Below are 144,179 nucleotides of genomic sequence, written 5' to 3' on the forward strand. Positions count from 1 at the left end.
TTCTAAAATGGACAGGCAACCAGTGTAAGGAGGCAAGAACAGGGGTAATGTGCGCACGTTTGCGTGTCCCTGTCAACAGGCGAGCAGCAGCATTCTGGACCATTTGCAAGCGTGATAGTGAAGCCTGATCAATACCAATATAAAGTCCATTACAATAATCAAGGCGAGTGGTCACAAATGCGTGCAAAACTCTCTCCAAGTCACAAAAAGAAATAAAAGTTTTTACTTTAGAGAGCTGCCTCAACTGAAAAAAGCTTTTTCTCACCACTGTATTTACTTGTTTGTCCATTTTAAGAGCTGTGTCAAATTTTACTCCAAGGTTGGTGACAATTGATTTGACACACGATGTAAGAGGACCCAAGTCAGATGGAGGGATACCAGGTCCATTCGGCCCAAATATAATGACTTCGGTCTTCTTTTCCAGAGCCAGCCATGCTCTGATATCCTTAAGACATTCTAAAATAGGCCTGAGGGGGTTAAGGTCATTGTGTTTCAGCGGTAGATAAATTTGACAATCATCTGCATAAAAATGAAATGAGACTTTATGTTTTTTAATAATATGGCCAAGGGGAAGTAAATAAATACTAAAAAGAAGGGGCCCAAGGATGGATCCTTGAGGTACACCACATGGGAGGGGGCCGGAAGATGAATGAAATTTACCAAGTAAGACTGAAAAACTTCTATCAGAGAGGTATGACTTAAACCACTCCAAGGCAGTGCCTCTAATTCCAACATGATGTTCTAGACGATAAATCAAAATATTGTGATCTACTGCATCAAAAGCTGCTGTGAGATCCAAAAGCACAAGTAAGACAGACTTCCCAGAGTCAGCAGTTAATAAGATATCATTAAAAACTCTCAAAAGTGCAGACTCTGTGCTGTGAAGTGCTTTAAAACCAGATTGAAATACCTCAAAAATGTTTTGACTCTCTAAAAAAGTCTGCAGCTGTGAGCACACTTCTTTTTCTAACATTTTAGAAACAAAAGGAAGCTTTGAAATAGGTCTGAAATTACTCAACAAAGAGGCATCCAAGCCAGGGCGTTTCAGCAGAGGCTGGACCACTGCCTGTTTAAAAATTACAGGTACATGGCCTAAAGTCAGGCTGCTGTTTATAAGCCTTTGAATATAAGGTCCAATAGTGCCCCAAACTTCTTTAAAAAAGCGAGGGGGAAGAACATCACTGGGAGAGCCAGACTTGATTTGGGTGACACTTTTACCCAGTTTAAATAGAGACACAGGTTCAAAATGGCTAAAAATTGCTAAAGGCGTAAAAATAACAGAAGGGTCATAAGAAGGGGGTAAAATATGTGCTCTAATAGATAAAATCTTCTCCACAAAGAAATTTAAAAAAGCTTCACAAGTTTCAGCAGAAGCTTCTATACAGTTGGATTGGGGAGGGTTAAGAACAGAGCTTAAAATACTAAATAAGACACGGGGCTCATGGCAGTTGTCATTAATAACACCTGCAAAATTGGCGGATTTCTGGTTCTTGACAATTTTCTGATATCTATGCCAGCTATCTCTTAAGATATCATAAGACACTTGTAGCTTGTCTTTTTCCCATTTGCGTTCTGCTTTTCTGCACTCTCTTCGAGCAGCCCGAGTGATGTCGTTCAGCCACGGCTCAGACTTCAATTTAGGCCGCCTGACCTTCAGAGGAGCAACAGTATCCAAAATGATTTGACAAGTAGATAAGAATTTTGCAGTCAGCACCTCAGTGTCGGCACAGACTGAGAGCTCTGAGTCAACATTTAAGGGCTTATTAAAGGCGGTAGAAAACTGGACGGCACTTGATGGTTTAAACATGCGAGAAGCAGTAGGAGGGCCACAGGTAGTGATATTACAGGGAAGAGAAGTTTCAAACAATACAGGCATATGATCAGAAAAGACGACATCATAAATTTGAAGATTATAAACAGGTAAACCATAAGACAAAACCAGATCCAGAGTGTGTCCATATTTATGAGTGGGACCAGTGACAGACTGCAAAACATTAAAAGCATCAAGTAGGTTTAAAAAGTCCTTTGCCAATGGTTTAGTAGGACAACACACATGAATATTCATATCACCCAAGATTAAAACCTTGTCATACTTTGGCATTATTTCAGCCAAGAACTCAGAGAAGTCATTAACAAAGTTCCTATTATATTTTGGTGGACGGTAGATCACCGCACAAAGAACAGGATGACTGCTACCAAGCTCAAACATATTCAGTTCAAAACTGGAGAAAGTGACAGGTGACAGCTGGCGACAGTGTCACCTGGTTAGTCTCGATAATGGTCACAGTAGGCATTAATCATAGTGCTGCGTTCACATTATCTACTAGAACTTGTGAGGGTACTTCATGCAATCTTGGTAACCTCTCAGAACTAACGATCGTTCTTCCATCACACTTGGGGCTTGATACCCAATCTCGGGTGGTGGTGATGATCTCCCCCACTCAACTGTTTGTCCTATAATATAAAGAATCACTTACAGCAATGATAAAATTACAGTTTTATCATATACAATTACATCAGATGGTATATCTGTTCCTCAAGCTTGAATCCTCAGCGAAAGGATGTGGGCCCAAACCTGTCTGTGCTTCTTGAGCCAGTGAACCCCGAATGCAAGGGTTCTACCATCCTCCATTTGGCCCCCTGAGTCTCCTCTGCCAGCTTCAGTCTCCAATCATAGCACCAGAGGGCCTCTGTCGCTATTGTTGGCCTCAAGCAAAGCACCTGAGATACTCCATTTCTGCTGCTGGCCTCCCTGTCAGATTCCTGAACTGGTTTGTCCCTGCCAAGGACCACTTGGCCCAGAATTGTCCCACATTGCCTCATGGCTAGGCCAACCAAGACAATTTTTGGTCCTTTTTTTTTTAAACTGAGTCGCTCCCTGTTTTTGATTTTGGTTTTTTTTAGGGTGTTTCCTCTTTTGTTTTGATAGCCTTTGTCTCGTATGTTTAGTATTCAGTTTTACTTTCCCCAACCTTGTTTCCCCAATTGTTTCTACCTGTGGCTTCCAACTACTCTTAACGTTTCTACTGTTTGTTTCCTGCATGTCAGCCTGTGAGTTTTTCCTGCTGCTTTATGGACATTGTTTACTGCCTTTTGTTGAACTTCATCTTTACTAAATTCATCTTCACTTGTTTATTTACTCCATCATTTAACAGAATCTGATTTTGGGGGGTCTGAACTTTCCAATATATATGTGGCAAATCAAGATCATTTTTAAACAGTGTTGTTGTATTATCTTAGTGAGCACTCGTAAATAACTACATATAACACATTTTAGAGAATTTTATTATGTTTCATGTATCTGAAAAAAATATTGGCCGATATATACAATTTTTAAATCTCCAAATATCAGCATCGGTGTTAAAAGTCCTATATCGAACAGGCTGTTATCAGTAACTGGTATTAAATTTAAACACAAAGCCAGTAGGACAACTGTAGACTACTATTCTTGTTACACCACCACCTAATTGGACACCTCCTCTGTAGACACCATTTATCAAATGTTGCATCTCACTGAATAAGCTTTACAGATATCCCCTCTTTTTTTTTTTTGGTTCTTTTGCCATCAGAATTATTGTCTAAAGGCAAAGAAAGATGCCCAATGGATTTACTTTACCAAATGGACCATCCCAGCCTTGTCATAATAGTCTGTTTGATTCACTTTTTATTGTTTATTTTATTTTATTTTCACTTGCTAAATAAGGGACAGATTGGACTGGGGTGAAAGAAAGAGGGAAAGAAAAACAGCGGAGAAGAGGGACGGGGATAAAGGGCAAAAAACAAAAACCAACAAAATAAGCAGACAAAAAATACATATATCAATCACCTGGATCACCTGTTGAGAAAGAAAAAAGAGAAAACAAGCACAAGAAAAAAAAGAGCAACATAATAAACAACATCACGATGATCTATGGCAAGCTGCGAGTGGCCCTGCCTGTGGTCCTGGCAGAAACACAGAGAAAATGCAAAAAATTAATTCATTAATTAATTTAAAAAAAATAAAAAATTCCTACAGCGTAGTGTAGACTGTGAATGCAACACTCCTAGTAGCCTAGCAATATTTAACCCACAATGCACCGTGATGTAAACATATTAAACAATCATCGTAATATATGATGCGACAACAGCATGTCTTTCTCACTCCAAAAGCGCAAAATTGACAATGAAAACTGTCGGTTTAACCCTGCCTGGACTGAGAAATACTTATTCATTTTACCGAGTTTAATAATCTTACAACCGGAGTTGTACTACAATGTTGAGGGTCCTGTACAGCCCAAAAGAGAGCTGCAGCATCTTCCCTTCGTGTTTGCTTCTTGGCGAAGAAGAAAAGGCCTTTCACAGATTCTGAAACAATGAAATTCAAATTCAAATTCAAATTTTATTTGTCACGTACACATTCATACACAGTACGATATGTAGTGAAATGCTTGGACAACTGCTCGTGACCTAAAGAGAACAAAAAAGGAAAGGCTATGAATAAGATAGGAAATAAATATGAAAAATTAAAAAGGGCAAATTTAACTAGGAAGGAATAAAATATAAATTAAGGTTAAAAATGAAATAACTGTACAACACAAATTAGAATGAAGGGTAAATTTAACTGGGAAGAATAAGATAAAGATAAATATATAAATTAAAGTTGAAAATAAAATAACTGTACAACAAAATACACAATACACAATATAGAACTATATAAGAATGTATGAAGAAATCTAAATATAAATAAATATATACACAATAACAGCAGCTGTACAAGTATTAACCGGAAATGAAGAATATAGTGACCAGTGTTGTGCAAAACCAAAGTCCAGAAAGTCCAGTGTGTGTGTAAGAACCATATGTGTGGGTCAGTACTGTGTGGTGGTGTGATTGAGAGACCGTATCGCCTGCGGGAAGAAGCTCCTCCTCAGTCTCTCTGTGTTGGTCTTCAGGGAGCGGAATCGCTTTCCTGACCTCAACAGAGAGAACAGTCTGTTGTTGGGATGGCTGAGGTCCTTCACCATCTTCCTGGCCTTGGTCCAGCACCGCCTGCTGTAGATTGAGTGCAGGTCAGGGAGCTCGGAGCGGATGGTGCGCTCAGCTGACCGCACAACCCTCTGTAGAGCTCGTCTGTCCTGCATGGTGCTGTTCCCATACCAGGTTAAGATGTTTCCCGCCAGGATGCTCTCTATGGTGCACGAGTAAAAGTTCCTGAGCACCTTGGGGGGCAGTTGGAAGTCTCTCAAGCGTCTGAGGTGGTAGAGACGCTGTCGGGCCTTTTTCACCACGGTGTTGATGTGACAGGACCATGACAGGTCCTGCGTGATGTGAACTCCGAGGTATTTGAAGCTGTCCACTCTCTCCACTGGGCACTCGTTGATGACGGGGGTCTGGTAGTTCCTCTCCTGCTTAGTGCTGAAGTTGGGGTTGAGGTTGGCGCTATTAAAGTCCCCCGTCACAATAAGCGCAGCGTCCCGGTGTTGTGTCTGGTGCTGTGTGAGTGCCTCATGCAGCTCGCATAAGGCGGTGACCGTGTCCGCTTGTGGTGGAATATAAACGGCACTTACAATGACCGATGTAAATTCCCGAGGTAGATAAAAAGGACGACACATGATGGACAGTAGTTCCAGATTTGGTGTGCAGGAGCGTGTGAGAGGAACAACGTTCGCAAATACTGCATGCTGGCCGTGGTGGATGCAGTGAAAAGTGAGTGTGACATCTGCTATTAAAAACGTACCCCTGTAGGACAGTTCAAATATTCGTAGAGTTGAAGTTCTGGCGTCAGACGAGTTTGAAATGCTGTTAGATGACCTGAAGAAAACTGATGTAATGTCTATAGCAGGAGATCACAGACAGAACTGATAATGCACAGTTGTGCGTATATGTCCGTTTTTTGGATGGGAAATTGCTCGGTTTACTACCGTTAGAGGGACACACAGCTGGCGAAATGATGTTTGAGAAGATTTAAGCTCTTTTTGAGGAAAATGGTCTGGATATGAAGCGTGTCTGTATACTTGTGACCGATGGGGCTCCATCCATGGCAGGAAAAGTGAGTGGTCAGCGAAATATTTATTTTAATTTGAAAGGGAATTATCAAAATGTTTTTTGTTATTATTATTATTATTTCAAATGTGCAAAAAATAGTTTAGTTATAGCTCCCTTTTTTTTAAATGGACCTTTTGGTGTGCATTTGTGAGAGGTCACCACCAGATTTATAGGGGAAAAGGAATAAAAAAAAAAAAATACTTGTTTTTCAGTACAGGTGTGTGGGTTTGAAATTGATCATGATCTGCTGCTTACTGGCTTCAAAAAAAATATCTGGCCCAGATAAATTCCTCGGTTTGAAAATCTGGCCCAACTAACTTCGTAGTTGAATAGGCATGATCTATGGGAATATAACAGTAAATACTAAATATTAAACATTATTGTTGACACGGCGAGTGAGATGAGCCGTGTGGATATAATAAAGGAGGATCCAATCGCAGGCAGTTGTGAAGGTGGTTGATTGAACACCAAAAATAAAAATGGACAAACGGCAAACGGAGAAAGAACTAAATTACACTGGGAACAACTAACTACTTGAACATGAACCAAAACACGAACCTGAACATGAAGGAAGATAGACGATGGTATATGATGGTGACAGCAGGGAGAACACACGAAAGGAACATGGTAGATACACAAACGGACCAGCAAGTACAATGACAGAAGACGCGACTTAAATAAACACAGAGAAACACAGGGAGATTACACAGAGGTGGTGGACACAGCTGGGAGTAATTAACGAGACGAGACAAGGGAGGTAAAACTGAACACACTCGCATGAGACGCAGACCTTCACAATAAAACAGGAAACCTGAACACACTACACAAAGACGCAGACTCGACACTGAGAGACAGACAGAATATAACACATGGAACCTGAACTAAACTAAATGTGAGACACAACCGAAGAACAAATCCTTAAACATGAATAAACAGAAACATAGAATTCTAATAACAATAATAATAATAGCACCCGAAAACACAACAATCATTCAAAAACAAACCAAAACATCAGAACTCAAACTACTGGGTTGAACCGACCCAGAACCGTGACAATTGTGCAGCACGTAAGATCGACAGCGCACAGTGTGCTTTGAGATAGGAGCCAAAAAGGGTGTAGTTTGTGTGTGTGAGCACCCGTGTGTACACCTGTGACCGTGAGCGCGCTTGTTTTTAAAAGGTTCCTTCATGTAATGATCTGCTAGAGGGTGTGGGGGGGCCACAGCCCCGTCCTCCAGGGCATGAAGCAGGTATGGAGGAGATCAAAACTCCAGACATCCAGAGGCCCCCAGAACACAAGAGACCAAGGAAGACCAACAGAGGGGCAGCCGCGCCACTGTCCCAGAAAGAGCTGAGGAGAGTCCCAGATGAGGGCTCACTCAGCAGCCGCAGAGCAGAAGCCAGGGGGAGTTGCAGTGACGTGCCCGTGAGCTCCGCCGGCAGCCAGCTGCGCCTGAGTGACCGAGCCCCAGGCCGAGGGGCCGGGGGCACCCCACCTCCGGAGTGGCTGGAGCGAGCCCCAGGCTCCAGGCCCTGATAAGCGGCCGCCAAGGAGTGAGCCGGTGTGTACCTGGACGCCCATCCCCGGACACAAAGAACCACCAACACACCGATGTCTGAGGGCGTCCGCCACCGGCAGGGGAAGTGGTGGTGGGGGGAGATAGGCCTGCATATCTTCGAGGGCCTGAGATGTCCCCAGAGAGGTGGCGTCTGATACCCAACCTGACATATAGACACAGACATACAGGCACACACAGACACAAACATCCATTCCCACCCTCATGCTCTCATATGCACTTACTCCACACTCAACCAACGTGGAGACAGACATAAAGAGACGCTGTACACACGATCACACTCCCCAAGCGTACTCTACGAACCGGGTCTAGGTACCCTTGCCCCTGGAGGGGGGAACTGCACCCTGCCCCGACTCAGCAGCAGCAGGAAGGCCCCACATTCCAGACCCCAATCGGACGGCCAACTCCTCCTCCTAGCCCCCCCGCTCCAGCAGGCTGCAGAGAACGGGGGTGTGTGAAGACTCCAAACCTCCCTCCACCCGCTCATATGTAGTGTTGATGCATGTGTGTTCTAAGGTGCATTTAAAACCCAGGAGGGCTTGGAGCTACCTGCCAGAGAGCAGCAGGTAAGCGCATAGCCCCTCCTGCTAGCCCTCAATGTCTACGTGTATTTAAAATTGAGAGGTGGGCAACAACGCCAGGGGTGAGGTGTACACCCTGATGGTCTTTTGGAGACATACATATAGGACCTTGGCCTATATGTATGTGTTATGAGACTGTGAGTAATGTGAATGTCTAAGTTGTGGGATAAAATTGAGGCAGAGGCAGCCAGAAAAGGGGGGGGGATGCCTCCCCTGCACCCTGGTGACACACCTTTACCCCAAGGCCCTGTATGTGTGGGTGATTGTAGTGGAGCGGGAAGAGGGAGGCAGCTGGAGATGGGGAGGGAAGGAAGGGATGGTCAAGTGATCCCTGTTCTCTCCCTCTAACAAGTATATACACTCACACATCCATATATACAAAGGTAGCTGGATGAAAAAACACAAAAGAATAAATCAGTCACAGATGTTCTAACACTTTGAGAGGATCCTGCTCTCATTAATCACACCTTATCAGTCACAATCTGAATGTAGAGGGACAGAAAATGGAGTAAGATGGAGGCGGAGTGCTCCTCTGTGTTCACTGTGTGACTCAGAGGTTCAGCACTGTCCCTGACCTCCTGCCACCTAACTGAATTGAATAAAAAATCAGCAGCAACCCAAGGGCACAGTGTTAAATAATACCCAGGCACACGGAGTACATTAAGATGTAGTATAAATAAGGAAAAGTAGAGCATCGGATGGCCTCCATGTTGCCACCTCATTAACCCTGTCAGAGAAAGAGAAAAACAAGTCTAAAGGGATATGTCAAAGAAAAAATGAAAGCCCACATGAGGTGGTGGCTGGAGGCAACTGAGGAAAAAAACTTGGGATGCAGGTCACATTTCAAAGGTTTTTAAAGCAGGGATTATAAAGTAACAGTTGAATATGGGCATCCATTACCTTTGTGCTGAGATTAAGAGCCAAGATGACACTGGGTTCCTAATGCTTTCCCCGGGATGATGTCCAGCTGCTGAATGCATACTAGTAGCAAACACACTCAGCAAAGCTGAGAAGAAAGGTGTTTTTCATTAATCAGATTAGTTATTGAGAAACACAAGCATCAGCTTAGACCCCATTGTAGTCAACAGTCATATAACTAGGTCACAATATATGCTACTGATTAATGAAGAAGCGAGTTTTTTTGTTCAGCAGAAAAAAAACAACTTCAATTGCAAATGCAAGCATTCGTTTGAGAGCTTCCTTTTTTAACCCCATCAAAATACAGTTGGTTGTTAATTAATAACAGTGGAGACCAACTCAGGACCTTCTTGCTGTAGGGCAACAGTGCTAACCACTGCACCACCTGTCTAATCAAGTCTGGCCGACTATGTCCAGATGTAACTTAACTGTCACAAAGGACATCATGGACATGATGTTTAAAAACTCTAACCTAACTGGGTATTATCACCATCTCTGCTATATATACAACAATGATTTGCAACCATTTCTGTGACGATCACTGAAACCAAGAGTGAGATGATTGGCAATAAGATGAATGAGACTTCTGATTTCTTTGAACTCTTCTCTTTCCATGGTCCAGTCCAGCATACGTGTTAAATGACTAAAACAAAACAAACAAGAATTGGATGCATAAGTTTGAATTCATACATTGCTTTAATACGTGGTAGCCTACTAAAGGTTCTCCAATGTCTTTTAACTTGAGAAGGCCAAGGACAATTCATTTTTATTGGTGATCTTGATCGGCATTAACTAGTAGTTTCTCTTTGCTATTGTGAAAAGGATATGCTTGACGGCACTTGTTGGTTTGACCAATACTCAGAAATATAGGAAAGTCCAAAAACTGAGTAAAAGAAGGACTAAACAGGACCTTGAAATCAATTATAGCATGTGGTTGAACCAAATATTGGTGGGTGAATCTATACATGTGTATTGTGGGGATGAACAAAAGTATTTTACCAGCATAATATAATCTGCAGTATGATCATTGCTTTAACAATGTAACAGATAGCTTTAAGATGGCCTTAAGATGTTTATGCATACTGTTATCATCAGTGTTGGGAAGGTTACTTTTAAAATGTATTCCGTTACAAAATACAGAATACATGCCCCAAAATGTATTCTGTAACGTATTCCGTTACGTTACTCAATGACAGTAACGTATTCTGAATACTTTGGATTACTTAATATATTATCATGCTTTTTACAACAACGTGAATGTACTATTGCTGTGTGATTTATTACTATTACTGAAGGTCCGCGACTCCGAACTGTAGTAAAGGGACCTCTGGCTAATACGGCGGGGTCCCTGTTGGCTCATAGCCGAAAAATAGCTTTACTTTGTTGTGTGGGTCAATTTTTCTTGCGAGAGACAGAGAGAGGCGTTGAAAGGCTGCTCCAACGGAACTTATTGTTTTCGGAGGAAAACACGAACACGGTGTACAGTCGAGTCTTAATAGCTTACTTACAACTGGGCTCGTCAGGCACTCTTCTTGGCTGAAGTGGTTATTATTATATTTACATGCTTCCAGCTCCCGTTTTTCCTCGACGACAGCTCGTACCTTTCCACTCGCCTTTTTCTCCCTCCTGGCGCTCACAGACCCATAACGTGTATGGCAGTCCATTCTCCCTGCAACACGGACTACACTGCCCATGATGCTACATTCTTTAGAGCTATGCTTGTAGCATTCTGCCTGTTAGCTTAGCACAACAACAACAACGAAAAGGCGCTCTCTCACCCAGGAAACACACAGTCGCAGAAAGAGAGAGAGAGCGAGCTGTAACCATGGCAACTGTAACGCTGCCGCCTGGAACTACAGAACGTAGCTGTCAAACAAAATCCAAACAGTCCTGACCCGCGACAATATGAAACAGGAAAGTACCGCAGTGTAATCCATTTATTTCAACAAAGTAACTGTATTCTGAATACCACCTTTTTAAACGGTAACTGTAACGGAATACAGTTACTCATATTTTGTATTCTAAATACGTAACGGCGGTACATGAATTCCGTTACTCCCCAACACTGGTTATCATATTAACTTTGTATTCCAGATGCAGTTATAACTATTTTATACATATTGCATATCTGTGCTTATTTTGAGTTGATGTTCGGTTCGTTAAGGGTCTTAAGCTTCACTGGCGTGACTGTCCAGGTGATACATGTTGATGGAAACTAGAACATAGAAGGAACAAAACACTTATATCAGGTCATTTTTATTATCTTTTATATGTTCATATTCTTGTATTGAGTTTTAAGTAGTATCAGTTGGTTAAAACATTTATTCAATTTACATTACATCTATAGTTTTAGTAAAAGGTTGGCAGTGGCCTCTGTTTGACTGTGAGCGTTAGTAGGTGAGCGGTGACACAGAGTGCCACGTAAGGTCGTGACATATCACGTTGTCTTGTAATTGTGGGCTTGCAGAAGTGCTCGCTCACTGCAAAATCATTGTCTGCGGGTTTGGAGAAGCGGGTTGACAGGAAACATCTGTCATGGCCTGGGTCTAGGGACCCAGGGCTCAGGCATTTTCAGTGTATGTTTATGTTTATGTTTTCCGTGTGTTGTATTGGTTTGCTCTCCGTCTCTCCATGTGTCTGTGTGAGCTTCCGGAGGTGTGGGTTCGCTGAGGAGACTGCGAACCCGGAAGTGGTCTACTCGAGAGACAGCCGCACCTGCCGCTCGTCGTCCTCTGCCAGCTGCAGCAGATTACGCTCGTCTAGGAACGGCATTTAGGACTGCAGCTGAGCTGAGGCCGACGCTGGATCCTTGAGTCAGAACTCGTCAGTACTGCCGTGAGCTTTTACGTAACCTCCGAGGAAACAGATCCCCTGCTAACCCTCTGCCTTTTGTGTTACCAGGAATCGGGAGCGGAGTACGCCTCTAAAGTCACGGTGTGGGAATTGGAGTTTTTTGGAGTCGCCACCTTTCACTTCTCACGGACATCTGCACTGTGTGGGATTCAGGGAGAATCACCACGGGACCACAGTGCTGGGATTTTGTATATAGTTGTGTGTTTTTCACCTCCTGTAAATAAATCCACTGTCCTTCACTTAGAGTCTCGCGTTTGGGCCCTGCTTTCACTGTCACTCCACGGTCTGCCATCGCAGCCCGTGACAGAAGGATCCAGCCACTATGGACCCAGCGGACTCACCGCGGAAGCGCAGCTCCCGTTTTGACGGGACCCGACTAGTGCTTGGAGGGCCTCCGTGCTGCCGTTCCTCGCTGGCAGCCTACCCTTCGGCCCACTCGTCTGCTTCCTCTCCGCGGACGCCTCGGTCTCGCAGAGAACGCCCTAGCCGGTCCCGGGAGGATTACTATGAGCCAGACAGCAATCAGCTTATGCCCGCTCAGGCATTCTATAAGATGCTAGGGATTATTCTCATGCCACCCGACACACCCAGCGCTCCCACATCACTGCAGGAGCAGCCACATCAAAATCCGCCCTCGTCACGTTCCGCCAGCTTCATGAACACTACAGCTCGTGTTTCTCCGGTTTGGGAAAATAGAAGTTTTCGTTTTAAGAGCGATTATTCTCCCATAGGTTCAGAAGATTGTGCGCCTGACGTTCTTTCAAATCCAGGAATCAAGACTGTTTCGTCTAGAACTCTTTATTCTGGGGCTATGTTTGTTCAGTCAGCTGATCAGCAGCCACCTTCAGTTCGGTTAGCTGATCAGCAGCCATCTTCAGTTCAGTTGGCCGATCAGCGGCCACCTTCAGCTCAGTTTACCGCGCCACGTATGGACCCAGCGGTCTCTGAGGAGAGGCTCAGGGGGGAGGTTATGGACAAGGTTTACTGCATGTGTGAGTTGTGGTGGGAGAAGCCCGCGGAGGAGCCCGCGTCGCCAGCTGTGGAACCCAGCGAGCCGGAGGAGCTCAGCAAGCCCGAGCAGGAGCTCAGCGAGCGGGAGGAGCCCGCGTCACCAGCTGTAGAGCTCAGCGAGCTAATGCCGGAGGAGGACAGTGAGCTGGAGCAGCTCAGCATGCCGGAGGAGCACAGTGAGCCGGAGCAGCTCAGCGAGCCACCCACTGAGGACCCCGCACCGCTGCTGGCGAACCTCAACGAGCCGGAGGGACCGGCATTGCCAGCAGAGGAGCTCAGCGAGCCTGGTGAGCCCGCGCTGCCACCAGAGGAGCTCGGAGGTCCGGAGGGATCCGCTGAGCCAGAGCTGGAGGTCGGCGTGCCGGAGGGGCCGCCACGTCCCGCAGCCCGGCCGCCACGTCCCGCAGCCCGGCCGCCACGTCCAGCAGACCGGCCGCCACGTCCAGCAGACCGGCCGGTACATCGGGAATCGTGGGTGGTGCTGAGGCGGGGGCAGCAACGCCGTCGCCACTGGACCCGTGGCCGCCCGCCGGAGCTGCAACGCCATCGCCACCGGATCCGTGGCAGGCCGCCTGAAGCATTCTGCTTCCATCACGGGGGTGGAGGTAGGCCACCAGAACTGTTTTCCCCACCACTGCCTGAACCGTAGCGGGTTTTGCCTGTTTTGCGGCCCGCTGGGTAGGCCGCAGGAACTGTTGCTGCCGCCATGGCAGTGGTTGGACTTTTGAACTGGGGTTTTCGTCAGTACTGCCGTGAGCTTTTACGTAACCTCCGAACAGATCCCCTGCTAACCCTCTGCCTTTTGTGTTACCAGGAATCGGGAGCGGAGTACGCCTCTAAAGTCACGGTGTGGGAATTGGAGTTTTTTGGAGTCGCCACCTTTCACTTCTCACGGACATCTGCACTGTGTGGGATTCAGGGAGAATCACCACGGGACCACAGTGCTGGGATTTTGTATATAGTTGTGTGTTTTTCACCTCCTGTAAATAAATCCACTGTCCTTCACTTAGAGTCTCGCGTTTGGGCCCTGCTTTCACTGTCACTCCACGGTCTGCCATCGCAGCCCGTGACAACATCTGCCATGAAGATAGACAATGTTCCTTTTCAAACTGTGTTAAAAGTCATTGTGGTTTTGAATTGACGTATGCATATATTGTATCTGATGACGCATGAAGGGGCGTCATTAAATTTAAGCCCTGATGGTATAAAATATCTGTTTATGCTTTGATTAAGTCGGAGATCAGCGTCGTCTGCGAACGGAGCTGGTCTTCCCACGCGTGTTTTTCATTAAAATCAATTGTTTGACCAAGCTCTTGGACCATGGTTGTTTGTACTCTCCTTCCTCAATATTTGAACCTTAACAGTATACATTTGTATATATTTGAAACTGTACATGTACTTTACTTTGAAATAAATTCAAACTTGTTGTTATGGCCCCGGCCATAATCTGAATCCTGTTGGCTGTTTTTTTGTTCTGTGTTCTGTATCTTTAAGAGTCTGCAGGTCCTTTCTGATTGGAGAGCTGGCGACTGGTTGGTCTCCTGATTAAGTGGCTGTCTTGAAAAACCCTCTAGAGCAGTTGTCTCTCTGGCAGCAACTAACAGCAGCAGCAGACCCGTTGTTGGCCACCAAACCCTCAGGGACATTTGTGCGTGTGTTTTCCCGAGGATTGTTGAGCTTTGTAAACAGATTACTTTTTATGTGTAAATAGGTGCTGAAGCTGACGGGGTGAAATGCCTTATTATTTTCTGCACTTTCTCTTGTTTATTGAGTTAGGGAGTTAAGGGTAGCACCTGTCTTTTGTTTGTTTTTTTGTTTTCAGGGTTTAGATAGCACCTCCCTTTTCGAATAAGCTTGTTTTGTTTGTTAGTTTGGCCTTTGTTCACCCCGGAGCTGAGCTTTCAGTTTAGACAAGATAAAACCACCTTTCACCTGTAAACCAGGGTATGGTTTTGGGGACTAGGGTGGGGTCACTTTCCTTTAAACCTGATGGGTCTGTCTAGCACAACACTACAACAGCAAAAAGAATTGGACACCAAGCAGAGCTCTTTGTCTGATCTCGTGCACGAGGGAGAGAACTGTGACGAGCACCGTTCCTTCCGCTCGAACCCCAGTCGCTCTCAGCCAGCTTCCCCCTAACACTGCTCTTTATTGTGGTTACATGATTATGCATAAGTTCATTAACATATGACGTCTTACACAGGCATACATGTGAACAAAGAGTACCTTGTCTGTGTGTACGTATAGGCATGCGTGTGTGTGTGTGTGTGTCAAGATGTGACCCTGTGAACGACTCCCCAAAGCTGGTGCTAGGAGCCCAGCGGTCCACCTAAACAAAGGGCTCTTATACTTAAGCAGATACAGAGTAGGAGTCCTCCTGTACCATAAATCAGTAAGAGAAGGTACGACCTCTCTCATGACCCTAGGATGTGTGTGTATGCCAGAACACTCTGGAAGGCACACAGAGTCTTTGCAGACTGCTAAGGATCAGACCTCTATCATTATGCAATCGATTATTAAACTCTGAGGATATATGAGTATATATTTCCAAGCATAAATGACAATCCACAATATAAACCTTACAAAACCCTTATTTTGCATTCCGGTACCCCTAGATCAGGATGTAACACTTGTGTTTTTTTGGAATTTTGTTGGGCAGTTACCAGCTATTATATCAGTAAAGTTTAACTGTGATAACTGTGGTATGTACTTCATTTTGAAAACTGTTACAAGTTGTCATGTCTCTGTCTCTACTAGCTAAATAGAATTATCCATCATCCAACATCTCCTGGCTGAAAATTGGTTGGTGATCTCTCCCTACAAAGCTGCCATAGAAGTAATAATAATGTATAACTTATTGAGCGCCGTGGGGAAATTCCTCTCTGCATTTAACCCATTTACCCAGTGAAGCAGTGGGCAGCCATTGGGCACCCGGGGAGCAGTGTATAGGGATGGTACCTTGCTCAGGGGTACCTCAGGGTAGCCGTTCAGTGGCTTCAAACCCCAGACCTTCTGATCAGAGGGGCCACCACTCTACCTACTGAGCTATCCCTGCCCTCAGTATATGCCTTCCGGCATATGTTCCATACTTAACAATGTAGGTAGCGCACTTCATGCAAGTGTTCTGAGTACTGTGAGTACACTTGTGCACTGCACTAAAAATAGCAAGAATAAATATGGCTGTATATCATTTAGGACACTCTGTAATCTGTAGCAATAATGCACATTTTACAGTTTACAAAGTAAAAGCGTGTCAAAAAGCAAATCCATCCCCACAGGCTTCCAAGGTAAAATATTTAATATCACAATGAAAATATCATATTTACAGGCCTGCTCAATAACAAACACACACACACACACACACACACACACACACACACACACACACACACACACACACACACACACACACTTGTTTGTTTTTGTTTTTTAATGATTCGCCAATATGGATTCTCTCAGGCTAAAAATTAGTGAGTATCAGTATCAGTTAATATATTATTAAATTATTTGTGAACTAAGCCTTCAAGCATTAGCTGATAACTCCCCCCGTAGTCTAAATCTGGATGATGACACATGTACCATCTCTGCTCCTTCTTTTATCTATTCTTTAAATCTGACATCAATATATTTTTCCTTCCTTTCAAGATGCAGCAGCCAGATCAATGAAAAGACTCTTAGCCGAGCCACACTTTGAACTTGTGCTATCGAAAGAGAACTTTGAGGTCCTACTAAAAGTGCAAGACATTTTTCTCTATTGTTGGTCTCTGTATACGAATCCTTTGAATTGTTGTGTGTGTGCGTGTGTGTGTGTGTGTGTCTGTGTGTGTGTGTGTCTGTGTGTGTGTGTGTGTCTGTGTGTGACAGAGATGGAGCGAGTAGGTATTTACATTTTTGGTAGACATCCATGATATGTAAATCCAAAATGAAGCTGACATGTTATACTAAGGAAAAGGCAGTATTTGACCATCAGTCAGGTCATGAATATAAAGAACAAACAAACAAAAAACGTTTTATCTCGGTCAACCTAACCACTAAGTGGGTGCTAGACATATGACTACACTCAGTAGATATATTTGCTAGATCTTTCCTGCTTTTCCCCTACATTTCTGTGTATCTTGGCAAAAAATAAATCAGTAACTTTAAAAACAGCTCACTACAGGCGAACATTTACTGCCATTTATTTGTAGTTAGTGTAGCCTGTTAGTTTGGTGTTTACCTCAGCTGGTGTCCACGTCTATTCACTCTGTCCTTAACAGAATTTGTTTCCCTTGCATCTTGAGCGCACACTGGGCAGGGAGAGCGTATCAAGTTGACTCCACCTCAATTCCAACCAAATAGACCTGGAAGTAGTGATGTTTTACTTTTCTGAAAACATGAAAGATGAGTGTTGTTACATTACCATTCAGTTTTGGGGTTACAATAGAAAAAGATAGATTTATTGTGGTATCGGGTAGTGGTATCAGTTTTGATTATTTCAACAAACAGAGGACATTTTGCCAAATAAGAGGATAATTGGAGATTAAGTATTGGAATCTCAGGAGCAGGACCACGCCTCCAAACACACTCCTTCCGGTTCTCATCTATATAGGTTCCCCCAGTTCTACAAGCTGTTCATTCTTCTTTATGTGCCCCACCCACCCTCCCCTTTTCAGTTCTTTAACCTCTTCATTTTTATTTAGCACATGAGGATCTGCCAGGCCCAGGAGCCATCACCAGTCCACTTCGAGGTCTTCCCCAAACTGCAGCTCAATTCATGTCCAAGCCATTCGCCTTTACCTACTAAAACGCTGTCAAACCTAAAATGAGGACGTAGGCCCAGCTAGTGAATCATGTCTGTGTAAACTCCATTCATATAAACTTTAATATTCAATATACCACATTTTCAACAAGTAAATCGCTCCAAGTTTGTTTTCAGACGTCCTAAAAAAATAAAACATTTTCTGATTGTTGCATGTTGCCAAAAGTTATGTCTGCTGAAGTCTATTTTATTCTTGTAAAACACAATTCTGTAGTTGAAAGACACAAATGTGGGATACTGTTTGTTCATGATTTGGACAGAGGAAAAAATTGCAGCAGGGCCAGCATGATCGATTAAAGACAGGACTCTGAAATGTTAATATTACTTTCAGGCAAAACATTACTTTAAACCCAAATATGGCAGGGGGATGACTCATTTGGCACTTAATTTTTTGTTTATGTTGCATATTTACACCTTAAAGCATCCACACCAGACAGACAACTTGTTCATGTTATATTCTCTTCAACAAAGCCAGTGTCTGTTCTAACATCAACTTTTGTATTTCATTCCACACTGCCAGAATCCGTATCTCCCATCTAGTCAACCTATTTATTATTTTAATTTACATATCTTCAAGATTATAATAAGTAACTGCACTTAATCTTTGTCTTTTGAAGTCTTTCTGCCACAGCTTTCCCCTATTTGCGGGAACAGATGCTATCAGGTTGACCTTACCACAATTTGTTCCCCCTGTTTAAATCAAACACATCCTGGACAGGGAGGAACGCTGGTTTGAGTGCAGAATCAAGGAGGCCATTCACGCTAAAAGGGAAAGACCATCTATGAATCGAGGAGGGGGCCTAAGGGTACATCTGTTACCATCTTACAGTGCTGTGATTGCAACCATTCCCCAACTCATGGCCATTATTCAGTGGTCTATGATCCATGATCAGTGGATGTTGATCAATGGTCATGACAATTTGCATACTAATGATCAAGGAACTGACCTCACAGCCCATTGTTCATTCAGTGGTGAGGGTTTCAGTCATTGTGCAAAGGTACTGTTTATAAGATTGGGGAAACCTGCAGTCAGCTGAGACTGAAGAAGTCACTTGAATGAGTGACGAAATGTTTCTCCCACTGAAAACGCTACGTCCAGATGAACAGACCTTTTGGGACACTCATCTTTCACTTTTTCACAAAGTAAAACATCACTACTTCCAGGTCTAGTTGGTTGGAATGGAGGCAACGCCAACTGGATCCACTCCCCCTGCCCAGTGTGCGCTCCTGATGCAGGGAAACAAACCGGTTGGGCATGAGTACTTTAGCATGACAGAGACGGTAAACCTTTGTTAAAAGAGTCTGATACAAGTTGATGGATCAGGGAAGCTCACCTCAGTCTGATGGCAGTGATATAGAGATTGACAGACCATGTGACTTTTGCACATTGCATGCCGGGTACTCGTGGCAAAACAATCAAAGCAATGCATCAAATGCAAGCATTTGCAGCACCGCAAAACGTTCATTCTCCGGTTCCAATACCTTCTTGCTTTTTCTTTGTCCCCCAAAAAAGTTATGTACAAAACGAAGGACAACAATGCCGGACCGTACAAAGACAGACTCGACGAAAAGTACAGGAAAAAGGAAAAAATCAAAGGAGTGAAAGGGTCAGACCCTTACGAGCACACAGAGTGGACAAAATACGTTAGCGTGCTGCCCAACTTTCACCACGCTCATATTTATAATTATACGGTTCTTGGAGTGAGTGCATACACTCATGAAGTTTAGTAACTTCAGGTCACTGCAACAAGCCCAGGTACAGTTTACCGACGGATGGGTACAGGACCTTGAAATGCACCGTGTAGAACGAAAGACCATCGTACGAACAAAGGTAAGTTTACCAGTCTCACAAATCGTCGTCATGAATACACATGCGTTAACCGTTCATTAATAGGACCTTTAAGCTCAACGGTATTTAATTAGTAGTGGAAATAATTTCTGGTTCACATTACAGAAATGTAGCAGTGACAATAATATTGTATGTTGTAATCGTACTGGGCAATTAGTGATACAAAAAAATTTGTTTTATCCTGTGAATAAAAGTATATGTTTTTGTCAATGTACCATAATAACAGAAGCAAAACGCAATATTGTGTCAGGACAATTTACTATTTATGCACAATAAACAAAGGAGCATAGCGCGACAATTTCTGTTCAGCGCCAGACTTGCTTGTAACCTATATCACCAGTTATGTTATGAAAAATGACGTATTAACTACAACAGAAGACTGACCTTTCTGGGAATGCTTGGAGCAGACTAACCTGTGAGCTGGAGTGTTCTGGGACGTTATATTTGGTCTTTGAATGGCTGCAATCCAGGCCATCCATGGCTCTTTGTTACTTCGGAAACATGGCTCGAACATTTTCTCTTCAATGACGTAATCAGATAACAACCGATCTCTTTACCCGTCGGCTTCCCGTGACTGTCATGCGACCGGCTATTGCAGTTAATAATACAACAGCTTCTTGCCATTTTTTGTGTTTCTTTTTATCGCTGTATAACTGATTTCAATTGAAAGCCTGCGTGCGCTAGTACCTCTTGCCACGAGTTCCCAGAATCCTTTGCGGTTTTACCCCTGAATGACGTCACATTTTCGATCTCTATAGTGGTTAACTGTTGTAGCTTGAGCAATGTTAGCTTATAATCAGCTGCTGTTGTCTGGTGATAAGTATAATGTCTGACAATGAATAGGTGTGACAATATTGAGAATAAAAAGGCATGTTCATAACTATTTATGTGTATCAGTTCAGGAGAAGAAGCTTGAGGTGAGGGGGAAAAGGATGATATTCTATCCAGATGCTGGTCATATTCCCTCTTGGATTTTCATTTCTTTATAGAGGGCACCACTTCTCAGATAATGAAATGTGTATGAACCTTCATAGCTTCCATTTGAAGTTGCAGATATGAAATTAAATTTGTCTCCATAGCACACATGTGTATAAGTTCTGTTTTGCTCTGCCTTTGGTGTACTGAGGATGCTAAACGTGGAGCAGACAGCCATGAAAATTATAGGACAGAACGCTCATCATTGCTCTCAGTCCCTTTATAAATAGTGGTACAAAAAGCCAACTGTTAACTTCTGGAAGAAAATACACAATGTAAGTTTTAAAAATGTAAGATTTCATTTTTGCCTTTTTCAGTTAATGCTCTGAATAGCAGGCTCTAATGTGGAAATCACTGTGTTAGTGTAGGATAACCAGAGGTGGGACCAAGTCATTGTTTTGCAAGTCTCAAGTAAGTCTCAAGTCTTTATCCTCAAGTCTCAAGTCAAGTCTCAAGTAATGTCAGGCAAGTCAGAGTCGAGTCTCAAGTCACTGGTGTAAAAGTCCGAGTCAAGTCACAAGTCTGAAACTTTGAATTTCAAGTCCTTTCGAGTCTTTAAAAAAAACAAACGAAAAAATAATGTTGCAGTTATGCTAAATGTAAATATTAGACCATGTAATTTTAAAATCTGTGTTTTTCTCAACACATACAAAATAGTGAACTTAGAAAATATACACAAATTGTGAAATTGCACCTCTTTAAAATGCAGCTCAATTAAACTTAGCTCCAAGAATAATTTTCACCAACAGTTCTGAGATAAGCTGCATGTTATTCTTGGATGCGGTTGTAGGACCAGCTTTAAAATCGCATGACAAAAATATCATACACATTAAAAAAAACTGTATCACCAACGTAGCCTGGACAACATTTGCTAGTTAGATGAAGTCAGCTATCTCATCTTAGCATATTTATATGCATATTTATAATCATACGCTTCTTGGAGTGAGTGCATACACTCATGAAGTTTAGTAACTTCAGGTCACTGCAACAAGCCCAGGTACAGTTTACCGACGATGGGTACAGGACCTTGAAATGCACCGTGTAGAACGAAAGACCATCGTTTACCAGTCTCACAAATTGTCGTCATAAATACACATTCGTTAACCGTTTATTAATAGGACCTTTGAGCTCAACGGTAATTAATTAGTAGTGGAAATAATTTCTGGTAGCATCACAGAAATGTAGCAGTGACAATAATATTGTATGCTGTAATCGTACTGGGCAATTAGTGATACAAAAAACCTGTTTTATCCTGTGAATAAAAGTATGTGTTTTTGTCAGTGTACCATAATAACAGAAGCGAAACGCAATATTGTGTCAGGACAATTTACTATTTATGCACAATAAATAAAGGAGCATAGCGCGACAATTTCTGTTCAGCGCCAGACTTGCTTGTAACCTATATCACCAGTTATGTTAAGAAAAATGACGCATTAACTACAACAGCAGACTGACCTTTGTGTAAATGCTTGGAGCAGACTAACCTGTGAGCTGGAGTGTTCTAGGACGTTATATTTGATCTTTGAATGGCTGCAATCCAGTCGCCTCTTTGTTACTTCGGAAACATGGCTCGAACAATTTCTCTTCAACGACGTAATCCGATAACAACCGATCTCTTTACCCGTCGGCTTCCCGTGGCTGTCATGCGACCGGCTATTGCAGTTAATAATACAACAGCTTCCTGCCATTTTTTGTGTTTCTTTTTATCGCTGTGTGACTGATTTTAATTGAAAGCCTGCGTGCGCTAGTACCGCTTGCCACGAGTTCCCAGAATCCTTTGCGGTTCTACCCGTGGATGACGTCACATTTTCAATCTCTATATAATATGCATGTTAAATTTTATATTTGGGGTAAAATATCAAGTCTTTTCAAGTAAACCGGTTCAAGTCCAATTCAAGTCCCAAGTCATTGGTGTAAAAGTCCAAGTCAAGTCACAAGTCTTAGAACATTTTTTCAAGTCAAGTCTAAAGTCATAAAATTAATGACTCGAGTCTGACTCGAGTCCAAGTCATGTGACTCGAGTCCACACCTCTGAGGATAACAGTTATAGCTACACTTCATTTTGATCTTGATGTATGCGAAGTGTTACTAAATTGTGATCGATGATCAAACAGTGTGCCAAGCCCAACCTAGAGGTCAAAGGTTGATTTTCATCAAGTAATAACATCAGGGATAAAGTGTGTACGATCATATGTACTATTACATATTTCTACAGTAAAAGTCCCCATGTTTCTGAGATGTGCTCTTTGGGATGTTCTTTACCCACTCTGTACTAATACTTAAAAAGGCTACTAAAAGAAATATCATCTGTATATCTTGCATCATTATTAGGACGTGCAGATGCTAATTAAGCTATATGAAGAGTTTGGTTTTATATTGTTAAGTAGCAATTATTCAGGCTGTGTTGCAGAGAAATCCCAACGTCATGTAACAAGTAGTGTAGCAAATTGCTCTCTATAGGCAGTAATGAATAAAGTAATGGATAACACAGTGCACTCCCCTATCACCAGTAATTAATAAATACTAATTGGTTTAAATATTGTATAAAATGAGCATTCTTACCACTGGCCGCATGTACAGGCTAAAACATTAAAGTTACCTTTAAATTTGTAATAAATATTTGAACTAATCATTTTTGAGGGTTAACATCTGAGAAAGGGAAACAGTCACAACAATGTTAAACCCCTTAAACTGCAAACTTTGGATGTAAAGTCAGTGGATTTAAAATCTGTTGTGATCTTCCTCAGACACAAAACCATAAAAATGTATAATTCCCCAAAACCTACGAACTTAACTGTACATTGCGTTGGGGAACTTGCTGCTTTTCTTAAACCACTGCATGCACACTCATTAGCAGAATAACAACTAGGAATTTTTTCTCCACAGCTCCAGTTAACCTTTTAACTGATGACGGAGCTAATATTAACAAAATGCAGCTAATAAATCAAAAGGTGAAGCTGTCACTTCACTTGTGTAAACTGGATCTCTGTGGTCTGCCTCATCCACAGTAAATAAAAAGACAATAGTTTACTGGCATGTTTTCTTTGCTGGCTTTAGTGTGATTGAAATATTTATTTATTTTAAACAGATACTTTCTTGCTGTATTGCCAGTTGTTACTAAATAGCTGCTTTTACATTATGCTGAGTCCTTGTTAAAGGTAACTCTCATCGGTACTCTGATTCAGTTAAGGAACTGAATCAATGGTTCATCAGAATTTAATATCCCTCATCGTACTGTGATGGTTATGGCTTCTGCTCAATGACTTTTGATTTTCCAGTGAAAGAGAAAGTGGTTGTGGGCTTGCTTGTTATGGCTGACACGTAGATACTTATGGGTCACTCCTCTTAGTTTATCTGAGGATTCAATTGCAACCTAAGGGTAAATCAGAAGCAATGACAAAATACATCTTCTATGCATTTTAAATCAGAATTAAATCATACATGATGCAAGCCTTTCGATGCCTTCATGCACATGCTGATGGATGCTCTAACCCATTCCACACGAACACAGGTTTTTGTCTCTGACCCCTGCTCCTGCCTCTTGCTCTTGCCTGCTTTCTAGATGAAACACTGATAATGTGAAAAAAGCCTGTTGCAAAGCTGTTTCTTGCCATATTGTGATGATGTCATTTGTCACTGCACTCCAACTTTCCTCTTTGCCGTACAAGTGTGATCAAATCAAAATAAAAGGTTAAAAATAATAGTGAGCAAGAGCCACAACATTTGCAGACATGCCTTTTATAGCAATAAGGTTTAAATTCTGATTTACTCCATTCATACAATCCCAACAGAGCACTTAGATCGTCCAACCACAGGCTCCTAGCACAACCTAGGACTCGAATGAAGTTGAGAGGCGACTGGGCCTTTGTGGCTCTGGAATAACCTCCCCGTTCATATTCGCACTGCCGAGTCTATCCAGTCTTTTAAATTACGTCTTAAAACTTATTTTTTTACTTTGGCTTTTGATTCTGTCTAGTTGGCTGTTTTAGCTTGTTGCGTTGTTACCTATTGTTTGTTGTCCTTTTTTATTGTTTGTTTTAACTGTCTCATGTTTTTATTGACTGTGAAGCACTATGGTCAACACTGTTGTTTTAATATGTACTATATAAATAAATTTTGATTTGATTTGATTTGAAATCAGTGAAGGTTTCTCTGCAGGTTCAACTGAATGCAAGCCATTAATTTGTTGACTGAAACTGGGAGGAACTCTGATCAGACACTGAGCAATTAAATTAAATGCCAACACTCAATGTGATGTGTCCAGCCCCTATGTATTGTCAGTGGCACAGCAGGAGTTAAACCTAGTGAACCCATGCTCTGCCTCTCTAAGCCTATAGCTGGGAAACAATGCCCTTATCTGGTTCACTCAACCTGCTTTCCCATTTAGCCCCTCTGCCAGCCACAAATTTGCATGTCAATCATAGCAGCGGATGACATTTAAAAAGCCTGTAAAAAGACTGGTAGAAAATCACAGAAATTAATTGCAAAGCGTATGTTCATGTTTGTGTGAAATGCACACATACATACACTCTCTCTCACATGTACATACACAGTCCTGCTATCTTCCCCCGCACATACTGCTCACCAGGAATTGTAATTACTTTACATTTCTTTGTGGAAGGCGGAAATAACCAAAATGGTTGAAGTAAGCGTCTCTGCACATAATTAACACTGCAGCATCACAACTCTTTCAAAACAAAGAATTCTCTCCTCCTTTCTTTTGAAAATTTCTTTCTCTTTCTTTTCTATTAAATAAACCTACCAGCAGACTTCTGTCTTTAAGATCAATAGATCATCTAAATACTGGGTATTCGCAATCATCACTTTTAGTGTTTAGTGTTTTCATTCAGTCTTTATTCTCTCTCTCTCTCTCTCTCTCTCTCTCTCTCTCTCTGAGTGGGTGTGGTGAGTGAGTCGAGGAGTGTGGTGCAGCATGAGTGCATTGTGTCAAACTTTCTCTTTGTTGTGTGGTTTTAGTTTTTTTCTGTTGTGTGGAGGGTTACTGGGTGGTGTTGGCAGGTTGGGCTGAGGCTTTTAACTGTTACCTTTGCTGGTCAGCATGGTGGTGGTACAGAATTCTGTTTCGGAGCAGTTGACTGGCCGGCATGCTGTTAAGCTGGTGCTGGCTGTCAGCTGCTCGGTGGAGAAATGCAGTTTGTGGGTGAGTTAGTTGGGTATAGCAGTGTAAAATCAGCCTCCTGAATGAATAATGCAGTGCTCATCTTTGTGTAGTCAAAGTGTATGAGGTTGTTGAGAATGGTGTAGCGATTAAGGATACACTCATTTCTCTTCTCTCGCTATTAAATCCTGTAAAGAAAGTCACGATCTCCAATGTTCCACCGTTCATCAGAAACAACCTTTTGGAGAAGCTGTAAACTCCTATCTTCTATAAAAATGTTCCCTTTAGGTTGCAAATTTCCACACTTAAAACATGTAGTATTGTTTAGAAGGCAACTTCTAATGATTCTCAAGGACAATATGGAGATCTTAAATCTGGCTTTCAAATTTAGGATTGATGAGACTTTGATTACACCATTAATGTCACATCCAAAAACATGAAATGTGTCAGCTGTGGGATAGATGGGGAATCTGATTAGTGCATGTCCAGAAAGAGTCAGGGAGGGCTGGGCACCTGGTATAGATGGTACGGTGCGGGTGCTGCCGTTTGTGAAGGCAGATTCACTGTTTTTTCCAAAAATAGAAAAATAACACAAACAGTGAGAACAGAGATACAATGTCTCCAGTGTGTCCTAGTTCTTCCCCCAGCCTCCTCCGAGAGGGACATGCCCTCATCCAGGAGTCATCCTTGTCAGGTGGCTCCTTTTTATGTAAAGGAGCATCGGCTCCGGTTTCTAGCTGGTTTCAAGCTTGGCAGATAACTAACAGGTCCACAATAAACATCCAGGAGTCAGCGGATACATTTTAGATGTTTACTCTTGAAGCCCTGTAAAACTGGTACAGAAACAAAAATAAAATATTACATTTCTGCTGTAATTGCATTTTCTTTACAACATCAAACATTAAGCCATGCACTACAATGTATATAACACATAAACACAAACTTATCCCAACCCTTTCACTGGTTATTAGGCCCACGCGTTTAGCGATTAGCTTAATGCTAACATTACATGGGAAATCCCATAGATGGGCTAACGTGTTAGCATCGCAGCCGTTTTTCCTCACAAAAGAAAGTTTCTCACACAAAACTCTAAACTGCTGCACAAAACTAACGCTGGAAAGCTTACAAAACAAATAGCAACTACTTACAGGCATGTGCTCTCTCAGGCTCAGCAAGAAAAAGTAAACAAAAAGTGGAAAAGACGACAGTTTGGCTAAAGGACTGTTTTTCACTGTTGAGGTACTACGGCAAGTCTGCTGGTATAAAAAACACACACCCAAATTATCATGCCTGCCTTAAAGGGGGAGCACACTCTCCGCCTGGTATAGAGTACTATACCACTATGTCCCTTCTGAGTAACAACACAACTTCAGTGGCGGGTCTCGAATACACCCTGGGGGTGCCTGCTTGAACAACTCTCACCTCCACTTTCCGGAGCCTGCTGTCTTGACCCGGAAAGGTATTTACCACCAGTCCTGTGGGCCATTGATTTCGTTTAGCCTCCTTGTCCTTTAGGAGCACAACATCTCCAACTTGCAGGCTGGCTTGTTCTGCTTGCCATTTCCTTCGTCGGGTACTCTTGATGCCATCTTTTCCAGAATGAATCCGCAAGGCTTTGAACTTGCTTCCACTGACTCCGGTAGAGATCCTTGAGGTTGATGTCTTCCAAGGGAGCAGACACGGAGTCCACCTTTTGTGTTAAAAGCATAGCAGGGGTGAGTATGGTCGGCATGTCTGGATCTGACGACACAGGGACTATTGGCCAGGCATTCATGATGGCTGCAACCTCTGCCATCAGCGTGGTGAGCACTTCGTGTGAAATACTAGGGGAATGCATCTTGAGTAACATGCTATCCAAAATGCGGCAAACCATCCCTATCTTTCTTTCCCATGCTCCCCCCATGTGGGAGGAGTGTGGAAGATTGAAGTCCCACGTGCAGCCTTGGCCTTTGAGGTAAGAATGAAGTGTTGCATCTTCTGGGGTTATACCAAGTTCTTTACATGCACCAACAAAGTTTGTGCCTCAGTCTGAATGTAAGAGCTTTGCTGGACCTCTGATGGCAGTGAATCGCCTAAGCGCATTTTCAGAGCAGTGGTGAAGTCCAGTTTTTATCATTTAAGGCAACCGGCAAGAGTAAAACCTTTTCTTTCGAGGCAGCACCTTGAAATAGTGATCCATGCTTTTATTTCTTCCCGCCTGGACTACTGTAACGCACTTTATGTGGGGGTCAGTCAGTCGTTGCTGTCACGTCTGCAGTTGGTTCAAAATGCTGCTGCATGACTCCTAACAGAAACTCGTAAAAGAGAGCATATAACCCCCGTGCTAGCCTCTCTGCACTGGCTGCCTGTGTCTTTTAGAGTTCATTTTAAAATTCTCATGTTTGTTTTTAAATGCCTTCACAGTCTTGCCCTGCCTTACCTCTCTGAGCTTCTTCATCCCCACATACCCTGTCGGTCTCTCAGGTCAGCTGACCAGCTGCTCCTGGAGGTACCGAGATCCAGGAGGAAGCTCAGAGGGGACAGGGCCTTCTCTATTGTGGCTCCAAAATTATGAAATAATTTGCCCTTGCACGTTAGAGAGGCCCCTTCACTGTCCACTTTTAAATCGCGTCTTAAAACCCACTTTTGTTCTTTGGCTTTTAACCTCACTGAAACTTAGTTTCTTATTGAAATGAAATTAGTTATTTAATTAATTATTTTAGTTTTTCTTTCTTTTATTTGGCTTTTATTTATAGCTTATGTAATTTTATTTTATGGTTCCAATGTACAGCACTTTGTGTTAGCTGTGGTTGTTTTAAACTGCTTTATAAATAAAGGTGATTGATTGTTGATTGACCTCTTTACATTGCTTTCAAGCCCCGCTGCAGGTACAGCCACCATGGGTTCCGGCGAAACTTCAATACCAATGACACTAACTCAACAGTGTCCATCTGGGCCAAAACTCATTGCAAAACTGACCGGGCTGTTGACCACAATCTGCTGGCCCACCTTGTTAGAGCGGCTAAGCCTACTGTCAGACATGGTAATTCCAGCATCAACTTTGGTCTATTAAATATCCGCTCTGGTAATTGGCATCTCGTCCAGGATCTCCTCTCGGACCGTAAGTTGGATTTTCTTTGCTTGACTGAAATGTGGCAACAACGTAATGGTTTTGTTTCACTTAATTTTCCCGTTCAGCACCATGGTTTACTCTTAACCTGTGCCTTCTCAAAGATAAAGGACGCCAACTGGAACATCTGTTCGAGAAAACCGGACTTACCATACACAAAGAAATGTATAACGATCATATCTTGTTGTATGTTGTTGGACTGCATTGCTTCAGCCAAATCTGCATACTATTCTGGTTTAATCAGTTCTAGTAAAGGCAACTCCAGGTCTTTCTTTTAGAATAGAATAGAATAGAATTCAACTTTATTGTCATTGCACATGCACAGGTACAGGGCAACGAAATGCAGTTTGCATCCATCCAGAAGTGCTTTAGTGATATAGATATATTACAATATATATTAGCAATAATATAGATATGTGAGTATATTACAGAAATGGGTCTATTATGGTATGTTATAATGTACACGGTATGAAGTATGTTGTGAATATTCTATAACTATAAGTATGTACAGGCTGTAGTGAGTACAAGCTATGTACAGGATATGAACAGGATATAAATATGAAAAACTATACAGAATATGAAATAAATAACTTTACAGAATCTGGGATATACAGCTATACAGAAATGGGAACTATGCAAGTTGTAAACAGTTGTAAACAGAAATGGGAACTATGCAAGTTGTAAACAGTTGTAGGATTAAAGATTATCGAATGTACAGAATGATTATTTACACAGAGCTATACAGTAGTGCAGTTAAGATAAGTGAGGGTGTAGATAGTTTCTACAGAGGCTATATAAAGTGCTAGTGGGTGTGTGTATGTTCAGTCCATGAATTTAACGTGGGTCAGATGTCAGGAGGCAGAGTTCAGGAGTCTGACAGCTGTGGGGAAGAAGCTGTTCCGGTACCTGGTGGTCTTAGTCCGGAGGCTCCTGTAGCGCCTCCCAGAGGGCAGGAGGGTGAAGAGTCCATGTGATGGGTGACTGGGGTCTTTGATGATTTTCCCAGCCCTTTTCAGACACCGCTTCCTGTAGATGTCTTTTATGGCAGGAAGTGGTGCTCCGGCGATGCGCTGGGCAGTTTTCACGACCCTCTGCAACGCCTTCCGGTCCGAGGCAGAGCAGTTCCCGTACCAGACTGTTATACAGTTGGTCAGGATGCTCTCGATGGTGCAGCGATAGAAGTTCACCATTGTTTAATGAAATTACAAAACCTCCGGACTTATTCCCCTCTCATATGGACTCTGCTGACTTTTGCAACTCTCTTATATCTTTCAAATTCAAATTTTAAATTCAAATTTTATTTGTCACGTACACAATCATACACAGTACGATATGCAGTGAAATGCTTGGACAACTGCTCGTGACCTAAAGGGAAAAAAAAGAAAGGAAAAGGCTATGAATAAGATAGGAAATAAATATGAAAAATTAAAAAGGGTAAATTTAACTAGGAAGGAATAAAATATAAATTATGGTTAAAAATGAAATAACTGTACAACACAAATTAGAATGAAGGGTAAATTTAACTGGGAAAGAATAAGATAAAATATATAAATTAAAGTTGAAAATAAAATAACTGTACAACAAAATACACAATATATATAGCAGCTGTACAAGTATTAACTGGAAATGAAGAATATAATGTCCAGTGTTGTGCAATCCACATTATGTTTTGTGCAGTGCAAATATGTTTAAAGTGATTTAAGTAATGAAGTGAAAACAAAGTCCAGAAAGTCCAGTGTGTGTGTAAGAACTGTATGTGTGGGTCAGTGCTGTGTGGTGGTGTGATTGAGAGACCGTATCGCCTGCGGGAAGAAGCTCCTCCTCAGTCTCTCTGTGTTGGTCTTCAGGGAGCGGAATCGCTTTCCTGACCTCAACAGAGAGAACAGTCTGTTGTTGGGATGGCTGAGGTCCTTCACGATCTTCCTGGCCTTGGTCCAGCACCGCCTGCTGTAGATTGAGTGCAGGTCAGGGAGCCCGGAGCGGATGGTGCGCCCAGCTGACCGCACAACCCTCTGTAGAGCTCGTCTGTCCTGCATGGTGCTGTTCCCATACCAGGTTAAGATGTTTCCCGTCAGGATGCTCTCTATGGTGCAGGAGTAAAAGTTCCTGAGCACCTTGGAGGGCAGTTGGAAGTCTCTCAAGCGTCTGAGGTGGTAGAGACGCTGACGGGCCTTTTTCACCACGGTGTTGATGTGACAGGACCATGACAGGTCCTGCGTGATGTGAACTCCGAGGTATTTGAAGCTGTCCACTCTCTCCACTGGGCACTCGTTGATGACGGGGGTCTGGTAGTTCCTCTCCTGCTTAGTGCTCATAAAATCGCTGATATCCACCAAAAACTTAACTCTGTAGGAGCTTCTAACTGTGAAGTAGACTGTCTTCCTCCCAGTCATTTTCAAGTTTTACTCTTCCCTCCATAGCTGATGTATCAAATCTTATTCAAAAATCTAAATCATCCACTTACCAGCTCGACCCTCTTCCCACTGTGTTAGTTAAAGCTAGTCTTCCCTCAATGGCTCCTCTCATAACTAGTATTATCCACTCTTCCCTTAACACTGAAATTATTCCTCCATCCCTGAAAACTGCTTTTGTCATTCCAATTCTCAAAAAGCCTGATGCAGATCCCAATAATTCTGATAATCACTGCCCAATATCAAACCTCCCCTTTATTTCGAAAATCCTTGAGAAAGTTGTTGCCTTCCAGCTTCACTCATACCTCAATGACCAGATTAGCATCCATTGGCACCCCCCTTGGCTAAGACCGCACTCAGTTTATTCAATTTAAATCCCACTCTTCAAGTTTCTTTCCTGTTTCTGCTGGTGTGCCCCAGGGTTCAGTATTAGGGTCTCTTTTATTCATTATCTACATGCTCCCTCTTGGATATATATTCCGAAAATATAATATCAATTTTCATTGTTATGCTGATGACACCCAGCTCTACATTTCCTCCAAACCTAATTCATCCCTTCCACCTAACTCCCTCCATGTTATGGAGATGAGATCATGGTTCTTGTGGAGCAGGGAAATCATTTTACTGCTATTGGTAAATAATCATCATCATTACTATTGCATTAATAATATAATCGGCAGCATTGATATTGCATTCAGATGTTTAAACAGTGTGTGTGCCTTTCAGAAAGACTAAGTTGCAGGCTGACAGGAAGTTGCAGAGAGTTTGCAGAAGTGAAAGCAGAGTCTAAGTTATTCTGAGGAGCAGGTTAGACGAGGCTATTTGAATTACTAGGTTATTCAAATTGTCTGTTATACTTTTATATTCTTTTATTAAGCTTTTAGTAGAGGTTCTTGATTAAAACATTTATTCAACATAGTACATATAGTTTCAGTTAGGTTATTACACATAAGGATGAGCCTCTGGTCTGGTAAAAGGTCAGAAGTGCAACGGGTGAGATGAGAGAGCATTTGAGGACGACATAGACACACACACACACACACACACACTCAGTTAGAGAATCATTTATAGGTGGAAGTTTAATCATGTTTTGCTTGGGGTTGCAAAAGAGCAGTTTGTCGCAGAACTGCTGCTGAGGTGTCAAGATGACAAGAGAGCATCCGGCAGTGACAGGATGTACCTGCCATGAAGACGAAGACAACGTTCTTTTAAACTGTGTTAAAAGTTGTTAAGGAAAATGTTCTAAAACACTTCTTCAGTAAAGACTCAGAGAAGAGAAACACACAGAACTTCTTGCTAGCAAGGGCAGCCTCCAGACTGAGAGACTCGCGCTGAGAAACTGCCCCGGTCTTTATTTTATACTTGTGTGTGTGTGTGTGTGTGTGTGTGTGTGTGTGTGTGTGTGTCTGTGTGTGTGTGTGTGTGTGTGTGTGTGTGTGTCCTGCTGATCAAAGGGCCATGAAAGAACAAAAGGTACATCCTTGGTCTGGTCAGGAAAGGGTAGTCTCCCCCTCACCCTAAATAGCATGGTGAGGAAGTCCAGCAGTTCATCTATATGTAAAGAAGCACTTAAACAAAAACATACATAGCTACGTTAATCCTACCGTAAAACAATAAAACAAGGTACAAACTCTAATGCTCCCAGGACGTGGGGGTGCATTCCTGGAGTGCACACCAAGCCTGCAGCCTGTTAGAGATCACACATCCTGTCACTACACAATTAATTATATGCCTCTAAGTATACATGGTTAAATATTTCCTAATACAAATAACTACATGCAGTATTCTACCATATGCAAACTTATATCACTAAAAGATTATACTGACTACTAAATACAATTTTCCATTGACAAAAGTCATTGTGGTTTTGATGTGACCTATGTATGAAATGTATCTGTGATGTATGAAGGGGCGTCATTAATTCAAACCCTGATGCTATAAAAATCTGTGTATGCTTTGATTAAGTCGAAGATCAATCCCTGTCTGCGTACAGAGTGGTCTTCCCACGCGTGTATTCATTAAAATCAATTGTTTGACCAAGATCTTCTGGACCAATGGTTGTTTGTACTCTCCTTCCTCAATATGTGAACCTTAACATTCTCCTCCAATTTTCTCAAGCTTAACAGTAATAAAACAGAAGTCTGACTTGTTGGCACAGCCTCTACCTTAACCAAATCTCACAGTTTGTCCATTAATATTGAAAATTCCCCCATACTTTCTTCCCTGCAAGTAAAGAGTTTGGGTGTCATACTTGACAGTACTCTCTCATTTTGGTCTCACATTAATTACATAACCCAGTCTGCATACTTTCACTTACGTAACATTAACATTACGTAACTAACTTCGTCCCTTCCTTACTCCCCATGCTGCTGCCATCCTTATCCATAGTCTTATTACTTCCCAGATCGATTATTGCAATTCCTTCCTATTTGGTCTCCCCAATAAGTCCCTCCATAAATTTTAACTTCTTCAGAACTCTGCATCTCAGGTCATAACTCGGACTCCCTTAAGAGACCATATTACCCCAATTCTTCAACAGCTTCACTGGTTGCCCATAGAAGCCAGGATAAACTTCAAAATCTTAGTTCTCACGTTTAAGTGTATTCATAACCTTGCCCCTCCTTATCTCTGTCATCTGCTTCATATCACCACTTGTTACGCCTCCTCGAGGGCAGGAAGGGGTAACACAACAACTCCAGAAACTCGGTACAAGTGTTATAAACAGAAACAAGTTTAATGGTAGCTTTCTCACAAAAACAATAACCCAAATTCATACAACAAATGTGGAGGAGAAGGGGACAGTCAGGTTGTGCCAAAAAAACCCACCAAAAAAGACAAAACCAAAACTTAGCTGAGCTCTTATCCTAGAAAAACAAAAAAATGGGGAAAAAAAACCCCTAATCTTCAACTCAAAACAAGCTCAAAATTGAATTTTTTTATTCAAGCAACCAGATCACGTTAATAATCACCACATCACACAATATGCATAGAAGCTTAAAAAGGATTTGATCATGAATCACACATTTGAGTTAGTAGGCAGTAATATTTTTCATTGGGGAAAGGCATGAATGTTTCCTTTTATTAGGGGCCAAACCCTATGCAAATGTCTAGCCATTGTGTAATTCCATTTAGAACTGTGCTTATGAGCTCCAAAACTGCTATTTGCAACATACCATATGTCTTATAGTGGTGCAGAAAAGTGAGTTCCTGGGGCTGCTTCTCAGCAGTCTCTGGGGGTTCATGTGACCATTGGCTTTTAGTGTAATTGGTCCAGGTTTTTGTCTATTGGCTCTCAAATTGGTACAGAAGACATGACTTTTTTTCTCTGGAGAGTCTTGCACTTAACCCTGATGTTTTTGTTTTTTTTTAAATGTTGACCTATTCTTTCTGTCATCATGTATTATACCACTGAATGAATGAGGAATATATAGTTTCAATGGATTCTTTGAATTGTATGTTATTATGAAGTTTAACTCAGGAATAATATAAATGATTTGTATGAGTATGCAGAATAAACTGTCTTATAGATACTTAGCTCGACCAGACATCAAACATTATAACTTCCAAAAAACAGTCATGAACTTATTCAAAATATGAGTAGTATGGTTTTTGGCTGTTTTTTTGAAAATTTCAGTGCATAATTCATTTGAGACATCTGAGCTAAATGCATCCATGAGGGGGTGACAATGCTGAGCCTTGTGGATTTTATATTTACAGTCAAATGAAAGTAATCTCTATTAAGAGGTGTATTTAAATGCCATGTTACATTCTTGATCAGGAGTTTATTTACTTTTTATAGAGTTAGCTCTAAAACAGTTTTAAACTGTGATTTAAATTGGTGTAATATGCATACTATGTGTTTTCTCTAATCATGTGTTTTAGGTTGAGAGGTATCGGGTAACATCTTTTGACTAAATTAAATGTGATAGCACTGGTAGCCCACTGTTGTATATGTCTGTGATTCATCTTTAGGAAAAATGTCTTTGTTGCACAGACAAAACTGCAGGCCTTCCAGCAGGTAGTTTCCATCAAGGAAAGTTGCCTTCTATAAGGAAAATGAACAATAAGACACTGTCACCTTCTTTGATTTGGCCTCAGAGCCATAGCTTAATTATAGTGTTCAAGTGTATGGTGGCATTGGCAAAGTAATGTACTTATTTAACACAACTAATGACAGGAAAAGTGATCTAACTTTTTCTATTCTGGTGGGTGTGGCGGGTGTTTTTGGTTTGTTGCATATGCCGAAGACAAGATTGAATACCCACCACCCTCATTAGGCCATGGCTTACATCCTGATCCCTTACTACCCGTTTTCAGTGATACCTTTCTCATGAACTAGCAAAGGTACCTTGTACAGAGGATCATGCACATGTACACCCACGCCCATGCATGAGTTAAAATGTTGGGGAATAAATAGTGCATAATGCTTACTACTGATCACAGTGGGGGCAAAAGGTGATTGAACATGGCATGGTTGTTGATGCCAGATGGTCTGGTCTGAGTATTTCAAAAACTGTTGATCTACTGGCAAATTTCCCACACATCCATCTGCTGGGTTTACAGAGCACGGTCTGAAAAAAATAAAATATCGGACTGTAAACAAACGGACTGTAGTCATTGGGTTATCATGTTCTAAGTTCCCTGTACATCTTTTTAATATTCGGAAGAATCATAGTCCATTCCTGATTAGTAAAGCTATACTAAGGTCAGTTTCCCAGGTTGATCGTAGTGTGGGGAGCCTTTATCTGTGTCCTTTTAAAGCACTGAATAATATTTAGATACCTCACAACCTCCCCCAAAGACTTTCCTAACATAAGCCTATTGTTAAAGGAGGTGTGGAGGGAGAGCCAAAGAGCTGGAGCAGTAGATGTCGAAGTTGCAAATATTTCAAAAACTGACACTGTGAAGAAGATGAATTCCTCTACGGATTCACAGTCTCCAGAGAAATGGACACTTATCAATGCATTTGTTGAACAGCCTGTTAAATTGATGAAAGTACTTTGTTGTCAGTAGATGGCTTGTAGTAAGGAACTCAATTATGGAGTATAATTCATTTTAATTATTTAACTATGCCCCAAAGAGAAAGAAATAGGGTGGGACCATCGAGCTATATTTGATCCAAATGTTTGAAAGGTATCTGTAGCTGTTTCAATTCTGTCAATTAAAATAAATTATAAAATTTTGGAGAGAAAAGTTGAATATTTTAAAAAGTATTAAAGTTAGAAATGAGAAAAGAAATAGCGCACTTGTCATATACATCAAAATAAGGAAATTTGATCTGCATTTGCTGAAGCTGCTCTCAAAAAGGGAAATAAAGTATAATTTTGTGTTTTAGGGCATCAAAATCAAAAGACCTATTGACCAAAACTGTTTTTGCTGCATAGAGTTGAATGGGTTTGCCTCAACAAAAGGTGAATAAACTCAACCATCATGTGATGAAAAATATTTTACTTGAAATGTGAAAAAAACATGACAATTTTAAAAACGTCAACTGAAAGAACAAAATGTAGAAAAGTATGAGCTTGAAACTATCTAAATATTATTTACAAAGATACACTGAAAACATCTTAGGAGCTCAATTATTTTTGTTAATTTAAGCAGAAAGTCTGAACACTTGTTTACAGGCGCCTTCAGACCTGGTGGGTGTGGCCCTGCTAGGGGACTGGCCACACCCGAAGCCACACACCTGCTGCTGATCAGGGCTCGTCGGGGGAGCTACTTAGGAGAGTCTTGGAGCTCCCACCGATGTGGGATCATTGAGTTGGACTCCCAAGTCAGTGTTAGTCCAGGAAGGACTTATCGTGTTTGCCCGCAGGGGTCAGTGTCTAACGGCTGCTTCCATTATTTTCTCTGCAGGAGGAGCGTGGAGAGGAAGGACAGCACGCACAGGGTGTGCACAGTCATAACAGTGGGGAGCACGAACACGGACGCCACTGGAAGACACACACGGGAGTCTTGGGGAGCACGGGGATTAATTGTGCATCAGTATTTACCACACTGTAAATAAACGCACTGTCTACACACAGAGCTCCGCGCTTGGGTCCTCATTCCCTACATCTCCACGGTGTGCCAGCCGTGACAGTTTTCGTGATCGGCCCGAGTTTTGCCTTCATCGTCTGTCGTGCATCGTCTAGTATACATGGGGTAACAAGAAGCGATTAAGACCTCACGACCATATGTATAATATAATAGTGTATCAGATGTGGGTGTGAGCGTTTGCTCGTTGTCTCGGTGCCCTGTCCTGAGTTATATTAGCTATCTGCTTAAATTCAATATAGCAGAAACTGTAAAAAAAAAAAGAAAAAAAGAAAAAAAAAGAGGTGATGTATTTTCTCCAACATTCTCTCCATCTCCCACTCTTTCCCTCACTCATGAAGAAGACCCCAAGATACTTAAGTTCCTCTGCTTGGGGCAGTGACTCATCCCTGACTTGGAGTAGGCATGGTGGTAAGCATCGGCAGATCTGAAGAGCCGTCCTTGGATCTGTTACATTTATAATTTCAGCATTCCTCATCTAGCCCCCACGCCTCCTGTTATTTTGGTACTTCATTGGACATGTCATATACAGTTTCGATCAAAACAACTTCTTTACCTCTGCCCTTACTTTATGTGTGTGTGTTGCTGGTAGAGTGATTACGTGTGCTACCCTCTGCCTAGTTCCGCTTTTCCGTCTGCATCCTGTTCTTAATAAACTGCCTCTGCAGCTCTGCACAAGATTTCCTGTTCTGCACAGTTCCAGTCTGGCTGAGCAGTTTGTTTGCGCGTCAAAGCTGGCCTTCCTTTATACAGGCCTTTATTATTAAAATACATAAAACAAAATACACAGAAAATAAGCACTAGAAAATATATTTTTCCTTAACAATACCCTTTTCCAGCTGAGGATCATGACCTCAGATTTAGCTGTGATTATTCTCATTCACGCCACTTCACACGCAGCTGCAAACCTCGGCAGTGCAAGCTACAGGGCACCTGATCAAACCACCACAACAATATTATCCACAAAAGGCTAAGATGACATTCTGAGGCCACCAAAGTAATTCAATTCAATTCAACTCAATTTTATTTATATAGCGCCAAAACACACAAAACCTAACTGAAACTAACATAATGAACTCCAATTCCCCCCCCCCCATGGTCCCGAGTTATGGAATGAGCCAATTTGCAGTCTTCCATCAAAGCTCGCTCCGCCCCTTTTCCACCTCTTGGCTCCTCAATCAAGGGACTGGAGCAGCTGCAACAAAGGTAACAAAGATTAAATCATACATAACAGTGTAAACTAAAATGTGCCCACTTATTTTAGAATGCCGTGTTATGTGGATGTGTGAATTAACTCTAAACCAAAACCAGTTATTTATTGTCCTGTAAATTAATTCCTATATTTAAAGAAAGACAAATGTGAATGTGAATGCGATGTTATGTATAAGCCTGTAAGTGCAGCCATCACACATACCAATGGGCCAAACACCCCATGCACCTTGAATAGTTCCCACAAAAAAGTCAAGTGCCTTCCCTAAGCCCACCAAAGAGATGTGGACTTGTTGGGTAAACTCTCACTCACCCTCGACTATTCGTCAGTTCAATTCAATTGAATTTAGTTTTATGCATAAAGCACCAAATTACCAGAACAGTTGCCTCAAGGCACTTTATATTGTAAAGTAAAGACCCTGTGATAAAAATCCCAATAATGGTAAATGGTAAATGGCCTGTATTTATATAGCGCTTTACTAGTCCCTAAGGACCCCAAAGCGCTTTACATATCCAGTCATCCACCCATTCACACACACATTCACACACACTGGTGATGGCAAGCTACATTGTAGCCACAGCCACCCTGGGGCGCACTGACAGAGGCGAGGCTGCCGGACACTGGCGCCTACACACCACAGGCCTTTAAGCTTGCATTAGATAAACTGTTACTTAAAAAGCCATCACTTGACCCAGCTGTCTTAACTAATCATAAGCAAATCTTCAACCTTCCTTTCATCATTGAAAGAGTGGTTTTAAAACAGCTACCTTATCATCTGTAGACGAATGGCTTATTTTAGGAGATTCAGTCAGGTTTCAGGACTCATTACATCACAGAAACAGCTTTAGTGAAGGTTACAAATGATCTTCTGACAGTGGAGTCACGTAAATGGGGAGTCCTCTCCACAAACAAAGGTTAATGATGGAATTCCACAGGGATCCATGCTAGGACCAATATTGTTTATATTATACATGCTTTGCTTCGCGAATTTTATTTAAAGGTATAGCATAGATTGGCATTGCTATGCAGATGATACTCAGCTCTACAGGGAGTGCAGAATTATTAGGCAAATGAGTATTTTGTCCACATCATCCTCTTCATGCATGTTGTCTTACTCCAAGCTGTATAGGCTCGGAAGCCTACTACCAATTAAGCATATTAGGTGATGTGCATCTCTGTAATGAGAAGGGGTGTGGTCTAATGACATCAACACCCTATATCAGATGTGCATAATTATTAGGCAACGTCCTTTCCTTTGGCAAAATGGGTCAAAAGAAGGACTTGACAGGCTCAGAAAAGTCAAAAATAGTGAGATATCTTGCAGAGGGATGCAGCAGTCTCAAAATTGCAAAGCTTCTGAAGCGTGATCATCGAACAATCAAGCGTTTCATTCAAAATAGTCAACAGGGTCGCAAGAAGCGTGTGGAAAAACCAAGGCGCAAAATAACTGCCCATGAACTGAGAAAAGTCAAGCGTGCAGCTGCCAAGATGCCACTTGCCACCAGTTTGGCCATATTTCAGAGCTGCAACATCACTGGAGTGCCCAAAAGCACAAGGTGTGCAATACTCAGAGACATGGCCAAGGTAAGAAAGGCTGAAAGACGACCACCACTGAACAAGACACACAAGCTGAAACGTCAAGACTGGGCCAAGAAATATCTCAAGACTGGTTTTTCTAAGGTTTTTTGGACCGATGAAATGAGAGTGAGTCTTGATGGGCCAGATGGATGGGCCCGTGGCTGGATTGGTAAAGGCAGAGAGCTCCAGTCCGACTCAGATGCCAGCAAGGTGGAGGTGGAGTACTGGTTTGGGCTGGTATCATCAAAGATGAGCTTGTGGGGCCTTTTCGGGTTGAGGATGGAGTCAAGCTCAACTCCCAGTCCTACTGCCAGTTTCTGGAAGACACCTTCTTCAAGCAGTGGTACAGGAAGAAGTCTGCATCCTTCACGAAAAACATGATTTTCATGCAGGACAATGCTCCATCACACGCGTCCAAGTACTCCACAGCGTGGCTGGCAAGAAAGGGTATACAAGAAGAAAAACTAATGACATGGCCACCTTGTTCACCTGATCTGAACCCCATTGAGAACCTGTGGTCCATCATCAAATGTGAGATTTACAAGGAGGGAAAACAGTACACCTCTCTGAACAGTGTCTGGGAGGCTGTGGTTGCTGCTGCACGCAATGTTGATGGTGAACAGATCAAAACACTGACAGAATCCATGGATGGCAGGCTTTTGAGTGTCCTTGCAAAGAAAGGTGGCTATATTGGTCGCTGATTTGTTTTTGTTTTGTTTTTGAATGTCAGAAATGTATATTTGTGAATGTGGAGATGTTATATTGGTTTCACTGGTAAAAATAAATAATTGAAATGGGTATATATTTGTTTTTTGTTAAGTTGCCTAATAATTATGCACAGTAATGGTCACCTGCACACACAGATATCCCCCTAAAATAGCTAAAACTAAAAACAAACTAAAAACTACTTCCAAAAACATTCAGCTTTGATATTAATGAGTTTTTTGGGTTCATTGAGAACATGGTTGTTGTTCAATAATAAAATTATCCCTCAAAAATACAACTTGCCTAATAATTCTGCACTCCCTGTATCTGTCCTCTATCTATTCCTACATCTGATAAAATGTAGGAATATCTTAAAGACTTAAAGACCTGGATGTCTTCTAATTTCCTGCTTCTAAATCCAGGTAACACTAAGATTATTGTATTTGGCCCATGAGGACTTGGAAACTATCCACACTGCTAATACTATTGAATTGTTTGATGACCATCTTATTACAGAGTTTCAATGGCCCATCCAAAAATCTATCGATTTGCATCAAAAAGAAGATGTGAAACATATGACCCAAAAATAAAGATGAACTGAAGGCCACTATCAAAGCCTATTAGGGAGTTCATAAATGAATATTTGTTTTTCAGAAGTTGGAAATATTTGGACATATTTAAATAGTTTCGGATAGTGGTTTTTATTTCCCTGAGCTACAATTTTCCATTTTTGAGATGCACTATAAGTGTGTGGGTGCCACATGTCTATGTACATGTTTAATTGATAACCTGATCCCTGAGGTAAGCACTCATAAGATGAATATTCGCTATTAGGGTATTCTCATTAGTGTGTGACCTTCAAGTGAGCTCTCTCTGTATTGATTGCCTCAGCCACGGTTGACACTGGCCTTTCAATGAAGATTGCTCCCCATCACTGCAACAACAACACCACCACCACAGACGTTCGGTTGGAACATTATCGTTTAAAGAGCAGAGCCAGGACAATAATCTGTTCTTGTAGAGGCCAGGTGATGATCAATCAGAATGAGTGGATAGGATGCTGAGAAAAGAGCAGCACCCTAAAGTCAAAAGATATAAGAAATATTACATTAACTAACTTTATCACGTGTATCAAAAAAACAAAGAACAAAAACAAAAGACAAAGTTTGGGAAAGATTTAACTGGAAAATGTTGCCAAATACACTGGAAAAAGGAGATTGGTATTAAATTCACAAGTCGTTTTGAAAGAGGAACGGCCATATAAGAGGAAAAAGCAGAAGAAACTCGTTCCATAGCTTAAAGTGGACATGAAGTACTACATGTATAGAGACTAATTTAGACTTTGGAGCCCTGGTCTCAAAAAACGTTGTAAATTTAACACTGACTGTGAAGCTGGATTTAAGAAATAAGTATTTGAAGTTTTTACAAAATGTTTAGTGCCACGGAAAAGAGGGATCCAGGCGCGGTTCTCCTCAAAAGCAAAACTGCGTTTATTTACAGTGAAACAAAACAGGTGAGTCCAACAATTCACTCCAAAAGTGCAATTTTCAAACAGTGCTCGTCCTTTGCTCCCCGTGTTCTCCGTGCTGAGGCTCCGTGAGTGCATGTGCTCCCCAACTTGCTTCTCCATCCGACACTCCTGGAGGAAGAAAGAAATCCACAATTAGCAACTCGCTAGCCGAATACCAAAAGCACACTTCTCGAACACACTCTACCAGTTAGGAGTAATAATCCCATGTCGACTGTTGCCGCGAGCCCAGCCCACCACAATCACTTAAGGTGGGCATGAGACACTACAAGTATAAAGGCTAATTTACTCTATGGAGCCCTACTCTAAAAAGGCATGATCAATTTAACACTGTCTATAAAGCTGGTTGAATTTTTTCAGTAATGTAAAAATACATACTCTGTGTGTAATTTCCATTTTTATTCAACTGTCTCTAGACTCAGTACTTTTTTTCTTCCAAGGAAATATTCTCTGAAATCGTAAAAACTATTCAAGACATACTGTATAAAACAGTGAGGGGAAAAAAAGTATGTACACATGAAACATTCAATGCATCATGGGAGTGTAGGCCTATTGCAGTGTCACTAAGGGCGGATTCAGGGTCGTCTGGTGCAGCCCTAACTATATGCTTTAGCAAAAAGGAAAGTTTGAAGCCTAATCTTGAAAGTAGAGATAGTGTCTGTCTCCTGAATCCAAACTGGAAGCTGGTTCCACAGAAGAGGGGCCTGAAAACTGAAGGCTCTGCCTCCCATTCTACTTTTAAATACTCTAGGAACAACAAGTAGGCCTGCAGAGCGAGAGCGAAGTGCTCTAATAGGGTGATATGGTACTACAAGGTCATTAAGATAAGATGGGGCCTGATTATTTAAGACCTTGTATGTGAGGAGCAGGATTTTGAATTCTGGATTTAACAGGAAGCCAAAACAGGAGAAATCTGCTCTCTCTTTCTAGTCCCTGTCAGGACTCTTGCTGCAGCATTTTGGATTAGCTGAAGGCTTTCAGGGAGTTTTTAGGACTTCCTGATAATAAACAGAGAGTTAGAGGTCATGCAGTTCTTTAAACCTTTAAGATATTCCTGCAGTAACTAATTAACTAATTGAGCTAATTTTAGCAAACTCTGGTGTTTGCCAAAGGCATGTGCCTTTTACTGATGAGTGACTTCCCTCTGGCACCTCTATCACAGAGGCTTTATTGGTGGAATGATGCAGGAGTGGTAGTCTTTCTGAAAGGTCGTAGTCTTTCCAGCATTGCACTCTCTCCACAGAGCAGTGTTGGAGCTCTGTCAGAGATCTCCGGGTTTTTGGATGCTCACTGAGTAGTCTAGACTAGATTAAGGCCCTTCTACCCTGATTTAAGGCCATGTGTCTTGTCTAGACTAGTCAGAGAGCTAAGGCCTTCAATACTTATAGTTTTTTTCATTTATGGAAGATGGAGGCCACTGTCATGTCAGGTGGCAGAGCAGGTCACCTGCCAATCCCCTGTCTGCTCTAGTCTGCATGCCAAGTATCCTTGGGCAAGATAGTAAACCCATGTTTCTCTCTGATGCATCCATCTGAGTATGAATGTGTGTGAATATTAGATAGAAAGCACTTATGTAGAAAGAGCATAGTTGAAAGAGGGAAGTGTAAAGGGCTTTAAGTGCTCAGATAGAGTAGAAAAACACTATATAAGAACACCATAACCAAGTGGCCGGCACAGTATACAGGTATATCTGTGCAGAGTATGGCCTGGAAGTCCTGAGGTCAAAATGGGATCTACTCCCTAGGGTGGTCGAGAATGACTGAGCTAAGATCCTGTGGAAGAAGAAACGCGAAGGTGAAGACAACAGTGGTTTCAGTGGTAATCAGAGCACTCAGTGCAGTTACCCCCAAGTTAGGCAAGTGGTTCCAGCAGATTCCAGGAACAACATCTGAGATCCCTGTCCAGTAGGCCACAGTCCTAGGGGTGAGAGGGGGATTTTTTTTAATTTATATATTTGTTTTTGTTTGTTTGTTTGTTTGTTTTTGGCTGGTGCTGAAAAATTAATCCATGGAAAAATTAAACATAAATTCTGGCTTAAGCTGCCATATGTCCATAGTTGGTTTCAGCAGATTATTGGTGTTTTAATCGTTTTTCTTTTCGTGTGTGGACATCAGCTCTGTTAGTTACAAACAGAAATTTCGGCTAAAAACTGCAACTGATTTTACAGGCAGTCAAAAAAAAAATACTGTGAGGGCATTTTCAATGCTCTGTAATTCATCTTCAGTTAAAACTGTGTTTAATCCACCATTATTGAATGGTTATTGAAGTGCACGCTTTTTCAGTTTGGTGTTGCTGCCTTTACAGATGTGGAGAGAGACACAAGACATGCTGCTGTTTGTACATATTTAATAATCAGCTCTAGACAACAGTTGAAGGAGAGTCTAGTCTGTTGCTCTTACAGTTTAATACTCATCCAACTTAAAGATTACATTTTCAGCTAAACAGTCATCTTAACATTAGAACAGCCAAAGTCAGTTTGTTGTATTAGATTGTTTTATTAAAGCATAAAAATGTACAAACATTAAAAAACGATTCTCACCTCTTATCTCCCAGGGGTCTCTTAGCTTCTGTATTAAAGTTTCCAGACACTAATAGGCTTAGAATCCAATAGCTGTGGATTAAGGCATAAAGGGAGGTGAGCCACCTCACTGTGTTCTCTTCTTGTTTCCCTTTTAGATGAAAAGAGGCACAGACTTAATCTGTCGCTTCGTAGGAAGGAGACATGGCTGGCTGTTCATTTGAAGAGGGTGACATGCAGTGATCTAGTTTTTCTTTCCAGGTCTGTCTAATTACTGGCTTGATCACTGGCCTGACCTTTCACATTCACGCTGGATGGAAGAAAGTGCCAACACCTTGATGGAGCCGGATAATAAGAACAGGAGGATCAGAAGGGTGGCAGAGACACACAGCATGAGGAAAAAAGACAGAAAAAGGGCAGGTCTGCAAAACAATTTGGTAATTGTACCTTTTTATCCCTCAGCAAAGTAATGAAATGACCCATATCTCCAACCTTCCTTTCTTTCTGTTGTTCTTCAATGTCCTTCAATAAATTTTTATCCCCTGATGGGCCTACAGCTTTATTTTATACTTTATTGGAGCGTTACAAAAATTGCCTAGAAATATTATTGTCACCATCAGTTTCATGCTGATTATCGATATCAGAGTTCTCTGGAAAGGTGAAATTTGCAGGTTCTGATTTTAGAATTATGCAGAGCAACTTTCTGAAACAACCTGCAGTTAAAAAGTGCCTTGGAGTTAATGTTATGCATAAATGCATGGTTAGTTAGATTCATAATTCACAGTGCAGCCCTAAAATGAAATGAATGATAGTCAGCTCTAACCTGATCGTTATTCATTGCATCAATCACAAGGTAGAACATGTAGTTCATGATGCTGTTGAATCTGTTAGAGACCATTCTTGCAGGGAGCACCTTGTAGTTTCCGTTTTATGGTGAAATTAATTTTTTTCCACTTCTGGATTATGGCCGCACTAGTGCTCACTGGAACCTTCAGTAGTTGAGGAATTTTTCTAACCCTACCCATCATGAGATGTTTCTTGCATGACACCTTGTGTGACACATCACTTTATAGGCAGTCAGCTAGGACTGAACCAGGTAATAGTAATTTGCACCGAGGGATTGGATTACTTCCTAATTACATGATGTGGGCAGTCTGCAAAGGTTCAAAAATGCACTCCAGTGTGACAGATTAGTTTCAGTTTTAAAATACCTTTATTAATAGTAATTTAACAAAGAGAAGTTAATGTGGTAATTACTAAGTTATTACCATGAAATTGCCAAAATAATAACCACTTAATATCCAAGTAATATCATGGTGGCAAAAGTGGTTGTTGGGGAATATTACCCTGATATTTATAAAATAGGATAATAAGATCCCCAAAACGGGGGGTAATAATATGAAAATACAGCTTGTAATAGAAAGAAAGAAAATTTATAGAAAGAAAAAAAGAATGTAATAATCTGGTAATTAAGTGTGCCTATGCCAAAAGGCACACTTATTACTATTGCTCGGATTTATTATTAAGTGTGCCTATGCCAAAAGGCACACTTATTACTATTGCTCGGATTTATTATTCTTATTAAGTGTGCCTATGCCAAAAGGCACACTTATTACTATTGCTCGGATTTATTGTGTGGATGCTTTAAGCATCCACACTATTGAGTTCCTGTTTCTCTTTATTCTTTATACTTTATTATTATTGTGTGGATGCTTTAAGCATCCACACTATTGAGTTCCTGTTTCTCTTTATTCTTTATACTTTATTATTATTGTGTAGATGCTTTAAGCATCCACACTATTGAGTTCCTGTTTCTCTTTATTGTGTGGATGCTTTAAGCATCCACACTATTGAGTTCCTGTTTCTCTTTATTGTGTGGATGCTTTAAGCATCCACACTATTGAGTTCCTCTTGGGACTTCCGTACACTTTTTGGCACTTAACTACTTCCACAATTTTCAGCCGATTTTCACCGTTCAAATTTTAAAATATTCTGCTATTTCTGCTAATTCCTGCTATGTCTTTTGGTATTTTTCACTATTATACTTTTTAAAATATTAAGCTTAATTTGTCCCATTGAAATGAATGGGAAACTTCTGCAATTCTGCTAAAATTTGCTTGTTTCTGAAACTTAACTACTTCCTCATATTTTCACGTAGAACAACCATTCAAACTTTAAAATGTTCTCAAATTATTGGGCTATTCAGGTATAAATCAGCTTTTTCAAATCTTTTACCGTTTTACTTTTATGCCCCTTAAAGTTTTGAGTTGCAAAATTATGATTTTTCACAAAATACATGCGTTGTTATGGTTGCTATGCTCTTGGCTTCCAGTGTGTCACTGAAGGTTTTGCAATTTTCACTTCATGTCCGAACAACTTCTTGCTACTTGCTCAATTTTCACTCAACTTCCACAAATTATACATCAAAACGTAGGTATTTTGGCTGGCTTTCAGAAAATGTCACTATCATTGTTGTGGGATTTATAGAATTTTGGCAAATCTCCTCAGACCAACACAAGGTCTCAAAACTCTCCATATAAAGTCAATGGAGAGCTTGTTCAAAATCATCGCTGGATTTCTGTAATGAGAGGCATATTCGAATCGTCATATCTCCTTAACGAAGCGACTTTAAGACATGAGGCTTGTCCCCGAATATCTTCAGACACCCCTGACGCTCACAATTCAAGAATTTCTTTCTCACGTATTACCGTTCTGAAATGAGTTGGACTTGTTTGAGGGTAGGAAATTCGTCCTTCGCTCAGATTTCTTCAGATTTCAAAGTCTGGAAATGAACCACTTTTTTCTCTCGTCATAACTTTTTGTTGGATTTCCACAGAGACCTGAAAATTTCCATGATTGTTCACCAAAGCCTGCTGTCTCTTACGGTGAAAGAATGATATTGATACTCCAAACAGATTTCAAGTTACAAAGCGTTGTTTGAGGGCAAGTCAAGGCAGTTTTTGCTTCGCTCTACTCAGTTATGGTGCATTAGAAGTCAAATATCTTTAATAATTCATATTTTAATGATAAATTGTAAACACTGGAAGATTCCCCCATGTCTTCTGAACAAAACGGTGTAAGAATGACCGTTCTAGCCCCTACGGTTAGGAAATTATGGTCATTTGTTTGAGGGGAGTCGTCACTATGAGAAATAGAGTGCAATAATCCTGTGCCTCTCTCTGCTGCGTGTGTAAAAAGATGCACCTTTTTTGGCGGGAAAACGTAAACAGCCACTCTGATTGGTGGATTTAAATTCGGCAGCTCTCTCCCTCTGTGTCTGTCTGTGTCTGTGTGTCTGTGTGTGTGTGTGTGTGTGTGTGTGTGTGTGTGTGTGTTTGTTTGTTTGTTTAGTGGGAGAGAGAGAACCCTACCCTTATTTGGCAGCATGTCATTGTAGGATTTAAATTGAATATAGTTAGACTGATTGACTGGATTAGAGCCTGTGTTTGTGTGTCCCTCTCTGCATTTCTGTTTCAATATGCCTCCATATTTGTAATTTTGTAAGTTATTGCTATTCTGCTAAATCATAGTATTTCTGGTACTTTTCGGTACTTGTGCTAAATACAGTATTTCTGCTAAATTATAGTATTTCTGCTTTATTATACTATTTGTGCTAAAACAGAGTATTTCTACTAAATGTAGTATTTCTGCTTTTTATACTATTTGTGCTAAATTATAATATTTCTGCTTTTTATACTATTTGTGCTAAAACATAGTATTTCTACTAAATGTAGTATTTATGCTTAATCATACTATTTCTGCTTTTTATAGAATTTGTGCTTAATATAGTATTTCTGCTTTTTATAGAATTTGTGCTTAATATAGTATTTCTGCTAAATTATAGTATTTCTGCTTTTTATAGTATTTGTGCTAAAACATCTACATATTTCTACATATTTCTGCTAGGTCCCCAGGCAGCCAATCCTCTGTGAGGACTTAGACATTCAAATTTTCAAATCAGGGCCTGCACGGCTTACCAGCCAATCATATATGTGTCCTGAGGCATTCAAATTTGCATATTGGGGCCTTCATGGCTTCTAAGCCAGCCAATCATATCAGGGCTGAGGAATTCAAATCCACAAATCAGGGCCTGCACGGCTTCCCAGCCAGCCAATCATGTATGTGGGCTCCAGGCATTCAAATTTGCATATTGGGGAATTCGTGGCTTCTAAGTCAACAAGTCATCCATGTCATATATCTCTAAAAATTCATATTTTAATGATAAATTGTCAACACTTGAAGATTCCCCCATCTCTTCTGAACAAAACGGTGTAAGAATGACCCTTCTAGCCCCTACGGTTAGGAAATTATGGTCATTTGTTTGAGGGGAGTCGTCACTATGAGAAATAGACTGCAATAATCCTGTGTGTCTCTGTGCTGCGTGTGTAAACAGAAGCACCTGTTTTGGCGGGAAAAAGTGCACAGCCTCTCTGATTGGTGGATTCAAATTCAGCAGCTCCCAAACTGACCTAGAAACTTACTTCTCTCTCCCTGTGTGTGTGTGTGTGTGTGTGTTCGTGTGTGTGTGTGTGTGTGTGTGTTCGTGTGTGTGTGTGTGTGTGTGTGTGTGTGTGTGTGTGTGACAGAGAGAGAGAGAGAGAGAGAGAGAGAGAAAGCCTTTTAATGGGATGATCTCATTGTAAGATTCAAATTCAATATATTTAGACTGGTTGACTGAATTGGATCTTGTGTGTGTGTGTCTCTCTGTGCATGTGTGTTTCCTCATGTGTACATATTTGTAATTGTGTGGCTGTCATAAATTTTTTGGCAGATTTTTGTCATTTAACAAGTATATTTGAGGGACCCTCAGCATGTTCATCATTTTTTCAGCTGTCCATTTTGCTTTTCCAATTTTTCTGTTTAACTTATTACTATTGTGCTAAATCATACTATTTCTGTTTTAGTACTTGTGACAGCTCATTTGTTAAACATTTCTGAATGAATTTCAATCAGTGATAAACCTTTCTTATTGGAAGTTAATTTAAGAGAGTTTAAATAATATTCAATTTCAATCAAAAACAAATTAAATGATGGGGTTGAGTTTTGAAATTTACATTTATGTATATGGAATTTCCCTAATAAGATATAAAGATTGACAATGGCACATTTTTCTTTTTCTTTAGTTTCAAAATAAGTGATAATGTTCTTCCCTTCAATTTTGATTTCGTATGTTGTCTTGCACAGTATATAATTTTCAAGCTCTCTCCAAAATGTAGCACTATATAAACAGTCATAAAACAAATGAGTAACACTTTCAAGTTCAGTTGCCATTGCTGGAAACTGGAGTTTGGCTGGGCCGCGCCATGACGTAATCGGTCTACAAATGCGGCCTCAGGAGGATGCAGCCCATGAATTTGGACACGACCAATAAGTCGTACAGCTGGGTGGGTGCTGTGTTACTGATGGTGAACTTTATTGTATTCATAAGGTTAGTTATTGGGTTGCCAACCGTCCCGTGCAAACGAAATCTTCCCGCATTCAGAGAAAATATTACGCGTTTCGTATTGAGCTGAAAAGGAACACAGTTTGTCCCGTACTTCAGGTAGAATGGAAGAAGACACAAAGCTGGATTTATTCTGTCGTTACTCGGGCTCCCCTGTCATTCTCTCGCCTGTTGCAACTTCAATCGTGAAACTGATCAATGATCGGCTTTTCTCTCTTGTTTGTTTATCGCGCTAAACAACAGCAGCACGTTTAAGCTTGATCAGCTGTTGTTAGAATTCATTTGATTTTAATTTCTAGTATCAGCTGATGTTTGATGGAGCCACAGCTGGAAAAAAAGGGCTGGTCCTAACCATGAGATGTCCTTACTGAGTCATCAGAGCTGAACTGGTGATGGAGAAACAGGTTTACCTTTTAGGTGACATGAATGAGTTGAAGGGAAGTTATGAACTGTTTCTGAGAGACAACTAACACAAAGCTCCTTTTTTTTTTGTGTAGCTGACAGCTGCTTTTTTTTTTTTTTTGTATGTGTTGGGCTGTGAGATGAAAAGCTACAGCCGGCTGTGTGGGTACAGCAACTATGTGTGAAAAGTGGTCCATAACGTAACGCTTCAAAGTGTGTTCATGCAAACATTGTCGGGTCTGCTTATGAACCTCTGCGCACAGCGTCTACAAGTTGGGGCTGTACGAAGTCACCTCATCTTTACACAAAACTGTAAGCTGTCATCTGTGAGGCGCGAGCGGTGTTTGGTTTTACCATAGTTCATGGTGGAGAATGGCTGCTCCACTGAGTTTTGCTCTCTGTAGCCGTTTGAATGGCAACCTATACTGATTAGCGGCGGCATAGGCACACTTAAAATTTCTTCAGAAATTTTCGCTTTCTAGTTTCTAAGTTATTACTACTCAATTACCTCTGGAGGTTTCTGTGTAATAAGCAGGAAATACAGCTGCAAAATGCAGAACTGTCTGTTTCTATTTAATAGCCTATTAAAGCAAACTTAGAAAGTGTGTGATTATTACCTGGAAATACCTGTGGTAGTTTCTGTGTAAAAAGCATAAATAGAAACAGTGTGCAAATAGCTGGCTGTCAGTAAGTGGCAGACTGCTGCCTACTGGGAGTCTGCACATTCAGTTTTATCCCTGGATCAAGACAAAGAAGAAGTGGGGCAACAACTGCTAACTTTGGCCACCATTTGTCTCCTTTTTGGCTTGCCTCGTAGATCCATGCTTGCATAAACCGATGTATCATACACAGTATATTTGGAACAACAGTGGAGACCAATTTCAAGCCAATAGTACAAGTCCCCATCAAGTATGGGATCTTCCAAGGAGATGCTCTGTCCCCACGGCTGTTCTGCATAGACCTGAACCCCCTCAGTGAGATAATTAACAAGACTGGCTTCAGAAACTGACTGACAGAATGGACCAATCATCAGCCACCTCCTGTACATGGATGACATTAAGCTGTATGCCGTTAGTGAACGAGACATCGAATTACTGATCCACACCACCAGGATATACAGCAATGACACCGGAATGTCGTTCGGACTGGAGAAGTGTAGCTGGATGATAACCAAGAAAGGGAAAGTAGTCAGAACTGAGGGGATCGAACTACCAGAAGGTAACACTGCAGATATGTCTTATATAGTAGTTGCAACTACCTGGGTATCCCACAGGTAAATGGGAACCATGAGGAGTCCACTGGGAAAGCTACAACCACCATGTACCTGCAGAGGGTCCGGCAAGTCCTGAGGAGTCAGCTGAATGTTGAGAACAAGATCTGGGCTATCAACACCTACACCCTGCCCGTGATCAGGTACCCAGCTGGGATAATAAGCTGGCCAAAGGAGGAGATAGAAGCCACTGACATCAAGACAAGGAAGCTCCTGACCATGCATGGAGGGTTTCACCCCAAGTCCAGCACCCTGAGGCTGTACGCTAAGCGGAAGGAAGGAGGCCGGGGACTGGTGAGAGTCAGCACCATGGTCCAGGATGAGACAACGAACTTCCACGAATACATCACGAAGATGGCCCCAACCAACTGCATGTTCAATGAATAGCTCAGGCAGCAGAAACCCAAGAAAGTGGTGGAAGAGGAGGAACCATCATGGAAGGACAGGCCCCTGCACGGTATGTACCACCGGCAGATAGAGGAGGCGGCTGACATCGAGAAATCCTACCAGTGGCTGGACAAAGGTGGACTGAAAGACAGCACAGAGGCACTAATCATGGCAGCACAGGAACAAGCTCTGAGCACAAGATCCATAGAGGCTGGGGTCTATCACACCAGGCAAGACCCCAGGTGCAGGCTGTGTAAAGATGCCCCTGACACAATCCAGCACATAAAGGCAGGGTGTGTTATTATGTTATTATATGTGATGTGATATTAAACTTTTTTTTTTTTTTGTGTGTGTCCCGTTTGGATCTTTAGCCATCAGAATTGTTGTCTTAAGGCCAAGAAAGATGCCAAGCGGATTTATTTTACCAAGTGGACCATCATGGCCTTGCCATATTGGTCCATTTGATTGACCTTTATTATAATTATGAATTTATTTTATTTTCAGTTGCTACAAACGGGACAGACATGACTGGGGGATAGGACAGGGAGAAAGAATGAAAGAAAGAGAGTGAGAGAAAGAAAACCAAAGGGGAGAAGAGACGGTGAGGAGGGGGGGAAGAAAGAAAAAAAAAACAAAACAAACAAAACACCTGGATCAACTGTATGGAGAAAAAAAAACAGAAGAGAAAGCAAACAACAAAGAGCAACATAATAAAAAAACCAGCACCATCACAATAAACTAGCTAGCAGTAGATATCAGTAGATACTAAATAATAAACGATATTGTGCAGCACGCAAGATAGACAGCGCACAATGTGCTTTGAGGCAGCAGCCAAGAAAGCTGTAGTCCGCGTCTGTGAATACCCGTGTGTACACCTGTGTGGATCAGCATGCTTGCATTCCAAAGGTTTCTCCATGTAACGATCTGCTAGAGAGTGTGGGTGAGCCACAGCCCCGTCCTCCAGGGTATGAAGCAGGTATGGAGGAGATCAAAACTCCAGACATCCAGAGGCCCCCAGAAGACAAGAGACCAAGGAAGACCAACAGAGGGGCAGCCGCGCCACTGTCCCAGTAAGAGCTGAGGAGAGTCCCAGATGAGGGCTCACTCAACAGCCGTGGAGCAGAAGCCAGGGGGAGTTCCAATGACGCGCCCGTGAGCTCCGCCGGCAGCCAGCTGTGCCTGAGTGACCGAGCCCCAGGCCGAGAGGCCGGGGGCACCCCACCTCCGGAGTGGCCCGAGGGAGCCCCAGGCTCCAGGCCCCGATAAGCGGCCGCCAAGGAGTGAGCCGGTGTGTACCCGGACGCCCACCCCCAGACACAAAGAACCACCAACGCAACGACACCTGAGGGAGTCTGCCACTGGCAGGGGAAGTGGTGGTGGGTGGAGATAGGCCTCCAAGCCTGAGATGTCCCCAGAGAGGTGGCGTCTGATACCCAACCTGACATATAGACACAGACATACAGGCACACACAGATACAAACATCCATTCCCACCCTCATGCTCTCATATGCACTTACTCCACACTCAACCAACGTGGAGACAGACATAAAGAGACGCTGTACACACGATCACACTCCCCAAGCGTACTGTACGAACCGGGTCTAGGTACCCTTGCCCCTGGAGGGGGGAACTGCACCCAGACCCAGGTGGTGTTACCCTTTTCCCTGCGGTGGGGAGAGGCAGACCGCCCCGACTCCGCAGCAGCAGGGAGGCCCCACACTCCAGACCGCAGTCGGACGGCCAACTCCTCCTAGCCCCCCCGCTCCAGCAGGCCGCAGAGAATGGGGGTGAGAGAAGACTCCAAACCTCCCTCCACCCAGTGTTGATGCATATGTGTTCTAAGGTGCATTTGTACACCCCGATGGTAATTTGGACTCCGTGTATCGTGCCCACCCCCAAGATCCTATATGTATGTGTAATGAGAGTGTGAGTAATGTGAATGTCTAAGTTGTGGGATAAAATTGAGGCAGAGGCAGCCAGAAGGGGACAGAGGGGGGGGGGGGGTAGCCTCCTCTGCATCCTGGTGACATACCCCTACTCCAAGGTCCTGCATGTGTGGGTGGTTGTGGTGGAGCGGGAAGAGGGAGGCAGCTGGAGATGGGGAGGGAAGGAAGGGAGGGGCAGGTGACCCCTCCCTGGGACCAGCTCCCCCGCTGACCCCAGTAGGCACTCCCATACTCCGCGACCCGCCAGGGAAAGGGGGCCCAGGCCCATCTAGACGGGGGCCCAGCCCAGCAGTGCCCCCCGGCCCCACAGAGCCCGGAACAGTCCACCCAACCCCACCACAGAGAAAACTCCACCCACCCCACCATCCACTCATCTTCCAGACTACATGAGACAATAGACGCCCAGGCTGAGATCTTCCTCCACCTCTCCTGTATCTCCCCCTCCTGCAGAGAGAGCTCCTGAGGAGAGAAGAGCTCCTGCAAGGTGTGACAATCTCCCCCACCAGTTGAAGAGCCCCCCAGGTGGCTCGATGCACCGGCGGCACCCTGTGCCAGGGATGGGCCCCCATGCACCCATCCCCCCACAACCCCGGCAACACACAAACCAGGACCCAAGGCCCCGAGGCCCGGCCAGGGCCCCAGCCCAGAGACGGAGCGCCCCCAGAACCTCACGCCCATCCCGGACCCACCCAGGGGCAGACAGGCTACCAGGTCAGTGACCCACATCCGTCAGCACAGACCCTCCCCTAGCCCTGCTGCACGCAGCCACGAGGAAACAGTCACCCGAGAGCCAACAGAGCCCCTAGCCGGACATGACCGCTACCCCGGGTTGAGCCCCCCAAGGAAGATGCCTCCGGGGAACCCCCCGACGCCCTAAGCCTGTCCCTACCCCCACACCAATCAGAACAGTGAAGGCGGGACCAAACTATGACCCCCCACCCCCACTAGGTGATGGAGCTGATCAAAGGAGCCCAGAGCAATTGATCTGATGTGGTGGCAGAGGCCGTATCAAGACTAATGTAATCTAATAGATAATTTCTATATTGGTTAGAATTAAGATTGTTTTTATTTTTCCAGTTCATGAGGACAGTTTTCTTGGCTATGCATAGGGCAGTGAAAACCATATGGGCTATATTCTTTTCTGAAGGGACATTATCTAAGCTGCCCAACAAACACACTAAGGGGGAAGTTGGAATGTTACATTTCAGACACTTTGATAAGTCTTCACATATCTCGCGCCAAAACTTCTGCACTGGTGGACAGAACCAAAGAGCGTGACTTTCATTGTCTGGTGTATTGCCTTGACAGTGTGAGCAGTTGTTGGAAGATGTAAAGCCCATCTTGAACATCCGATGACCTGTATAGTGCACTCTATGTAGTATTTTGTATTCTATTAATTGCAGACTGGGATTTTTAATCAATTTAAAGGTTTTTAAACAAACCTGAGACCAGAAGTTTTGGTCTAAACTGACTGATAAATCTGCTTCCCACTTTGCAATAGGAATGGATATTGATTCATCTAATTTAGAAAGTGTTCTGTATATTGTAGATAGTAATTTGGGGGATTTAAGAGTAAGAAAATGTGCCGCACTTGGTGGTGTTTGTAATTCAACTTGACTGAGGTTAAATTTCTTTTTTACTATGGATTTAATTTGTTGATATTCTAAAAATCTTTTCTTGTTGATCCCATATTGTGTAACTAGTCTGTCAAATGGAATAAAGTCTGTTCCTTCTAATATATGTTCTAAGTATTTAATTCCTTTACAACTCCATTCTGGGAAATTAATCATATTATTGTTTTGTAATATGTCAGGGTTATTCCAGATAGGTGTACGTTTGCATGGGATTAATGAAGACTCCGTTATTTTTAGAAACTCCCACCATGCTGTCAGAGAGAAGCTGATGTTGATACTTTTAAAGCATTCATGTCTTTTGATGTTTGAGCTAATAAATGGTAGGTCTGAAATCTCTAGATCCTTGCATAGTGCCTGTTCAACATCTAGCCAGGGCTCATCTAAGAAGGTATGTTTTGACCATTCTGAGATGAAGTGAAGCCTGTTGGCTAAGAAGTATTGGTGAAAATTAGGCAGATCTAATCCTCCTCTATCCTTGGTTCTTTGTAGCGTTCTTAAGCTGATACGCGGGGGTTTATCTTTCCAAAGGAATTTGGAAATATATGAATCCAGGGATCTGAACCAATCCTGTGATGGTTTGTTAGGGATCATCAAAAATAAGTAATTTATTTTTGGCAAGATCATCATTTTTATAGTGGCGACCCTTCCCATTAGTGATATGGGTAAAGATTTCCATCTAGTCAGATCGCTTTCTACTTTCTTTAGAAGTGGGATGTGGTTTAATTTAGTTAAGTCTGAAAGCTTAGGAGAAACATTAATACCTAAATATTTAATATTTCCGGATTGCAGTGGGGCAGAGGAAGAATTATGGAAGGAGCAGTTAATGGGGAGAACTGTAGATTTTGACCAGTTAATTGAATAATCTGAAACTCTTGAAAACCAGTTTATTAGAGTAATTACCTCAGAGAGGTTGGTTTGTGTGTTTTGCAGAAAAAGCAACACATCATCCGCATAGAGACTGATTTTATGTTCTGTGTTCTTACATTTTATGCCCTTAACTGTTGTAGCTTGTCTAAATGCTGCTGCTAGAGGTTCGATAAAAATTGCAAAAAGTGAAGGGGAGAGTGGGCATCCCTGTCTGGTGCCCCTCAGGAGACAAAAGCTGGAGGATGTCTGGTCATTTGTTCTGATACGAGCTGTTGGGGAATTGTATAATATTCTTATCCAGTTTATGAAAGAGTTTCCAAAACCAAATTTGTGTAAAGTTGCGAATAAAAATTTCCAGTTAACTCTGTCAAATGCTTTTTCTGCATCTAGAGATAATATTATGGTTTCGATGTTTTTATTGTATGAGTAGTCTATTAAATTAAGTAATCTACGTGTGTTTGTTGATGAGTGCCGACCTTTTATGAAACCAGTTTGGTCAGGATGAATTAAGAGGGGGGTTATTTTCTCTAATCTCTTTGAGAGAGCTTTGCAGATTATTTTAAGGTCTACATTTAAAAGAGAAATTGGACGATAGCTTGAGGCAAATAAAGGGTCTTTGCCTGGTTTTAGCAGGAGACTAATGTTGGCAGAATTCATATTTGGTGGTAGTCTGCCATTTTCCTCAATTTCCTGCAACATTCCGTGGAATACTGGTGCCAGAATTGTCCAGAATTCTTTGTAGAATTCTGCAGGGAAGCCGTCTGGACCTGGAGCCTTATTATTGGGCATACTTATCAGGGCTTCCTGGAGTTCACTTGGCGTCAGTGGCGAATCCAGTTCCATTGCTTGACTGTCTAGTAATTTTGGAAGAGTTACGTTGTCAAGAAACAGATCAATTTCATTTTTAGATGGGTTTATTTGTGGTGAGTATGAAGTTTCATAGAAATCCCTAAAAATGTTGTTTATTCTTCCAGGGTCGTATATTGTGTTCCCCGATAAATCTTTAGCAGCACATATAGTTGTTTTTTCTTTATTTATTTTTAACTGGTTAGCTAGAAATCGACCTGATTTGTTACTGTGTTCAAAATTCTGCAAGCGTAGTCTTTGTATAAGGAATTGTGTTTTTTTTATTAATAGTTTCATTTAATTCTAGTTTTGTCTTGCATATTTTGTTCAATGTTTCCTGATCTTGGTCGCACGCGTAGGCTTCTTCTAGTGATTTGATGGTTTTTTTTCTAATTCCTGAATATTTTTGTTTTCTTCTTTCTTTTTATGTGATGAGAAAGAAATTATTTTACCTCTCATCACAGCTTTCCCTGCTTCCCATAGAACAGAAGCAGATATTCCGGGAGTGTCATTAAAGTCTAAATATGAAGTCCACTCTTTTTTAAAATATTTAATAAAGTCTTCATCTTTAAGCAATGATGTATTAAATCTCCAGTTTTTACTTGGCGTAGTATTATTCTTGTGCATTAGTGTTAAAGACACAGGAGCAAGATCGCTGACAGCTATAGGATGAATCTCAGTGTCTGAAATGTCGCTCAGCAGTGAGCTGCCGACCAAAAAATAATCCAGACGAGAGTAAGAGTGATGAACATGCGAGAAAAAAGTCGCTCATATACTGTTTGATTATATTTGTGGATTGCCAATTGCGCTGAGTTCCTGTTGTGTTGAGCCTATCCATGTCTTCATTTAGTCCAAGGTTGAGGTCACCGCCAAGAATGAGTGTGCAATCGAGGTGTTTAGAGAGTGCACTAAAAAATCCGTGGAAGAATGAGGGTTCATCAACATTTGATTGATTGATTGATTGAATCTTTATTTTGAACATGTTGAAAAAGTATAAAAAAAAAAAATAGAATTAAAAGAGACAAATGAACAAAGCAAACAAAAGGAAAACGAGCAACCACAACTCCAAATAACGTCCATGTTCAAAAAGGAGCAGGAAGAAGCATAAGCTTATTTAATCCCACCCCTTTTCCACTATCTAGTATCAATAGACTACAGAAATACCTCCTTGTAATTACATTATATGTTATGTGTAATTTTTTTTTTTTTTTTAATATATACACATATATGTTTCTATCTATCCATACCTACGTATATACACACATACGCACATATACACATTTTCAATAACCCCATTAACACCTGAAGGATACACAACCTACAATTTTATATATATTTAATATATATATATATATATATATATATATATATATATATATATATATATATATACATACATACATATACACATACATATATACCCATACCAACAAACCCGTGCATGCGCGCACACATGAAAATATTAGACAAGAACACCCTATCAAATCTCTACCTTTTCCCTGTACCCTGTAAAAACCATATCCTTAAACTGCTTTTTAAACTGCGCCATGCTTGGACATTGCTTCATATCTTTACTTAGTCTGTTCCACAGCTTCACTCCACACACAGAGATGCAAAAACTTTTTAATGTTGTACGGATACGAGGATGTTTTAAATTTAATTCCCCCCTCAAATTGTATCCCCGTTCCCTTTTAGAAAACATTTTTAGAATATTGTCAGGAAGCAGGTTATTTATTGCTTTATATATAATTTGTGCTGTGAGAAAATGAACCAGATCTGTGAATTTTAGAATTTTTGATTTTAAGAATAGTGGATTTGTATGATCTCTGTAACCAGTTTTATGGATTATCCTTATGGCCCTTTTTTGTAATATAAAGATTGATGATAGCGAACATTTGTAAGTATTGCCCCAAACCTCTGCACAGTAATTCAAATACGGTGCAATCAGGGAACAATAGAGAATGTGGAGTGATTTGTGGTCCAGAATGTGTTTTACTTTACTCAAGATTGAGACACTTCTTGAAATTTTGTTATGTATATGATTTATATGAGACTTCCAGTTTAATTTATCATCTATAATCACACCAAGAAACTTATGTTCAAGTACTCTTTCAATTTCCACACCATCTACATGAATCTGCACTTGTGCATTTCTAAGGGAATTCCCAAATAAGATAATTTTAGTTTTACTTAGATTTAGCGATAGTTTGTTCCTGTTAAACCATTTTTTAATTTTGCACATTTCTGAAGTAATTGTATCCAGCAGCTCCTTTAGATTCCCCCCAGAACAAAAAATATTTGTGTCATCTGCAAATAATACTAATTTTAATATATCAGATGCCTTACAAATATCATTTATATAAATAATAAATAATTTTGGACCCAGTACAGAGCATTGTGGAACACCACAAGCAATGTCCAAGCATGATGAGGAATGGACACCCAGCTTCACAAATTGTTTCCGGTCACTTAAATAATTTTTCACCCATTGCAGTACAACCCCCCTAATCCCATACCGTTCCAGTTTATTAATTAATATGTCATGATTGATTGTGTCGAATGCTTTCTTGAGATCCAGAAATACTCCAGCTGCAGACTGTTTCTGATCTATAGCATTCGTAATCTCCTCAATTGATTCGATTAATGCCAGAGATGTTGATCTTTTTGATCTGAATCCATATTGACTGTCAGAGAGTAATTTATATTTATCTAAGAATTTGTCTAATCGTTTATTAAACAGGTTTTCTAGGATTTTAGAGAATTGTGGTAGTAAAGAAACAGGCCTGTAATTTGTGAAGTGGCGTCTATCCCCGGTTTTATACAGCGGCACAACTTTAGCTATTTTCATTTTGTTTGGCACTTTTCCCGTCTGAAATGATAAGTTGCAAATATATGTTAGAGGTCCTACAATTCCTTCAATGACCTTTTTGACGATTTTCATGTCAATATCATTACAATCAGTGGATGTTTTATATTTACACATGTGTACAATGTCAATTATTTCTTTTTCTTCCACTGATGCGAGGAACATTGAGTTAGGGTTCCTATCAATCAGGTTTTCACTACATTCTACTGATGGCAGTGACTCAGGAATTTGTTCTGCCAGTTTTGGTCCAATATTTACAAAATAATGATTAAAGCTGTTGACCTTATCAGCAGTGTTTTCCATAATATTGCCATTATCGATAAAGTATTGTGGATAACTTTGTTGTCCAGAATTATTTTTAATGATACCGTTTAAAACATCCCATATTCCTTTCATATTATGTTTATTGTTGTTCAATATTTTACTATAATACTCCTTTCTACATACACATATAATATTGGTCAACTTATTTTTGTATTTTTTATATTTATTTTCAGCTTCTTTTGTTCTTTGTTTTAGGTATTCCCTATAGAGTGTATTTTTCTTTTTACATGCATTTTGTAAACCCTTAGTGAGCCATGGTCTATCTGAATATTTGTGCTTTCTGTTGTATTTTATTGTTGGACAGTTTTTATCGTACAACTCCATGAATATTCTTAAAAATATGCCATATGCAATATCAATATCAGCTTCTTTGTACACCTTGTCCCAGTCCTGATTTAATAGATCGTTCTTAAATGCAGTCATAGTTTCTTCTGTCCTTACACGTCTGTATCTCAGTTGTTCTTCATGCTGATTTTTCTTATAATTAGTGTCATAAACTGCAAAAACTGGTAGGTGATCACTGATGTCATTAATTAATATTCCGCTCACAATGTTGTTTTCCATATTGTTAGTGAAAATATTGTCAAGTAAGGTGGCACAATGTGGAGTAATTCTGCTAGGCCTGGTTATTTTAGGATGTAAACTCAAACTGTACATAGTGTTTAGGAATTCGTCGGTCATTTTATGCTTTTTTGGATTCAACAGGTCAATATTAAAATCACCACAGATAAACATAACTTTTTGATTTGTTTTAGAGAATATTTCCTCTATGAAGTCATTAAATACTTGAATACTAGAGCCAGGTGTTCTATATATACAGCTAATTATTACATTTTTTTCTTTTTCCTTATAAATTTCAATTGTTATACATTCTAGTAAATTATCAATTACAGTTGTCATACTTTCTACCACCTTGTAGTTTAGGTTTTTATCCACATACACAGCTACTCCCCCTCCACTCTTGTTCCTTCTATTTACAAAATTCACTTCATATCCCTCCAGTCCAAAGTCCATTCCTTTCTCCGCATTGATCCATGTTTCAGAAATGGCAATAATTCCAAATGGATTTGTCAACTCATTTAGAGTTGTCCTTTATATTGTTGAAGTTGGCATACAGACTTCTGCTATTAAAATGGATTATTGATAATTTATTTTCCGTGTTGATGGTGTGCTTAAACTGTTCATCAGTGAAGTAGCAGCAGTTACAGCTGATGTTGTAGAAGAAATTATTTTCCGGGTCTATATCCTTTTCTAAGTCTAGAACATTATGGTCTGTGTATCGAAATGTTCTCAGTTCCAGATTATCATAAAGAGAATTCCAATGAGTCATGTTGATATTGTTGCCGGATGCAGATGAAGTTCTTTTGGACTGTGCCATGTGTTGTGTTGTGTGTCACGTCACATGTGTATTCATACCTCCAGAGTAAGTTGACCTCAGTATTTGTCCAGCTCTTCCATATTTCTGATGACCAACACTTTGGCTTGTTCCGGTGTTCCATTGAGTTTAATGAATACTTTGCAGTTGGTGGTCCATGTATTTTGAATTTTTCCCTGTTTCTTCAAGTAACGTGCTTTCCTGGCAATGTCCGCATTTCTTTTTATCAGATGTTCGTTCATGAAGACATCGGATCCTTTCAGTTTCCTTCCTTGTTTTAACAGTGCTGTTTTCTGTTTTCTGTTTGCAAATCTCACAATGATGGCTGGTTTGTTACTGTCATTGGACCATATATACTTACAATACATAGTTTTTTGTTCAATATTGATAGTTTAATAATTAGAAATCTACCCTCTGGATCTATAACTGTATCGAGTACTGTAAAATTAACATTTTTATGTATTAAAATTGCTACTCCCCGTTGTCTAGAATTATAACAGGCTGCAAACACGTTAGGGAACTCAGGTGTTTTAAGTTCGTTTAAACCTGTGACAGGTCTGTGAGTTTCTTGTAATAAAACAACATCTGCCTGTAGTTTTTTAAGCTGGTTAAATATCTTTAACCTCTTTCCTCTGGTGCCAGCTCCATTTACATTCCATGTGACAAACCTCAGCATGCCCATAATTGTGTGTGTATGTCTAATGATGTACGCTGGGTGTTTCGTTTAGACAGGTGGAGAGCGGGGGGGCTAGGAGGAGGAGTTGGCCGTCCGACTGCGGTCTGGAGTGTGGGGCCTCCCTGCTGCTGCGGAGTCGGGGCGGTCTGCCTCCCCCCACCGCAGGGAAAAGGGTAACACCACCTGGGTCTGGGTGCAGTTCCCCCCTCCAGGGGCAAGGGTACCTAGACCCGGTTCGCAGAGTACGTTTGGGGAGTGTGATCGTGTGTACAGCGTCTCTTTATGTCTGTCTCCACGTTGGTTGAGTGTGGAGTAAGTGCATATGAGAGCATGAGGGTGGGAATGGATGTTTGTATCTGTGTGTGCCTGTATTTCTGTGTCTATATGTCAGGTTGGGTGTCAGGCGCCACCTCTCTGGGGACACCTTAGCCCCTCCAAGGTTTGGAGGCCTATCTCCCCCTACCACCACTTCCCCTGCCAGTGGCGGACTCCCTCAGACATCGGTGCGTTGGTGGTTCTTTGTGTCCGGGGGTGGGCGCCCAGGTACACACCAGCTCACTCCTTGGCAGCCGCTTATCGGGGCCTGGAGCCTGGGGCTCGCTCGGGCCACTTCGGAGGTGGGGTCACTCAGGCACGGCTGGCTGCCGGCGGAGCTCACGGGCGCGTCACTGCAACTCCCCCTGGCTTCTGCTCCGCGGCTGCTGGGTGAGCCCTCATCTGGGACTCTCCTCGGCTCTTTCTGGGACAGTGGCACGGCTGCCCCTCTGTTGGTCTTCCTTGGTCTCTTGTGTTCTGGGGGCCTCTGGATGTCTGGAGTTTTGATCTCCTCCATACCTGCTTCATGCCCTGGAGGACGGGGCTGTGGCCCCCCCACACCCTCTAGCAGATCATTACATGAAGGAACCTTTTAAAAAACAAAAAACAAGCACGTCCATGCTCACAGGTGTACACACGGGTGATCACACCCACAAACTACACCCTTTTTGGCTCCTACCTCAAAGCACACTGTGTTCTGTTGATCTTATGTGCTGCACAATAATGTTTAATATTTAGTATTTACTGTCATATTCCCATATATCATTGTGATGTTGTTTATTCTATTACTCTTGTTCTCTTCTGCTTGTTTTCTTTTTTCTTTCTCAGCAGGTGATCCAGGTGATTGATATATGCATTTTTTTTTCTTCTTCTTTTTTTTCTTTTTCTGCTCATTCTGTTGGTTTTTGGTTTTTGCCCTTCTCCCCCGTCCCTCTTCTCAGCTGTTTCTCTTTCCCTCTTTCTTTCTCCCCTTCTTTCCCCCAGTCAAGTCTGTCCCGTATTCAGTAAGTGAAAATAAAATAAACAATAAAAGGTGAATCAAATGGACCATTACGGCAAGGCTGGGATGGTCAATTTGGTAAAGTAAATACCACCCGTTAGGCATCTTTCTTTGCCTTTAGACAACAATTCTGATGGCAAAAGAGCCAAACGGGACAGGCAAAAAAAAAAAAAAAGAGAATGTGGAAACATCCCTTGTTTGTAAATAGAAAGAGAGAGAGAGAAAAAAAAAGTGTAGTGAGAGGCTCCATAAGTCTGACTATGTGTGTGAATATTCACTAATATGAACAAGCGTGGCTTGTGTTATGTGTCCTGCAAGTCTGTGCGTGCTGTGAGGCTGTTGTGAATGTGCTGCCGTTGAGCGGATGTGTTTGCGTGATTGTGGTGTGAAAATATGGAGAAATAGAGGGTGTTGTTTGTAGGTGAGTGGGGAAGTAGGTGATCACAGCAGTGAAAGACAAGAGAAAGAAAGAAACCACATGAACTGTGAGCAAAAACAAAAAAAAAAAGAAACGAAACGGAAACATTCCAATTAAAGTAATGACGGAGGGTGACGGCGTTATATCTGCTATGACATCATATTGATATTACTAGGTTAAACCCATGTTAAAGGAGAAAGTGTGAATGAATAAGAAAAGAGTGTAGCGGGTTCTTATCTGGAGTGCAGTCAATATAACCACGGTGTGGTGCCGGGGTCGCGGTAGAGCTGTCCGTCCACGTAGAGCCGGTCCACGGCGATGACAGCATGGGAGCCTTTCTGGATGAAGCTACGTCGAACTGGGAACAGGACCTTGCGTCGTTCCAGGATCTCTTTGGGGAACTGGTCGTTCACGCTGAAGTCCGTTCCTTTCAGCTCTCTGCCGCGACTCTTCACCTGTTCCTTCTGTTTGAATTGACCGAATTTGGCCACAATAGGCCATGGTCTCCCGGTCCGCAACCTCACGCCCCCCAAGCGATGTACTCTATCGAAGTCGATGTTCTTTACGGTGTCCTCCGGCAGCTTCAGGTGGATTTTGATGAAGCTTTTCACCGTTGCCTCCGCGTCCTCTCCGGCAGATTCTGGAATACCAGAAAAAACAAGATTATCTCTCATGCTACGGGCTTGTAGATCGATAACGGACTCTTTTATTTTTTTATTTTCAATGTTTAGCTGGGTCACATTATCGGTGAGAGATTTGACCGACTCCCGTAGCGTGGTATTTTCAGCGGCAAGCATTTCCACCTGCTGCTGGTTGAATTCCAGGGATTCTCTCAGAGATTTAAATTCCCGGTGTAAAATCTCCACCAGGGACAGCCTCGCGTCGAAACTGGACAATCGCTTGTCGATTGACTCCAGGATGTCTGCGATGTCTTTGCCGGCAGGCGATGTTGTACCGGGGGAGTCTGCCGGGCGACATCTCTTCGATGACGGCGTCTCAATTTTGGCCGGGGAGGATGCACTCTGGGCCTTCTTCATTACTAAATCTTGAAAACAGTGGTCGATGTATTCGTGGAGAGCGTCTAAACTCTCCCCGTTGTCCTCCAGGGTGTTGGAGATGATAGAACAGATGTTGTTAGTTATATGACAATTGATTAGTATATTTGGTAATACTGAAGCTTGAAAAACCTTTGTTAATCTCTATGCTACCATTTGCTTTTTTTCCGCCAATTCTCCGGCGTCTGACGTCACCTACAACATGGGTCGCTTACCTTACTTGTCACTTCCGTCACTTACCGTCCTCCTCCTAATTACTAACATTTTGCACAAGTATTAACGTCATGTTGGTGTGCTGGTGATCCTCCTCAACTGGCTGGTACTTTTTGAAGGCCTTGACAAAACTGAGTCATTGTCCATGACAGTTGATGGTATTTTGCGGAATATGTCGTAGTATGAGTGAATGTCGTCCAACTCAACAGCAATATTGTCATGAGTATAACAACTTCTGCATGCCAGTGCTGCTTTCCCATGTTTCATGGTGTGTGGATTTATCCAGTGTACCATTACACAAGATAGCTTTTATTACGTTCAGTCCAGATGTCTGCTGTCGTAGAGACATAGTCTACTCCTCAAATGTCTTTCTGAGCTCGAATTTAATTTTAGCATAATTACTGTCTATGTATTTGGAAATAGTCTATCTACATGGCAGGCCTACTCCTCCTCTTGCTGGTATCTTGGCAATAAGAGACTTGAAAGAATCTGACTCGTGTGTTGATAATGGCGGCATGTTCCAGTAACTGAAAATTTTTAATGCCATTATTCTCATCACAGCCGATATCACTCTCAGGGACCTTCCTTTCTTAATGTGTTCAATGCTTTTTTTCCCCGTGCCACATTTCATTATTACACATAATTTATGGACATCTATAGTTTAATTTCTTTGCATGTGTGGATTGGATGGGTTGTTACCGACACCTGGTGGGAATTCCATGTCAGAAGCATCTGTTTTAGAAACTGCATTAAGTGTGGTGAGAATGACATTTCAGAATGACAATGAGAATGACAGTCCACATGCCTTCTGTTGACTTCCATATATAAACCAGGGTTTGCCTCCTTTCCTGTCCGAAAAGCTACAGACGTTGGTAAAAGAAGAGCAACATACTGTAGATGATTGCATAGGAAAGCTAAAGAACTCATCAAATCAGACTATTTCCTTAGGGATCTACTCTAACAGAATTGTTCTTTTTATATAGACATCTTTATATAGAATCTGTTTAGTTACCCTGTTAGTGTTTGTCAAGTCTTCCGTCGTGATGATGAAAAGACTTTGTCTCTGTGGGTCAAAGACTTTGAATAAAATGCACACACGCCCATTACATGCAGCCACACATAACATGTGCGCTGCATTTGACATTTTAATTTAATTAGCAGTTACCATGCAACTAAACACAGCTCCCAACCACTCTGGCAGGAAACAGTAGCCTGATTATAAGCTTCATTGTGAGTCACACATAAAACACATTATTTTCATTCAACGTAGTGATCACAAATAAAAGTCATCAGATGATAAAACAAATAGAGCACGGTGTGTATTATAGCATCCAAAGAGTTATGGTTTCATCTGACCACACCGCATTCTCCCAGTAAATCAGAAGCCTGTTTAAACGTTGTTCAGTAAACTTTAAATGTGCTGTCTTTGCCTATTTCTGGTTTTATTAGATCGATGCAGTGAAAAGTGAGAGGAAAGTGGAGGCAGGGTTAAAGAAACGTTGTCCCCGCCCCGGTCCCCAAAGACAGACCCAATAGCTAATATGCTGTTAAAGGTACGTGAAAGCATTAACTCCAAAATAATTGCTGGTCAAAATAATAAACAAAAAAAGCTGTTCCAAAAAAGTGCTACCTGCATGAAACAAAACCAAACACAAACACTATTTCTAACTCCCAATTTTAATAAACAAGAGAAACTGTATGAAAAATGATCACCCTTTCTGCTTCAGTGCTTATTTACACATGGACAAGAGTATTTACAACACTGTATACAAAACCTAATGGTTCTCATAAGATGCACACAAAACTGAGTGTTTGGATGCTGAGGACAGGTCTGCTCCTGCTGCCAACTGCTGCCAGGAGAACAACTGCTAGAGACAGGGTTTTTAAAATTGCCAGTTGGTAGTGGGCACCAATCAGCAGCTGCCAGGTCAACGCCAGCCCAAGACAGCTCCCCAATCAGAAGGAGGCCCTGCAGAGACACTTAAAGACACAATCCAGACACATTGATCCAAAATGTGGCCAGGGACTTAACACGTGCGCATACAGGCCATGGCGGTTGAGTTCATTACCTATTCTTTTCTTTGAAAAAGTTGTAGGACTGCTTTCTAATTACAGAAAGCAGATTTGTCAGCTGCTTATCATTTTCCTTTCAAGCACATTCCAAAGATGCTCTGCTTGACTCAGATCAGGTGACTGTGGGTGCAATTGGAGTACAGCGTTTTTCCAATCATCTTTTGTCCAATTTTGGTCCAAAATGTAGCCTCAGTTTCCTGTTCTTAGCTGACAGTGTAGTTTTATGTTGCTCTAGCCCACCTCTGCTATGTTATATGTTTTGTGTGTTCATTGATGATTTTCTAAATAACCTTTTTGTAGTTGATTGAGTTTCTTTTTCCTTCTTATCAGCCAAACATAATACTTCTGACTAATGACTATGTTTGTTGAAAAAAAGCGAAATAGCTGTCTTCCTTCTCTCACCCCAACCGGTCGCAGCAGATGGCCGCACCTCTCTGAGCCTGGTTCTGCCGGAGGTTTCTTCCTGTTAAAAGGGAGTTTTTCCTTCCCACTGTTGCCAAAGTGCTTGCTCATAGGTGGTCATATGATTGTTGGGTTTTTCTCTGTATCTATGAAGCGCCTTGAGGCGACTTATGTTGTGATTTCGCGCTATATGAATAAAATTGAATTGTGCTAACCACGGTGGCACGGTGGTTAGCACTGTTGCCTCACAGCAAGAAGGTCCTGAGTTCAATTCCACCATCAGGCCGGGGTCTTTCTGTGTGGAGTTTGCATGTTCTCCCTGTGTTTGCATGGGTTCTCTCCGGGTACTCCGGCTTCCTCCCACTGTCCAAAGACATGCAGCTTGTGGGGATAGGTTAATTGGATAATACAAATTGCCACTAGGTGTGAATGTGCGAGTGAGTGTGAATGGTTGTCTGTCCTTGTGTGTTGGCCCTGTGACAGACTGGCGACCTGTCCAGGGTGTACCCTGCCTCTCGCCCTATGACAGCTGGGATAGGCTCCAGCGCCCCCCGCGACCCTGAAAAGGATAAGCGGAAGCGAATGGATGGATGGATGGATGAATTGAATTGAATTGAATGAGCAAGAAAGTGCAGGAGGGGCAGGTGAAGTAGCCATGGTGCTAACGAGTCGGCTACGAGCTAAGCTAAGCTAGCGAAACAGTACAGAGACAGTGAGTGAATACTTTGGCTATAAATTGGGTAGTGAGTACACAGAAAGTGTGCTTCGGATGAAGCACGTGAAGATTATACTATGAAAAAGAATGTATTTAAAAGTTGTTAATTTAAATTGCTAAGCAAATAAGCTACTCAGAAACACCACAGGAACAGGAAGTGGTACTCTACCGCAGAGCGCGCGAACACCAAGTGCCAGGCTGGTCGGCAAACTGAAGTGGGTCCAGTAATGAGCTTCCCAGGGGCCGAAGCTGAGCTAGGACCAGCCGCTCCAGGGTCTTCATCAGGTGCGATGTCAAAGCCTTCGATCTGTAGCTGTTGATGTCCTTGGGACGTCTTTGGCATTGGTGTTCAGAGCTGTGGGACTCTCCCCAGCCTTAGGCTCAGGTTGAAGATGTGCGCATTCACCCCACACAGTTGACAGGACAACCCTTGAGCTGATGCCATCTGGACCTGCTGCCTTCCTGGTTCTGATCCTCCTCGGTTCCCTCCAAACCTGGATGGTTGAGAGAGACAGGCTGGAGTCGTGTGTTGGTTGTGTGCTGGATGCTGTGGTTGGGTGTGAGGAGTAGTGAGCAGAGGAGGTGTGTAGTGGCTGAGGTGTCAGAGGTGGAACAGCAGCAGTGGGGGTGGATGAGTCTGCAGCCGATGTTGAAGACTGCCTTCTGGATGAATCAATCTGTTGAAGAAGTGAAAAGATAGGAAGTCCATAAAAATACTGTGATTATGCCAAGATTCTATTTCAATTCAATTCAATTCAATTTTATTTACATAGCACCAAATCACAACAACAGTCGCCTCAAGGTGCTTTATATTGTACAGTAGATTGTACAATAATAGATACAGAGAAAAACCCAACAATCATATGACCCCCTATGAGCAAGCACTTTGGCGACAGTGGGAAGGAAAAACTCCCTTTTAACAGGAAGAAACCTCCGGCAGAACCAGGCACATGCTGTGGAAGAGAGACAGAGATTGATAACATGTATGATTCAATGCAGAGAGGTCTATTAACACATAGTGAGTGAGAATGGTGACTGGAAAGGAAAAACTCAATGCATCATGGGAATCCCCCGGCAGCCTACGTCTATTGCAGCATAACTAAGGGAGGATTCAGGGTCACCTGGTCCAGCCCTAACTATATGCTTTAGCAAAAAGGAAAGTTTGAAGCCTAATCTTGAAAGTACTCTAGGAACAACAAGTAGGCCTGCAGAGCAAGAGCGAAGTGCTCTAATAGGGTGATATGGTACTACAAGGTCATTAAGATAAGATGGGGCCTGATTATTTTAGACCTTGTATGTGAGGAGCAGGATTTTGAATTCAATTCTGGATTTAACAGCGAGCTGATGAAGAGAAGCCAATACAGGAGAAATCTGCTCTCTCTTTCTAGTCCCTGTCAGTACTCTTGCTGCAGCATTTTTGATTAACTGAAGGCTTTTCGGGGAGGTTTTAGGACATCCTGATAATAATGAATTACAGTCGTCCAGCCTGGAAGTAATAACATGAACTAGTTTTTCAGCGTCACTCTGAGACAGGATATTTCTAATTTCACTGTTAGTGCTGCTCGCAAAGTAGCTTCAAATTGTTATAATTATGTAAGTTTCTTTCTGAAAAAATGGACATCAAAGTCATATTTGCAGTTTCAGCTCCAGTCAGGGCAACGGCGTAGATTTGGCATGGACAGAAGGGACATGTCCCCACCAATATCCAGCGATTACTGAATTGTCCCCACCAATAATTTGATCTCTTTGAGTAAAGAAAAACAAACCCGATAGAAAGGTGAAAAAAAAAACGATCTGTCAACTTCTCATTCACCCAGCGGTGCAGAAAGAGTTAAATTACGGTCTCTACCGGAGTCCAACCTCATGTGACAAAAATGGCCAATGTGATTGGCTGTGACTTTCAGGGAGCTCTATCTAGTTTTAGCAGCAGCAACCCTGTGCTGCAACGACCTGTAAGGAGGAGAGGAGGATGGCTGCAAAAAGGAAGAACCTGGATATAAGAAAGTATTTTTCAAAGAGACCTGTAAGTTACTTAAAGTCAACTTTACTCGTAAAATGTGTACGTCATAATAACATTGCAGGCTATGCTAGGCTTTGGCCTAGCATAGCCTGCATAGCCCACGTCAGTCTAAAATTAACGTTAACCATGAATAACGTGTTTTGGAAACTAACTGCACAACAGGCAGCACTGTTAGTTCTCTCAGTCTCAGAGCAGCATTTCTAATTTTGATTGTCAGAGAAAACGGCAGCTTTGAGCAGCCAGGATATTAGTTTACAGAGGCCGTTAGAATTATATGTCTAACATTAAAATGTTGGTGACACAATAATTTCATTCTAATGGCACTGACATATTCATAGGGTTAATTTTTGAGACAAAATATCGTGAGGTAGTCATGATTTTGCAAATATTCCACCTTGTAGTGCAGTTTGCACAAATTGTTTTAAAAATGCATTTACCCTACAAACATTACTGACGAGTCAAGATCTGCACAAAGTGACAGAAACACTGAAGCAGCTCCACATTTTATTCTTATTGTCATGTATTTCCTATTTGTCAGGTGACAGAAGAACCAACACAAAGCTCAGAGAGTGATGGTGACACAAGATCACAGGTGGAATTGGATGATGACTTGGTGGTTCATTACTGTATTTGAAGCACATGTGTGACTGCATGTATGTGGAGTATCTCACTGTTATTCATCAGGTGACAGAGGCAGCTCTGCCATGTTGTAGCTCGGACAGAGGTGAAGAGGCGAGGTCACAGGTGACTGACTGATGGTTTGGTGCTATAGATTAACTAGTATTTATTATCATGACAATTGGTTAGGCTGCTGATGTAAATTGATTCATTAGTGTACATTTGACAAAGAATCTGAATTGACATGTCTCACTTTTTTTATGGCAGGAATCAATGTGTCATTTTATCAGTTGGCAATATGTCCTAGTGCAGTCAGAGGGAAGAGCCAGGGCCAAAGGCACATCAAGCACACAATAATAATTTTGTAGTAATCTTAGATGAGTAGTTTTATGGACAAAAACCACCAGGTCATTCAGTGTTCCCTTAGTGCTAAATGTATAACAGATGTGGATGTACTATAACTGAAGTAATGTTGTTAAGTCCTTAAAGTCATATTCTTTTATTGTCATGACTCTATTTGAAGCTATTTTTATTTTTGTATGTTACCTGATTTATGTGGAATATGGCTGAAGTAAACTAAAGCCTAAAATACTTAATCATTTGTTTAATAATAATTTAACATTATATAATTCACATATAAAACTATGAATTGTAATTTTAAATGGTTTAAAAGCATGTAGAATACGATATGTAGGCAAGTATATTTTTCCTTTTTTATCAAGAAGCAAAGACAAAAAGGAAGGAAAAACAAAGAAACAGTTCGGTGGTTGAATCATCCGTCCCCACCAATGCCGAAACCAAATCTACGCCCTTGAGTCAGGGTGTAACCAAGCATAAATACCGAAAGGTAAATAGCTCACCTTACTATGCCAATAGTAACTCTAAATATATCCAGACTCCAGTTCTGCTCCAATAGCCAGATAAGTGATTGATTCTCTTTTCTGTTTCTCTGTCTCCTACAGTCTCCTCCAATCTCTCCTGCTCACAGTACAGTACTGAACAGTTAACGCAATAATAAAGGTATGATTCATTTTTCCTAAAAGATGTTATACTTTACATTGTGAATGCGCTGGAAATCTATGGCTCTTCCATCCATTTAGGCAATAAACAGAACTACAGAATAAAGAGAAGACTAGGTCAAAGAAATTCTGCTTGGACTATAGCAATGAAGCTTTACTGACCACACCAATTTCTTTGCTTTAAGGATACAGAATATAGAAACATTTTCAGCAGGGAAATAAAAGATGAACAAATCCACAACTCTTATTAAAATGAAATAAAGTTAATGCCCCAATGCTGCAAAGAATTATCCTTGCCTGAGAATCTGATTCAACATTTCCCTCTAATATGGTAGTTATATCGAATATCACATGAAGCACTCTCAATTGAAATCTTCCTTATGTGGACAATAATGACTTTCCTCCTTAAATCCAATTTAAGAGCCTCTAATGGCTCCATAATGTTTCCCACATGGCAAATTAACAGCTTTGCATGAGGCTGTGGCACAGAAAAGAGACACTTTTACTCATTTTTTAAACTCAGCGATTTGCCTTTTCTCCACAGGAAAAAAAGAAAAACACATGAGGGAGGCTAACATATCTAAGAAAAAAACATGTGCAATTATTATTAATATCACTCCACACTCTAGGGTTTATGACACATTGCTTAAATATTAGCTTTTACAGGCAATATTGTGTGCTATAGTGCATTAACGTCATGGAGGCAAAAAGTCTTGATCCGAAAGATCCTATGTGTTTTTGATGTGTTTTTTATTCTCTTTTCAACAGTGCGTAATATTACAATCATATGTGACTCTTCTCTGGAGCACTTTCATCTTTATGGCAAGTGAAATGACTGATCATATCAGTTCATACTGATTTCTATCACACTCAATAACAGAGGGAAGCAGTAAGTCCAGCATTACTGTGTTATCAGGCTTCACACCCATTCTGTGCTTTCATTTCTGCAAGGCATCACTCTGTACTGCTCAGGAGGTGGACTTTTAATGCTAAAAACACCAGAGAAGGTGAAAGGTTGCCTTGTAGCAACAGTTTTGCTAAACATTGCAATATCTACAGTGCTTGGAAGGTTATTTTTAAAATGTATTCCACTACAGATTACAGAATACATGCCCCAAGATGTATTTGTAACGTAATACGTTACGTTACTCAATCAGAGTAATGTATTCTGAATACTTTGGATTACTTAATATATTATCATGCTTTTTACAACTACATGAATGTTCTATTGCTATGTGATTTATTACTATTACTTAAGGATACTCGCCATACCAACACCAACTAGATTTAAATCTTGATATAAATGAGTAACAGTAGGTGGACATTAGGTAAGGCTGCACTTTTTGCAGCGATCTCGTATAGAAAACTATTCTGTGTGTATATAAAACAGGTCCGCGGCCCCGAACCTTAGTAAAGGGACCTCTGGCTAATATGTCGGGTTCGTGTCGGGCTCATAGCTGAAAACTAGCTTTACTTTGTTGTCTGGGTCGACTTTGCAAGCGAGAGACAGAGAGAGGCGTTGAAAGGCTGCTGCAACAGAACTTATTGTTTTGGAGGAGAACACGGTGTACAGTCGAGTCTTAATAGCTTACTTACAACTGGGCTCGTCAGGCACTCTTTTTGGGTGCAGTGGTTATTATTATATTTACATGCTTCCAGCTCCCGTTTCTGCTCCGTGACAACTCGTACTTTTCCACTCTCCTTTTTTCCCCTCCCTCGCGCTCACAGACACATAATGGGTATGGCAGTCCATTCTCCCTGCAGCACGGACTACAGTGTGTCCATCCTGTCCTGGGGCCTCCTCCCAGTGGGAGGTGGAACACCTCAACCAGGAGGCGCTCAGGAGGTATCCTTGTCAGATCGCTGAACCACCTCAACTGGCTCCGTTCAATGTGAAGAAGCAGCGGCTCTACTCTGAGCCCCTCTCAGATGACTGAACTACTCACCCTATCTCTCGTTCGCAGCCAAATGTGAAGCAGTGGGAATGAGAATCAGCACCTCCAAATCTGAGGCGGTGGTCTTTGGCCGTAAAAGGGTGGAGTGCCCACTTCAGGTTGGGAACGAGTTCCTGCCCCAAGTGGAGGATTTTAGGTATATCGGGGTCTTTTTCATTGTCTATTGTTGTGAAGAGGGAGCTGCGTGTAAAAGCAAAGCCCTCAATTTACTGGTCGATCTACGTTCCTACCCTTACCTATGGTCACGAGCTGTGGGTAGTGACCGAAAGAACAACAACGTGGATACAAGCGGCGGAAATCGGCTTCCTCCAAAAGGTGGCCATGTGTGTGTGGACTCAAGTGCAGACACAGATGAAGGCAAAACTGACGTGGATACAGTGTTTTATTTACAGTGACTTATTTGATAACAACAAACAGTAATTTTGCAAGAAATTCAGAAAGCTATGAACTATGAACTGTGAGCTAGAAAATTATGAACTATGAGACAAAACTTTGTAACGTGAAACCTAAACTGTGAGCTATAGCTAGTGTCATAATCGGACTGTCCTCCCCGGACAACCTGCCTGTTATATGTGTGTGTGTTTCTCTCCCTTTTCCGACCTGCTCATCTGTGCATTTGTTTATGGAAGTTCGTGCTTTCCGGAAAAGAATCAGCCAGGCGGCCTCCAACCCAGAAGCAACCCTGCATGAAGCTGGATCACCCGTACTTAATTTTTCTGCCAGCTACCTCTAAGCTTCCTTCAGCTTGGGTAGAAGTATTTAACGGTGTGGTCCGGCGACAGTCAGCGCTGGATTATTACTCTAAACCGGTAGTGTCAATGAGCTCTGTGTTGCAGTAAGGTTGTCGGCTAGGAAGCCTACTCACCTGTCGTGTGTTGTTTTCTGGGACGAAGTGGACAGTTGGGGAGCACAAACACAGTCGCTGGATATCACGGATGGAGTCGCAGCAGGAATTGGGAGAAAAGCACTGTTTGGACTTTACGCTTTGCTTATTCTGTGGATTATTGGGCACTGTAAATAAACGCACTGTTTTGCAATGAGAAGAGTTCTGCATTCTGTGTCCTCTCTTTCAGCAAACCATGACAGAATAATCCAGCCAGCCATGGACTCAGCTGACTCTACCCTGCTTCCGGGGGTAAAAGGGAGGGGATCACATTTAATTGGTTATAGCACAGGGTCAGAAATATAAGTCCCAACATGTGTGGTATCCACAGAAACCTCTGAATCTCAGCTAAAATCTCATATAAACTATTTCTACAACCACCAAACACAACGAAAACAAGCCATGATTAAAATAACAGTTACGTAAATGTGCACAAGTTCACTAAACAAACAAAACCAAACCAAAAATTCTTCAGAGTTCATGTAACCGGCTAAAAAAAAAGGCTAGGTATTTTCCAGAGCTATCACTGATTCCAAACACCAAGTTTTACCACGGTCTGACTAAAATTCACTGAAAGAGCCGCAAAAGAAAACCACAAAAACACATACAGGCGCAAATGCGCAAAGACAGAAATTGGCTTACTGTCCCGATTTCCCCTTTTATTTTCACTGGTAGCCGGTAGCCTCATGATTATCAGCAGTTACCACGGCTAACTAGCTGCATCAGAGCCATCAACAACTTCCATTTTAGACCTACCTACAGACACATGACTGGACAGATGCCACATGCAGTAAATTTGGTCCCACCTGGGGTTTGGCCTTGTAACATCTGATTGGTTGAATTAACGTGAATGTGTCTGTGAAGGTTCTCAGTCATCCAGGTCATCATAGTCTAAGGAGCTTGGAAAGAAAAGCGTCTGGATTTCTGTAAGTTGCTTGAAGACGTTTCACTTCTCACCTCTCCTCTTTGAGATCCCTTCCCAGACGCCTTAACGCCCACTCACATCCTGGGCCATCTGACCTCAGGAAATCACATGATAGGGTGGGGGCTAGGTTTCACAATGAGCTCACTCGAAATCTTGGCTGATTGTAACCTACACCCTTTTTCACACCTTGGCTCATGTGATTAGGTAGAGCAGAGCTTCTCAAAGAGCCACTGCAGGGGGGGGGGTGCGGTATGAAAAGGGGAAAAACAAACAAACGCTTGGACACTGCTAGCACGGGGCGGCCACACAAACACAAAGCAGGAGATGAAGCATAGCTGAATATGTTTCCAAACCAATTTCATTCTAAGCCAATGACTAGAAAATATGATGAAGCATGTCTTCCCTTTGGCTTCATCTGCACAAGTGCCAAGGTAGGTCTCCCCTGCATAATTGGTTTTCCCTTCGTCGGGAGCACACGCTGGGCTGTCCAAATCACGGAGAAACAGTATCCCACATTCTTGATTTTTAGTTCACAAACACTTCTTGTAATGACTAACTACTCCTGACATTTTGGAGATGTTAGCTCTTTATACAGTAAAGTTACAGCGGGATCCAAATAATATCAGGCTGATCCTGCCACAGTTTGTTCTCCTGGTTCAAATCCCGGACAAACAGGATCCCACAGATGTTTCCAAACGCCAGATCTGAATGAGGGTGGGGAGGTTAAATTTCGGGTAGCGTTAGGGTTGCCAACTCCCTGAAAAATAAATAAGGGACACCTCGTGGCCAGGGCCGGGCGACCCAGTTGTCTTCACCCTTCCTAGCTCTTTTTTTTGTGTGTGAAATCATTTTTTTAACCATTTGACTTGAAGTTGATTTAAGTAGATGCATATTCTATTCTTTGTGATATGAACACATGTGAAACAAATGATCATTTAGCCATTTATTTTTAGCTCAAAATGACAACATTAACACAGTAAAACAGGTCTCTTTCTTAAACAGAAGCCTGTCATGCTTAACTTTTGAGAATATAAGTAAATCTTTCTTTAAAAGAACTCTGTCCTGCTTAACTTAAAATAATAGAAAACAATAGAAAGAAAAATATTCTTGTAACTGTGCACATTTAGTGCATTTAGTACAATTGGCTTCAGTTGAGGTATTATTTCTGCTTTTCTAATGCTAATCAGCTGCTCCTGTTTGTAAACCCGCTTGTTCCCATGATTACGCATCATAACTCATCATCATTATTCATCTATCTATTACTTTTATGTATTAGTCATCTATTTGTTGTAATCATCTATCCTTGCAGTTGTTTATTACACAAAATAAGTTATATTATCACACTTCTGGCCACATAGCGCTGATATTCACTGCACATGCCCATATTAACTTTTTCCAGCCAGGTGTTTTCCTTTTCCCATTCTTCCCTTTCTCTGAGGGGAACAAACATTGCTGCTCTAATGCTGGGCTCACACTGTGCGGTTTTAGGCCCATTTTGAGACGATTTTTGAGTCGTGCGACCGATTTGGTGATCGGACCGATTTTGGCCTTCATCGTGCGTCGTGTAGTATATGTGGGGTAAAGAGAAGTGATTAATACCTCACGACCAGCTCCTGATCATCAATCGCTCGTGAGGGTGTCACCGCAGCTGCTCACACTGCTCACGCGCAAACACGTAAACGTCGGTGAAAAAGATGGAGCAGCACGGCTGTGCAGCGTGTGATCTGGACACAAGCGATGGAGGCACAACTTGTAGAACTTTGGAAAGCTCATCCGAGCCTTTTCGATGTGGCCTCACAAAATTATCACGACCACAACAACCATGAAAATAGTTGGATCTACACTGCTGCTCATTCACAGCTGCCTGATCATGTTTTTCATTAGCAATTTAGCAAAGTTGGTGGTGGTGGTGTGTCTGTGTGAGTGAAAGACAGAGAGGGAGAGCGAGTGACAGATTTTCTGCTATAACCTTCATTTTATGGAGGCACAGTGTGAGCTCTCAGGTCGCATCAGAGCATCGGGCGGTATAGTGTGAGACCTGCATCGTGACCTATGAACTTCTAACCCATGTGAGTCAATCGTGCAGTTTGAGCAGGAGCTGAATAACGTGACTGAAAAAAATCGCACAGTGTATGTCCAGCTTTAGGTGTACTGTCGTCCGAGACTTGCACCGCAGTGTCGGCATTTGTTTCCCTGTTGGCCATGCTTCTTGTTGTGGTCATCTGTTGTCTTCCGGTATTTTCTCCGTAAGCGACCTTTCCTCGACCAATGAGATGAGCGGTAATCTGAATTGTCATAAGTGTGCTGTCAGCTCATTGGTCACAAAGCAGGAGAGGGGCTGGGAATTATGTTTTCAAACAAAGTGTTAATTCCATTAAAAGTTATAGACTACTTTTGATTCTCACTGTATTACGGGACAAAGTGCGTCCCTTATTAGCTCAATACGGGACGTGTACTTTTGTTTCTAAATACGGGACGATTCCGTTTTTTAAGGGATGGTTGGCAACCCTAGGTAGCGTTGAGGTAGTTGCCATGTTGCAACTAGCTTAGCTTCTGTCTTGCTAGCTTGCGCTGCGCTCAGTGGATCTGCACTCGACAGTGCAGCTTAGGTGGAGTAGTCGAACGCAGATCCACTGAGTGCTCAACCCAGACAGCATCGTCAGAAGAAAAGTTGATAAAATAAATTAAAAATGTTGTATTGTTTGATATGCGTACCGAACCGAAAGCACTGTATCAAACAGTTCAATATCGATACGAGTATCGTTGCACCCCTAATATATATACATATAAAAGTATGTTTAGGCCTGTTAATAAATTAAATCCTTTCTGCTCTTTAATACCTAAAAAATTCAACTGCCATGGTGTTCCGTGTGTGCCAGAATTGGACATTTTTGTACAACGTCTAGATACTCATGTATTGACAGTGCTGTAATTTTTCACTGTTTCACTTTAGAAACATAAATTTTTCCACAAATGATATTTATATGTTGGTTACTGAATTTCTGGAATGAAATGTGTAAAAGGGGGGTCCAGGTCAGCCTGTCTCAGTAACTTTGACACAGTAATATCTGCTGCAATATTTACACCTCTGATGAAATTTCACAAGTGTTAGCTTTATGATGCCAATATTGTATACACAGAGTTTGTAATTGCAGAGAAATACTCAATTAATTTTGGGCATTTCATTTTTGAACAGGAAGCTCAAAAATCCTTTGGGGCTTAACAGGTATGTTGGTTTCTACACAAGGAGCTACTGTGGGGCCACAGCAGTCTTCTCCCTCTTTAGACTCGGCTGCAGCCTTTCCACTTCCTCCCTCCTCTGCTCCACCACTTTCCACACCTTTCCACCACTTTCCACCATTCAAGTCTAATTGGTTGGAGTCCGTCGTCTGTCAAAACCTCCTGTTATGGCGTTTCATAAAGAACAAGAATCTAATAAAGCTTTTGTACAGTACTCTGTATAATGACCTTCATCATCTTCCCCGACAATATTCATGCTTTCTTTGCATTCATTTTAAATGTGTGAATCTGTAAAATCTGCATATCATGCCTTATTTGGCTGAAGCTCTAGATCACTGCTATTATTTTATGTTAAATAATAATAATAATAATAATAATAATAATAATAATAATAACATTCATAGTTGATCAATTTAGCTTTTACCTTGCACACCAAAGCTGTCTTCACGATAATTAACCATTCCAGTGATGCTACATGACAACTCAGGCTGAGGCATTAATGGATATGTAGGTTGATGAACACCAGCATATTGGATACCACTAACAGCCCAATATAACATGATGAATTGGGTGAATTGTGAAGGCAAGCCAATTAGATACTCATGCTCAGACAAAATGGATGTTCTGCCTTGTAATGAAAATGAGGGGAAAAAAAACAGGTCTGTGTGTATGTCTGTGTGTAAACAGCTGTTTCAGAGGTGGGGGATGCCCGGAGTGTACAGAGTGAGACAGGATGAAGAGGAGTGGGATGAAAAAACGGGGTGCCAACTGTTAGATGTTAGTGTGAAAGTACTGAGTGAATAGGATATTAAGTGAAAGAAAAAAAGACCTCTGTCCATTGAGTGAATGACAAAAAATGGAACGAAGTAAAACAGTAAATTAGGAAAGAAGGGAAAAGTGTGAATAAAAGATAAGACAATGAAATTAAGTAAAAAGATGACGTGCACTTGGTTGCACCTAAGTCTAATTAACTCTCGAGCTCTAAAATTTAACTCTCCATCCATCCACTTCTCCTTTTTCAGGGTTGCGGGGGGCGCTGGAGCCTATCCCAGCTGTCATAGGGCGAGAGGCGGGGTCCACCCTGGACAGGTCGCCAGTCTGTCGCAGGGCCAGACAACCATTCGCATTCACATTCACACCTAGTGACAATTTGGATTATCCAATTAACCTATCCCCACAAGCTGCATGTCTTTGGACGGTGGGAGGAAGCCGGAGTACCCGGAGAGAACCCACGCAAACACGGGGAGAACATGCAAACTCCACACAGAAAGACCCCGGCCTGATGGTGGAATTGAACTCAGGACCTTCTTGCTGTGCGGCAACAGTTCTAACCACCGTGCCACCGTGCTGCCTTAAAAGCTAACTAATTAGTCTAATAATGTTGTCCCATTACAACCATTTATTAGGCTAACATAACATTGAGCTGGGATACAGGTGACTTTGCTATATATATATATATATATATATATACATATATATATATATATATATATATATATTATATAAATACATTTTCTTAAACACTGCTCCATCTCAGGCACTTTTCGGGAGAGGTCATTTGGGAGGTCAGATCCATGAAATACATAATGAACTTTTGGGATTGACTGATACCCCAGGTACTGCACACTTCATTGGGCTGAGCAGCCCATCCTGCCTCAGAGACTATAGCACCATTGCCACCTGCTGCATATGCTCCACCTAGGTGTTACTGTGAATCATGATGACATTGATGGGTGCACAGAAAGGGGCCGCAGTTCTCTGTCCATGAGGCACTGGAAGGTGGCTGGGGCACCAAACAAAGCAAGTGTGACAAATGAGTACAGCTCATATGGAGTGGAGAAAATTGTTTTTCAGAATAGTATAGAATAGCCACTTTATTGTCACTCAGAACATATATCAGGTATTGGGGAATGTCAGCAAATTGCTGTTGCAACTCTGCAATATCTGTTCTCTGGGCCAGTGAGAGATGGTCATCACTGAGGAACAGGGTGGGACAGACTCCCTCCATGCCTTTTAGATTGAGGTTGAGGTGGTAAACCTGTGCTGCTCCTCCTCTGGATGTTCGCATAACCTCATTGTCGACATCTCCCAGTCTCCATGAAGGGTCCTTGCCAGTTGATGGATAATTAGAGGTAAAAGAAGGAAGCTGTTATAGAGCTTGCTCTCAGAAAAAATTAATTTAATGTTATGGAACTGAGTCTCGGACCTTCCTCCTAGTTTTCCTTAAGGGGGTCCAGAACCCTGCAGGGTTTCCTGCTGAAAGGAACAAAATCCTGCAGAGGCCTGGGTTACCTCTCATAATGCAAACAACAGAGGATTCAACCGCTGGACCCATTTGTGTTCATCATCACTAATGAACTTTCACCAATTTGACCTGATCTGTCAGCATCCTGCTGCTGGACATTACGTGCTACTCTTCGTTATGAAATGCACTATTTTGGGATATTGTGTTGTGTAATCTAATAGCACTAACACAAAACAACATCAGCATGCATCCCATATAACCAGCCATGGGGTTATAATGCCATGATACACACGATACCCCCGGTCCCTAATCAATGAAAGTTATGGGTACTTCTGTGCCACGTAAGGGTGAACGAGCAGACCATCAACTCTGATCATATGGTCAAGGCATGGGAAAGCCTATTCCAGCATGACTAATTGATGGTTCAGGGTCACCTGATCAAGCCCTAACCCTAAGTTTTGTCAAAAAGGAAAGGCCAATGTTAAAACTTGATACAGGGTTTGTAACATATCCAAAATGGAAGCTGGTTCTACAGAAGAGGGGCCTGATTGCAGAAGGCTATGACTCCCATTCTTTGTTTCAAAATCTCTAGAAAATACAGGTAAGCCTACTGCAACTGAAGGCTTTTCAGGGAGCTTTCACAGTGACCTGATAATAATGAGTAGCAATAGCTCACCCTAGAAGTAAGAAATATATGAGCTGTTTTTTCAGGATCACTAACTTAACTGATCATTAAGTGTGAACCGCTCCATACAAGAAAGTATTTGGGGGGTTTGCTGGTCTTAACTCTTTAGGTGTTTGTTAACATGTTCTCAGTCGTTCCAGCTGTGGACATCCTAAATCATTCACCCCAAGGTCAGGCCATGCAATAACCATGGATGGATGGATTAGCCTTCAGTTAATCCAAAATGCTGCAGCAAGAGTCCTGACAGGGACTAGAAAGAGAGAGCAGATTTCTCCTGTTTTGGCTTCCTGTTAAATCCAGAATTCAAAATCCTGCTCCTCACATACAAGGTCTTAAATAATCAGGCCCCATCTTATCTTAATGACCTTGTAGTACCATATCACCCTATTAGAGCACTTCGCTCTCACACTGCAGGCCTACTTGTTGTTCCTAGAGTATTTAAAAGTAGAATGGGAGGCAGAGCCTTCAGTTTTCAGGCCCCTCTTCTGTGGAACCAGCTTCCAGTTTGGATTCAGGAGACAGACACTATCTCTACTTTTAAGATTAGGCTTCAAACTTTCCTTTTTGCTAAAGCATATAGTTAGGGCTGGACCAGGTGACCCTGAATCCTCCCTTAGTTAGAGATGAACCGAATCAACTTTATGTGATTTCTGACGTAGTAAAATCCTACAGAAAGCATAGAGGTAGGTGCTTCTGCTAGATGTTTCTTCCTTTTAAAATGGAGTTCCCAGTTTCACCAAAATGCTTACTCATAAGGGGGATCATTATCATAGGGTATTTACCTTACAATATACAGCGCCTTGAGGCAATCATTGTGATTTGGCGCTATATAAATAAAATTGAGTTGCATTGAATTAAACAAACATCTGAAAGAGAGCAAGAATCAAAATGTTTCAGTCTGTCTCACCAATGCATAGCCCACAGCTTCCAATATCAGTATGGAGGAGAGGAAAGCACTCACGTAACGTAGTAAGAACAACAACATCATCATCATTATTCTGGCAGATCAGAAGAGGTGCACCGTGTTTCTAAAACTGAGCCTCTGAAACAAGATCCAGGTAGAAGTTAGGAAGAGGGTGATAGATTGTCTGAAACAATTATAAAAGAACAACGCTATTGACAGACAATTGGCCTCATAGTTTCTGCTTTGGTCCTCAACCTGTTGGTGAGCAGCTCTAAACACCATATTCACAACACTTTAGAGTTTGGTGAGAAGGTGAGAAATGTCTTTATGAAACAATGTTCACATATGATGTTACATCTCTCTTTACTTGTGTTCCACTTACTGAAGCGGTGGAGATTGTTCGTAAGAGATTAGAGGATGACCCCATCCTTCACAAATGGACCTCTCGCAGTGCTCACCAAGTGTGTTTGCTCTTGGAACTGTGTCTTCCTTCCATGTTTCACATACAAGAGCTGGTATTACAGGAAACATGGGTGTACCATTGGTTCCCCAGTTTCACCCATTTTGGACAATTCATACAGAGGGACCAATATATAATGTTCATTTCCAGTTTATATCTTTATTCTTGACTCTGCTGGTCTTGGTTTATATCATTTACCTTTCAAAATAATCATTATTTATCATATCCTCAGTTTATCCTCTGTCTGAGGCAAACTGTTTTAACTCCTCTCGCTTTAAAGTGGACATGGGACACTTATGTGTTACTGTGGTGGCAGATTTCTTTTCTCATGTATTAATCAAATATTTAATCATATCACATTAGTTATAGTAATACCACTTTCTCACTTTACTATAGTAAGAGCACTCCTGTCACCAGTTTGCATGCATGTGGAATGTTAACACAGTGAGGCCATGGGAGGTAATGGGAGACGTTAAACAGATAGTGGGACTCCTTCTCCTTATCGGGGATGTAAATCTTTAGGTGACGGCCAAGCGGAAAACAAGGTCATAATTCTCTATGTGAGGGAGGAGGTATAGCCCTCCTATGAGAGGGGCCAACATGTAAGAGTTTGTGGATGTTCTTTGTCTGTGTCTCTGTATATAAGATGTAAGGGTGGTGGCCACAATTCAGAGGTGATCCTGGTGATCCACTGGGATGCTCTCTCCACATTGCAATGCGTTTACTAAACCCACTTCAAATCAATCTCACTGGGTGTGTTGCAGGTTATTGTTAGATTTTCCACAACAGAGCCTTGCTCTCAAAAACTCTGTCTGTGAAGCTGGATTTAAGAAATAAGTGCTTAAGATTAAAGTTTTTAAAATATGTTTAGCACCATCTTGTGCCAGTAAAGAATGTAATATTATTGGGTGAGACATGAGCTTAATTTAGCTAACTAGTAACAGAACCAAGAACTAAGGGGAAAACAAGGGGACTTATTACTACAAATTATTTTAAGGGGAACACTTTTAAACTGCCTTTACCTGTAACAATGAGTATTATATTAAGAACAGAGGATATACTCTCCATTTTCACTCTAAGTGATTCCTTGTTGTTTGGCTAGCTGCACTCAAATGGGAAAATCCACCTGTTAGCAGTTCAGTTTTGTAAAGCACTTTATGAATGAGGACAATGTGAAGGAGAGCGTGTTTGAGTCAGGTGACAGGTGGTTCACCTGACCGATAAGCTGGAGTCAGAAATGGATTTTTCCTCATGTGGCCGGTTCCAGCACAATATACAATTTTACAATAAAAGGCCTAGACAATTAAAAAATGCCTTGTGTATGATAACTTTGGCAACCCAGGTTTAATTTTTTTAAACACTTTATATTAGTAACTTAAAACTATCATACAGGCTAGCAGCTAGGCTGTATGTAGGTGTCAGCCCCCTAGTGGCCCCAGAGATGTTACTGCAGGTATGACAGTTGCTGTACTTTTGTTTCAACTCATTCATTTGTATTTAGGTTAGTAATATTTATTTATGAAGTGGGTTTTATTTTCCATGGCAAAATAAAGCTTAATAAGCAAATCAATATAAAGAATGCCCACAATGAGTGTAAGTCATCATTGTGCATTGGAGATTTTCATAGATCACAATTCAGTCCATAGCATTCTTAAGTTTGGAAATCACTGGACGTTCAACAAAATAAGGGCTAACTGGTTTTGATTAGGTATCATCTTTTTGCACTTTTTGGGAAAAGTTATCTTATCTGGGCTCAGCACATTTATATTTACAGTACTGGCAGTTGACTGATATATAATTGAGAGTTTTCACATCCCAATAACCTGTGGCACCTAAGCACATCAGAATCACGGACTCCGATCTGCAAACAAAACACGCATTCCTCCAAAGTCGCATACCCACAAATGAGATTCTGTCAATTGCCTACCTTCCACTGAGATATCACCTAAAAATATAGAGTATTTCTATGCCTGTTTTCCACCAAAACAGCACACAACGGCAGAGGAAGAAAGCAGTGCAATAACCTTTACCTTCAGCTGTCAGAAACAAAGCTCCAGTGGATTTCTACTGAACGGCAATCACATTGCTTTTTATCCTTCTCTCTCCTCTCCCTTACACACACACACACATGCTCGCTGCTCTCAAGGTAACATGAAAGGCCCTGGCAGATACAGAGACATTTTAGGGCCCTCATCTATCTCCCATGGCCAGGAGCTCTAGCGCTTAGCAAATGTCAACAGAAAATAATGCACACACAAAGGCAATCTTATTTGTTCAAGAATTGCTCTAGGTCACTGCAATTGAACCAGGCAACGAAGAGGGAGAAGATCCACCAATACTACATTACAAAGACCCTCAGCTTTGTTTTTCCACTGTTTCCTCTCTAGTCCTGGTAATTCCCTTCTTCATTTCTTTTCTCTCACCCTGCTTTTATTTCTTTTCCCCTCTGCTTCTGTGGAGGAAAGGACATTTTTTTCTGGTGTTTTCCAGCAAAAGCTTATCTGGTCAGAATTCTGCTCCCCCTCCTCTTCGCTCTGCCATCTACTTCCATTTTTCCCTGAAATTATCAGTCCCATTTTGAATGTTTTGATGAGTGTATTCCTCTATATTATGTATCACGACAGCACGGCAGGTAGCTAATCAACTAACACATTCTCTCTATTATTGCTGCAGCAGATGAGCTTGGAATAGAAAACGTCTGAATTCAATAAAGAGCGCACCTCCGAGGGGCTTTCATTTGAATGATTGCTTCTCTGCATTGCTTTGTCTGCTGATCTCATTGTGTTTATTTGTCCTGATCTGAGCATTCACACCATCTCTCGATGTTTCCTTTGTGTTGTTTTCCTTCATCACTTCATGATCACACTTGAAAAAATAGCACCTTGTAATAATGATATTCCACTAAACGTTAAAGCCCTCTTTCTTATTGTTAAATTCTGAACTCTGACCTTCAACAAAGCAAGTGACGCCTACAATTCTTCAGGTGTTGTTCTGCGTTCTCGTGTGACCTCATGGATGAGTCTGTCAATGCACACTTGGAGTAGCTGGCTACTCCTGGGAAGGTTCACCACTTTTCCAAATTGTCAGGGGTCCACGGCTGCAGACCTTGTGAGATTTGAGGTGAGGAACCAAACGAAGATTAACAAGACTTGAAGCAGGATATTAACAAAAGGCAAGCCAATTTATTGGCTGATAAAACATAACAGAAACAAAAGGCAGAAGGAAACTAATATGAAACTAACTAGAACGAACTGGGAGAAGTAAAACACTAAAAGCTACAGACAAAGAAAATAAAACTTTAAAGATGGAAAAAAAAACCTGAACATGAGAACCTGGAACTTGCCACGAGATGAACAGACAACCTGACAAACAGAAAAAAGATCCAATATATAGAGAATTGAATGACGAGGGAAGTGGAAACACATAGGGAACACAGCAGGAACAAATCAAGACGAAACAGGGGGAAGCAAAACTGAATACGGAATGAAACATGGGAAAAGACGAGGGAGATGAAACACAAGGACCTGCTTATCACCTGGAGAGCAAGTCAGCAAGAGACACACACATACACGGGAAGCAAGGCACCCATGGACGAAGACACAAAGCAAACACAATAGACAAGATAAAATAAACCAGAAATTACAAATAATCTCTGAAACTTAAAAGGACTAAACTCAATACTGACTAAAAAAAACTTGAACGTAAAAACTCAACTGGCCAGTAAAATTGAGGCTTCCAAAAAATGCTGTTATTTCAAGATTTAACAAGGGGACCTATTACTTTTTGAAAAAGGGCCAGGTAGGTTCTTTTTGTTAATAGTTGAAATAATGACTTAAAAACGGCATTTTGTGTTCATTCTGATTGTCTTTATCTAATTGTTACAACACTGTATATAAAACATTAAACATGTAGTATCTAATAAAAAACAGACAAATGGTATCTTCATGGTTCAGTGTGAAATTCTTATTCAAAAAGAACACAAAAACTGAAAGACCGCAAAATAAGCCTACTGAGAAAGAATGGCAGTCATGGAGTACTTCAGCAAAAATGGCAAAGTAAAGTAAATGCACAAAAAAGTGGAACTGAGGTGGGAGATAAAGAAACAGGGACTAAAGCAGGAGCTGCCAACTCAGATGAGTGGGGGTTGTTCAGCACAAGACCCTTTAAAAACTCTTACCTGTCATCTTAATTGCTTTAACTGTCAAAGTTACAGACCAATTAGATGTGGGTCGTTATCGTCTGGTCCCAGAAAAGAGACAGTAAGGAGAGGCATTTAATATTGAAATCATCCATTCAAATATTTAAAATCAAACATGGTGACAATGAAGGTAATTATCAGAAATAACAGCACTTGGGAATGAAACAAATGATTAGAATTGTCGATTGTGGAGTGGGAATTGGGTGTGAAGGGAAAAAAGGTTTGTCACTGAAAGTCAAAAGAGTGAAGGTGAAAACTGTTCAGACTGAGAATATTCATTTTTTTTAGCATCATATATACATCCTGGTTCTGTTTTATTTGATTTCACATTTGAGATATTATTTCAAACTCACTTTTCAATCAGTTATTATAACAAAGACTCCCAGATGGGACTCCTGTAAGTTCATAGAGCTGCAGAAAGTTATGATCAGATACATCATGTAGTCATGCATTTCTGGAAAAAAAGCCAACAAATGTAACATGTTGGCATATTCTGAGTAATTAATGATACGCATATTATTTTACTTGTTTTGCTTTTTAAACTGACTATCCATAGCAACAGGCAACTAAAAGATGTTCAGTTTCTCTGCTGATCTAAAGAAACAACTGAGAAACAAAATCATCGACAACAATTGAGTTTATTTTGTAACATTCACTCTTTGTTTATAATGAAGACTGTGTCACAAACAGCAACACAGAGTTCTAGTACAAAGCATAGTTTAAAAAAGTTGAGATATATCATGAATTTATCCTAAAAAGTGGTAAATTCATGAAACCAAACAGAAGTTATATTAACAGATGAGTAAACCAGCAACTACTTCTTTTGTCATTACGATGCCTAGCCTGTAGCTAAACTTGTATCAAAGTGACAAGGGCTTACAATGAAAAACTAGCAGTACAACTTTGCGTTATTGATTGATGTTCCGCTGTGTCAGCAATCTAGGTAACATTAGTGAAACAGCAGGAAGCAGAGACTAGTGTCAGTCTTGCAGGTTTTTATTTTTGTGGAGCTCATTCCAATCACTGAACGCTAGTTATGGTCAGTCACGCTCAACATCCTGTTTGGTCTTTGCATGTGATATATGACATCTATACTTATATTTGTTAGATATAGTGCTCTATGGAATTGCACACTGTTCATATTGTCCCAATTAGCCATCAAACTGATTTTAAATGGTCATCGTAAAAGAAAATATATGAACAGGGTCACTATAGGAGCCGTAAGAGCGGGGAAAACACACCAGGATCATCAAAGGTAGTGTAATATGCCTGTGTTTAAAAAAATATAAACATATAGAAGGTTGCATGACACCATGGTATGCAAAGCCCTGTTTGGAAACATTTTTGTCATCACCATTTCAAAGTTTGGAAATCAAATGTAAATCACAAGCCCTAAAGCATACGCTGCAGTACTGTCTATTTTATGAATCACAGTCTGACGTAAATATAATGTTACAAAAATTAAGATTAAGAAAGTGTTTACTGAGGTCACAAATCAAAAGGGTAGGAAAGCCATTTTCTTAAAGACTGTATAATTTGATTGGTTTTTGATACCAGAAAAGTTGCAACAAGCTAGTTATTAGAAAAAAAGTAACTATGCATACACAAAGTCAGACTCAGGGAGCATCTCGCCACACATTTTTTTCTCTCTCTCCTTCTCTTTATTTATGAACAAGTGACATATTCTCTCCACCTGTCTAAGCAACGCACACAGCATACATCCCTAGTTATACACAAACATCTATGGGTACACTGAGGTTCATTACATGGAATATAAATGGAGCTGGCTCCAGAGAAAAGAGGTTAAAAATATTTAACCAACTCAAAAAACTACAGGCAGATGTTGTCCTATTACAAGAGACCCACAGACCTCTTAGAGGTTCGAATGAACTTAAAACACCTGAGTTTCCTAATGTGTTCTCAGCTTGTTATAATTCTAGACAAAGGGGAGCAGCAATTTTAATACATAAAAATATTAATTTCACAGTACTCGATACAGTTATAGATCCAGAGGGCAGATTCTTAATCATTAAACTATCTATACGTGATAAAAAGCTATGTATTGCAAGTGTATATGGTCCAAATGTTGATGATCCCTCATTCTTTCACGGTTTTTTCAGTGCACTCTCTGAACACTTAGATGGCACACTTGTTCTTGGAGGTGACCTCAACCTTGGACTAAATGAAGACATGGATAGGCTCAATACAGCGGGAACTCAGCGTAATTGGCAGTCCACAAATATAATCAAACAGTATATGAGCGACTTTGGTCTTTGCGATGCATGGCGCTCCCTTCACCCCACCAGTAAGGAATATACTTTTTTCTCACGTCCATCACTCCTACTCTCGTCTGGATTATTTTTTGGTCAGCAGCTCACTGCTGAACGACATTTCAGACACTGAGATTCACCCTATAGCTGTCAGCGATCATGGTCCTGTATCTTTAACACTAATGCACAAGAATAATACTACGCCAAGAAAAAACTGGAGATTTAATATATCACTACTTAAAGATGAAGACTTTATTAAATATTTTAAAAAAGAGTGGACTTCATATTTGAACTATAATGACACTCCCGAAACATCAGCTTCTGTTCTATGGGAAGCAGGGAAAGCTGTGATGAGAGGTAAAATAATTTCTTTCTCATCACATAAAAAGAAAAAAGAAAACAAAAATATTCAGGAATTAGAAAAAAACATCAAATCACTAGAAGAAGCCTACGCGTCCCACCAAGATCAGGAAACATTGAACAAAATACGCAAAACAAAACTAGAATTAAATGAGATAATTGATAAAAAAACAAAATTCTTAGTACAAAGACTACGCCTACAAAATTATGAACATGGTAATAAATCCGGTCAATTTCTAGCAAACCAGCTAAAAATAAATAAAGAAAAAACAACTATATGTGCTGTTCAAGATTCATCTGGGAACACATTATATGAACCGATACAAATAAACAACATTTTCAGGGATTTCTATAAAACGTTGTATTCACCACAAATAAACCCATCTAAAAAAGAAATTGATCAGTTTTTGGACAACATAACTCTTCCAAAATTATTGGACACTCAAGCAATGGCACTGGATTCACCACTGACACCAGGTGAACTCCAGGAAGCCCTGATAAGTATGCACAATAATAAGGCTCCAGGTCCAGATGGCTTTCCTGCAGAATTCTACAAAGAATTCTGGTCGATTCTAGCACCAGTTTTCTACAGAACGTTGTTGGAAATTAAAGAAAAGGGCAGACTTCCATCAAATATGAATTCTGCAAACATTAATCTCCTGCTAAAACCAGGCAAAGACCCTGTATATCCCTCAAGCTATCGTCCAATATCCCTTATAAATGTAGACCTTAAAATAATCTGCAAAGCTCTCTCAAAGAGACTGGAGAAAATAACCCCCCTCTTAATTCATCCTGACCAAACTGGTTTCATAAAAGGTAGGCACTCATCAACAAATACACGTAGATTACTTAATTTGATAGACTACTCATACAGTAAAAACCTAGAAACTACAATATTCTCTTTAGACGCAGAAAAAGCATTTGACAGAGTTAACTGGAAATTTCTATTTGCAACTTTACACAAATTTGGTTTTGGATCCTCTTTCATAAACTGGTTAAAAATATTATATAATTCCCCAACAGCTTGTGTTAGAACAAATGACCAGACATCCTCCAGCTTCTGTCTCTTGAGGGGCACCAGGCAGGGATGCCCACTCTCCCCTTCACTATTTGCAATTTTTATTGAACCACTAGCAGCAGCAATTAGACAGAATTCAGTAATTAAGGGCATAAAATGCAAGAACGTGGAACATAAAATCAGCCTTTATGCGGATGATGTGTTACTCTTTCTCCAAAATTCACAAACCAATATCTCTGGGGTGATTGAATTGATAAACTCTTTTGCAAGAATATCAGATTACTCAATTAACTGGTCAAAATCTACAGTCCTACCGATTAATTGCTCCTTCCATAATTCCTCTTCTACACCACTGCAATCGGGAAATATAAAATATTTAGGTATTAATGTTTCTCCCAAGCTTGCAGATCTAACTAAATTAAACCATATCCCACTTTTAAAGAAGGTAGAAGATGATCTGGCTAGATGGAAATGTCTACCCATATCACTCATGGGAAGGGTTGCCGCTATAAAAATGATGGTCTTACCAAAAATAAATTATTTATTCTCAATGATCCCAACTAAACCGCCACAAGATTGGTTCAGATCTCTAGATTCATGTATGTCCAAATTCCTTTGGAAAAATAAACCCCCACGTATAAGCTTAAAAACACTACAAAAGACCAAGGATAAAGGAGGACTAGAACTGCCTAACTTTCAGCACTACTTCTTAGCCAACAGGCTTCAGTTTATCTCAGGATGGCTAAAACACACCCTCTTAGATGAACCTTGGCTAGATGTAGAACAAGCACTCTGCAATAATCTAGAGATCTCAGACCTACCATTTATCAGCTCAAACATCCAACGACATGAATGCTTTAAAAGCATCAACATCAGCTCTTCTCTGACAGCATGGTGGGAGTTTCTAAAATTGACGGCGTCTTCATTAATCCCATGCAAACGTACACCTATCTGGAACAACCCTGACATATTACAAAACAATAATATGATAAACTTTTCAGATTGGAGTGATAAAGGAATCAAATATTTAGAACATATACTAGAAGGAACAGAATTTATTTCATTTGACGGACTAGTTACACAATATGGGATCAACAAGAAAAGATTTTTAGAATATCAACAAATTAAATCCATAGTAAAAAAGAAATTTAAACCGGGTCAAGTTGAACTACAAACACCACCAAGTGTGGTTCAATTTCTTACTCTTAAACCCCCCAAATTACTATCCAAAATATACAGAATGCTTTCTAAAACAGATGAATCAATATCCATTCCTATTGCAAAATGGGAAGCGGATTTATCAGTTAACTTAGACCTAAACTTCTGGTCTCAGATTTGCTTAAAAACCTTTCATCTAATTAGAAATCCCAGTCTTCAATTAATTCAATACAAAATATTACATAGAGTGCACTATACAGGTCATCGGATGTTCAAGATGGGCTTTACGTCTACCAACAACTGCTCACACTGCCAAACCAATTCACCGGACAATTATATCCACGCTCTTTGGTTCTGTCCACCAGTTCAGAAGTTTTGGCGCGAGATATGTGAAGACTTATCGAAGTGTCTGAAATGTAACATTCCAACTTCCCCCTTAGTGTGTTTGTTGGGCAGCTTAGATAATGTCACTTCAGAAAAGAATATCGCCCATATGGTTTTCACTGCCCTATGCATAGCCAAGAAAACAGTCCTCATGAACTGGAAAAATAAAAATAATCTTAATTCTAACCAATATAGAAATTATCTATTAGATTACATTAGTCTTGATACGGCCTCTGCCACCACATCAGATCAATTGCTCTGGGCTCCTTTGATCAGCTCCATCACCTAGTGGGGGTGGGGGGTCATAGTTTGGTCCCGCCTTCACTGTTGTGATTGGTGTGGGGGTAGGGACAGGCTTAGGGCGTCGGGGGGTTCCCCGGAGGCATCTTCCTTGGGGGGCTCAACCCGGGGTAGCGGTCATGTCCGGTTAGGGGCTCTGTTGGCTCTCCGGTGACTGTTTCCTCGCGGCTGCGTGCAGCGGGGCTAGGGGAGGGTCTGTGCTGACGGACGTGGGTTACTGACCTGGTAGCCTGGCTGCCCCTGGGTGGGTCCGGGATGGGCGTGAGGTTCTGGGGGCGCTCCGTCTCTGGGCTGGGACCCGGACCGGCCTCGGGGGCTTGGGTCCTGGTTGGTGTGTTGCCGGGGTTGTGGGCGGGTGGGTGCATGGGGGCCCAGCCCTGGAGCAGGGTGCCGCCGGTGCGTCGAGCCACCTGGGGGGCTCTTCAACTGGTGGGGGAGATTGTCACATCTTGCAGGAGCTTTCCTCTCCTCAGGAGCTCCCTCTGCAGGAGGGGGAGATACAGGAGAGGTGGAGGAAGATCTCAGCCTGGGTGTTTATTGTCTTATGTAGTCTGGAAGATGAGTGGATGGTGGGGTGGGTGCAGTTTTCTCTGTGGTGGGGTTGGGTGGACTGTCCCGGGCTCTGTGGGGCCGGGCGGCGCTGCTGCACTGGGCCCGGTCTGGATGGGCCTGGGCCCCCTTTCCCTGGCGGGTCGCGGAGTATGGGGGTGCCTACTGGGGTCAGCGGGGGAGCTGGCCCCAGGGAGGGGTCACTTGCCCCTCCCTTCCTTCCCTCCCCATCTCCAGCTGCCTCCCTCTTCCCGCTCCACCACAACCACCCACACATGCAGGGCCTTGGAGTAGGGGTATGTCACCAGGGTGCAGAGGAGGCTACCCCCCCCCCCCCCCCCTGTCCCCTTCTGGCTGCCTCTGCCTCAATTTTATCCCACAACTTAGACATTCACATTACTCACACTCTCATTACACATACATATAGGATCTTGGGGGTGGGCACGATACACGGAGTCCAAAGTACCATCAGGGTGTACACCCCACCCCTGGCATCGTTGCCCACCTCTCAATTTTAAATACACGTAGACATTGAGGGCTAGCAGGAGGGACCATGCGCTTACCTGCTGCTCTCTGGCAGGTAGCTCCAAGCCCTCCTGGGTTTTAAATGCACCTTAGAACACACATGCATCAACATTACAATGAGCGGGTGGAGGGAGGTTCGGAGTCTTCTCTCACCCCCGTTCTCTGCGACCTGCTGGAGCAGGGGGGCTAGGACTAGGAGGAGGAGTTGGCCGTCCGACTGCGGTCTGGAGTGTGGAGCCTTCCTGCTGCTGCGGAGTCGGGGCGGTCTGCCTCCCCCCACCGCAGGGAAAAGGGAAACACCACCTGGGTCTGGGTGCAGTTCGCCCCTCCAGGGGCGGGGGCACCTAGACCCGGTTTGTAGAGTACGCTTGGGGAGTGTGATTGTGTGTACAACGTCTTTTTATGTCTGTCTCCACGTTGGTTGAGTGTAGAGTAAGTGCATATGAGAGCATGAGGGTGGGAATGGATGTTTGTATCTGTGTGTGCCTGTATGTCTGTGTCTATATGTCAGGTTGGGTGTCAGGCGCCACCTCTCTGGGGACATCTCAGGCCCTCCAAGGTTTGGAGGCCTATCTCCCCCTACCACCACTTCCCCTGCCAGTGGCGGACCCCCTCAGACATCGGTGCGTTGGTGGTTCTTTGTGTCCGGGGATGGGCGTCCAGGTACACACCGGCTCACTCCTTGGCGGCCGCTTATCGGGGCCTGGAGCCTGGGGCTCGCTCGGGCCAATTCGGAAGTGGGGTGCCACCGGCCACTCGGCCTGGGGCTCGGTCACTCAGGCGCAGCTGGCTGCCGGCGGAGCTCACGGGCGCATCACTGCAACTCCCCCTGGCTTCTGCTCCGCGGCTGCTGAGTGACCCCTCATCTGGGACTCTCCTCAGCTCTTTCCAGGACAGTGGCGCAGCTGCCCCTCTGTTGGTCTTCCTTGGTCTCTTGTGTTCTGGGGGCCTCTGGATGTCTGGAGTTTTGATCTCCTCCACACCTGCTTCACGCCCTGGAGGACGGGGCTGTGGCCCCCCCACACCCTCTAGCAGATTATTACATGAAGGAACCTTTTAAAAAAACAAAAAACAAGCGCGTCCATGCTCACAGGTGTACACACGGGTGATCACACCCACAAACTACACCCTTTTTGGCTCCTACCTCAAAGCACACTGTGTTCTGTTGATCTTATGTGCTGCACAATAATGTTTAACATTTAGTATTTACTGTCATATACCCATATATCATTGTGATGTTGTTTATTCTATTACTCTTGTTCTCTTCTGCTTGCTTTCTTTTTTCTTTCTCAGCAGGTGATCCAGGTGATTGATATATGCATTTTTTTTTCTCTGCCCGTTCTGTTGGTTTTTGTCTTTTGCCCTTCTCCCCCGTCCCTCTTCTCAGCTGTTTCTCTTTCCCTCTTTCTTTCTCCCCTTCTTTCCCCCAGTCAAGTCTGTCCCGTATTCAGTAAGTGAAAATAAAATAAACAATAAAAGGTGAATCAAATGGACCATTACGGCAAGGCTGGGATGGTCAGTTTGGTAAAGTAAATCCGTTGGGCATCTTTCTTTGCCTTTAGACAACAATTCTGATGGCAAAAGAGCCAAACGGGACAGGCCAAAAAAAAAAAAAAAAAAAAAAGAAAAAAAGCAAATTTAAGGCATTCCACAATGGCTTCACTTAGCTCCATGTGGTAACATTCAGCAGCATTCCAAAAAACATGGTTAAATAAAGAATAATTAAGTAATACATTAACTCTGATTAACCATTTTTGGAAACCTGAGGTGAGCGACACCCAGGCCAGATTATGTCATCTTCTTCCGCTTATCCAGGACCGGGTTTCAGAGGCAGCTTCCTAAGCAGAGAAGCCCAGGCCTCCCTTTCCCTGGCAACTTCCTCCAGCTTGTCTGGTGTTCCCGGGGCAGCTGAGAGATATAATCTCTTTGAGTGCGTCCTAGGTCTCCTCCCCGGGGGGGGCAAAAACTATGTCCAGGTGGTTAGTCATCACCAGTTTGTCCATTTGTATCTGGAAGTCCCACGGGATCTTAGCATGGTCATTCTTGACAACCCTAGGGGGCGTCTCCCATTTTGACCTCTGGTGTTCTAGGCCATATTTGGCACAGACGTTTCCGTATGCCATATATGGCCTCCCTGCACCTCTCTTGCACCCTGTTGTTATGGACTTGATTGTCTCAGAGGCATCTTTACACTGCCTGCACCTGGGGTCTTGACTGGCGTGGTAGACTCCACCCTCTATGGATCTTGCGCTTAGAGCTACTTCTGGTGGTGCTATTACTAGTGCCTCTGTGCTGTCTTTCAGTCCTTGCATGAAACCCTTCATGCATGGTCAGGAGTTTCCTGGTCTTGATGTCAGTGGCTTCTGTCTCCTCCTTTGGCCAACTTATTATCCCAGTAAGTTACCTGATCACTGGCACTATGTAGGTGTTTATAGCCCATTTAAGATGAACAACCACCATTCATGGAGAGGGAGATGAGAGACCAAGATGACAGCACAAATAAAACCAGCTGCTAATGGATGAGACACATTCAGAATAACCAAAGGCTGGACAGTACTGACTCCTGAGGATCCCCAGATGGGACTGGTTGCATCCAACCATCAGCCAATAAGCTGCCTCATTACCACATGGAAGCTCCTGTCAGGCATCGGGCAGCTAAGATGAACAGGCACAATATATGGTTCAATATATGAGTTGGGGACAGAAAGGAATTGGCAAGAAACAAGGTGAGCAAAACACCAACTATTGTTAGATAAAACAGTTAGTTGAGTCTGAAGGACCAGACTGACCAACATGTTTACAACCTTGGATTGACTACAAGAAAGCCTATGACTCAATTCCTCAGACATGGATGCTTGAAATGCCTAGAACTGTACAAGATCAAGAGCAGTCGTTCAGGTTCATTCTTCTTCACGTCGTCTTTAATTCGGTCTATCCATCGCCTTTTTCGTCTGCCCCTTGGTCACCGGCCTTGGGGACTGAGTCGCAGAGCTGTTCTTGCCACCAAGTTTTTGTCACTTCTGACCACGTGCCCATATCATCAAAGTCACGCTCCTCACAAATGGAAGAAAGCAGTCCTACATATTTGTTTGTTTACTATGTGCACTGAAGGACATATCCTGGTCAAAAATGACTGTATTTTCTCAGTGTGTTACTAGAAGTCAAGGTAATGCAATCAAGAATAAGCATCTGGTTAGAAACCATATTTCTAAGATTTGTAGGCCCAGTACAATAACCTCAGTTTTATGAGAATTTAGAACCCGAAAATTAGAGGTCATACAGGTCTTTAAGACATTTCTGCAGTTTAAGTTCCTGCAGTTCCTGTATCCTTGGGGCGTAACAAATTGGTGTGTATTATCTTGCTTCATGGACAGATGACGTTGGTGTTAACTGCATTTTAAGTATGCTATAACTTCTGATGATACTACCTAAGCATATATAATGTAAACAGAATTAGTCCAAGGTAATGCCATCCAGAGTAAGAATCTGCTTAGATACCATATTTCTAAGATTTTCAAAGCCGAGTACAATAACCTCAGTTTGATCTGAATTAAGAAGCAGAAAGTTAGCGGCCATCTAGGTTTTTATGTCTTTAAGACATTCCTGCAGTTTAACTAATTAGTGTGTGTTATCTGGCTTCATGGACAGATAGAGCTGGGTGTCATCTGCATAGCAGTGTAAATGTATGCTATGTCTTCTAATGATGCTGCCTAAGGGAAGCATGTATAATGTAAACAGAATTGGTCCTAGCACTGAACCCTGTGGAACTCCATAATTAACCTCAGTGTGTGAAGAGGACTCTCCATTTACATGCACAAACTGGAGTCTATTAGATAGATATGATACAAACCACTGCAGTGCAGTACCTGTAATACCTACAGCATGTTCTAATCACTCTAATAGGATATTATGGTCGACAGTATCGAACGCTGCACTGAGGTCTAGCAGGACAAGCACAGAGATGAGTCCACTGTCAGAGGCCATAAGAAGATCATTTGTAACCTTCACTAAAGCTGTTTCTGTGCTGTGATGAGCTCTGAAACCTGACTGAAACTCTTCAAATAAACCATTCCTCTGCAGATGATCTGTTAGCTGTTTGACAACTACTCGGAATTTTTAAATAATGAGGAAAGGAAACAATAAGTACCATACGTAAGTACCATACCATCCCTTTTGCAGTGTAACTATTACAGGGCAGCTTGGGGTTTCCCATCATGAGTGTTTTTTCTTCACTCACTTTGTGTTTATACAGCTCTCTGCATTTCAAAATTGGTTATTATTTTTCTTTGGCTCTCTTTACAGCGTGTCATTGTCCTGTCTTCTTCCCCTCACCCATAACCAGTTGTGGCAGATGGCTGCCCCTCCTGGTTCTTCCGGCAGTTTCTTTCTGTTAAAAGGGAGTTTTTCCTTCTCACCTACTCCTAAAAAGGTTTTATGATTGTTGGGGTTTTCTTTGTATTATTGTTGGGTCTTTATCTTTATCTTGAATTTAAGCACAAGTGCACTTGAGTTATACAACAGGACAGTGAGCCAAAACAAACCAGCAAGTTCACCTCCAAATGGCTAAATAAATAATATAAAACCCAACCCAAATTGAGTTATTTTTTCATTTCTTATGATGTATTGTGGATAATGTTCAGTTCTAGTGTTATTTAAGGTTAAGTCTAGTTAATATTGTCATTCATGCTCTCTGTTTTATCTGTCATTTGCCTGTTTCCTGTGTAAGTTTGTCGTGTCCTCTATGTATAACTTTTAGTTATGTCCTTTCCTTGTCCCCTTGATCTGTTCCCATGTTCCTCTGATTGTGTTCCTTTCCATTCCTCCAGTCTGTAGTCCATGTCCTGTTGTCAAGTCTACCTTTCTCCACATTTCCTGTCACCACCACTATGTCCGGTTGGTTAGCCACCACCATTTTGTCAGTCTGTATCTGGAAATCCCACGGGATCTTAGCTCGGTCATTCTCCACCACCCAGGGAGGTGTCTCCCATTTTGGCCTCAGGACTTTCAGGTCAAATTCGGCACAGATGTTTCTTTATACTATGCCGGCCACTTGGTTATGGCGTTCCATGTATGCTGTGCCTGCTAGCATCTTCCACCCTGCTGTTATGTGCTGGATTGTCTCAGGGGCATCTTTACACAGCCTGCACCTGGGGTCTTGCCTGGTGTGATAGACCCCAGCCTCTATGGAGCTTGTACTCAGAGCTTGTTCCTGTGCTGCCATGATTAAATCAAATCAAATTTAAATCAAATTCAAATTCAGATTTTTATTTGTCACGTACACAGTCATATACAGTACAATATGCAGAGAAATGCTTAGACAACTGCTCGTGACCTAAAGAAAAAAAGTGCCTCTGTGCTGTCTTTCAGTCCAGCTTTGTCCAGCCACTGGTAGGATTTCTGGATATCAGCCACATCCGCTTTATGCCAGTGATACATACTGTGCCGGGTCTTTCCATGATGGTGCCTCCTCTTCCTCTTCATTTTTGGGTTTCTGCTGCCTGAGGTATTCACTGAGCACGCTGTCAGTTGGGGCCATCTTCATGATGTATTCGTGGATGTTCATTGTGTCATCGTGCTGACGTGCTGACGCTCACCAGTCCCCGGCCTCCTTCCTTCTGCTTAGCGTACAGCCTCAGGGTGCTGGACTTACATGAAACCCTCCATGCATGGTCAGGAGCTTCCTTGTCTTGATGTCAGTGGTTTCTATCTCCTCCTTTGGCCACCTTATTATGCCAGCAGGGTACCTGATCATGGGCAGGGCGTAGGTATTGATAGCCCGGATCTTGTTCTTACCATTCTGCTGACTTCTCAGGACTTGCCTGACCCTCTGCAGGTACTTGGTGGTTTCAGCTTTCCTAGCGACCTCTTCATGGTTCCCATTTCCTTGAGGGAGGTACAGGTACAGGTACTTGTAGCTTTCATCTATGTCTGCAATGTTGCATTCTGGTAGTTCGATCCACTCAGTTCTGACTACCTCCCCTCTCTTTGTTATCATCTGACTACATTTCTACTGTATATCCTGGTGGTGTGGATCAGTGAATCTGTCATGGCTGGGGCAGCAGTTGTGTGGTGTTGTGATGAAGGGCCCAAAATGCAGACCCTTGCTGTGATGCGAGGGAGCTTTATTGCAGAAGGTGAAAATAACAAAAGCAAGGGCAGAACCTAAACATGAACCTAAACTGGGGAAACTAATGACAAACAAAACCTGAAACCCTAACTCAGAGAATAACGTGCAGGGAAAACATAAGGTGACACAGAGGATGAAGAGCTGAGAACGGAAAGCAAAGAGACGCGAAGGTTTACCAAATTACACAGACGGAGTGACGACGAGCAGAGGCAAACACACACTATAAATAAACACCAGGTAATGAGGAAATGATACGCAGGGGTGGACACAGCTAAAACTAACGGGCATAACGAGACACAGACCTTCAAAGTAAAACAGGAAATTCACAGACTGTTTTACACACACAAACTCAGAGACATGAACAGAACACCGGGAGAGGACGCAGGTAGGGATAACAGAAACACTAAACACAAGAACCAAAACCCAAGAAGCTAAGAAAACAAGAATTCTTTCAAGAAAGCAAGAAAGAACCCAAAACATAAGGCAATACTAAACACAAACGACCCAGGACAGAATCGATGTCTCGTTCACTCTTGGCATACAGCTTGATGTCATCCATGTACACACTTGATGTTGACTTGTGCTATGGGCTTGAAGTTGGCACATCCCCATTGAGTTCCTGATTAAGGCTCTTAGGGTCCTGTTGATCTTGTATACTTCTAGGCATTCCAGGAACCAGGTGTGGAGCATTCAGTCATAGGCCTCTTACTACTATGCTATACACACACACATATATATATACGTGTATACATACATATATACATACACATACATACTTACATATACCGAGAGTGTCCGAGCCGGGGCTCGAACCGGCAACCTTCTGATCACAAGGCGAACTGGCAACTCTTGAGCCACGATCACCTTGAAGAGCAATGATAATAATATTTATGTGATGTAACACAAGCTTATAGGAATCATGTTATATACTTTTCCATAGCATTACATTTGAATTCAACAGTTCAATCTTTCAAATAACGGACAGATATTTGTGAAATCATGATACATTTGTGAATGTATTTTAATCTAAATATGCATAAGTACAGACAGATACATTTAATACTCATGACAATTATGTTTTATTACATTACAGTGATTTAACGTTAATTTACATTTGAAATGTGAAATCACAGCCAATTTACGTAACTTTAATGATATTTTAGAAGAACAGAACAAAACTGTAAAATGCAGTAAAATACTTTTATATTAGGATGTTTTCCTACAGTGCAGCCATACCCGCGACCTTGTGGTTGTTAGTTCACATTCATTGGCCGATGCTTAGCATCATGTGTCCCAACATCCAGTGGCATGTCACATTGTTTTCATGGCCACACCCTCACCCCAGGTGCAGAGGCCTATTTCTTTTCAGGAATGTTGTGAATACTTTGAGACTTATATTAATTGCAATTCCTACCTCTACATTTATTTCTTTTTTAAATATATAATTAGCACAGCGTGGCTGTGCAATGTTTTATATGTTTTTTATAGTTTTTATTCCTATTAATTATATTTTCACTTGTTACCTCTGAATTATTGAATCAGACCTAGATGAAATGAAATTTTCAGCAAAATTATAATTCAAATACTCCTTTAATTATTGATTATTCGCATTGATTTTCAATAATTTTATATATTTTTCCATAGTATTACATTTGAATTTAACAGATCATTCTCTCACATAACAGACAAATATTAGTGAAGTTATGATACATTTCTGAATGTATTTTTACAATCTAAATATGCATATGTACAAAAAATATATTTAAAAACAAGTAAATTGTGTTTTACTATACTGTATTTACAGTGATGTTATGTTATTTCACCTTTGACATGTAAAATCACAGTATACTTATGTAAATTTAATGATATTCTAGAAAGACAGTACAAAACTGTAAAATATACAGTAAGATACTTTGACATTACTATTTTTTGGAACAGTGATATACATATATACATACATATATATATATATATATATATATATATATATATATATATACACAGTATATATATATATGTGTGTGTATGTATATATACATATATATGTACTGGGAGCGGGGTGTCTATTTTATTTATTTATTGTTAAGTAACAGAGGAGAGGAATGGTGTAGATGTTCTTTCTCTCCACCTCAACTCCTTAACACCAGCATCACCTCATGTCAGGTATTTTTTCTCGTCATGACTCTGTGTGTCAATTACAATATATTCAATAGATCATTTTGGAAATCATACATGTTAGAGTCAAGGATTCTCACAACTGTCTGTCTTTTACAAAATCACACACACACGCACACATCATTGTGCTGTTCTCCCAAACACAGAAAAAGCCAAGGACACATCCTAGTCATACTAATTCCCCTGAAATGTGGGCGAGAAAGACAGACTTCAAGACTATTTTTGTCACTCAAACTACATTTTCTTTTTCATCATACTGATTTGGTTTATTCTTAATTATACTTTATTAACATTAAGCATGATTCACCATTAGCAAAGTCACATATAGGATAAACTCTGTTTGGCACTTTGTATCATTTTTCCCATAAAAAAGCTGTGCTTTTTTCCACTTATGAGGAAAGATGGGATGGGGGATCTGAATCTCTTTGACAATTCACAAACAGTGCATACACAGAAATCTATGCATATGAATGTTTCATGCACCAATTTAAAGTCCATCAATACTTTCTTACCTTTATTTGTTCATACAGTATGAAGACATTTAAAATGGACACAGACTGAACATATACTGTATTAGTGAATGGGGCCCTTTACTGTGCAGATTCCATCCTTGGTTAGCACTGATGTACTGTGAAGGCAACTGTCATGGTCCTGGGTCACTCGACCCAGCGTTTTGAGTTTCATTTTGGTATCACTTTGTGTTTTGTGTTAATTCTGATTTTGTATTAGTTCTTAGGGTTTGGTTCTGGTGTTTAGAGTTGTATTATCTCTGCCCTGCTTTCTCCGTATCATCTCCGTGTATCTTCCGGTGTCCTTATGTTTTCAGGTTTGTTTATTAGTTTTTCCCAATTTAGGTTTATGTTTAGTTCAGCCCTCTCTTTTGTTATGTATTGTGCACTGTAAATAAACTCACCCACATCACCGCCGCGGTCTGCTACTCGGATCCTCCTTCTCATCATCACACGATTGCTGTGACAGCAACATGATATCCTCTGGCTTGCAGGCAAAACTGAGAGGAACTTTTTCCTCCAATAGTCTTTACAAAGCAATAGTGTAGTGCTCTACTTTATTAGTACTTTAATACATATGCATGTGTATTGTTTTCAAAGTAGATTATTAACTCTCAGAGCATTTTTCTATATTTTTCAGAGCAGTTTCAGTAAACAAGTTCAGAAACAACCCCATATTTTCTTTTGTTTGTTTTAGGATTTGAGTTCAGTGAAAAAAGAAAGACTAACTTGAGATGCAGAAAACCTTATTTTCCATTTCTTTTCATAATGGCTTTTCTAACATTTCCCTTTCCCTGTATGAGTCATGTGTAGGCAACATTTAAATATCTCCCACATGTATTGCAATAATATCTCTGTTGACACACTGAAAGCAAGCGATGAGAAATATAATTACTTCCATGGACGCAAGAACTTTCTGCCTGCGCATCATCACGTTTACTTGCTTATTAGCTTACGTACAAAACATAACTTAGAGTTTCTTTCTAGCACTTACATGACTTATTTAATGATTTATTTAATGATTTGCCAACAAAAGTGTCATCTCCTTATATCGAGATGTCTGAAAGGTGCAGGAGATGAAACGTGAGCCAGACATGGGGTCTAAAGGCTTTCCTCCAACTTTTGACCAATCAGGTTACCATTCTGTGTTCACCACATGCAGTAAAAGTGTTTATTGCCTGAGTATTTACTGCTTTTGTCTCTGAGCCAGAGAGACGAAGGTCCATGGTGCCATGTAAAACAAATCTGAAATTCTAACCATTTGATAATAAATTGTGAAAAGTTATCATTTGAGCATATTTGTCTTCTCTCGTGAAAAAACCCAACACATCATGGGTGCCCAACATCTGCTTGATCCCCACACACACCCCACCTCTGCCCACTGACCCTCCAATCTGTGACATGGTCTGAGAAATAACCCTCGTCTCTAAGGCCACCAAGTCCAAGTTTTCTATTGTGTGCCTTTCTCTTGTTTTGTATGTATTCCTCCTGTTTGGATATATTTCTCACGTTTGCTCTTTATTCCTGCTGTCTTAGTATTTATATTTTATTCCTGTACAGTTGGTGTGGAGCACAAGCAATTTTGTTTCAGATGTACAACGACAATAAAGGGTTATTCTATTCTATTCTATGAATGAATCTGAATTTTAGCAGGCAACCAAATATGGATAGGAAAAAAATAAAACTAATCCGTGAGGACATCCTGACAGATTATATGTCTTCTGTTAGAAAAAAAAAGTCCTCTCAGTGTTAATGAAATGTGCGTATTAACACCCTTGATAGATACAGGCAATATGCAAAGCAAACAAGGAGTGTCAAGGACTGTCAGCAGATACTCAGTTCATTCAGCATTATCTCTGAGGGTTGCAGACACAATGTGCTGTTAGGTTTGTAATATTATGCAAGTGTCAAAATACAGTCCAATCAAATGACAATAATAACCACAGACATTTTAATGGGATTCAGAGTAGTGTCACCTGAGAGAATGCTTTATGCTGTGTGTGTGTGTACCTCTGGGGAGTTCATGTGCAAGTTCCAATTCTATTAAGATGCTACTGTCATTACTTTAATTTTCATTTAAACACTGTGAAGCAATTTCAAATGATGAGGTAGGAATAGAGGTAAAGCAAGTGTATCATTTCTTTTAGATAGTCACTGAACAGAGGTCTAGTGTTGGCTTTGTTTTGTGAGAGAGTACAGCTTTTAATCGCTAAAGAATAATCTTTTGTATTATTGTAGGGTCTTTACCTTACAATACAAAACACCTTGAGGCAACTGTTGCTGTGATTTGGCACTATATAAATAAACATATAAAGACATTGTGGAACATATGAAATCTTCATTACCCAACATCCAGACTGACAGTGAAACAACTAGTAGCTCACACTCTAAGAAATGAAACATGGGCTTTTTAAAAATTAATTCTTAGTTTTATGTTCAATATACTTAAAATTGTTAATCTTATGGGTGTAATTAATATTTTTAAATTTGATTTAATTAATTCTATACCGTTTTAATGTTAAATAATATTGATATTTCCAATTTATTGAACACATTTAATTAAATCCAAAGAGCCCTTTCCACATCCTTTCTGAGCATGCGCAGAGAATGAAAAAAATCTTCGCGCATACGCATTGACCTTCTTCATCTACGCCGCAGTGTGCTTTGGCCACGTGTCTGGAAAGAGGGATTAATCACGATTCATCCGTTGGAGTTAAGGTAATTTCTTCCTATTTTTAATAGAAAATAATTTAACTAGTACTTTGTGATAATATATGGCGTATATTTTTCCGGTAAATATGTGGGCAGTATGTGTTCTGTAGGTTGTAGCATTTTGCTAGCATTGGAAACATTCATTTGCATATTCGACGTTACTGCACATCTGAATATTCTCCCATCTGCGTTTAAAATTTCATTCGAACTCCGAATAGCACACTTATTTTATTTGTTTTATTGCACTACCAAGTTAGGAGAACGTTAGCCCGAAGAAGAATTGGGATACACGTGCAGTGATTGTTGAGGACTCGTCTGTTTCACTGAAGAGAACCGCTAGCTGCGTAGTTTGCATATCTTCGCGCATCAAGTCTCAAAGAGACCTCTGAAGGTGACCCCCACTTGCCCCCAAAAATAAAATCAAGTATACTGGGTGGTTAGTGCTCCGTTTGTTTGCTACGGTGTCAAAGATATTGCACTTTTATTTAATAGGTCATTGAGAGTTGAAGAGCCCCCTCCCAGCAAAACGACAACAGCCAAAAATAGGCCAAAACATGCCAAAAAATGCTCTGCTTGGTTAGTGCTTGTTTGTGCCGTTAAAATTAACATTTGTGCTGCTACGGTTAACCAGTTATTAATGTTTTACTTTTTCGCGGTGACGTCACGGGCGCGAGTGAGCGTCCGGGTGATGTAGACGTCGTAGGGAACGCTCGCTCGCACCCGAGCATTTTGTGGCATGTTTTGACCTATTTTGGGCCATTTTCGTGTTGCTTGGGGGGGGGGGTGAACTCTGAATGACCTATTAAATAAAAGTGTAATATCTTTGACACCTAGCGATACAAACGATGATTTTACCAGCACAAACCGACACAAACGGAGCACTAACCACCCAGTATACTTGATTTTATTTTTGGGGGCAAGTGGGGGTCACCTTCAAAGGGTCACGTTCACAGACTGGGCTGCTCCGGTATATAATGGTAAACGTGCTCACAGGAACAGATTTATGAAATGAGTAATAGAAATTTTGGAGCATTTGAAATTTAACTTGTATTATTAATACATTTTAAAAGAAACAGGAGTGTTCTTAAGTTTAGACCATCTCTGTGCTACCCCTTTGCATGTGTCTCACTGTACACGATTCATTTTTTCTGTTTTTCTTTTTCTCTCAGGTTGCTGGTTGTGGATTTTGGAGCTGCGGAGATTTGAGCTGTGCTCCAAAAGTGCATGTTGAAGGTACCTAATGCTTGCATATTATTTACTTTTTCCTTAATACGCAATTTTACATTTTGAATTCTCTTATTTGGTCTTTTAGGTTATCACCACAGTTCCACTGCTGTCCACATTCATGCGCAGTCTTGACCAGTACTCTGACCAGTTGATGAAGATTCTACGAAAAAAAGGAGGGGAAACAGTGCGGCGGATCACAGCAGTGTTGTCTGCAATTTCACGGGTATTCTGTCTTGTTATAATGTTCTGTAACTAATAGATTAGTTGCAGGTTGATTTGAGGTCTGGTTATTAACCTGTATTTTTAACTTTCTTGGGTTATTTTATGCTTGTTCTCTCCTGCGTTATACTTCTCATCTTGCTTTTGGCTTATATTCTGGACTTGGTCCTGACACAAAGCAGAACTAAGTAACTCATGTCCCTAGAGGCCATAAGTGCCGTTGCTGGCATTGTAGCTTTTTTCTTTTCTTTTTTTTGTTACTCATTAATTTTCCAAAAGAATAATTAGCTACACTGAGAAAAGACAAAGGCAGACAACATTTCACATTTCGCCACAACTCAGTAACACAATAGATTATTTTTTTTCACTCAAACTTGGTATGAATACTGCAAATGTGGTGGTAGCCCGCATACCTCATATTAATGTGACAGTGTGTAGTTTTTGTCATTAATTTTTGGAAATCTCTATCAAAATGTTTTTGATTCCTTTGAACAGCACTCCTATGCAGCAACACTTTTCTTCCTTCTTTCAGGTGGTACACCACACTAAAGCTGCATTTTCCACGACCCAATGTATCGCAATCAGTGTAATTGGACTCATAACTTATAATCTTTATGGGAATGAATTGGTAAGCTTCTCATTCTCTAACACAAAATACTACTTGCTTGCAAAAAGCATGTTTAAAATTACTTAGAAACAATTATGAATTGGTTAAACAACAATAAAAATTGACTTAAGTTCTGTGGGAGTCTCTAAAAACTTCAAAAAAGTAATTGCACTGCATGTGTTGTTTTGTTTAGAGTTCCCGAATCGAAGTGAAGCGTGAATGCATCCTTAAAGCTGTGATTATATACCTGAATGAGAACCCTGAAAATCTCATCAAAGAGTACATGGTAAGTTTCTTTTAAAGGGATATTCCACCCCTCAGTAAAATTTTGACTGTCATAATTCCCAGAGTTTTGTAAGTTGAAACATGTATTTTCTAAACAAGCCCAGGCATTCTCCTGTTCCGGCAGCAATCAGTTTTCTTTAAATTAGCTTACAACAATAAAGTGAATGGAAAATACAAGGATTTTGTTTCCATTCACTTACATTGTTTTATGCGAAACTAAAGAAAATGGCCCTGGTCAGCAGAATATTGATAATATTATTAATGTATACTCCTTCTGCCCACTGTCCATGTTTCATGTATCTTCTTCTTGGTCTTTATTTGGTGATTGTCTTAAATCCACATTTTTCTTTGGTCTGTTCTTCTCAGTCTCATTCAGGGATATGTGTAATTAGGGTAGTGTGGACCATTTGAACTAAAATGGAGTGAATAGATAGATGATGCAATGACCAAAATACAACGGATTTAAAATATTTCTGTCCTTTTCAGGCTTTCAGGCTTGAAGATGTTGGCATCATTATCGAGAGATGCACCGTCTTGCAGGATCTTCACGATGTGGCGAGCAGGTGTGCACTTTTGTTTGGGCTAATTTACTGCCGGAATCTGAGTTACCCAAAGCCACTTCGCTACACATTTGAGTTCTTCCAGAAGGTGCTCATGGGACTGGAAGACAAAAAACTGTCTAACAAAATACAAGTGCTGAAGAACAAACTCTGCCAAAAGGAGACGCAATGACTCTTCTAGATCGAAATGTCTCCCAAAATAAGTGCTCTGTTTCACTGTTTAAAAGTTTATAAATATATATATGTTGATCCTTGTTTGTAAATATTTTGTCATAGCTTTAATATTTAAGAGATTTACTGAATGCCATTTTTCTTTTGATTGTGAAAAAGAAAACATAATTCAGAAACTGAGTTTTTGGAACTGGGGACAAAATTACGCAGATGGATATATTTTCTTGTTTCACAACATTTTCTTCAGTTTGAGTTGCTGTGGTAATTCTGCAGACTGTAGCCATTGCAGACCTACAACTGTAGATCCTGAAATCATCCTACTCCTCACTACACTGTCACTTAGTTGAAACTGGAAAGTTGTTTCAGATGTTTACATTTTATTTTACACACTTCATTTAATGTTGCATTATGCAGTGTTGTTTCCCTGTTTAAGCTTTGCCTCGTTGAAGGCTTTTGTTCAAGTTGTTAAAGCAACACAATTTTTTTTGTTTTTACACTTCATATTAGTTCTTGTGTACCAGGTTTCCATTGTAGGTCAAGGATCTTGAGTGTTATAAATGTTAAAGTGTATGTGCAAACAAATGTGAAAAGGTTCTAAGGTTGTCACCTGTACTCAAGTTAAGTGCTGGAGTTTTGGTCTTAGCATTTAATTAAGAATATTTTGAGATTTGCTATATGCATTTTTTTTATTGTAAAATTTATTATATAATAGAAAACTTATAATTCTGAATCAGATTTTTGTAACTGGGGACTAAATCGTTTTTACCTTTTTGTGTCACTTAGGTATTTTCTGTAATTGCATTGCATGCAGTGATTTTTAAGTTGCTGTGGTAAATCTGCAGTACTGACTATAATCACAAGTTGTATTGAATTTGACATCTTACGGCATACTACAATGTCACTTTGTTGAAACTCGGAAAGTTGTTTCCAATGTTTAAATTTTGGTCATGCACTTTAAGCATGTAATATTGCCTTATGCAGTGTTGTTCCCTGTAGAAGCTTTGCCTTGTTAAGGCTCACAGTAAATAAAGTTGTTGATGCAGCACCCTTTTTTTGCATTTACACTTTATGTATGCTTTGGTGTAGGAGTTTTCTATTGAAGTGCAAGGATCTTGAATGTTATAAATGGTAACGTGTGAGCAAGTGTAAAAAGGTTTTTGAGTTGTCACCTGTACTCTGTAGTTAAGTGTTAGACCTTTGCTGAAGACTTCTGAAAGGTCCAAACACCTAATTACAATGTATAGATGACAACTCAGGAACCTTTCTAGACTTGTTTTGTTGATACCTAAACATTTAGCATATAGATGAAACTATTAATTAAATCATAATTAATCAAATTAATTAGGTCCAAAACGCAATCTAAATGGTGCCATTAAATTCAAATTAATATTGTCAATTGAACCTAAAGCAATACAGTTAATAAAATGAACAAAGTGTTTAAATTCTAATTAATGGTGTTGCTTTTATAGAACAATTTCACTTCTGATATACATCACCATTGAAATTGCAGATAATAACCATATTGATTTATGTTTAATTGACCAGGTTCTGTGGAAAAGATTGCCTTAACTTTGTCAATTAAATCCAATCCATTATTTCTTAAAGTGCAGTGTTCCAACAGCTGGATACTGATGAAGTACAACACAAATGCTATGGGAAGTGTGAGCCATGAAGTCAGGTTGGGGGGAGAGATCATCACCCTCACTCAAGATTACCAAGCCCCAAGTAGAGCTCAAGGCATGCAAGACCAGATGACCTAAGACAGGGGTAGGCAACTCCAGGCTTCGAGGGCTGGTGTCCTGCAGGTTTTAGATGTGTCCTTGATCCAACACAGCTGATTTAACTGGCTAAATGACCTCCTCAATATGTCTTGAAGTTCTCGAGAGGCCTGAGAATGAACTAATCATTAGATTCAGGTGTGTTGCAGGACACGGACCCTCGAGGCCTGGAGTTGGACACTCCTGACCTAAGAGATGGATGATCATGGTGAAGCGGGAAACCTGGGCTCTCCGTGACCAAGACTATGTGAAATACCCTCTGGAGGTCTACCAGAGGATGTGAATGCAGCATTACGGACAATCCCTACTGCAACCTTCACCAAAACTAACCAGCTGATCTGTAGCACTGCAGTAGTAAACAGCCGTCCGTCTTATAGCTTGGGTATAAGACGGACAGCCACAAGGAGCAGTACCCTCCATGGAGAAGGAGACTAGAGGCTAAGATCAAGGCAGCAGGGAAGTTAGACAACTATTGAAGCTGTAGTCCACTGAACCATCCAAGGTGTACTCTCAGTGGCAGGGAACAATATGACAACAGCTCCACCAAGGCTAGAGATTGAACAATACTGGAAGACCATCTGGGATAACGATACAACCGATAACAACAATGCTCAGTGGCCAGTGGATCTGAGGGCAGACCACAGCAACCTCCCCGAACAGGGTCCAATAAACATCACAGTGGCAGACATCGAAGAAAGAGTCTCCAGTATGAAAAGTTGGACAGCAACAGGCCCTGACACGATTCATGCCTAATGGCTGAAAAAGCTTTATGCACTCCATGCGCTTATGAGCACAAATGAACAAACTGCTAGATGATAAGACACATCCAGAATGGCGACCAAAGGCTGGACAGTCCTGATCCTCATGGACCCCCAAAAGGAACCGTTCCCATCCAAATACTGGCCAATTAACCTGCCTCAGTACCACATCGAAGCTCCTCACAGGCAACATCGCGTTTGAATGGGAAGAACAAGATCCAGGTAATCAACATCTACACCGGTGATCAGATACCCAGCTGGGATAATCAGCTGTAAAAACAAGGAGATAGATGCCACTGACATCTAGACAAGGAAGCTGGTCACAATGCACGGAGGATTTCACCCCAGTAAGCACCCTGAGGCTACATGCTAAACAAAAAGAAGGAGGTTGAGGACTCACTGTAAAGGTGAGACAACAAACATTCATGAGTAAATCACAACAACAACTGACCGTGTTGTGGCCACCTTCACCTTCTTTTGTCTACCACCAGAAGATAGAAGAAGTGGCGGATATTAAGAAATTCTGCCAGTGGACATTGATGGACTCCAAGACAACACAGAGGCACTAAGATCCACAAGAGCCACAGAGGCAGGGGTCTACCATATCACTCAAAACCCCAGGTGCAGGTTGTGCAAAGATGCCCCTGAGACAGTCCTGCACAATGACATGGTCATTCAGAAAAATTTTTTCCAGGGTGCGAAGATTAAAATCCTGTCATTTTTTCACAATCATTCCAACTAAGAATTCAGAAAAGTCATTTATGAGGTCTCTGATGATACACCAACCTCCTAAACACAACACACATAGTGCCGGGTTAGACTGACCCAGCTCAAACATACCTAGCTGAAAACTGGTGAAAGACATTTTTTATAGATATAGTAATCGATTTCAGGAAGGCTGGAAGAGATCACCACACTGACCTCACCATAGATGGTGATGCCGTGGATCAACAGTGTTAAGTTCCTGGGTGTACACCTTGCTGATGACCTGTCCTTCTCCATTAACACCACAGCAGTTCAAAAAAAGCACCAGAGCGTCTCCATTCCCTCAGGAGACTCAGAAAAGCAGAGCAGGATTCTCCACACTTTACCTCACAACTTTCTACAGAAGCACCATTGAAAACATCCTGACACAAGGTTTTGCAGCCTACAAGAAGCGTCAACTTCATTGGATTGTTAAGACTAGGGATGGGTATCATTTAGGTTTTATCCGATACCGGTGCCAAACCGGTACTTTTGAAACGGTGCCGGTGCTTAAACGATGCTCAAACCGGTGCTTAAAGAATGGAGAACACAAAATTGGTCCAAAAACTTCTCATGTTCAGCTGCTTTTTTGTAAAAAGATAACAATGTTAGCCTTTTCTGCAGCTATGGGGCATATATGGTATCACTCTTGGCTGGAAGCAGTGCTTAAACAATGGAAAAAACACCAACTTTGTCCAAAAACCTCTCATGTTTAACTGTTTTCCACTTTTTCTTTGGTCATTTTAGCCTTTTTGGCCAGGGTGAAGGGAGTATCTACCATCAAACAAGAAGACAGCCGCATGTAGCTATGATGATGTTTGCTAGTTCACCTTACATGCATTAATTTAATAACGTGGTTAGCCTACTCAACGTAAAATTACACACGAACAACATTAAGCTACTCACGATGATGATTCTGAGGCCACCGAAGTGAAAACCCTCCGCCACTTGGCTGCGCCTAGAAATCCTGTCCATAAAAATTATGAACAGAATCAGTGATAAAGGGCAGCCCTGGCGGAGCCCATCACCCACCGGGAACAAGTCTGATTTATTGCCGGCAATGCGAACCAAGTTCTTGCAACAGTTGTATAGGGATCAAATGGCCTATAGCAATGGGCCAGACACCCCATACTCCCGTAGCACCTCCCACAGGACACCCAGAGGGACACAGTCGAATGCCTTCTCCAAGTCCACAAAACACATGTAGACTGGTTGGGCAAACTCCAATGCACCCTCAAGTATCCTTGAGAGGATAAAGAGCTGGTCCAGTGTTCCGCGACCAGGACGAAAACCGCATTGTTCCTCCTGTATCCGAGGTTCGACTAGCGGACGAACTCTCCTTTCCAGCACCCTGGCATTGACTTTCCCAGGGAGGCAGAGGAGTGTGATCCCCCTGTAGTTGGAACACACCCTCCGGTCCCCCTTCTTAAAGATGGGGACCACCACCCCAGTCTGACAGTCCAGGGGTACTGCCCCTGATTTCCTATGCAACGTTGTAGAGGCGTGTCAACCAGGACAGCCCTTCAATGTCCAGAGCCTTCAGGAACTCGGGGTGGACCTCATCCACACCAGGGGCTCTGCCACCAAGGAGTTGTTTAACTGCCTCAGTGACCTCGCTCCCAGAAATTAGCGGGTCATCCCCCTCATGTCCAAGACTCTGCTCCCCCCTCGGAAGGCATGTCAATGGGATTAAGGACGTCCTCCAAGTATTCCTCCCACACCCTACTTTTATATCACGTCTTAAAACCCAGCTATTCAGAAATGCATATTCGTCATCATGACTCGTTCTTAGTCTGTTTTTATCTTGATTAACTTTTCTTTTGTTGTACAAATGTAGGGTGACCTTGAGGGTCTTTAAAGGCGCGTATAAATAAAATGTATTATTATTATTATTATTATTATTATAAAGAGATTTAATAATTTCAAATGAAAGGGGTTTTGGTTTAATCAGTAGGCCGCTATTTTTACCATTACATCTATGATGGTGCTGCCGCAGCAGGGGTGTGCAAGTTTGGAACAGGTTGTCTTGTTTGTTTCTCCAAGTCCTTATTTATTGAAGCATTGACATAGAAGCAGAAATCAAGCAATACATAGCAATCATAAACCAGAAGAGACTGCTGGAGAACAGCTAGCGGGGCATACGCTATCTTCGGCTGGACCAGCTACAGGGGCCTGGTTAGCTACAGGTGAATGATGGGTGTGAAGCCGAGTCTCCAATTCAGTATACTTTGGCTATAAGCTAGGTAGTGAGTGCACAGAAAGTGTGCTTCAGATGAAGCACGTGAAGATTATACTATGACAAAACAATGTATCAAACAGTTTTTAATTAAATTGCTAAGCAGATAAGCTACTCAAAAACACCAATGTGTTTGAGCAGGAACAGGAAGTGATACTCTACCGCAGAGAGAGCAAACACCAAGTGACAGCGCCACCTGTGACCTAAATGAGTGACAAACACAGACCTGGGGAAGAAACTCATTTTTAATAAGACAATAGGGTTATATTTTGTGGTGTGTGGCTGATGGATGAATGTTTTGAGAGTAATCTAGATGAGTTTTTCTTTTGTTGCAAAGTTGAACCTGCCAATTAGGTTTGGTATGATTTACCCTCCTAATATGAGGAGCATGCGTCATGACTTAACTAGGCTTTTTCATTTTGATACTTTCACAGTGCACTGAAAGTTTTGTTTGATAATGTCTCTGTCATTTAAGCAGATCTGAACGATTAGAATGAAAGCGCTATATGACACGTGTCGGGAAAACCGTTGCAAGTGAGATTTTCCACATTAAAATGGGTTCTGGAGAAAGTCACTTATTTGGGACAATCAGAAAGCGAGTCCCTGTCTAAAAGGATTCAGCGAGGTAATCCAGTCTAAATTCTTTTTCTTTTTGAAATGGTGTCATATTGCTGACGGTGAGAAACTTAATGTGACAATAGATTCCACTATCAGAAATGATTGAAAAAATGGGAATTTGACTGGACTGGTAGGAGTTGACTGACTTGACTGACTTGACTGACTTAACGTCAGCATGTGAGGTTGCACCTCCAAAAGTTGTTTCTATGTGTGTTTCTTTGTTGCAGGAGCAGGACTAGACCAGAGGGGAAACCTTTGGATCACAGCTTTGGAGTGTGAACTCTGTAAATTTAACCTTGTCGCTATAATTTTTCTGTCTTTGAATTCACCAGCAGTGTGTTATTCATGACCTAGAATGCAGATGTCACTGTGAGAAAGTGTGTATACATCTTTTTTTTCCCTTTTTTTTTTTTTTTGCCTGTCCTATTTGGCTCTTTTGCAGTCAGAATTATTGTCTAAAGGCGAAGAAAGATGCCCAACGGATTTACTTTACCAAATAGACCATCCCAGTGTTACCATAATGGTCTATTTGAATCACCTTTTATTGTTTATTTTATTTTATTTTCACTTGCTAAATATGGGACAGACTTGACTGGGGAAAAGAAAGGAGAGAAAGAAAGAGGGAAATAAAAACAGTGGGGAAGAGGAACGGTGATGAAGGGCAAAAAAACAACAACAACAACAACAACAAAATAAGCAGACAAAAATACATATATCAATCACCTGGATCACCTGTTGAGAAATTTAAAAAAAGGAAGTCAAAGGAGCTTGCAAAGAAAAGCGTCTGGACTTCTTTAAGTTGCTTGAAGACATTTCACCTCTCATCCGAGAAGCTTCTTCAGTTCTAAGGTCAAATGGTGGAGAGTCCCAGATATAAACCTAGTGGGAGTTTTCCCCCACAGAGGGACAAAAGGACCCCCTGATGATCCTCTAATCGCCTGAGCCAAGGTGTGAAACTGGACGTGGGTCCCAATCAGCCAGAGTTTCGGGTGTGTTCATTGTGAAACCTGGCCCCACCTTATCATGCGAATTCCTGAGGTCAGATGGCCCAGGATGTGAGTGGGCATTAAGGCGTCTGGGAAGGGATCTCAAAACTGGATTATAAATGGCAGAGAGTTGGTGTCGTAAACCCCCGCCTCTGTTCAAAGATGGTCACTCACAGTGGACATAGATGGCTTCTTTCACTCCTCTTTCGAACCATCTGTCCTCTCTGTCCAAAATGTGAACATTGGCATCGTTACTATTTATAACAGCGCACAGTGTGCTTTGAGGTAGGAGCCAAAAAGGGTGTAGTTTGTGTGTGTGGGCACCCGTGTGTACACCTGTGAGCATGGACGTGCTTGTTTTTAAAAGGTTCCTTCATGTAATGATCTGCTAGAGCAGGGGTCGGCAACCTTTCTGATGACGAGTACCATCTAAAATTTCCTCAGAAGTCAAAGTGCCATATGATTGCATTAGCAATAATTTGAATAACGCTCTATATTAACAGTTACACACTATATAGAACCACTTTATAGAATTATAATTGTTCGCAGATTTTGGCAGCTATCAGTGAATAGTTATCAGCTATTTTGAAACAAAAAAAGACTTTTTATCCATAACAACAAATGAACTGTACAACAGAAAATGCAAATGATATTTATGGTCTCCTCACAACAGTGATAAGAAAAATAAACTGGGCCAATATGGCATGTTTGTTAATACACATGTTAATATGATCTCTGGTCTCACACTCCCACGAGTGTCCAGCATTCAGACGGCTACCTGAGAACACTCATGTGAGAGAAAATCTGCTCACACAGATATGTAGACATACATATACCAACAAGACAGCGTACATCACTGTCACAACAGTGTTTGTTTTCATTCAAAGGCTCTATGGCTTTAATACCTGGTGGGCCGGTCTCTAGTCAAAATGCCCGGGCCGATTTTTTGTCCCAGTCCAGCCCTGGGCATGACACGCAGTGAATTAATCTGAGAAGGTGCATTAAAAAAAATAAATGGCCGGGCCAGCGGTGCACATCGCAAATTAGCTCGCATAGACACATTAGTTGTGCTGCTTCTTAATGACAGTATCTTAGCTAACAACCCCAACTACCAGATTCAACCTGTAATTGGCTAAAAATAACTATATTAAAATAGCTTCAGGAGCTGTCCACTCAGCGCAGCATCAGCACCACAGAAATACACGGACACATCCGTAGACTCGAGACAGAATTCACAAGGCATTTTTGGGACTTTCAGGTGTATGGACCAATGTTTTTTTTCTGATCAAACCAGAAATCTTTAATGAGCAGCTGGGTTTGTCTCACATTAACTGGCTGAGTTAATGCCAGTTAATGCAACATCTAAGGAGCTGGGATCGACAGCTGTGCGTGTTCATGGAGCTGCATGTTCACCTGCTGGACATCACTACCTGACAAGTTTAACTGTCTTCAGAACATTGCAGAGGCCTTATTGACAGTATTTGACTCTACATGTCTGTGTGAGCAGATTTTCTCTCACATGAGTCCTCAGGTAGCCTCTGAATGCTGGACACTGGGAGACCTGTGTCTCTGACTGGGAGACCAGAGATCACATTAACATGTGTGTCTCTGTATTAACAAACATGCCATGTTGGCTCAGTTTATTTTACTTATAATTGTTGTGAGGAGGCCATAGATAGCATTTGTATTTTCTGTCATACAGTCCATTTGCTGTTATGGATAAAAAGTTTCTTTTTTTTTGTTCCGAAATAGCTGATAACTATTCACTGATAGCTTCCAACATCTGCCAACAAATATAATTCTATAAAGTGGTTCTATATAGTGTGAACTCCTGAGACTTCCGGAAGGAGAAACCAAGATGGACGTGTAGTTGGGAGCCTGGCAGCAAACTTTTCTAATTAACCCCCCAAATTCAAGAAGATAGACAATTATTCGTGATTCTTGACTGGGATGAGTGGGGGTACGAAGACGAGAAGTCACAAAAAGCAAGCAGCATACCAAGAATATAAAGAAATGGATAACTCTGATCAACGGCGGGACTCCAAGAGTGTTAGCGAAATGTTAAAAGACATCAAGATGGAGCTGCAATCATTTCGCACTGAAAGTAAACAAGATATGCTAAAAGTGAGAGAAGAGTTGAGACAAGACGTGAGAGTTGAGTTGGCATTATTGAAAACAGAAGTCTATCAAAGCATCTCTGCAAATACTGAAAAAGCCAACACACTTGAGCGTAAATTGACAGAAGCAGAGACACGAATAGCGGAAGCGGAGAAATTAAATGCAGCCATGAAAGATGCTTTAATCAAAGTTATGGAAAACTACAAATCTATACAAAGAAAGATGACGGATTTGGAAGGACGATCCAGGAGGAATAATATTCGACTTTACGGAGTCCCGGAAGGAGTAGAAGGTGAATCGATGCCACAGTTCGTGGAAGATTTATTGAAAAAAGCTCTTTCATTGCCACAGGATATGAGACTACGGATACAACGAGCCCATAGAGCATTGACGGGAAAACCGGGTCAATAATAATAAATTTTCAGGAATATATATGTAAGGAGGACATCTTGAAAAGAGCCTGGGCTGGCAAAGTGGAGTATGAAGGTCAGCATATATTATTTGACTATGATTATGCCACAGAGGTGGCCCAGAAAAGTCGGGAATATGGGAACATCAAAAGGGCATTGAAAGAAAAAGGCGTCAGATTCCAAACACCGCTTGACAAAATTCGTATCCATTGGGATACGGGTGTACGAACCTACGGCAGCGCAAGGGAGGCTGCGCTTGAGCTGAGAAAGAGAGGATACACTGTGCAGCTGCCAGGAGCAGATTCAACGGATTTGGGACCGGAGATGGAGCATCTTTCACGAGCAACACTGTGGCAGTGAATCGACACAGTAAGAGGATAATACAAGCTGCTCTCAAGACATGAAGATCTCATCTATGTCACTCAAGGTATCGATTATTTTTCCCACGGGGTTATTTAACTTTAGAACTGTGAGTCCTCAATTATTCTCTACCCTTTTCCCCTTTTTTTTTTTTCTCTTCTTTTTTTTTTTCCTTCCTCTTCCGAGAGTGACAATCTATTCCTAAGTGTGAGAACAACGATCAAAAAAGAGCACCTTACTGAATAGTTTAATACAAAATGGACTTCGCTGTGACTCTAAATATCGCTGCCAGAGATCGTTGGACTTTTGGATGTGTGAAACATTATGTATCACCGCCAAGGAGGGGCCCTCTGTGAAGAGACTTTCTCCTCAGCCTGCCAACGGGGATTCGGGGTGGGAAGCGTTCACCCCAACGTGGAAGTCGGGTGTTATAGGGTTTGTTTGTTTTTTCTTTTACTTATTTTGCACTGTTGTAATGGTATATGGTGGTTGGCCAAATGTCAAGGCCACAATTTTTTGTTGTCTGGAGAATTACGATCTACAATCGCGTGGATTATATGCCTTTTAATAATATAAAACTGGTGTCACTGAATGTGAATGGTCTGAATAACCCAATCAAAAGAAGTAAAGTGGTAACAAAACTCAAAAAAGAAAAGGCACAGGTAATATTCTTGCAGGAGACTCACCTGCCCCAACAGGAACATGAAAAATTGAAAAGATTTGGTTATAAAAACACCTATTACAATTCCTACAGACAAAGTCAGAAAAGAGGAGTAGCTATTTTAATAGCAAACTCTGTACAATTTGAATGCCACAAAGAAGTGTCTGATAAAGAGGGTAGATACTTACTAATTAAAGGGAAATTGGAAAATAAACTAGTTACCCTGGTTAATATCTACGCCCCACCAGGAAGTAAGAAAAGTGATTACAAAGATTTATTCAATTTAGTGACACAAGAATCTGAAGGTCTGGTGATATGTGCAGGGGATTACAATGTTGTGCTAAATCGGGATATTGACACTACCAGTGCTGCAACATGTAAACATCGTTTGTCTAATTTTATGAATACAATATTACAAGAGGTGGGACTGATTGGTGTATGGAGAACACGTAATCCTCAAACCAGGGACTACACCCACTATTCTGCCCCTCATGCCACATATTCGAGAATTGATTATTTTGTAATTAATATTGAAGAACTTCATAATGTTACAGATTGTAAAATAGGTGTGGCAGATGTCTCAGACCATAGTTTGATTAGTCTAGAAATCAGTCTCGATAATAGGAAAATACATACAGCATGGAGACTTAATTTGGGTATTTTAAATAGGGATGAACATGTTAAGAAAATTAAAGAAGATATAAAAATGTATATAGAAGACAATGATACCGGAGATGTGAGCCCAACTATACTTTGGGATGCATTAAAGGCAGTCTTAAGGGGAAAACTCATAGCCCTAACAGCAGCACACAAAAAAGCGACTAGCCCTATATAAAAATTTGACAGAAAAACTTAAACATCTGGAGAGGGAACATAAACTACTTAAAAATCCAGAAATTCTAGAAGAAATATCAGACATCAGAAACCAAATTGATGAATTACTAAAAGAAGAAGTAGAAAAAAAGGCTAGGTATATGCAACAAACCTATTACGAATCAGGGCCCAAAGCAACTAAAATACTTGCCAGTAGACTGCGTAAAAAGCAGGCATCAAGGATTATTGATAAAGTAAGAAACTTGGATAGTAACAAATTACATTATATGCCCAATGAGATAGAAAATGAATTTAAAAAATATTACACGAGACTGTATTCACAACCGGCAGCCGCAGACCTTGAGACAATAAAAAATTTTCTTGACCCGCTGGATCTGCCCTCCATAGGAGATACCCAAAACAAGTTACTGATTTCACAGATTACGGATAAGGAACTAGATACAGTTATTGCCGAACAGAAAACAAATAAAGCCCCAGGAAGCGATGGCTTTCAGGCTGAATTTTACAAAGTTTTCAAAGAAGAACTCAAGCCACTTCTTCTATCTTGCTTCAACTGGACTCTGAATCAGGGAATAGCTCCACCATCATGGGGAGAAGCTATTATAACAATTTTACCCAAAGAAGGAAAAAACAAAGAATATTGCAAGAATTATAGACCCATTTCCCTCCTAAATAACGACTATAAATTGTACGCTTCGATCATTAGCAAAAGACTCCAAAAATTTGTACCAGATCTGATAGAAGTGGATCAAACTGGATTTATCAAGGGACGTCAGGCACAGGACAATATAAGGAGAGTCCTTCACATTATTGACAATGCAGAAAAAACTAATATCGGTACTGTGTTAATTAGCTTAGATCAAGAAAAGGCATTTGATAGCGTAAGCTGGCTCTTCCTATTTGGAGTATTGGAAAAATTCGGGTTTAAGGACAGCTCAATACAATGTATAAGGACAATCTATAATCACCCTACAGCTAGAATCAAGGTGAATGGTAGTCTGACAGATAGAATTCGGCTATATAGAGGCACAAAACAGGGCTGTGTCTTGTCACCAATTCTTTTTGCTTTATATGTTGAGCCACTAGCACAAGCAGTGCGACAACATTCAAAGTTGGAGGGGGTATCCCTTGCTGGACAAAAACACTTTATTGGATTGTTTGCTGATGACGTTATTATTTTTCTACGAAACCCTGACAAGTGCTTCCCAATTTTGATGCAACTATTCCATACCTTTGAATACTTATCAGGCTATAAAATTAATGTATCCAAAACACAAATTCTATCATTCAATTATATACCCTCCCAAAAGATCAGAGACGAATACAAATTAAATTGGCACTCGAACAACATGAAATATTTGGGCGTAACCTTGACAAAATCATTATCAGATATGGCGGACATAAACTATAATCAGGTGGAGGGCAACATTAGAAAAGATCTAGAACGGTGGTCGGCAACACCTACAAACTTCTACTCAAGAATCCAAATAATAAAGATGAATGTTCTCCCAAGACTGTTATACATGTTTCAGTCACTCCCACTTCCTATATCTCAAAAAAAATTCAAAATATGGGACAAGATGATATCAAGGTTTATTTGGGGTGGTAAGAAGAAGCCCAGAATAAGACTAACAACACTGCAACTCCCGAAGCGCAAGGGAGGGATGGCCTTGCCGAACCTAAGGGAATACTTCTATGCAGCCCAATTCAGACCACTTGCTGGTTGGTGTAGACCAGAATATGAGGCAAGATGGAAGGAAATTGAGAAAGAAATCGAGGGAAACAACATTCAAATTTTTATCTCTGACAAACATTTAATGACAAAGAATAAAAGTGGAATGAATCAAATTGTGAAATTTACATTAGACATATGGCACACAGTAATAGAAAAATGTCAGTTAAAAGAACAATTATTTATACTCAGATGGTTTAGACATGATAAAAATTTCAAGCCAGGACAATTGGACCAAACATTCAAACAGTGGGAACTAAAAGGGATTACAGCAGTTTGTACCCTTATGAAAAACGGAAGACTAATGAGTTTCCAACAACTAAAAAACAAATACAAATTGGAAAATAGAGATTTCTTTAGATATTTGCAAGTTAGGGACTACTGCGCAAAACAAATAAAATCTGACTGGCTTGGGAAACCACTGGGGGTTGTCGGAAAAGTAAAAGATTGCTATGAACATAAACAATTTAAAACCATTTCCACCTTCTATACGTCATTAGAAGAAAATAGACAAGATTCAACACTCTATATTAAAAAGAAATGGGAAGTTGAACTGACCATAAAAATAACAGAGAAAGAATGGCTCAATATGTGTGAATTGCAACACAGTACAACTAATTCGCCATTGTGGAGGGAATTTTGTTGGAAAAATTTGACACGTTTTTTCATTACACCCAAAATAAAAAGCAAACTGACCTCAAGTTTACAAAATTGTTGGCGATTGTGTGGAGAAATGTAAAGTGTGCATGTTAGTCCCCATAGGGAAATAGTTCCTCTGCATTTAACCCATTCACCCAGTGAAGCAGTGGGCAGCCGCCAGTGCAGCGCCCGGGGAGCAGTGTGTAGGGACGGTACCTTGCTCAGGGGTACCTCAGGGTAGCCGTTCAGTGGAGTCGAACCCCCGACCTTCCGATCATGGGGCCACCACTCTACCTACTGAGCTATCCCTGCCCTTACTGAGCTATCCCTGCCCTTAGAAGCGGATCATTCTCATGTATTCTGGAAGTGCATTAAAATTAAAAAGTATTGGGAAGACTTAAAAATGAATATGGATAATATTTTGAGTTATACATTCCCAAATACTTGCCAAGTGATGTATCTAGGAAACATAAAAGAACACATACAAAAAGAGGACGTGTATTTAGTCAAAATAATTCTGGCCGCAACAAAAAAAGCAATTACAAAGAAGTGGTTACACCCAGATCCTCCCACCCAGCGGGATTGGATCAGTATTGTAGAGGATATCTCAGAGATGGAAAAAATAACACTCAACATTAGACTGATGGGAGGTAAATACGACAGACTATGGAGGAAGTGGAAAACATTCAGAAGTGACACAAATGAAATAACATAATAGGTTTTCTTTTTTTTCTACAACGTGATAAATGGAAAAAGATATGTAAACTCCAGACTCTATGTTTGTTTATATGTATGTTTGTTTGTTATTTTCTTTATTGTATGTCCACAATGTTAACCTAATAAAAATCAAAGTAAAAAAATATATATATATACACTCAACAAAAATATAAACGCAACACCTTTGTTACTGCTCCCATTCCCCATGGGATGGACGTAGAGACCTAAAATTCATTCCAGATACACAATATAACCATCCCTCCCAAACAGTGGTCACAAATCAGTCCAAATGTGTGGTAGTGGGCACATCTGCTATATTGAGATAATCCATCCCACCTCACAGGTGTGCCACATCAGGATGCTGATCTGACATCATGAGTAGTGCACAGGTGTACCTCAGACTGCCCACAACAAAAGGCCACCCTGGAATGTGCAGTTTTTTGCGCTATTGGGGGTCTGGGGACCCAGAACCGGTCAGTATCTGGTGTGACCACCATTTGCCTCATGCAGTGCAACACATCGTCGCATGGAGTCTATCAGATTGTCAATTGTGGCCTGTGGAATGTTGGTCCACTCCACTTCAATGGCTGTGCGAGGTTGTTGGATATTCGTGGGAACTGGTACACGCTGTCGTATACGCCGGTCAAGCACATCCCGAACATGCTCAATGGGTGACATGTCCGGTGAGTATGCTGGCCATGCAAGAACTGGGACATTCTCAGCTGCCATCTGCCCTGAACAATGTGAACCATGATTCATCCGTGAAGCGCACACCTCTCCAACGTGCCAGACGCCATCGAATGTGAGCATTTGCCCACACAAGTCTGTTACGGCGACGAGCTGGAGTCAGGTCAAGACCCCGATGAGGACGACGGGCATGCAGTTGAGCGTCCCTGAGACGGTTTCTGACAGTTTGTGCAGAAATTGTTTGGTTGTGCAAACCAATTGTTCCAGCAGCTGTCTGGGTGGCTGGTCTCAGACGATCTTGGAGGTGAACCTGCTGGATGTGGAGGTCCTGGGCTGGTGTGGTTACACGAGGTCTGCGGTTGTGAGGCCGGTTGGATGTGCTGCCATATTCTCTGAAACGCCTGTGGAGACGGCTTATGGTTGAGAAATGAACATTCAATGCACGGGCGACAGATCTGGTTGACATTCCTGCTGTCAGCATGCCAGTTGCACGCTCCCTCATTGCTTGTGGCATCTGTGGCATTTTGCTGTGAGACAAAACTGCACATTCCAGGGTGGCCTTTTGTTGTGGGCAGTCTGAGGTACACCTGTGCACTACTCATGATGTCAGATCAGCATCCTGATGTGGCACACCTGTGAGGTGGGATGGATTATCTCAATATAGCAGATGTGCCCACTACCACACATTTGGACTGATTTGTGACCACTGTTTGGGAGGGATGGTTATATTGTGTATCTGGAATGAATTTTAGGTCTCTACGTCCATCCCATGGGGAATGGGAGCAGTAACAAAGGTGTTGCGTTTATATTTTTGTTGAGTGTATATATAGTGTGAAACTGTTAATACAGAGTTATTCAATTTATTGCTAATGCAATCATACAGCACAATGACTTCTGAGGAAATTTTAGATGCACTCGTCATCAGAAAGGTTGCCGACCCATGTCTTACAGTTTGTTTCAGTCTTTCCTAAATTACTCCAAATGTCCCTGTGTCCTCCTTTTCCTTTTCCTAGGTAAAGCTACCAGCCTTTTTTCTCAAGACTCATATGATTTGCACACAGTGGTGTTTCAGTTGCAGGACCAGACTTCAAGTTCTTGATATTTAATGATCTTAAAATTATTAATAAACTAATGGATTAATAATTAATCCATTCTAGTGTAAATAGCTTTCACAGGTTACTCCAGCCCTTTAAATCTAACAGACTCTTGAGGCCTATTTTTCAGGTCCCAAAAATGAACCCAGTTACCAAGTGCACCGACTAAGAAAGGCGCTGCAATAACAGGTGTGGCTGGTAGGACTGGTGCGGCAAGCCTACTCAGGCTGTTCTTATCAGAGGTGGCAGGGAGACACCTAGACTGTGAGGTGGTTAGAACTGGGGGACCCCTCTCATGTACATTGGTTCCATCTGAACTCTGCATTGCCTGCTAGGTAACACTCATAGGATCAAAGATTAGGACTTAAAACAGAGTCCTAATATGTGATCTAACTCCCTGTACTGGGGTGCTGGTCCTGCAGAGTGACACACTCTTTGTTATTTGGACATATAACTCTTGATGCTCTGCCACTATTCAGAAAAAACAAACAACTGAGGCTATCTGTAAAGAATATTAAAAACCACAGTATCACTGTAGTCATATTAAAACAGAACTTGGGCAGAGTATTGATTAAGTAGACACCATGAATATAAATTATGCACACTGATAATCCTGGAAAGTGTTTCAGTAAAGGATGAGCAAAGGTCACATGCATTAATACAATTTTTACACTTACATTATAGCATCAAAATATAGTATAGAAGGCATCTACAATCTATTTGTTAAAAGAAGACGAAGAGACCCCATTGAATACTGATATTATTTCATTTCAGTGCTTTTGCTGCCATTGGTTACAATGTTTCATTCTGCAGTGTTTCTCTCAATTTGCTTATGTGCACAGTTTTTCAGCAACATTAACTTTCCCATCTTACATAATAATTGGGAATGCCTACCTACTCTCATGGACATCATCAGATTTTCAGCCAACCCACAAGTCTGTGGATTTGAAATTTAATTTGCCTAATGCTGCATTGTGCACACTTGATCTAATCATTGGGCATTAACAAATGTTTACTGTTATGCTGTTTCCAACCCCAATATCATAATAATATGGAAATTGATAATTATTCTGTCATACACACAGCTTCCAGCAGACATGGCTTTATTGAATACCTCAGAAGGATGTGGGTATCTTTCAGAAACAATTTACCTAATATTGCTTTTCTCCCCTCAGATTATTTGTGTGGGCCAGGGGCAATATTAGATTGAAATGTTAGAGTATTGGGTTTGAAAAGGGTTAGGGCTGCAGCTGGATGTTAAATTATGTCACAGCGAGTTGACTTCACATCACAGGGTTGAAGTCAGTGCACGATAGACAGTCCGCACAGTGCCTTTTTATTACTCCAAAGCCTCATGTTCAGGAAAACTGGAAAAAGTGTTAAGTTTTATATTGCGTTATGTACATAGTACCAGTAGACTAAGACAGTTGCCGCAACACAAAGTCTGGCAGAAATAGGGTCAGGGAGGAGTAGCTATCTGCCCCAGTCAGCTAGAGGCTGAAGGCAAAGAGAGGAGAGACATGACAGAAAAATGGGTTTTGTCAGTTAATATGCTAGCCATAAGCTTTTCATCATGGAAATGAGTCTGAAAGCCATGAAACTCAACTGGTTAATCTCCCGTTACAGGTTATCTTCTCATGCACCTCTTGACATTTTGAAGATTGTGTTCATGTAAACAAACAAAAAAAAGTTTTAATGCACTACAGAAATATATTTCAAGACATTACAACATAATCTCCAAAAGTTGATTCTGTTCATCTGGACGTAGCGTTTTGTGGGAGAAACATTTCGTCACTCATCCAGGTGACTTCTTCAGTCTGAGCTGACTGCAGGCTTCCCCAATCTTATAAACACACTCTAAAAAGTAATTCATCAGGCCTTTTACCACCACTTGATAAAATCCATGGTTGCAAGATAAAAAAAAAAAAATCAAATTTACTGATTAAGATAGACGTTCTAAGTTGCAAATTTTATTTTTTGGGTTGTGTTGAATTAATAATTTTGGTAATTACATCAAATTAATTTTGTATGTAATATTAAATTAAATCCCAATATTAATGTGTTCAAAACAAAATCCAAGTTGCAATTACTCAAAGAAATTGAGTAATTGCAACTTGAAATCAGAGGTTACAATTGTTAGGATGCCTGGGTCGTCGACCCAGGGTTTTTGAGTTTTTGATATTATTTATACTTCCTAGTTTTTGGTTTCTTTGAGTTCCGTCTTATGGCTTATGTCTCTGTCGTCTTTAGTTGCTCTGTCTCCCCTATCACCTGCATCCCCTTGTCTAGTTCGCGTCTATGTGTATCTTAAGTTCCTATATCCCCGTGTTCAGTCAGTGTTTGTGTCTGCCCTGTTCCCACGTCTCTGTTCCCTTTGTAGTGCCTGCATGTGAGTCTGTGTCTTTGTTCAGTCTGTGTTATGTGTTTCCTGTTTTACTTTGAAGGTCTCTGTCTTCTCTCAGTGTGTTCAGTTTATGCTTCTTTGGTCTCGTCAGTTCTGATTTGCCCCAGCTGTGTTTTCCTCCTGTTACCCATTCCCTGATTGCTCCCTCTGTGTATTTAAGCCCTGTGTTTCTCTGTGTCTGTGTCGTGATCTACCGTTTTCCTAGCTGTGTGTTCTGTCATTCCTCCTGGTGTAAGTTTATTTAGATTTTTTCCAGTTATGTTATATTTGAGTTTAACATTAACCCTCCTGCCATCCTTTAAAAAACTCACACCCATCACCCTAGGGACCATTCTCAGCCACGCCATAAAAAGACCATATATCCATATTTTATTCCACTTTAAATTAGCCAACCTTGTAAAACTACTTCTCCCTGAAATATTCATGTAAAGTTTTAATTATATTTTCGTTGTTTTAACCCTTCAAATCCCAGTGTTATTACATGAGCGCCCTGTGTTATAAGCCCCAAAAACCAAAAAACGAAACTAAATATTTCCACAAAAAACCAGTTGAAGTAATATGTGATTGTCATTATAAGTAGGCCTTTAGATGGACCAAAGATTGGCACCAACATACATTTTGACCTGCCATTATTTTTTTTGCATTTTTTTTGCAATTTAAAAATTAAAACTTCAGGGCCCTGAGTCTTCATTGACATCCAAGAAAAGAAGAAAAAATAAAATCATATGATGATAATTTGGGGTTGAAAAATAGCGTTTATAATGGAAGTCAATGGGCAGAAAATGGTCCCCAGGGTGATGGGTGTGGGGATTTCTGCTGCTCAGCCATTTTAGGCTGATTTAAGGAATTCACACTGGAATATTAACATTGACAGGTAAAAACTATCCTGTGGCAAGTTTGGTTATATTCCACTGAACACAGTGGAAATGGCAGCCATTTAACACATAGCAGTGGCACAAAAAGGTCCCAAGAAGGCAGGAAGGTTAAAGTTGTTTTGAGTTCACATCTGTCTCCGGAGTCTGCACCTTGGGTCCTATTCCTGGAGGGCCCGAGGAGCCCGTTCAGCCACCTGTCTCCGCTGGAGGGCCCGAGGAGCCCGTTCAGCCACCTGTCTCGTCAGCTGGAGGGCCCGAGGAGCCCGTTCAGCCTTCTGCCACGTCAGCTGGAGGGCCCGAGGAGCCCGTTCAGCCTTCTGCCACGTCAGCTGGAGGGCCCGAGGAGCCCGTTCAGCCACCTGTCTCCGCTGGAGGGCCCGAGGAGCCCGTTCAGCCACCTGTCTCGTCAGCTGGAGGGCCCGAGGAGCCCGTTCAGGCTTCTGCCACGTCAGCTGGAGGGCCCGAGGAGCCCGTTCAGCCTTCTGCCACGTCAGCTGGAGGGCCCGAGGGGCCCGTTCAGCCTTCTGCCACGTCAGCTGGAGGGCCCGAGGAGCCCGTTCAGCCTTCTGCCACGTCAACTGGAGGGCCCGAGGAGCCTGTTCAGCCTTCTGCCACGTCAGCTGGAGGGCCCGAGGAGCCTGTTCAGCCTTCTGCCACGTCAGCTGGAGGGCCCGAGGAGCCTGTTCAGCCTTCTGCCTCTGCTACGCCTGGTCCAGCCTCTGCCTCTGCTACGCCTGGTCCAGCCTCTGCCTCTGCTACGCCTGGTCCAGCTTCTGCCTCTGCAACGCCTGGTCCAGCTTCTGCCTCTGCTACGCCTGGTCCGGCCTCCGAGTCTGCAGCTCCGCCTGGTCCGGCCTCCGAGTCTGCAGCTTCGCCTGGTCCGGCCTCAGCCTCTGAAGCAGCCTCTGTTCCTGCTTCGCCTCAGCCTGGTCCGGCTTTGGCCTCTGCAGCTCCGCCTGGTCCAGTCTCCGAGTGTTCAGCTTCGTCTGCTCCTGAGGTCTTCATGCTGTTTGTTCCTGCACGTCCCGTCCGGCCTGCTCATCCTGCATGTTCTGTCCGGCCGATGACTGGACGTCGTTGCCGTCTTGGACAGCCCTCTGAACTACGCCGCCGTCATGGACGGCCCCCTGAACTACTCCGCCACCAGTGCCTCCCGCCCGGCCGGCCTCCTGAACTGCTCGGTCGCCGTCGCTGCCTCCCGCCCGGCCGGCCTCCTGATCTGCTCTGTCGCCACCGGCGCCTTCTGCCTGGCCGGCCTCCTGAACTGTTTTCTGGGCTCTTGGGCCGTCAGCCTCCGGGCCGCCCCCCTGAACTGCCCGGGTTTGGACTATTGTGCTGTCAGCCTCCGGGCCGGCCCCCTGAACTTTTTGTGAACTGTTTTTCCTGGCTGCCTGCGCCTGTCATGAGCCTGTTTTTTGTTCTGTTGCTTTCCGGGCTCCAGTGTTTGCACTTTTTTTTTTTTTTTTTTTTTTTGTTTCTGGCTCAATGTGTTTCATTTGTTTCGAGCCCTCCATCCTGTTTCCCCCGCCGCCCACCCTGGTTGGGTTGTTTTTGGTTTTGATGTTTTGGTTTGGGCTGTCTGGAAGCCAGCCCTTAAGGGGGGGGTACTGTTAGGATGCCTGGGTCGTCGACCCAGGGTTTTTGAGTTTTTGATATTATTTATACTTCCTAGTTTTTGGTTTCTTTGAGTTCCATCTTATGGCTTATGTCTCTGTCGTCTTTAGTTGCTCTGTCTCCCCTATCACCTGCATCCCCTTGTCTAGTTCGCGTCTATGTGTATCTTAAGTTCCTATATCCCCGTGTTCAGTCAGTGTTTGTGTCTGCCCTGTTCCCACGTCTCTGTTCCCTTTGTAGTGCCTGCATGTGAGTCTGTGTCTTTGTTCAGTCTGTGTTATGTGTTTCCTGTTTTACTTTGAAGGTCTCTGTCTTTTCTCAGTGTGTTCAGTTTATGCTTCTTTGGTCTCGTCAGTTCTGATTTGCCCCAGCTGTGTTTCCCTCCTGTTACCCATTCCCTGATTGCTCCCTCTGTGTATTTAAGCCCTGTGTTTCTCTGTGTCTGTGTCGCGATCTACCGTTTTCCTAGCTGTGTGTTCTGGCATTCCTCCTGGTGTAAGTTTATTTTGATTTTTTCCAGTTATGTTATATTTGAGTTTAACATTAAAGTTGTTTTGAGTTCACATCTGTCTCCGGAGTCTGCACCTTGGGTCCTATTCCTGCCTGCACACAGCCACACATAACAACAATGGAGAAAATATAAGTTATTTTTTCTCCATTTTTTTCTCCATTCAAGTTCCCTCCCCTACCCACTTAACGTACCCGGTCAATTTCACATATTAATATTGTGCTTGCATGGCTTGCAAGCTTATGTAAAAGAAATTTCAAGGTAAGTAACATTTAATTTACAATTAACAGTTCTACTAAAACAAAGCATTTGTGTTAGTCACATTGGTGGATTTGTGTACGATGTTATGCTGATGCAGTTGAGGAAATATGCGCTACCACATTTAGCTAATGCTAGCCATTCTAAACTTTAGCACAGGAGTGGATAAGACTTATAGTTTCATTTGACAAAAGTCTTTAGATGGAGAGTGCTGCTGTGGCTAGGAAAAGCATGGTTGAAGTTTTGCTACACAATGCAATCTAATTTCGATCAGAAATTATGGCCTTTTTTAGGCTGACTTTTTTTTAATTTCTTTTTAGCCAAAATTAGAAGCCTTTAAGCTGTGAATAGCTTTGTCAGAGGGATAACCATAGAAACTTTTTTTTCTGTCTGGCTCACTTATTTTATGTCTTTATAAAACTTGCATAACAAGACGCCATAAACAATATTACATTTTATTGTGGTTACTATTGTGGTACAGCTTAAAGTAAGTATTGTTCTTGATCTTAAAAGTTGTATCTATCTTTATTACTTTTTCTAACACATCAGGTTGTGTGAAATATTGTTAATGTGATTCCGACAGCATCATTCTGGCATAGGCTATGCGAACCTACCTACTTGACATTAAGACTTTACGTAAGCAGTTTGTACATAGTATGATTATCTAGGGTCATTAGTAGTTTGTTAAATTAGTACACATTTTTACAAAATGGGCTGGGTGTGCGAAATGTGTACATTTGAAACCACTACAAAAACAGGGCTGCTAAAACATTATAGATTATGCCATGGTTATGGAGGGGGATGTCTCCCATGTCTTCACCAAGATTGTTTTTGTTCCTTCAAAACTTGGGGTAGCCTTAGATCACATTTATCAAGAAATCAGTCTCAGGAAACTCAGGAACGAGTCAGATCTGCAGAAACTCTGTCTTTCACTTGCCGGTGTTGTAGCACCAGTGCAATCTCCACAGAAAAATATTTTTTTGAGCACCTTGGTCGACATTTGAAAAAACACGAAACTGTCATTTGTGTATTTAAAAACTGCAATTTCAGCACTAATGTTTATGGAACATTTGCCTCCCACAGAAGCTGAAAGCATACTCCTCATTCACTGCAAGACTTCAAGGAAAACCTGTTAAAAAGGTATGCGTGTTCTTCAAACACAGAAGATTTTAGTAATATGGATGTTCAGGATGGGGAATTATCGATTACTAATGATGGTCAAGGTAACGATGATGATGTGAGAGGTCTACCAAATATCGTTGAAAAAAACATGGCATTATTGTTTCTAAAACTGGAGAGCAAATTTAACGTATCTAACAAGTGTATTGATGAGATTATTGAGGAATTACACTTTATCACCGAAACAGCATCACCCTCATAAAATAAATTTTAGTCCTGTCTGAGGAAGAACGATTGTGAGATAGATGAATCTGTTGTGTCAGATATGGTGACAGAGCTTTGTTAGGCCAACCCCTTGACCTCCACCTTGTGTAGTGGTGGTCCACTTTCTTCTGCCTACAAGAGAAGAGCGAAAAACTCACTTATCGCTCCACAAAGCAGCGAATAGCATCATACTTAGCCCCACAATGTGGCTAAGGAACTACACACTCACACGGTTATAGAGTCGGACTCTTTGAAACTTACTTGGTGTTTCTTATTGCGTGTAGCATTAGCCTCGAATCCCGTTGATCGTCATTCATCGAGGAGAAAAGACAGACAGCTAATCCACCGGCCCGATGACGAATTCTCACGTCTCAGGACTTTACTGCAGGACGCTGACGTCAGTCTTTCAGCGTGTCTCTTCTCCCCCGGGTTAATGTCGACTCCAGGGATCCAGCTTGGAATGACCAATTAATGAAAGGTTTGTAGCATAAACCTATTCGCTGGAATGTTCAAGACGATTCAGTTACACAGCAAAAAGCACCAAGCAGGCAAAGTTCTTTATGTTTCTCGTGCACGGGAGAGAACTGGACAAACGCCCTTGTTTCACTTGACCCCAGTTGCTCTCGTCCGCTCCCTCGTAACACTGCTCTTTTATTGAGGTTACATGAATATACATAGGTTCATTAACATATAACATATACATACAAACAAAGAGTACCTGTGTGTGTGTGGGGGGGGGGGGGGATCAGAGTGTGACCCCATAAACGACTTCCCTAAACCTGCTGGTGTGGAAGTCCAGCAGTTCATCTAAACAAAAGGCACTTAGAGTAAAACAGATATAAATATGTTTTATCCACAACGAGACAGTTCAGGTGGGCGGCGGCGAGGAAGGCGGCGGCGGCCAGTGAGCAGTTCTGGTGGGCGGCTGCGAGGAAGACTGCGGCGGCCCCTGAGGAGGTCCGGTGGGCGGCCACGCCGGCAATGACGTCCAGAACGTGGCTTGGGCGACGGCGTGGCAGCTGCAGGACCAGGCAAAGCAGAAGCTGAGGCTGGACCAGGCGAAGCAGAAGCTGAGGCTGAGGCTTGACCAGGCGACGGCATGGGAGCCGGGGGTGACGGAGCAACAGCTGTAGAGCCAGCAGGCGCGGAAGCCCCTGGCTGGGGAGCAGCCAGGCCAGCGGGCGCGGAAACCCCTGACTGAGGAGCGGCCGGGCCAGCGGGCGTGGAAACCCCTGGCTCAGGAGCGGGAGAGCTCACAGCTGGCTCTGGATGCTGTGGCTGCAGGTCAGGGAACTGAACAGGGTGGTGACTGGACTACAGAAGACTGGACTACAGAAGACTGGACTACAGACGGCGGGAGAATGGGCGACTGAGCTACAGGCGGCCGGACGGGAGGCGACTGGACTGACTGGACGGGAGGCGACTTGACTGACTGGACGGGAGGCAACTGGACTGACTGGACGGGGGCAGACTGGACTGACTAGACAGGGGACTGGAGGACAGAAGACTGAACTGGAGGGGACTGGAGGACAGGAAACTGAACTAGAGTAGACTGGAGGACAGGAGGAGACTGGACTACAGGGGACTGGAGTGAAGGCTGAACAGCAGGTGAGTGAACTGACTGGACTGAGGAGACTAATGGATAAACAGAGGTCGGTGAGGCTAATGGCTGAGCTGAGGTTGGTATGGCTAATGGCTGAGCTAAAGATTGAGCTAGTGAGGGGGATAAAGCTGCAGCTTGGGCTAGTAAGGCTGGTGCCTGAGCAGGGGACAGGTCAGCTAGCCTTACTAGAGATAGTGCTAGGGGATGGAAAGCTGAGTGAGGAGATGGACGGGCTGGCGAATTAGCAGGTGGACAAGTTAGCTCTTCCGTGCCTCCGGGACGTGAGGGCGCTGGCTGGAGAGCCTCAGCCGAGCCTCTAGGGGAGTCAGGTCGGATCCTGGCTGCCCTCAGCCTGGGCGCTGGGACAGGCGCGTGAGGTGGCTGGACACCAGTCACCCCCACCCGAGAAACAGGAACGGGTATGGAGGTAGACTGGGTCGCATCTGCCCTCCTCCTGGGAGCTGGCACTAGTGTGGGTATAGGCTGACTGACGGGAGTGGAGATAATGACTGGGTGAGTGATACTGACAGGTTTGGGCGCATGAGTATTTTCAACAGTGGCCGGAGCTGATGAAACCGGAACAGGCTGACAGGTGGACGAAGGAGCAGGCTCAGATAAAACGGCCCTAGAGTGAGCAGGCCTAGGGTTTGCATACACACGGACTGTAACAGATTTATCGGAGATTGCTCTGGCCTTTCTGCCATCACCATTTACAGTCTTGAGTTGAACTGTCTCCGGAGGTGTTGAAGTGCGGGGATTGTCCTTAATGAATCCCAGCTCAGAGGGAGCAGAGCAGAAAAAGTCTTCCCAGTTCACGTCATCCTCTAGGAGGGAAACTCCCCATGAATCAGAAGTGAGTGTACTGTGCGTGTTAAGGGAGTAATCAGATGAAGGGTGTGGAAGAGGAAGGGGCCGGGGTAAACAGCAGAGCCTCTGGCGCGGTTGCCTCTGTTGAGCCGAGGTGGGAGGCGTAGCCGCTGTGCCGTGGCGAAGGTTGAGGTCCGGCGAATGAGGCGGCGGGTGTGTGAGCAAGGAGCGGAGCGGCGAGAGAGGGAGCGGCCGAAGCGCAACGTGAAACATCCACTCTCCGCGGCAAATGCTCCGGTGCAGGTGAGGCAGCAGGTGGGGGAACGCGGCGTCTCCGAGGCCCGCCCAGAGCCAGGCGAGTCCCCTCAAAGACGTGCTCTCCCTCCACAAAGAGCCGCTGTTTTCCCCTGAGCTCCTCTGCCCAACGGGAAAGCGCTGCCTCCTGCCGCTCGTAGAGGTCCGAGTCCGCTGGGTTCCAATCATGTCTTCGTGGCACGGGTCGTGTTGTTTGGAGGCGAGGAAGAAGGAACCCAAACGCAGGACTCGCAGGTAGGTGAAGACTGGTGAAGGTTTATTATAAGGAGTGGATGAACAGAGGGTGAATGGACACTGACTGGCTGGATCACTGAATGGCTGACTGAACTGAGAGAACACACGGGAAGGACAACATCACACTAACATCAACATCAATGACACGACAAAGAACTGGTGAACCCGAGGAACTTAAATAAACAGGTTGAATGATGGCAATGATTGGAAACGGGTGAGTACAGGGCTGAACATAATCTGACTAATGACACAAGAGACAAGCTGACACGGGGAAAAAAAAAACAGGAAGTGAGAACATTGATGTGGCAACATAACCTAATGTGACAAAACTGAAAACACTGGGTCACCGACCCAGGAATCCTGACAATTATCAGTTTAAAGCAAGTTTATCTCTAATGCTTCAAAAACAACAGGTTTCTTTTAAAGATAATCTTGAAGTCTGACATTTGCTTGGAATAATGGTTGCAGTTTCCTATAGCAGAGTATTTAACTGGTCCAGCTTTTCACAAGTGACTCATTTAAAGAGTATGGGGGGAAAAAACAATCAGTAATAGTGGGCCATTTTGATGTTGTCCATTTTACTATTGTGGTTCATACAGATTTAGTTGTTCCTCTTTAACTAATGTATTAGAGCATTCATTAATGCAATATAGCTAATTGTCTGCAAGATTTAATGCTTCTGTTTGTGTCATCTACAGATAAAGGAAGAGTTCAAGAGAATAACCACTGTAAGCCTGGAATCAACGTTTATGGCTAAACTGGACCATTGCACCCCAAAACTGATGGATGCCGTTTCATCAAGGGGAGGAGCTAAAGGAGTGAGAATCAGGCAGATCAAGGACATGCTTCTTGAGGTATGATAACTATTTAGACTTTGTGTTGCACTTTGTGTTGCACTTTGTGTTGGCTTTGAAGTGCACTTTGTTGGCAGTCACCCATGTACAGTGGGGCAAAAAAGTATTTAGTCAGCCACCGATTGTGCAAGTTCCCCCACCTAAAATGATGACAGAGGTCAGTAATTTGCACCAGAGGTACACTTCAACTGTGAGAGACAGAATGTGAAAAAAAAATCCATGAATCCACATGGTAGGATTTGTAAAGAATTTATTCGTAAATCAGGGTGGAAAATAAGTATTTGGTCAATAACAAAAATACAACTCAATACTTTGTAACATAACCTTTGTTGGCAATAACAGAGGTCAAACGTTTACTATAGGTCTTTACCAGGTTTGCACACACAGTAGCTGGTATTTTGGCCCATTCCTCCATGCAGATCTTCTCGAGAGCAGTGATGTTTTGGGGCTGTCGCCGAGCAACACGGACTTTCAACTCCCGCCACAGATTTTCTATGGGGTTGAGGTCTGGAGACTGGCTAGGCCACTCCAGGACTTTCAAATGCTTCTTACGGAGCCACTCCTTTGTTGCCCGGGCGGTGTGTTTTGGATCATTGTCATGTTGGAAGACCCAGCCTCGTTTCATCTTCAAAGTTCTCACTGATGGAAGGAGGTTTTGGCTCAAAATCTCACGATACATGGCCCCATTCATTCTGTCCTTAACACGGATCAGTCGTCCTGTCCCCTTGGCAGAAAAACAGCCCCATAGCATGATGTTTCCACCCCCATGCTTCACAGTAGGTATGGTGTTCTTGGGATGCAACTCAGTATTCTTCTTCCTCCAAACACGACGAGTTGAGTTTATACCAAAAAGTTCTACTTTGGTTTCATCTGACCACATGACATTCTCCCAATCCTCTGCTGTATCATCCATGTGCTCTCTGGCAAACTTCAGACGGGCCTGGACATGCACTGGCTTCAGCAGCGGAACACGTCTGGCACTGCGGGATTTGATTCCCTGCCGTTGTAGTGTGTTACTGATGGTGACCTTTGTTACTTTGGTCCCAGCTCTCTGCAGGTCATTCACCAGGTCCCCCCGTGTGGTTCTGGGATCTTTGCTCACCGTTCTCATGATCATTTTGACCCCACGGGATGAGATCTTGCGTGGAGCCCCAGATCGAGGGAGATTATCAGTGGTCTTGTATGTCTTCCATTTTCTGATGATTGCTCCCACAGTTGATTTTTTCACACCAAGCTGCTTGCCTATTGTAGATTCACTCTTCCCAGTCTGGTGCAGGTCTACAATACTTTTCCTGGTGTCCTTCGAAAGCTCTTTGGTCCTGGCCATGGCGGAGTTTGGAGTCTGACTGTTTGAGGCTGTGGACAGGTGTCTTTTATACAGATGATGAGTTCAAACTGGTGCCATTCATACAGGTAACGAGTGGGGGACAGAAAAGCTTCTTACAGAAGACGTTACAGGTCTGTGAGAGCCAGAGATCTTCCATGTTTGAGGTGACCAAATACTTATTTTCCACCCTGATTTACGAATAAATTTTTTACAAATCCTACCATGTGAATTCATGGATTTTTTTTTTCACATTCTGTCTCTCACAGTTGAAATGTACCTCTGGTGCAAATTACTGACCTCTGTCATCATTTTAAGTGGGGGAACTTGCACAATCGGTGGCTGACTAAATACTTTTTTGCCCCACTGTAGTTTATACTCATACTTCATCTATTTATTTTCATGAATAGCACAATACAATCAAAATAGAGAAGTAGCCATCCGCTGCCCTATCACATACCTTGGAGAGAAGGAAGAAAACCTTTTCATGGAGTTTGGTGTAAGTAATTCAGCATCTTAAACACAAATAAATCCACACTGATCACAGTGTAAATTTGTAAATATTTTACACTTAAGGTCACACCCTGACCAATAATATCATAGCAATGGCCTATTTGGCTTAGGTGTTGGGCATGGCAAAAGGCTCCTTGAACAATTCAACTAATGATTGTAGCGTCTTGATGCATGCTCGATCATCCAGGAAAGTAAATCTCCAAAAGTTGATTCTGTTCATCTGGACGTAGCATTTTGTGGGAGAAACATTTCATCACTCATCCAAGTGACTTCTTCAGTCTCAGCTGACTGCAGGTTTCCCCGATCTTATAAACAGTACATTTACACAATGAATGAAACCAGCCCACTTCAGTTCGAAACGTTTCTCCCACAAAACGCTACGTCCAGATGAACAGAATCAACTTTTGGAGATAATGATTGTAGCGTTTCACTTAATCATTTCAGCTAATCCAATATGTCAAAGCTAATAATTATTTATATTGTCAATTTGAGTTTATTGTTTTCCTTAGTTTTACATTCTAAATTGATGACCAAACCTGGCAGCTAAGCACCCACAGTGACTGCCAGCAGGCAGATCCTGAACTTCATCAGGTAACAAAATGATGAGCGGTCAGGCTGCAGCCTCCGTTTCCACTTGTTCTTGCAGTCACCTTAACGATCGCTTTAAAGTCCCTTTGTGCTGGTTTTCATCTTTGCTTTGTGCTGTTGGCTTTGCGTTACATTAGATAACAGGTTAACCACTGGACTAGTCAATGACTGCTGAATGGATTCTATGATGTTACGAGCAGCATAATGTTCTCAGTTCTTCAGCCAGCAGACAAGGGTCAGTTTTGACCCATGTGGATCACATTTCTTGCTCATACTGCTCCTGTATTCTTATCTGGCTATTGAGTTTTAGTTAAGTAAGTCAGTATTTCTGCACTGTATCTTTAAGCTGAGTAGAAACTAGTCAAGGCTGCACATTCAGCTTGAAATGTTTAGTTCATATCTACAAGAACACACTATGAATGCAACTGATAAAGAATAATATTAACCCCCCCCCCCCCCGTTTAGCTGTTTTCCTGAAAGCACATTTTTTGGAATACACATTAGTTAGTGATTTGGACACATTTTCATCCTTCATATATCAGCAGCCAAAGTCACAACAGACAAAACTGAACATCTTCTGGGAACTGTCAAAGACTACACAGGGCTTATTGTTCTGTTGTTTCTGAGTAAACACAGGCTAGCCGTCACAGAGGAGTTGACAAACACTTTCTAAATTCCGTTCAGTGCACTTCCCACATGCAGTATCTGCAGTTAAACAAATCCTTGGTTGGGTAAGGAACAATATCTGATTGATTAGATGAGTTTAGGCCAAATTGCATGCACAGTTTAATGTGAGATACTGTTCATGGCAAACATAAATCTTTCTGAGATTTTTCATTATATATATATCTACTAGAGATGGCACGATACCACTTTTTTATGTCCGATACCGATACCGATATCATAAATTTGGATATCTGCCGATACCGATATGAATCCGATATAGTGTTTTTTAATCAACAAAACTGTTTTTTAAATATCTTGCTGCATTTTGTATAAGTTCATACTCAAGTTTAAAACAACAACTACACTAAAGCTATTCTGTTATACCTGTATGCAAAAAAAAATATTTCATAGTTCAGCAATACTGATCAATCTAATAAACTTAAACCTACACCATCCTCCCTATTCTGGTATTTTAAAGAGTACTTAGCATAAATATTAAGCAACCTAACTAATAGGGTTCCAACTCCCAGCAACAACAAAAATAAAAAAATAAAAAATAGGGAACCACCCCTCACGCGCCACCTCATGATGCTTAATCGACGTAATCAACCTTAATTTGATGCAGTGTGAAAGAAAATGCACAGAAATCAATTATTTTTCAAGAAATATTAAATAGATTCAACATCTTTCTTCAACAAAATTGCAGACTGCACAGATGGTACCTTCCCAAAGGGAAAAAGTACTATAGCTTACTAGGGTATATATATTAGACTTAATAGTTACTATATACAGTAATGGACTTCTATTCATTTTGCATCAAATTAAAACTTTGGGTGTCAGATAATTATTTATTAAAAGCTAGACATTTTAAATGAGAATAAGAAAGAAAAGTATGTCTTTGTGCCCCCTTTTCCCTGTTAATGCCCTATCGGCCCCCCTGGTTAAACTTTGCTAGATCCGCCCCTGCACAGTTACCAGCGTCAGCTACGTAGAAAAAGATCCTGGAGTAGAAAGTAATATTAAATACATTCTAACAATAGCTGATCAAGCTTAAACGTGCTGCTGTTGTTCAGCCGCTGGTTTACTCTTTCTGGTGCAAAGTGGGCCAAAAACAAACTAGAGAGACGGACTCGCGACAGAAAAGCCTATCAGCTGATCGTTAAGCAGTTTCATGATTGAAGTAGCAGCAGGAGAGGCAGTCGCTCCATATATCGCTTGTTAAGCTTAACGCAGGAATGCTTTACATTCAGAGATGGACTTACACACTTGCTTTACTTCTCTCGGGATAACTTTGTCGGAGATGAAATGCTGGGTTGCTAGCGAAGCTCCAAATGCTATCCAGACCACCGACAGGTCCCCATGCCACAGCCGCTCTATCACGTGATGCATACTGCTCTGACGTGCTAACGTTCTGAGGTGAGTTAAGGCGTGTTGCAAGTTTTGTGAGGTGCTTTCGTGATATTTAATGGATCGGATTACATTTTTTATTTTTCTCCGATATCCGATCCAGTAATTTAGGTCAGTATCGGACCGATACCGATACGTAATATCGGATCGGTCCATCTCTAATATCTACTTAGCTCTTTGAAACACAGGCAACAGGGGAAACCTTCTGGCTTTGCTTTGATTTTATATCTGGGCTTTCATAATAAATATTATATAAACTCTAAAAACATTATAAAAACTGTATATATGCACTCCTAGATCTATTTTTTTTGTTCAGTTTCCTTTACTTTTACTGGCTTTTACACTCAGACATTTTTTACACTGGCTTTTACACTCAGACACACATTCCCTTTGTTCTTGTCATGATCTGTGCGAGTGTCTGGGTTTTTCTCAGTGTGGCCCTGCCATCCAGGTCCTTCGGGGGCCTTCAGGGCGGGGTTTCCAGTTCTCACCTGCTGTGGCCACTTGCAAGCCATCAAACCGCAATAAGCTGACCAGTATTTAAAACCAGCGCTGACTTCCACTCTTTGCCAGACTGTCTGCTACCCCATGGTGGTAGCTTGGGAACTTGGGAACTCGGGACAATTACTCACCTCACCTGCAGTAGCCTCACGGACACTAGACTTTCCAGATTGCTCATCTAAAAAGAGTCTGCTGGCTCTGCTCTGTCTCCTGGAAACACTCATGGAAGCCACATCTGCCTAACCTTCTGCCCACCACTCACCTCGGGATCACTCAACATGCCTTCTTCTCTCTTTCTTGGACACTCGCTTGGCTACCCTCCCCAGGCCTTCGTTCTACCAGCCTGACAAGTAAGCACTTTCTCAGTTATCATCCGTCCCCTGGCTGTTATTTCCTGTTCCTCCTCTTATCTCCCTCTTATTCTGCTTTCAGTGGCTGTGACACCTGAGAAACTCACCTAAGTCCCCTACCCCAGTTCTCTTTCTGAAACAAAGCTTTGTTTACTGAGTAAACCTGTTGGTTCATTGAGTCTGATTTTGGGTCCTGTCCACACACTGGCCTTGTGACCTGTGACAGTTCTGGTATGTCAGGCAGTGTTTACAATAGTATTCTGCTTCCCTTCTATCTTTCCTATGGTGTTGTCCTCCTGTGATCAGCTATAAACCACCTGTACTGACTAAATCTCCTCCTTACAAGGGAGAAACATCCAACATAGTAAAAATTTGACATATTAATTGTCTTTATAAAGAGACTGTTCAGATTTGTCTAGTCACCTGTTATTTTTGCCTTGAGTATGTAATTTTATTGTAACCAGCAGATCATCATGACGGACCGGTACAGCTTCCACATCACTTGCAGACTGGGGGAGCCAGGGATCGAACCACCAACCTTCCAATCAGAAGAGGGCCTGCTCTGCCTCCTGAGCTACAACCACCCTCCTGTCACTTGTGAACAAGACCCCAAGATATTTAAACTCGTCCACTTGGGGCAGGAACTCATCCCTGACCTGCAGTGGGCACTCCACAATTTTCTGAAGCTGCTACATTGAGCTGCAGCTGCAAGGTGGTTGGTGTCTGTCGTAGTGTTAACTGTCAGAGAAGTGTTTGAGGTTTTTAAAGCAGTTGTGATGTTTAATAGTGGAGCAGATGAAAGGCAGATTAGAGATTTTTACACTGTGATAAGTATAAAGCATCATAAAAGCCGTTAAATTGTTTATTTATATGTTGTGGACTATGAGTAATGTTCCCATTAGAATGCTTTATAGATTAAATAGTTGTTTTCTTTCTTTATTTAGGTTTAACTGATTAGTTAAACCTCTGGGTAGCTCCCCAACTGGGTCTAGACTGGGTCTAGAGAGTATTTTAAATTCAGGGAATCTAAAATAGAAAGTAGCTCGTCCACAGAAGGACTGGTAGCTCCCCTTACGATAAGGGTTCAGATCGCGCGAACAGGTGTGAAATGTATGTGTTTAGTTAGTTTGTTTGTTTGCTTGTTTTAATCAATTTTAAATCATGCTTTTTATTTGTTTTTGTTTCTAATGTCTCTGTAAAGCACTTTGAATCACCTTGTTGTTGAATTGTGCTATACAAATAAATTTGCCTTGCCTTGCCTTAGTAAGAAATTCCCCAGCTTCATTACCATGTTCAAAGTTCTCCAACTTTGAACATGGTATCATCAAAATTTTTCTTCTCTCATTAATTGTTTTATTTAATTCTGTTTTTGGTTTTTTTCAGGTTGCTAATTATAAGTTCTTGTGGCAAGGCAGCAAATGCAGATTCTAGTGATAGGATCTTTTGTTCCATACATTACTACCTTTCCTGTTTCCCATAGAACACATGGTGATATTCCAGGTAGGTCATTATTATCTAAATACACTGCCCATGCGCTGTGTCCTGGCTGTAGCTCAGGAGGTAAGCAGGTTACCTGCTAATCAGAAGGTTGGTGGGTTGAACCCTGGCTGCTCCAGCCTACATGCCAAATATCCTTGGGCAAGATACTAACCCCTAATTTGCTCTCTGATGCATCCATCTGAGTGTGAATGGTGGATAGAAAAAGCATCAAAAAAGTGTTTGTGTGAATCAGGCAAGATGTGTAAAGCACAGTGAGTGGAAAAGACCTATACAAGAACCAGTCCATTTACCTTTTGAAGAAGTTGTTCTTTCAGTGATGATGCATTAAATCTCCAGCTCCTAACTGGTGGTGTGACTCTTTTCTGTGTCAGGGAGATGGATATGATCACTGACAATGATAGGATGAATCTGAGTGTCTGTGTATGTATCTGCCCTGTGTATTGGTGTGTATATGACTGTTCTGTATGTATGTTCATGTGATGAACTGCAGTATTGTAGGCAGAGCATACATAATGCTGAGTGCAGAAGAAGAGAAATGACGTGAAGGGAGTAAGGCAGTGCAGCCACCAAGAAAACATTTTGGGTGACCTAAAATCATCAACGACAACAACAACAACACTACACTGATAAACAGGCATAAATTGTTCTACTCCATTAAATTAGTGGAAAAGAGGTGATCTCTATCTGCACAACATCTCTTTTCCCTTTTTACACTTGACTTAATACAACCATGGAGTGATGTTTTGGTCGCATTAAAACTGCCCATTG

The 144,179-nt window shown here is 41.7% G+C and overlaps 1 protein-coding gene and 1 pseudogene across 1 annotated transcript; both read left to right on the forward strand.

Annotated features, from left to right (window-relative positions):
- Positions 1-27,435: 27,435 nt before the first annotated feature.
- On the forward strand, positions 27,436-109,368 carry LOC146566596 (uncharacterized; annotated as a pseudogene).
- Positions 109,369-129,227: 19,859 nt separating this feature from the next.
- On the forward strand, positions 129,228-130,547 carry LOC146566597 (uncharacterized; the record flags this gene model as incomplete). The annotated part of the gene is made up of 2 exons (XM_085287814.1): positions 129,228-129,422; positions 129,507-130,547. Coding segments are annotated over 2 exons (1,236 nt in total), but the record flags the coding sequence as incomplete, so codon positions are not given.
- Positions 130,548-144,179: the final 13,632 nt, after the last annotated feature.

Source organism: Mchenga conophoros, linkage group LG9 (assembly GCF_057382185.1).
Source record: "Mchenga conophoros isolate Kocher_MC1m ecotype Shallow Benthic linkage group LG9, M_conophoros_male_GT1.1, whole genome shotgun sequence".
Taxonomy (NCBI): Eukaryota; Metazoa; Chordata; class Actinopteri; order Cichliformes; family Cichlidae; genus Mchenga; species Mchenga conophoros.